The sequence below is a fragment of the Gigantopelta aegis genome, chromosome 9 (assembly GCF_016097555.1).
Source record: "Gigantopelta aegis isolate Gae_Host chromosome 9, Gae_host_genome, whole genome shotgun sequence".
Lineage (NCBI taxonomy): Eukaryota > Metazoa > Mollusca > Gastropoda > Neomphalida > Peltospiridae > Gigantopelta > Gigantopelta aegis.
Window position 1 is genome coordinate 66,771,125 of NC_054707.1, and position 118,839 is coordinate 66,889,963.

At 37.8% G+C, this 118,839-nt stretch overlaps 3 protein-coding genes across 4 annotated transcripts in view; 1 reads left to right on the forward strand and 2 right to left on the reverse strand.

Moving 5' to 3' along the window:
* Positions 1-13,946: 13,946 nt before the first annotated feature.
* On the reverse strand, positions 13,947-64,460 carry LOC121382015. The gene is made up of 5 exons (XM_041511480.1): positions 64,253-64,460; positions 32,119-32,189; positions 25,785-25,876; positions 24,536-24,700; positions 13,947-19,723 (listed from the first exon to the last, which is right to left on the reverse strand). Exons 1-5 carry the CDS (start codon positions 64,313-64,315, stop codon positions 19,635-19,637), a joined length of 480 nt encoding a protein of 159 aa, XP_041367414.1. The 5' UTR covers positions 64,316-64,460; the 3' UTR covers positions 13,947-19,634.
* Positions 64,461-78,867: 14,407 nt separating this feature from the next.
* LOC121381283 (F-box/LRR-repeat protein 4-like) lies at positions 78,868-102,349 on the reverse strand. Its single transcript, XM_041510530.1, has 15 exons — positions 102,102-102,349; positions 98,430-98,520; positions 97,397-97,526; positions 96,237-96,329; positions 93,525-93,738; positions 91,481-91,551; positions 90,925-90,994; positions 90,402-90,511; positions 89,515-89,624; positions 88,367-88,496; positions 87,261-87,353; positions 85,930-86,037; positions 85,641-85,727; positions 84,174-84,278; positions 78,868-83,701 (listed from the first exon to the last, which is right to left on the reverse strand). The coding sequence occupies exons 1-15, from the start codon at positions 102,336-102,338 to the stop codon at positions 83,572-83,574; spliced, it is 1,779 nt and encodes a 592-aa protein (XP_041366464.1). The 5' UTR covers positions 102,339-102,349; the 3' UTR covers positions 78,868-83,571.
* A 117-nt stretch (positions 102,350-102,466) lies between these two features.
* The window catches only part of LOC121381196 (peroxisomal bifunctional enzyme-like), a 22,750-nt gene continuing 6,377 nt past the window's right edge, over positions 102,467-118,839 (forward strand). The window contains exons 1-16 of one of the 2 annotated variants that reach the window (XM_041510387.1): positions 102,467-102,847; positions 103,804-103,943; positions 104,707-104,845; positions 105,886-106,042; positions 106,255-106,384; positions 106,738-106,787; positions 107,125-107,193; positions 107,501-107,647; positions 109,631-109,783; positions 110,305-110,448; positions 111,339-111,458; positions 111,974-112,126; positions 112,623-112,691; positions 114,312-114,414; positions 114,678-114,824; positions 118,382-118,506. In XM_041510387.1, the coding sequence (XP_041366321.1) occupies positions 102,777-102,847; positions 103,804-103,943; positions 104,707-104,845; positions 105,886-106,042; positions 106,255-106,384; positions 106,738-106,787; positions 107,125-107,193; positions 107,501-107,647; positions 109,631-109,783; positions 110,305-110,448; positions 111,339-111,458; positions 111,974-112,126; positions 112,623-112,691; positions 114,312-114,414; positions 114,678-114,824; positions 118,382-118,506 (1,917 nt within the window). In that variant the 5' untranslated portion in view covers positions 102,467-102,776. The remainder of the gene's footprint in view (positions 102,848-103,803; positions 103,944-104,706; positions 104,846-105,885; positions 106,043-106,254; positions 106,385-106,737; positions 106,788-107,124; positions 107,194-107,500; positions 107,648-109,630; positions 109,784-110,304; positions 110,449-111,338; positions 111,459-111,973; positions 112,127-112,622; positions 112,692-114,311; positions 114,415-114,677; positions 114,825-118,381; positions 118,507-118,839) is intronic. The other variant, XM_041510388.1, reaches the window with a different exon arrangement.

Here is a 118,839-nt window from a genome sequence, read left to right on the forward strand (position 1 = left end):
ACACCGGCTCCTGACGGGACCGTCCACGGTCCGTGTTTCCGATTGCAGCCAGTACATTGGATCGAAGTGCCTGTGCCAGGGTACTGACTGATTTTCCAGATGATGCGTCGGCACCTTCCGTTATAGAAGATCCGGACGCAGTGACCCACATGGCTGTGACTGATTGTCTCCCGTCTTCGATCTATCCTTCAACGGTGTGGCGCTGGATTTGGATGACGCTGTTTCCGGCGGGGCCAGATGTCTTCCTGGAACTTACAGATTGGCACGTCCTGTCAATGGCTCCAGTTCAGCGTACATGTACATGGCGACCATAACTCCTCATGTGCAGGATGCCAGAGGATATGCCTTGTTCCAGCCGTCGACTTTGATGTTGGTCTACCTTATATCTTCCGTGACGTCAATGTGCACTACGATTGCACACTATCGTCAACCGACTTGCCTGAAGCGATCCATTCTCGACTTTCAGCACAAGCCGGTAATCTTGGCAGACCTGTGGTCTACATATGTCTCTTTGCCGTGAAGGGGTTCGACGTTACAAGCGTTCCGGGTTGGTGACGAAGACAGTCTACTGGTCCGGTCACTTGTGTTGAGATCCCGTGCACCGATGTTCGAGGAAGGTTCAGCGACATTCGGCAGATCGTTCTCTATATCCGGTGGCGATGCAAGACAGTCGCTACTTCCGCTGGTTCCGGAAGTTATCCAGTTGCCATCGCGTGGTACAGGGATCATTGCGGCTTATCAACTCACTGATGTTCACTGTTGTTACCGCCAGAGTTCGTGACCGATGCTGTCTAGATGGTCTCTGCTGCTGTTTCGCACCGGGTGGTGTGACGACCGTGGATTTTAGCTGGTTGCTGTTTTGCGTTGCTTCACTTCCAGGTATATCGGGCATGTAGCGTAGCGAGTTGCTACGCTGTCTTGGCTCTTGCCTGTATCACGGGGTCGCTGTTTCCGATGTCTTGATTCCTGAATCACTCTATTACTGTTTCATGATGTATCATTGCAAGAGTAATTTTGACGTTGCCGCAACATTTGACGCTTAGAGGTCGCGGTATCCAGTTTGTTTCTGAATCCATGCATTCAGTATAATAACGCAGATTTGCTGATCCGGTTACCAGTCGCCTTGCAGTCCAGTCCCTGTTGGTGGCTGTGGTTTACAGATGAAGCCGATCTACACATCAACCTGTTGAAGATGTTGGCAGTTACGTCATCCTTCATTGGCGAGAGATGCCGTCAGGCGCCTCTCTCATAGTAGCCACAGACAGTACCACCGCAGTGGCTTATATCAACCATCGGGGCAGAACCCACTCCAGCAGTCTGCTGCAGTTGACTTATCGTCTCTACAGGCTGGTTGACGAGATTCCGTTGTAACTTCGGGCTCGCCATATTCCAGGGGTTTCCAATGTACTAGTCGACACACTGTCTCGGCCGTTGTCTCCACATCCGACGGAATGGATGCTCCATCCCGAAGCGTTTCGATGGATGTGCGACAGACTTTGCACATCAAACATCGATCCTTTCGCCACACGATTCAAGCATCAGCTGAGGGTTTACGTGTCTCCGGTGCCGGATCCCGAAGCTCTGGATCTCGACGCATTGGCCATAAGCTGGGAACAGATGGACGCATACGCTTTTCCTCCACCAATCCTCCTTCCAAGGGTGCTTCAGAGGTTTCAGCTGTACCATTGTCGCCTGTTACTCATTGCTCCGATGTGGCCATCCAGGATGTGGTATCCAGATCTAATACGTCTTGCCGATCCACATCCTTTATCGCTGCCAGACTGGGATCATCTGTTGCTGCATCCCACGTCAAGACTATACCATCCACATCCGCAGTTGTCCAACTGCACGCGTGGACTGTATCTCCAAGAGTTTGAGGAAGAAAGGTTTTTCTTCACAGTCTACGGCGGCCATTTTGAAAGCGCACAGATCATCTACTACTGCGGCTTACAACGTCAGATGGCTTTGTCTTCACCGATGGTGTGTCCGGCAAAAAACTCAACCCTCAGACGATTCAAATACCTCGTCTTGCTGATTTTTTGCTGTATCTGCGGACCACTTTACGATTGAAGGGGTCTACCATCGCTGGGTACGTTTCGGTCATCGCTACTGTTCGTGATGTCACTACTGGAACGAAGTTATCGGGTATTCCTGAGATCCATAAGATGATCAAAGGGTTTCGCCTTGAAGATCAAGTACACCGGTTTCGGCCACCAAGATGGGACCTGAATCTGGTGTTACGAGCGTTATCGACCGCACCTTATAAGCCGATCGAATCCTCTTCCCTGCAAGACTTGACGCGGAAGACGTGTTTTTACTCGGTTTTGCCACGGCTGCCCGTGTCTCAGAACTCCATGCTCTTGATGTAGACTTGGTACGTTTTTCACCGAGATCGGCGTGCAGTCAACTTGGGGTTACTCATGAACTTTGTTGCAAAGAATCAGTTACCAGACCAAGCGCCTCGTTCGTATGTTGTGCAGGCCCTCTCCTCTATCGTTGGTCCGGCGGACGTTGAGGACTTGGCGTTGTGCCCTGTCAGAGCCCTGCACCAGTACATCGAGAGGACCAGATCTTTTCGACAACATCGCAAAAGACTTTTCCTTTCCTGTAACCAGAGTCGGTTGAGGGATCTTACCAAGAACACGGTGGCCACCTGGATCCGGTCTTCTATCCTGACCGCCTATCAGAAGGAGGGTTTACCTGCTCCGTCTGCTTCTAATCCGCATGAACTCCGTGCCTTGGCTGCCACGATGTCCCTGCACTGCAACACACCCATTCAGCACATTATCACTGGTTGGTTCTGAGCTACGGACTCCATCTTCGCCAACTATTATCTGAGGGATGTCTCCACAGAAGACGTTGAGGGGTTCCATCATCTGGGTCCGGTTGTTGCTGCACAGACTCTGTTGAATACAAGCCGTCCTCGTCGCCGTTGATGTCTGTCTGATTCTGGGCTGCATACAGAGATGTCCATCGAATCGACAGATGAGGATTGCTTAGACTTTTGTTCTTTTGCACAGTTCACGTACTGGTGCCGGAACTTTTGTCTCGATAACCTTTACCCTGCACTGCATGTGGTTATTGGTTGTCGTTATTGGACTAACAGATCTTTGGTGTACTAGACAGAAAACACTCGGGGGTCTTGTTTTGTTCAATGTTCTGACGGATGCACCTCATTAGGTTGTCGCTTGTTATTGAAAAACTATAACACTTCAATACGTGAGGGTTACCTAACACCTGCATCCCTGGTGGCTACGTCTTCCCACCCTGTCAGAACCAGCATGAGATGTGGCTTCCGCCTCCTGGTCCATGTGTTCTAGGAGCCGTACCTGCCACTGCTGACGGATGCCACCATTCTGGTTGTTGTTACTAACATCACCTGCATTGGTCTGTGACGGGCATCCCTAGGATGAGGGCTTACCAAGGTTGGCCTTATTCTTCCACTAGTCAGCCTCTTTCGGTTGGGGAGTTTTCACAAGCATCTACGGATCTCGGCACCCACCACCATCTGTTGAATGCTGCACTTGTTTGAGGACAGGTAATGTCTATAGAAATGGAGAAAACTTGAGTGTTTTCTCTTTTATAGATACATTACCTGTCCTCAAGATTCATCCCGCCCGGGCCTCCCCGCTTCCTGTTCTCCGTGCGATGCGCTCAGGGGAAAAGAAGGAAGTTACAGTCATGTGACCGGAACTAGAGAGCAGTATGCAGTAGAAGAATTTAGGTCATCCCATTGGCTGTTGGGATGTTCGGACCAGACCACTTGCGTGGGGGGGAGGTGCACTTGTTTGAGGACAGGTAATGTATCTATAAAAGAGAAAACACTCAAGTTTTCTCCAAGCTGGTTAACACATAAATTTTTATGTTGTCTTTTATTCAACTGACTAAACTCAGTGCTACAATACACAACAAAACAGTATAGTTCGCTAGCCAGCTTTAGATTGTGTCTCATAGTCACTAATTACTCAAACTAAATACACTAGCACAAATATAATTAACCAGATTCTCTTAAAACCCTCGATTGTTGATTTATCCATCAAATTTTGACACTTTACTCTGGTCACACAAGTAAAGAAGCCGGAAACCTACTAGCTAGTACAACTATGTCTAGTTTACTTTATTGTTGGTTTGCAGATGAAAACTGTCATGAAAATGCTGATCTTTCTGCTTTGGTTTACCTTGGTGGGGAGGGGGGAGGGATTGGGGGCAATACCATTTATATTTACATGTTACACCATAACAGAATTCACACAAAATATATTGGCAGGGGTTCTCGGATCAAGCTGTTTTCCTCTCGTGCAACATTGCGTTTCCTCGCATTTTAATCGTCTCCATGACATACATGGAGAAAAAATGATTGGTATCCTTTACAGGAATAAAATTCTGGTTCCCTCTGTTCCTACAAATGCAGGTGCATTAGGCCTGACTTCATTATCATGGAAAGAAAGAAAGAAATGTTTTATTTAACGACGCACTCAACACATTTTATTTACGCTTATATGGCGTCAGACATATGGTTAAGGACCACATAGATTTTGAGAGGAAACCCGCTGTCGCCACTACATGGGCTACTCTTTCGGATTAGCAGCAAGGGATCTTTTATTTGCGCTTCCCACAGGCAGGAGCACAAACCATGGCCTTTGTTGAACCAGTTATGGATCACTGGTCGGTGCAAGTGGTTTACACCTACCCATTGAGCCTTGCGGAGCACTCACTCAGGGTTTGGAGTCAGTATCTGGATTAAAAATCCAATGCCTCGACTGGGATCCGAACCCAGTACCTACTAGCCTGTAGACCGATGGCCTAACCACGACGCCACCGAGGCCGGTCATCATCATGGGCGTCAATTCATGTCCACACCTTGCTAGGGTCAGCATGAAATCATAGTGCGATTGGAACGGCCAGCTCGGTCTCCGAACCTTAATCCAACTGTACAGGTAGTCATTTAGCATCACAGGTTTAGCCACATACCTTTTTGAGTTGCACTTTTGGAGGAATGAAATGATCTTCCTGAGATACACGTCCAGACACTGGTTAGAAGCATGAGACGACCATGCCAGTGTGTTATTGTGGCAAGAAATTCTCAAATGTCACGATATGGGGAGGGATATAGCCCAGTGGTAATGCGTTCGCTTGATGCGCAGTCGATCTAGGATAGATCCCCGTCTGTGGGTCAATTATTCTATTTCTTGTTCCAGGCAGTGCACCACGACTGCTATCATGTTTATAGGATGGTGCATATAAAAGATCCCTTGCTACTAATGAGAAAATGTAGCAGGTTTCTTCTCTAAGAATATATATCAAAATTACCAAATGTTTGGCATCCAATAGCCGATGATCATTAAATCAATATGCTCCAGTGGTGTCGTTAAACAATGCAAAACTTTAACATTCAAACACGATATTGACATCGTTGTGCATCGATTCCTCATCTGTACTGATCAATACGCATGATCGATGAAGATACAGTTTTCAGGTGGTACGCTGTTTCTATGCCTTATAACTCCTTTTCCAGATCACTACATGGACGGGTTCTTGCAATTTTCCATTCATTAAACATTTAACTGCTGCACATTAGTATTATTTGGCGATTAATGTCGAACACATTAACGCTAGACGATCTGGAAATTATGATCCGTAGAAAGCTAAATTCAACTATATAACTGTGGCGAACCTGTTATAATTTAAAGAGATCTTTTGTATACGCTTTTCCACCACAGACAGGAAAGCACATACCACGGCCTTTGACCAGGTGTGGTGCACTGGTTGCAACGAGAGAAGCCCCCCCCCCCCCCCCCCCCCCCCAATCAGGGGAATGGATCCACCGAGGTGGTTCGATTCTGCAACGCAAGCACCTCAAGCGAGCACTCAACCGACAAAATGTATTTTTGTGCAGTCATTTCTTTAGGATTGTATCCCTCACACGTTTTTAATCAATTTTAAAGAATGCACATATTTTGTCCTTTGGAAAATAATGAAAACAGAAAGTGCTATTATACATAGATTCGATGCAGTGCAGGAGCGGATCCAGGATTTTGTAAAAATGGGGGGAGGGGCTTGGGTCATAAAATTCAAAATGCTACCTGGAAAGATTTGAAATAAAGATGTTGAGAGACGCATTTTCAGAGCAATGTTCTTTTGTATACTATCGATGAATTTTTTTAATAAATCGTTAAAAACGGTTTGTGTGTGTGTGTGTGTATGATGAGACCCACGTGAATACCCTCGCCTTTGGATCCGTCAGTGATGTGTGTCCAAGACCAATTAGTGAGACAGAAAGCGGTGTCGTCGCGCTACATTCCTACGGAGCCGATAAAACTGATCCTTTGGGGGGGGGGGGGGGGGGGGGGGGGGGGGGGGAACTGATGCGAACCCAGCACCTACCAGTCCGATGACTTCACCACCATGTAATCAGCGAGACCCTTCTGATCGTAAATACCACTGTTCAGCCTTTGTAGTGTCTTGGTATGTGGCTCTCCTTGTGTGAAAAACGGTCAATTACTTTAACACCTCTCGCGTAATATTCTATTGAGGGTATCGTTAGGCAAACATTCCTTTCATTTCCTAATATACTCCTCCCAAAAAGAAACGCACAATGTTTATGTTAATATACATGATTTTGTTTTACACATAACGCAGGGCTCACCCTGTACATTTCCAAATTAGCCAATTGCTAATTTTTATACTAATTGAGTACAGCATTTACTTTTTGGCTAATGAAACATTCCTCAAGGTAGTACTAAACCAAATAACTTCCGGCTGAGTCAAAGTGCGAGGTGCACCGAACTTTTGATAGAGAAGTGAACACCACAAGTCCTGTGATTGGTTATAAATGTGAGTGTGTTGGTTGTAAAAAATAATAGTTTCATCTGGGTAAAAAAAAAAATGCAATTTTATTTCATCTAGTACCAATGTGTCAAGTAGCCTTGTGCTTGAAACATGTATGGGGTACCTGTAAAAAAAAGTACTCGAATTTTGTGCGAAACTAGGGTAGTCATAGACGCTACCCGTTATCTCAGAAACGAGCAGCTTGACCCCCATTTTTTTCTGATTCACTTTAAGTGTAAGGGGTGGTAGTATTTATATCCGTGGCGTTTATGTCGGTTGATACGTTGCAGGTAGGAGTTTTAGCCGTATATGTTACTATTGTCGTCTATGGGATTTGATTTGGTAGTATACACCCTCAAAGTAATCATAATTTAATAATTTTCAAGGAAATTATCTACATAGAAAATTGGCTAAACCAAAATGTGTTCCAGTGAGGGTCCCGATAACGATGTACAAATGATGAATATGTCATTTAGTGATCCAAGCATATTGCCTTTGTTACAGTCGACAAAACGAAGTTGGGCCTACCACGATGTAAACAGGTATTTGATTTTTTTTTCGGCTGTCTATCTGATTTCAGTTTGCATGCGTGCGTGCGTGCGTGCGTGCGTGCGCGTGTGTGTATGTGTTTGTGTGTGTGTAAAATAAGTTTATTAAAGTAGCCAAGATTTGAATTGAAATGCTGAAAAATGACATTTATTTAGGTATAGTCTAGATGTTTCAGGGTCCTACACGTGAAACATGAATATGAGTGGTATACAAATGCAGATACAAATTTGTTTTATTTATTAAATTTTCTCATTGTGGTTACTGTACTACGTCAAACATAGGCCACGACTGATGGAAGATGTCGATTGTACAGACGTTGTCGTGAACGTTATACTGCAACATACCTACGGGAAATGTAATGGTGGTGTGGATAGAAATCTGACACACTGGCTGGATCAATCTGATTCAAATCCAAAGAGATACCGAGATGAAATTCTGCAGCCACATGTTGCTCCCATTGTGCATGACGCTGACGTTATGTTCCAGCGCGACAGTGCAAAACCACATACAGCTAGACTCGTAACAGCATACCTACACAACAACAACATTCAGGCTCCGTCATGCCCCGCCAGATCCTCCGATCTGAACCCCATAGAACATGGGATGAGTTGGATAGATAACTGAGATGGCATTAACCACAGCCAGAGACTATTGCACAGCTGGCACTGACACTATAGACAGAGTGGGCCACCATTACACACGATGTAATTCGTAATCTTATTGCTTTCCTGGAAAGGAGAAGTCAGGCAGTTCTTGACTCCTATGGTGGGCAGGTCAGGTCAGGTCATAGGGTTTTACGTGCACATTCAGAACAAGCTGTTGTAGCGCACGCCTGTCGTGGGCACAAGAGCCGGCCTTGGCTCCTCTGTCCATGACAGGAAAGGTGGTGGGGGCGGGGGGGGGGGGGAGTGGAGGGACCGCCTGCACTGACAGGAGCAAGGGAGCACCAGCAGCCCGACCAAGTCGGTAGCAGGCGGGGATGGGGGGGGGGGGATGCTATGGAATTTTGAATGGAGCAATTAATATGCCGAAGAGAAAGGGTGCGCAGTTTAGATTGAGGAGATTTTGGCGCAATTTTGGACGGTCGGTGGGCAATCAAAATATTGACTGCACACAGTTATGACCTTGAACTTTAACTTTTGAACCGTTGCGTCACCTGCAGGTATTTGTGTCACGTGAACTTTCCGTTGATCCATTGAAGATATCTTTTCAATGTCAACAAAAATCTACTTTCTTTTCTTCTTTTTTTGAAGAGTATATAACAAACGGGCCACATGCAACATAGTTATAAACATTAGACTCGGTTAGTTGTTCAGTACTTGATAAAAGTAATAAAAGGTGGCATTTGGCCTGTATTTGTGCGAACTTCATGCTTTGGTAAATGCTGTAAAACCATTCGTGAGTTTTCTTGCACAACGAGAGCTGCCTTACAAAGACAATTTATGTTGATCTATATAGACCAGTGGACTGTTTGCCATCTAATCAATATAATATCACACGCTTTACTGCGTGTGTTAGGTTTCTGTCGACTTTCCATTTCTTGACATGTTTGGTTTAGGCTCAAGTAATCTATACGATATATTTGTAGATAAAGGCATCACGGCACAGTGTTTGTTAGTTCACGTGATTTCTACCCAGTAACCGATTATATGACTCATATTTGCGTAACCTGTGAGTTACCTAATCCCGACATGTACTTCGATTATCCAACACTGACATTCCAAATGTATTTTAAAATAATAATTGGCAATAAAGTTTGTTTTGTTTAATGACACTACTAGAGCACATTGATCTATTAATCATCGGCTATTGGACATATACATTTAGAGAGGAAACCTGCGGTCAGGTCAAGTCATAGGGTTTTACGTGCACATTCAGAACAAGCTGTTGTAGCGCTGGTGCAGGCCTCTGTCCTATCAGCTCCTCCGTCCAGGATAGGAAAAGGGTTGGGGTGGGTGGGAGAGGGGACCGACCGCGCTGGCAAGTACAAGGGAGTACCAGCAACCCGAACGGAATCGGTAGCGGGCGGAGGCAATTTTGGTGCTATTGAATTTGTAATATTCCGGATGATTAAGTCAAAAAGGAAAGTAGTACGCAATTTCATGAAGGAATTTTTGCGCATTTTTGAACGGTTCGTCGAAAAACTAAAAAGGAGCTACTTATTAATTTGAACTTAGTTTACTGAGAGTAGCTCGTATGGGAACCTAGCCCGTTGGTGGCCGTCGTTGTTGGCCTCACGTGGTTGCCCCCTAGCTTGTTTTAATTTCATATGAAGTGTCCAAAATTCAATGAAGAAATTATTTTGGCTATGCGATTTTTTTTTTGAAAAAATAAATAATATTTTTGTGGTTCTGAAGTTTTCAATTTTTAGATATAGAACGTAACGGTTCACCACCTAACCGTATTTAAAGTTGCGTAACCGACACGTGAACAGAATGACCGTTCGCGTGAACTATTGCGCCCTGCTTTCAGCTACATTTCGCCAGTGTTCATCAATAAGGAAGGAACTGTTTTAGTTAACGACGCACTCAACACATTTTATTTACGGTTATATAGCGTTGGTTATATGGTTAAGTACCACAGATATTGAGAGAGGAAACCCTCTGTCGCCACTTCATGGGCTACTCTTTTTGATTTCCAGCAAGGGATCTTTTATATGCACCATCCCACAGACAGGATAACACATACCACGGCCTTTGATATGCCAATCGCGGTGCACTGGCTGGAGCGAGAAATGTTCATTAATAAATGCCTACAGTGTACGCCAAAATGAGAAAATATAGGTCTAGCAAAGCCGAATAGACTTTGGGTTAGCAATGCTAAAAAATGCATATTGTACAGTTTTAAATGTCGACACTATCACTTTTTCTGGATAACAAAGGAACTAAGAACGCATTTAAAATAAAAATGTATTTTATTTTCACACCCAATTATCACAGCTGTATTTACAAAAACATGCAAGGTTAACCTCAGAACAAAACATGGTAGTATTAAATAAACAGCGTAAACATCTTACCCGCATTCGCAGCTGGATTGTGACATATTGGTAATCGAAGTTTATTATCGATTAGACGTAATTTCGAAATATAATTATATAATTACTGACCTATATAATGTTTACCTAGTTATTTCTGGTGCTTTGACGTCAGAAAAAAATAATCATCTAATCTGTGCTATATTGGACTTAGTTGATCACAATATTTGAATACGGGTATTAGTCAGCCACTAACTTAATTACGCTAAATTTCTTTGGATTACGTAAATGTCTTCCAAAGATGATTACATCAGGCGCGTGTGAAGTAAACTATGTATCTGTTCTAAATGTGTCGATTATGCCTGTCGACCAATCCTTACCGCCATGTAAAAGACGGAATAAATATTGTTTAAAACAAATTTCTAAGCTGGTTTGGGTGACGCTCAATCTAATTAAAATTAGCTCCACTATTGCATGTGGATCTAACAGCAGCCAGCTGTAGCTCATGTCCACCAATCAAAACTTTACTTGCAGAATCATGCCAGTGATTTAAAAATAATTTGAAAACATTCCGAATTATCCTGAGGGTATACGACATGGTTCGTGTGAATTACGAACGCCTTAAAACATGTTTTATTTTATAAAATAAATGATTTGTAATGTAAAACTGAAGACTGGTTTAGTTTAGTTTTTTTTTTTATAAATAAATAAATAATGTTTAATGTAAAATTGAAGATTGATAACCCATCCCGTACGTATTGGTATGGTTCGCTGTACTGCGGCCACTAAAATAGACTCACCCGATATTTTTAGAATTTGTATGCTCCCAAATAATGTTATAAAAGGCGAAGTGTGATTGGTCAATATTCAAATTATTATTTACAGACGAAATGTTACCTGGACATTGAAGACTACGCAGTGTTGTTAGCAATCTGATTAAAATTAGTTCTACTGGTCTAAATAAGGCATTCGTAATTCACATGAAACATATCGTATACCTTCAGAATAATTCGGAATATTTTCAAATTATTTTCAAATCACTGGCATGATTCTGCAAGTAAGGTTTTGATTGGTGGACATGAGCTACAACTGGCTGCTGTTAGATCCACATGTAATAGTGGAGCTAATTTTAATTAGATTGGGTGACGCTTCTCCGGAAAAATATATTTAATAAAAGACAATTCGCTTTAAAAAGGGAGTTTCGTTCTTAACTCCAATCCCATCCCCAGCCAGCACACACGCATGTACATTTTGGTACCTTGATTCCCCCTGGATCTGTCTCGTACAAAAATATTACTTTATAGATGGTACTGTATACCTTGGTGTTACATTATTAAAAAGCAAATATCCTGACACATTCAGAAATGATCACGAGATGGGTGTACGGGGTAAATGTGTTCTAACTTCCCGTAAAATAAATAAAAATTATTACACGAGCTTAAATGCCATACTGTTTTTATGAAACGGGTTTAATAATGCTTTTATTTCCAGAGTTACAGGGAGGGGAATAAGACGATTGCCAAACAAATTTCACAAATTCCGTGTGGCAAGTACGAGAGTTTAATAATTTATTTATTATTCACAAACTGTAATGTATAACCAACAATAAGCATGATCCAACTCATCACACAGTCGGTCTTAATTTCATCTTCGTACACAATCGATGTTAATCAGTAAGTTAATATCATTTTCAAAATTCGCAAGCTTGCAGTTTTTAAAAACAACTAGTGACATCAAAAGTTTGTATAATGTGACATAACGATAGCATCAAACAATACAATTTTTAGGTAATCGTTTACTGTAAACCATGGGGGTAATTTAAAAAAAAGAAAACCAAATTTCGTACAGTCACTCGCAAAACATAACAATTATGACAATTCGGAGTCCCTCGTCGTTACTCCCACCCCACCCTCTATCGTGTGACTATTCTGAAATGGCTCTAACTGGAGCTGCATCGATGTGATGCGTGTTGACAAAACTGACGGTACACACGACTAATATACGGAGGACGCGAACACAAAACGTATTTTATTTCCGGTGTACAGTGTGTTACATCACCATTATATACCTACAACAAAATAGTATTACACCAGGCCAAATACAATAATAGGTATGGACGGAATTCTTAATTTAATACCTAACTTCTTAACAAATTTATATAAAAATAACTAACATACATTTCTTGGTCAGAACTCTCTTGCGAAATCAAAGATTGTGTCCACGACAGGCGTGCATGACCAAGTATCTGATAGAAACATACTAAAAATGGATCCATAACCACAAAACTAACATAATAAAGACATTAAAATAATAATGTACGTCATATTGCTTATTTTCCTCTTTTTTAATGTTTTCTTTTGATTGTTTTACCCACAGGTGCTCGATTACAAGATGATAGAAATAAACTACTTTTTTTCAAATTCCGAAATTATCACTAAAACCAGTAAAAGTCACCAAGTAATAAAACTATTAGCGAACTAATGTATATTTGTCAATGTCATGGTATCGATCTCGGCGTGTAGTTATCGGTTAAAATAACTGTAAGTGGCGGCCAAATATAATGACTTTGAAAAATATTACCGAACTAATGTATATTTGTCAATGTCATGGTATCGATCTTGGCGTGTAGTTATCGGTTAAAATAACTGTAAGTGGCGGCCAAATATAATGACTTTGAAAAATAGTTCGATTATTTGGTGACTGTTACTTGTTTTATTGAATTTAAAAAGAAATACCCTCCAAAAACACCCAACACAAAACTTTTGTTGTTTAACTGGACCTAATCTATTGTGTATTATATGTCAAATTAGAAATCGATTGCGGGTATATTTGCTCTGATTTGCCTCTAAAAAAAAATGCCCTAAAAATAGAAGAGAAAACATATAATTATTTTCAATGATCTGTTAACAAGTCAGTAATTACTTATTCAACCAACCGATACTTTATTATTTTTAATTTCCGATAGATTTAGCAGATGACAAAAGGTTCACATTTATCTTGATTATGTATTGCTATTTATTTGTTAACAATAAAGCAAATGACACATAGAAAAAAAGTAAATGTTTTGTTATTTTCGAAACATTAATATTTTTCCCGATACTGAAGAAAATAAACTTTATTTGTAGAAAAATAATATTATGAAAGCCGGGGTTGAGTATAGAAACAGTTATTACACCGTGGATATACACAAAATAACAGTAAACCTATTTACAGTGTGTGTAATAATTTATAAGAAATAAAACAAATGAAAAAAAACAACAACAACAAAACAAACCAAAAAAAACAACAAAAAAACAAGAGACGATCACTTAAATGGTTCATTCTCTTTGTACGGTACTTTTATCTAAAGGTGTCTTCATGTTCATTGCATTTCAACTTATTTTCGTGTTTATATTCCATTAAGGTTCAAGCACGCTGTCCTGTGCACACACACACACACCTCAGCTATCTGGGCTGTCTGTCCAGGACAGTGGGTTAGTTGTTAGTGGTTAGTGAGAGAGAAGAGGGTGTAGATGTCTTACACCTACCCATTGAGTCGTTAAAACTCGCTCTGGGTGGAAGCCGGTACCGGGCTGCGAACCCTGTACCTACCAGCCTTATGTCCGATGGCTTAACCACGACACCACCGAGGCCGGTACCGGGCTGCGAACCCTGTACCTACCAGCCTTATGTCCGATGGCTTAACCACGACACTGCCAAGGCCGGTTTCTTCATTATAACATTCAAGCCTGTACATCCACTACGCTTTGTTGAATCTCAGTACTAACGTGCCTATATCTTATATCAGTTCAGGCACGCCGCCCTTGGCCCAACTTCTGGATATGCCAGTAACTGGGTCCAGGGCTTAAGGGCTTGAAGTGGGTTTAAAATATAAAATCACTGCGAACATTGGTCTGGTATAACATTTAGAGGCCAAAATGAAAGGCCCATTGCTCAGCGAAAAAGAATGAAGGTGATATGAGAAAATTTTGACTGGCTGCCAAGGTCAAGTGCGTCGAATAATTTATAAAAAAAAACCCCTAAACATAAAACTTTTGAACGCGACCCAAAATTAACCTGTAGAAACCGAAAAGTTATATGTCGTCCAAGCAGCATATATTCACTATTATAGCTTATCATATTATGTAGTGAACATTTAACTACACTGAAACTGCCTCAAGCGACCACCTCTCTCATGCAGCTACCACATAGATATACTCTTGAAAATCATCTAATATACTACAAACTGATGTGTTAATTCCAAGAATACACTTTTTAGGACAAATTGAGTTTTTAGTTTATCTTTTAACCAAAAACTAAAATTACAAAATTAGAATTAATTAGTTTTTTTATTAAACGAATCTTTGTTAAGAAAGCCTCATGCTACATTTGATTATGAGGCCTATAACAAAATTACTGCCAACAAATTTGTAAAAAAACCCCCAAAAAACAAAACAAATTGTTTTAAAATAAACAACAAATAAAAACACATACAACTTTATATACAATGTTGTTTGTTTCGATACGTCATTATTCAGCACTATTCACAAAGCACAGAGTTATGTTAGCACAAATACACTACAATAAAACATGTACAAACCATTATCTACTAATCCATTCTCAAATGACTGCTCAACACGGGCTTGACTATTCCTGTATTTAAAATAGCAGCTTAATCTTTGTGGAGCACAGAACAGAAAATAATGGCATTCACAGGTTAGGTCAAGAATATAATTTGCTATATTGCTACCAGGCTCGTAAGGACGTGGTCGGATTACTGTGCCTCCAGTTTAGGGACATAATGTACATTTGTGTCTTAGGCTTTTGTCCTTTTGCTTAAAAACAACTTTTAAACAGCCTCTCAAAATGTCAAACATTGCTGTTTTGTTATACATATTGTAGGACATTTGCGTTTCAGGCATTCAAATATAAAACTTTCGCGAGGGAACAACGTCAAGATTGCTTGGACATCCACACCAGGTATCCTTCCTACGGGCCTGGTTTCACATGGCAAACATCGGTATCTCGAAGTTAGAACGGATAAATCGACAATACTGGTTTGGGTTGGCATTATTACAACGTCAATGTGTTTATCAAGATATTACAGCAGTAGTACACACATGTATCACAGATAAAAATGGAAGACAATAGTCAGTCTCTAAACGTCTGTCTCTTAAAGTCTGTCATTTCACGCTTTCCTCAAAGGATGCACTATATAGGTTTTAAAATATACAGTAACTGGTGTTGGCCAGTTTACGCCAAATGCATATAATATCATAAGCAAAGCGACACGATAATTGTCGTTATGGAAACAAGAACACAACACATCGTACAGAACGGTCGTTGTTCCATTATTAATGATGTGTAACATACACTCGTATTCCGTTAACAACACACACAGTCTGTTATGACGTGTAACGTACGCTCGTATTACATTAACACACGCAGTATGTTATGATGTGTAACGTAAAATACACTCGTATTACATTAACAACACACGCAGTATATTATGATGTGTAACGTACACTCGTATTACATTAACACACACAGTATGTTATGATGTGTAACGTAAACCACACTCGTATTACATTAACAACACACGCAGTATGTTATGATGTGTAACGTACACTCGTATTACATTAACACACACAGTATGTTATGATGTGTAACGTAAACTACACTCGTATTACATTAACAACACACGCAGTATATTATGATGTGTAACGTACACTCGTATTACATTAACACACACAGTATGTTATGATGTGTAACATAAACTACACTCGTATTACATTAACAACACACGCAGTATATTATGATGTGTAACGTACACTCGTATTACATTAACACACACAGTATGTTATGATGTGTAACGTAAACCACACTCGTATTCCATTAACAACACACACAGTCTGTTCAGACGTGTAACGTAAACTACTCTCGCATTCCGTTAACACACACAGTCTGTTAAGATATGTAACGTACACTCGTATTCTGTTAACAACACACACAGTCTGTTAAGATGTGTAACGTACACTCGTATTACATTAACATTACACACAGTCTGTTAAGACGTGTAACGTACACCCGTATTCCGTTAACAACACACACAGTCTGTTAAGACGTGTAACGTACACTCGTATTACATTAACATTACACACAGTCTGTGTCGGGTGAGTGACAACCACTCTCTTGTACAAACTAGCTCCGACCAACCACGCACCGCGATTGGTTACGGTAGGCGCGCTTGAATTAATTTCCTCCACTGTTCCGTGTTCAAAGTTTGTCACAAAACTGATTAATTTGTGGCTTTATTTGCCACTTGTTTGTAGTCGGTGACTTTTGCCCGTGCCGCGATGCAAGGACTTGACTGTCAACTGCCACGACGAAGTTGGCCAACTCGACTGTTGCGTTATGAGTTCCCTCACTAATCGGTCGTGGAAGTCGTAAACGCCGTAACTAGAGATATAAGAGCGCTCAGTCTAGTAACTGGACAGTCGTAGAAGTCGTGACAGCAGAAAGGCTGGCCAACTTTGTCGTGGCGGTTGGTAGTCTGACCGTAGCATAACGATTTTAAGCTGCAATCTCGATAATTTTCTCTATTATTTCGCCATGTTAAATAGATCATCCACATTCATTTTCGTACCAGCGAGTGTCATTCTTCTATTTCCTTTGGCCTTATCGCCTAATCTAGGTTATGTAGAAATTTATTATCCATTTTAATATTCATAAGCGTTTTGTGTTACAATGTATTACAACACGTGGCGAAATACTTATTCGTTGTATGAAGTCAGCTGATGACAAAGCAGATTACTAAAACTATAATTGTGTTTGTATTTTGCAACAGTAAATCATGTTGATAATGGTGAGGCAAAATAATGAGTTTATTAAAACTGTAGTTGTGTTTGCATTTTGCAAAAGTAAATCACATGTTGTTAATGGTGAGGCGAGATTATGAGTTTATTAAAACTGCAGTTGTGTTTACATTTTTGACTATTAATATTAATACGGAAATCGAGATAGCAGCTTTAAGAGAACAGTAAGTCAACACACAAAACATTAATCTAATTACTCCGAATACAACATGAAGCTGTTCCAATTGTCGAGCTGGATAAGGGTACACAGGATATAGAAGCATCATCTGGATAGATAGATCGCAATACTGAAGTTTCTGAATCCACTACATTGTAACCATATCACTCGTTCCCGGGAAAGACCGACGCTTGCATAAACAAACTGAATAGTTAAAGGGTTGTCGGTTTTCTTTTCCCCTACATATCACAACATCTCTTTATTGTGCTATTTTATTTGTAGCATTTCATTTGTAATGAAAGTGCGTGAGTGAATAATAGTAATTATATTACAGGCGCGTGTGCAGAAGGGGGTGTCGACTCTTCCACCTGCTCCCAAGTAAACATTTTTTTTAACGTATTTTTCAGGGGAGCGTGACTTGACACACACACACACACCCCTCCCCCCCAAAACCCCCCAAAAAACTTCATTCGCCATAGTCAAGACCAACCCCCTGCATAATTCCCTGCATACGCGCCTGTTGTATTATTTTAAATACCACCAAACAACTCCACCCCCATCAAATCCTCCCCAGTCCCCACCTTAAAAAATCAAACCAAAAACGCAACACAACATTCAACGTTTCAATGATATTGTGTTACTTAACAGAATCAGTTTTACACTAAATAGGAATAACTTATAAAATATAAATTATTATATGACCATTTAATCAACAGTAGTAGGTTAATATCAGCTGCACTTTATAACTAGTCATTACTTGATGTTTTAATGGGTTTTCAAGACAATTATTACAATACTCTGTACACGCCGGTCGTTACGTCCATGTCTTTATAATGGTTACTAACAGTGTGGACATCACTTATTTATTTATTTATTTCCCGTTGTTATTACAAGCGGAAAATGGTGAAAAGTCAACTACTAAAACAGAGTGATTCGGCACGATTCGCGGCGTATGTATGGTTGATGACAAACATTAATGATAGTATTGTCTCGTTAAACTAAACCCACAGGGATTGCGGTCGTGGTTGTGCCCAGTGAGATTAAGTTCATGTTAGTAACTGTGATTTGCAATGTATATGTCTTTTATTAGCCCAAACAAACCTTCCTACTTACCCGCCCCCTGCCCCCCCCCCACCCCCCAAAAAAAAAAAACACAAAAAAACCAAAAACAATAAAAAGAGAATAGTTTGATATACACCATGGTCCCATAGAAGGATAAACAAAATGCGTGATTCATAGTAAAGCCAAAAAACGACAGTGACGTTAGGACAAAATAAGCTGTCCTGGTACGGGCTCCCATTATTGTAGGGGAGCAGGCTGGTTTTTGCCCAAATTATACGAAAATGCCCGAATCTGGATAAAAAAAATTGTTTTCATATCAGCATTACTACCAAACGGCTATATAATTATTATTTATAGGGTCTCAAACCAATCACTAGACATTTTGACATTAATTACATCTAATTGTGTGGGTAGAATGATGGAAATACATGGTAAAAAGACTTCAGGGGCCTAATTCACAAAGGTCTCTTAGTCTCTGCTAGACAACAAAGCATCCTCTTTGCAAGTCTTTTAGCATTGCACTGCGAGATCGCAAAGTTGTAAGAGTTTAATGAATTAGGTTAGCACATTTTGCTCGAATATCTCGATTGTTATTTGCTCCAGTACTTGCAATTGCCCCCACCCCCTGCCCACCTGTCTCGTAAGCTTATGCTGAAAACATTTCACCTTGTATTTCCATCATTCTCCTAACAATTTTAGTTGTTTTGTATATACAAATGCGCTGTGATTCCTTTAAAAACCCATAGAGCTGTTAGGTAGCCCATATGCCTATAATTCCACCCTGCTTCTTGCGCCTATAATCTGAAAACATGCGAACTACTACTGCCTATGGGAACCAGGACACAATGCTGTTAACATATGTAAAAAAAACCCTCCCAACAACAACAAAAACACAAAAAAAACCACACGTTAAAATAGTTTATGAGAGTTGTGATATGTAGGCCTACATGTGTATATGGCAAGAACCGATTACCGTTTAACTAACGATTAGTGTCCGTCTACAACACATGGTCTCTGCTTTACGCTTCTGGCAACAAAAAGCAAAGCCAACGATTTCCATAATCGGTAAAATGTTTCACATTGGTTTGTTCTTTGAAGCTCCAAAAGATCGTCTATTGATTCGTGGTCCATGTCGCGCACCAAGCACCTAAGTACACTGCATAGTTGTTAATATGTTTTTCCTTCAGACCGCCGGCAGTCGTGCGACCATTTACCTTGATTGCCGCTCAGAATAGGGCGGCGGGCTGGATAAGGCATCGATTGACAGCGTCGACGGAAATTGCGTTTCATCATGATTGTCTGAAAAGCAAAACATTTCTTTTATCACCATGGATACGTAATGAATGTTTTTATTTTATTTTGTTAAAGTAAAGTTAATAGTGAACATTAAATCAATACGAACATGAAATACCACACGGGTGACGCTAATGAAGTTCGTGTCTCGTACGTCCGTCAACCTCGTTAATACGAGATGGTATTAAAGGGACAGGCCCTAGAATCAGTCCATGAAAATTAATACTAAGTTTAGTTAATCTACAAACCTGCAACACATTTTAATAAAGTTACAACTGAGTGATTCATGAGTCTGTGACTTTGAAATGGTGAAATACCCTCTAAAAATAGCTAAAACTCGACTCCATAACTGCTACCTCTCAGACGCATTTTGCGATATTAAAAACACCAGAATGACCAAAAACACTTCAAATGTACGGAAATTGATAATCTAAACAACAAAATCTAAGTAAAATATGATTTCACTTATCAAAAACAGCTCTGATAGTAAAAAAAAAAAATGCCTTAGTGTCTAAAAACTAGGGTATGTCCCTTTAATAATTCGAGAATTTAGGAATACATATTCCAATATATGGCATGTGTGTGTGTGTGTGTATGTGTGTGTGTGTGTGTGTGTGTGTGTGTGTGTGTATGTGTGTGTGTGTGTGCTTGTGTGTGTGTGTGTGTGTATGTATGTGTGTGTGCTTGTGTGTGGATTTCGTTTAACTGTAATGTAACAGTCTTGGGACAGATTCCAGGTTAAACCCCTCATTTTTATTGTAGACCAAAAATACATTCACTAAAGATTTACTTTTATTTATTCACTGTGGATGATATTTTAATATCTTATCTTTTTTTTGACACAGAGAGAGAGAGAGAGAGAGAGAGAGAGAGAGAGAGAGAGAGAGAGAGAGAGAGAGAGAGAGAGAGAGAGAGAGAGAGAGAGAGAGAGAGAGAGAGAGAGAGAGAGAGAGAGAGAGAGAGAGAGAGAGAGAGAGAGAGACAGAGAGAGAGAGAGAGGTAGAGACAGACAGACAGAGAGGGAAGAGAGACTGAGAGACAGAGAGACAAAACAATAAAGACAGAGAGAGACAGAGAGAGACAGATAGAGATAAAGACAGAGGAAGGTAGATAAAGAGAGGGGCAGATAGAGACAGAAAGAGAGACAGAGGGAGACACAGAGAGAGAGAGAGACAGACATACAGACAGACATATACACACACAGATAGAGATGTGGGTGAAATAAAATAAAATAAAAATTGACTATAGACCTCGTAAGCATCATGCTATTAAACAAAACAAAGCTTAAGCTTCCTGTCACCCAAGAATCTGAACACTACGTAAAACAATATTTCAGCAAACCTCGCAGGTTAACCCGATTCTAGTCTAGGGCGAACATTTGAAATTGTATCCTCTGCCAGTCATAAATAATAAACGTAAAAGTGAACATCCTGTAATCTGCACTTATCGGTAGCATTTGCCATGTATAGGAAGATGATGCTGATTATATCGTGATGACAATGAACCACCACAAACACTACATAATAGATTTTGCAGCAAAATGCGATAAACTAGTTTTGAAATGTATCTGTTTAACTGAGTTATAACCTCCTTTAAGGCTGTATACCACAAACTCAAATCAAATTAATTCAAATCAAATCACATAAACGACAATAGTAACTTATATGTGGCTAACATTGCTACACGTAGCGTATCAGTCAACATATACACCATGGATATTAAACCCGCCATCTCTCACCCTTAAAGGGACAGATCCTAGTTTTTAAACACAAAGACATATTTTTCACCTAAACCCTAGTTTCAACCCACAAAAATGGACACTATGTTTGGTTAATTTACAAACCTGTAATACATTTGGATACAACAGATTGAAACAAAGAGTCTGTGACGTTGAAATACCTTTAAAAATAGACTAAAACACGACTCCATAACCGTTACTTCTTAAACGTACGTGCGTTTTTAAAAATATGAAAAATACATTTTGTGGTTTTATATGTGGCTTCGCTTGTACGGAAATGTATAATCTAAGCAATACAATGTAAGTAATGTTTGATTTCAGTAATCATAAACGGCTCTAAAAGTGAAAACATATGCCGTAGTGTTTAAAAACTAGGATCTGTCCCTTTAAAATACATTTTTAAAAACTGGGGGTTAAGCTGCTCATTTCAGATATAATGGGAAGCGTCTTTGACTAGCCTAGTTCCGCAACAAACAAAAAAATGTCATCCTATTTTACTAGCCAGATGAAAATAAAACAAAACAAAAAACATTTCACGATAACAAACACTGTCACCCTTAACACTAATAGCAGGGCTGGTAACGTTAACCGTGGAATGAAAAGTTGGGTGCACTTCGAATTTTGACCTGTTAAGATACTATTTGATGTACTGCTACTTTAAAGACACAGTCGCACGGCTGTTGGTGTATTAAGGACACATGGATTGCATGGCGTGCTTCTGATTTATTGCTACGTAGTCAAAATGCAGTTATATACTATTACCAAAACCATCAATATATATGTGAGTAGCAATGGTAACTGCAACAATCAGGCACGGCGGAAGCAAGTAGATATTGAGGTGTGTGGGGGGGGGGGGGGGGGGGCGCTGACTGAGATTGAATGCGCAAAACAAAGTTTCTAAAGGGTTCGGGGGTATGCTCCTCCGTAACATTTTTGAAAACTAGATATCCTGAAATGTAATTTCCTGCAATCTGCAAGTAAAATTTATCTCTTCCCTAAGTCACTTGCACCGACCAGTGATCCATAACTGGTTCAACAAAGGCCATGGTTTGTGCTATCCTGCCTGTGGGAAGCGCAAATAAAAGATCCCTTGCTGCTAATTGGAAGAGTAGCCCATGTAGTGGCGACAGCGGGTTTCCTCTCAAAATCTGTGTGGTCCTTAACCATATGTCTGACGCCATATAACCGTAAATAAAATGTGTTGAGTGCGTCGTTAAATAAAACACTTCTTTCTTTCTTTCTTCCCTAAGTTTTACTACAAATATTAATTTTGATTCAGAATTATTGGAGTGGCTAGAGCCCCCCTTCCTGCTCCGCTGTGCCTGGCACCAGCAATACGTCGATTGCTAGTTCAACTATGGATGCGTTGCTATCACAGTTGTTGTTGAATTGTCCATAGTTTCGGTAGAGTACACAGTGGACTATATTCTATGACTAGATCACTCAACAACGGCTAAACTGTCATTAAAGCTGCATGTTATGGACGAATACAATAAACCATATTAAATGTACATGTTAGTCACTAGTACAAAGGTTACAATAGAAAACCCGACATGCTATCCGAAATCGGCAAGCTCGTATTATAGTGGTGTCGGGGATACGAAAGTTTAGTGCCGTTGGTGAACTCGAACTTGACAACGCTGGAAAACTATCGGCCTTTTAGACACTGTACTGGAAGAGCGTTTGGTCGTCAAAGTAGACAGTGTCTGATAGTAAGTTCATTCTAGTCCTATCTTTTCATGTAAACACGATGCGGCTTGGAGGACATTTGAGCTAATCTATAATAACTAACTAAAAAAGTGTCAAATTTAATAATTCCTTGATGTCGGTAGGTAAATGAAGCGGCTTTCCATTTAAGACTGTCACAATCATCAATGTTCGGCATCCAATAGCCGATGATTCATTAACCAACGTGTTTTAGTGGTTATGTTAAACAATTTACAAGACTATTGTCATACTATTACAAGAGCACTACCACAACTGCAATACCATTACATTAGTATTTTAGGTTCTATAGCAATACTGTCACAGCAGTCATATTTACCGCAGGAGTCAACCTTACAAAATATCGATATCATATTCATAACAAGTGAGAAATAACAACTGTGTTGCTGACTTTTCGGGACAAATTAAATGTATTTATTTACGTATTTCGGGCAATATGTGTTTGGGTATTTTAATAGGTAAACAGCCGCTCGGCCGTGTCTTTATAATATATTACATATATTTATTTTTCTACAGGAACATGTTCTCTCCACAAGCAGCCGTAACATATACTTAGTGTAGGTCACTGAAGAACAGCGAAAAACCATTCTGGTACGCTCCTTTATTCTTTAGTTCTTTGACGTCAAGCATGAAATATTTAGCCAATTATCAATAATAGAAAACAAATCCGGTTTTTATTTTTATTAACAGCACCTGAACATCTTTTAAAGAGTCATTTTTCTATGTGCGCGGCGCAGTTATGGAACGCGGGAAACGAACGAATCAACAGAAGCTTTTTAAAATGAGTGGCGCAGTTTTTGGTAACCGGCCCACATCGCGTCAAAGACCACGTACATGTACACGAAAAGACGGCTCATATAGTTATTTCGACATTTAGTCAAGTAAGAAAGAAATAGAGGATACAGGGACCGTTTTCCGGTTGTTGTTTTTTTACATGGCGCAGGCGCGGTTAACAAGACTCGCACTATTCATATGAAAATATTGCGCTTCCCAGGTGTTAAAATTAACAGCCTGATGAAAGTGGGTTCATCTGATATATGACCAAACTGACGAGTACTGTAACGATATCAATTTTATTTTCAATTCTTTATTTACTTTAAGCCTTCATACTTGAATGTGACTTACTGGAGGACGCCTTTGCGAGAGTGTAATTGTCAATAACTTTGCACATAAACGCCCACTATCGATAAAGAGAAGATAAACCTGTGGCGTGTCAGGAGATCGCGTTCACCTATATTTTGACTGGTTTTCATCTTATTCCATTTTAACATAATATTAATTTAATTTGAGGTGCAAAAATCAGTCCAGTTAGCGAACGCTCTCACTACTGAACGCGCCTCAGGTGTAATACATACTGTTAGGCATTGTGTGCATTTCTGTCATATATCCCGATGGTACTGGCAGGTATACTGGTGGGGGGAGCTGGTTTGTTATCGTTGCTTCGTAAGATGGGGGCGGATAGCTGGCAATGTAGGAAGGAGGGGGTCTTGGCATAGAAACGATGTTTGGATTTCCAGCCCCTGAAAAAAAGTTATCTACGTTGTACAAAACCATAATTACATCGAACAATCATAAAAGAAAAAATATGTATGTAAAACTCGAGATGTAGATTTGTAAATAAAATGGTTACGTTCTGTTAACTCACCTACTGACTCGTTGGTTCATTCATTCATTCATTCTTTCTTTCTTTCATTTATTAATTAATGCATTCATCCATACATACATACATTCATCTATACATCAATTAATTCATAAATTATTAGATTTTTTAATGAAAATACATAGGATATTTCTTTTCGATTATAGATTGTGATTTAAAATGAGTTAAAGCCATGTTAAAAAAGAAAGAAAAATAGATGCCAAGAAACATACAAACAACAACACTAGAAAAATGTTTAGTGAATATTATGAATTTCTGTAAATATTTACATTTTCAACATTTCAGATATAAAAATGTATATAATGTATATTTATATTATTAATTCTCGAATGAACAAATCCTACCTATGAAATTAATGACGCGGTTTAGGTACTGACAAATCCTACCTATGAAATTAATGACGCGGTTTAGGTACTGACAAAAACCTGGCTATGAAATTAGTGACGCGATTTATTTACGTACAAAACCTGCCTATCGAATTAGTGATGCGGTTTTGGGTTGTGACAAAACCTACCTATGAAATTAGTGACGCGGTTTTTTGTTCTGACAAAACCTACCTATGAAATTAGTGACGCGTTTTTTGTTCTGACAAAACCTACCTATGAAATTAGTGACGCGTTTTTTTGTTCTGACAAAACCTACCTATAAAATTAGTGACACGGTTTTTGGTTCTGACAAAACCTACCTATGAAATTAGTGACGCGGTTTTTGGTTCTGACAAAACCTACCTATGAAATTAGTGATGCGGTTTTTTGTTCTGACAAAACCTACCTATGAAACTGGTGACGCTGTTTTTTGTTCTGACAAAACCTACCTATGAAATTAGTGACACGTTTTTTTTGTTCTGACAAAACCTACCTATGAAATTTGTGATGCGGTATAGGTACTACAAAAAAAACTACCTATGAAATTAGTGACACGGTTTAGGTAAAGACAAAACCTACCTATGAAATTAGTGACGCGGTTTTTTGTTCTGATCTTGAAGTAGAACATCAGCAGGATGGTTACCCCGACAACAAATAGAATCAAAACGAACCTGAAAGACAGAAAAAAGAAGTTACGACACTACTAGAGTACATTGACTTATGAATAATCGACTATTGGATCTCAAACATTTGGTGATTGTTTTTACACGTAGGCTTAGACGAAACCAGCTGCACCTTTCCATAAGCAGCAAGGGATCTTTTATATGCATTTTACCACAGACAGGACGGCATATACCACGGCCTTTGATATACCAATCGTATTACACTGGTTGGGACGGGGTATATGTCCATTGATAATAGGTCCACTGAGGTGATTTGATCTTACGACGCTAGCACCTCATGCAAGCCGTATACTGACTGAACTAGACCCCCTTTCCCCCCGCAACGTGAAAGACAAAACTGAAGTGAATTAGGACAAGTTCAGCTATGTTAGTTGGCAATTTGGCGTTATTACATATATGTGTTCATTATACGAACCTGTTTGATATGTAGTTGTGTTGAGAGAAGGGGTGCACCTATATTCAACATAAACATTTTGCATCTTGCAAACTTGTAGGAATTGTATCCGAGATTGAGGGAGGGGAGTGGTAAAACACAAGCTTGTTTGGGGACCTAAATAATTTAGGGAGTGCGACGGCACAAAATTTGGAGAACCAAATAGTAATGTTTTGTATGACAATTTTCAGCTGTATATATTTTTATGACAAACCGTAAAACGTATTGTCCTAAAGTGGATCCCAACCACCATAACCGTACGAGACAGGGGGTGGGGGAGGGGAAGGGAAACTACTCACTAGTGCACCAGCAAAACCCACCATAACCGTACGAGACAGGGGTGGGGGAGGGGAAGGGAAACTACTCACTAGTGCACCAGCAAAACCCACCATAACCGTACGAGACAGGGGTGGGGGAGGGGAAGGGAAACTACTCACTAGTGCACCAGCAAAACCCACCATAACCGTACGAGACAGGGGTGGGGGAGGGGAAGGGAAACTACTCACTAGTGCACCAGCAAAACCCACCATAACCGTACGAGACAGGGGTGGGGGAGGGGAAGGGAAACTACTCACTAGTGCACCAGCAAAACCCACCATAACCGTACGAGACAGGGGGTGGGGGAGGGGAAGGGAAACTACTCACTAGTGCACCAGCAAACCCACCATAACCGTACGAGACAGGGGGTGGGGGAGGGGAAGGGAAACTACTCACTAGTGCACCAGCAAAACCCACCATAACCGTACGAGACAGGGGGTGGGGGAGGGGAAGGGAAACTACTCACTAGTGCACCAGCAAAACCCACCATAACCGTACGAGACAGGGGTGGGGGAGGGGAAGGGAAACTACTCACTAGTGCACCAGCAAAACCCACCATAACCGTAAGAGACAGGGGGTGGGGGAGGGGAAGGGAAACCACTCACTAGTGCACCAGCAAAACCCACCATAACCGTACGAGACAGGGGTGGGGGAGGGGAAGGGAAACTACTCACTAGTGCACCAGCAAAACCCACCATAACCGTACGAGACAGGGGGTGGGTAAGGGGAAGGGAAACTACTCACTAGTGCACCAGCAAAACCACCATAACCGTACGAGACAGGGGGTGGGGGAGGGGAAGGGAAACTACTCACTAGTGCACCAGCAAAACCCACCATAACCGTACGAGACAGGGGGTGGGTAAGGGGAAGGGAAACTACTCACTAGTGCACCAGCAAAACCACCATAACCGTACGAGACAGGGGGTGGGGGAGGGGAAGGGAAACTACTCACTAGTGCACCAGCAAAACCCACCATAACCGTACGAGACAGGGGTGGGGGAGGGGAAGGGAAACTACTCACTAGTGCACCAGCAAAACCCACCATAACCGTAAGAGACAGGGGGTGGGGGAGGGGAAGGGAAACTACTCACTAGTGCACCAGCAAAACCCACCATAACCGTACGAGACAGGGGGTCGGTAAGGGGAAGGGAAACTACTCACTAGTGCACCAGCAAACCCACCATAACCGTACGAGACAGGGGGTGGGGGAGGGGAAGGGAAACTACTCACTAGTGCACCAGCAAAACCCACCATAACCGTAAGAGACAGGGGGTGGGGGAGGGGAAGGGAAACTACTCACTAGTGCACCAGCAAAACCTCAAATGATACATATATTCGGGCATTATGTGCCAGCCTGAGACCTTTTTACCATGTAGTGCTATCATTCTACCCTCAAACCTATTTGTAATCCATGTAAAAATGTGTAGTGATTCGTTTGCAACCCTATACAGCTGTTTTGTAGTAATGCTAATATGAATAAATGTTGTTATGTAGATTCGAGAATATTCGTTTAATTCGGACAAAAAACTGCTTGCTTCCTACAAAAATGGGAGCCCGTACGCCTATGCCATCCCCCTCCCCTCTGGCGTAGCTGGTGGGGGTGCATATTAGCCATGGCTCCCCATTCACGCTTTTTTCTCTACTATCTTTTATATTTGCGTCACCCCAATATTCGACTGACAGACCGTGTGGGTTGCTCACCCCCACCCCCAATGTGCGTGACCCCAGTATAAAATCCTGCCTATGCCAATGCCACGCCCTCCTCACCCACCAGCACCCCAGGCTCCTATTGGTCTCGTTTGACGTAAAGATTTGGGTTTGCTTTCTTGCAGGGAGTACCGACATTTATTACTATTGTTTTACCCAGTGGACATTGTTTTACACCAGTGGTAAAGCGCTCGCCTGATGCGCGGTCGGTCTAGGATCGGTCCCCGACAGTGGGCCCATTGGACTATTTCTCATTCCTGTCTCGGAATTAGTCACTGGCGATGTCAGAGGTTAAAATCCGGGATGGGCGTACCTCAACCGTAAGTGGATATGGACACGTTAATAGAGTTTCCAGTTCAGTCATTCCAGCCAGTGGCCGTGGTATGTACTATCCTGTCTGTGTGTAAAAGATACCTTGCAAATAATGGGACAATGTAGCGGGTTTCCTCTCTAAGACTATATAACAGAATTACCAAATGTTTGACATACAATAGCCGATGAATAGTTAATCAATGTGCTCTAGTGATGTCGTTAAACAAAACAAAACAAAACGTTCACTTGACACATAAAGAAATGATTGAATCTAGCCAGTTCGTGGGCGGGATTTAGCTTAATTGATTGAGTGCTTGTTTGAGGTGCTTGCGTCGCAGGATCGAACGACCTCGGTGGATCCATTCAATTGACTGGGTTTTTTTTCTCGTTTCAACCAGTGCAACACAACTGGTCAAAGGCCGTTGTGTGTGCTTTTCTGTCTGTGGGAAAGTGCATATAAAAGATCTCTTGTTGCATTAGGAAAAATGTAGCGGGTTTCCTCTGATGACTTCGTGTCAGAATTACCAAATGTGTGACATCAAATAGCCGATGATTAATGAATCAATGTGCTCTAGTGATGTCATTAAACAAAACAAAACTTTAAGTTTACATAAAAAGACGTGGCTTTGAGTCTAGCTAGTTCGTGGGCACTGAAGGAAAACCAATGAAGTATTCAACGCTTTGTTACCGTATCTAGGTAGTTATGTTGTTATGTGCATGTACTTCAACCTATCAAGTAGTGGTGTTAGATAGTTTACGGTGTAGGCAACATGCACCGATTGTCAGCAAAGACCTTCATAATCACGTTGTCACCGTATACGTGATCTATTCCACCCCTCCCCCATAGCTTGCAGCACGTGTTAGTAACCAGATAAACACATTTGACGTGTTATGTTTGTGAACAATACTAGAGTAACCATGCATGTAGCTACACGGCTATTTTGAAAGACGGCTTAAACTAGTTTATAATCAGTGTAAACAACAATCTGTTGTGTTATATCTGATTGCAATGATATCTTACTGTTTACCACGTACTGACACAGATCTGATATAAGCCAACGCCAATTAGTGTCCCGGTGACCTTTCATCAAGAAGCACAGTTATTTTTTTTTATGTATCCATGTTTAATTATACTGTTGTAATGTACCATATGCATTTATGTTATTTTTATATTGGCACGAATGTAAGGTACTGATATCTGGGCCCCCAACCCTGACACTACCATATCTGTTTCTGTGGTTATAACTATTATATATATTTTTTTTTTTAAAAAGAAGCAGTTATAATCAACGAGTCATCTCTTCCATAATGTGACAGATAAACTTGAGCAATTTGCCAAGTACATTGTATTTTTAAACGATAATCGTACCATGTGCCCCTGCGCGTGCCGTAACCTCACCGTGGTGCAGGGTGTAACATTCTCTTTGAGAATGGCCAATACAGCACAAAATTGAAATTTTGAGTAAAAGTCAGTATCTATCTGTGATATTTATATTTTTGCACAGTTCTTTACACTGTTTCTATTTAAATCTTGAATTTTTATATTGATGTTGATCATCACTTCATGTTTAGCATTTACCATAGTTTGACACCCAATAGCCGGTGTATTTTTCGTGCTGGGGTGTCGTTAAACATTCATTCATTCATTCGTATCATGTGTTATTAATGTAATGGGTAAATCCACCTCCACTAAGGAGATTCCACCCTCTGTATGACAGTCCAACGTTCTACTAACTGAGCTAACATGGAAATTCCCAGTAGTTATAGCCAGTAGGATCACATTATAGAAATGCGAACACAGACACGCGGTGATGTGGACATCCGGTTTTAGTACTTGAAATCATTTCTGGACGATTTATGTGTCATTACGTGTGGATATTTCAGCTTATTGCGACCATCTTAAATATGGAAAAAAATTGTAATACATTGTTGGGAAAACATAGTTTGTGAGCAGTGTATGAAAGACAACAGATTATTAATTAAAAAAAACCCCACCCGTTCGCGGTTCAGATATTGAAAAATGTTTAATTAAATTACAAATTATCAAATATATTTAGAGTTGTGGCCCCTTTCTTGCTGTGCCATTAATTTAAAGGGCCATTTTTAGATGATATAAACAATTCAAATCACAGGTGAACAGTATCCAACAAAATGCTCGTTATTCATATGTCATTAATATGTTGTATAAAAGTAGCAGTGGTTTTAAAACAAATTAGTCATGAGATGCAGGAAATAACTAGGGTGGTTTTTTTGTAAAATGTGATTACATAGGAAACATTTGGATTCATTTTATAAATATGTTATGCTTCTGTCGTGTCAAAGAAACATCAAACACCTTAAAAATTAACATTAATTTATTTGTTATTGTTTGCGCTCGCTTGATGCGCGGTCGGTCTAGGATTGACTTCTGTAGGAGGGCTCATTGAGCTATTTCTCGTTTCAGCCAGTGCACCACGACTTGCATATCAAAGGCCGTGATATGTGCTGTCCTGTCCGTGGGATGGTGTATATAAAAGACCCCTTGCTACTAATGGAAACATTATAGCAGGTTTTCTCTCATATGACTATATGTTGGAATTAAGAAATGTTTGACTTCCCATAGTCGATGATTAATAAATCAATATGCTCTAGTGGTGTCGTTAAAGAAAACTTTAACTTTTAACTTTACTACAGTCATGACTTTGATATGAGGCCTGTCCCACCAGAAGTGAAATAAAAAACGCAGTATCAGTTTTGTTCGAATTTTTACCATGTCACTAATGACTATTTTGTTTTAACAATGTGCTGCGTGACTTTATCTTCTATACTACAAAAATGCTTTGGCAAGCTTGCTATATAATACAGCACCAACTAACTAAACCTTTTTAACGACTAACTTATAGTTTCTTCTTTAGAATATCAGTGTCTTATATTCAATGTGTTTCTGATCGTTCTAAAGATAAATTGTGGTAGCCCAAGCAAGGGCGGATCCAGAAAATATTGTAGGGAAGGGGCCAAGGACAAAGGGACACATGGACCAACTCCCTGAAATGGGCACTTCAATAAAAAAAATGTAAACAAATGGTTCAAAATGGGTGCACTTTAATTTCATTGGGGGGGGGGGGGGGAGGTTTCCACGGTCCCCTCTTTTGGATAGGTCCTTGTTAAGACCCAGTTTGGGCAGTTACAAATTATACAACGTCCTAATGTTTGTAAATCATCGTACAATGTAGCTAAAATAACAGAAATAATAGTTTTTATTGACTACAGTATTAAAATAATAACTAGATAATGACGTAGGATATTGACTTTATCATGTTCAGGCCATTTCCCATTCTCACATGCACAGGATGACGCCAATAGCCTACGTCATTAACTAGGTATTCTCTATTTATCCCGCAAAAGGGTCAAAACAAAATGTGGTAGAATGTGTGATAGTTGTATTCGTTCCTTCGTCACTGACCGGTATTGTGGTACTCACCAGAAATACCATAGTGTGTACCAGCAGTCAGACACCGATTTAAAAGTGCTACTGCAAGAAGACGCCAGTACCTGAAAATATACATAATGATCATTTTATAGAACTGCAATCTCGTATCCCCGTCATGCAATATATTTAATATATTTGACTAATGTAAAATAAAAGCACAACAATAGCTTCAATAAACAATGTCCCGTGCAAGTTATGTTTGATTAAACCAGTCGTGGGTCTCATTGGTTTGGCAGTCCTACACGCAGTGCAAAAATATAACGTCCTGTAAAGGGTCTTAACAGGCAACGGCAGTCATATACGTGGCACATAGATATAACGTCTTGTAAAGGGTCTAACAGGTAGTGGCAGTCATATACGTGGCACATAGATATAACGTCCTGTAAAGGGTCTAACAGGTAGTGGCAGTCATATACGTGGCACATAGATATAACGTCTTGTAAAGAGTCTAACAGGTAGTGGCAGTCATATACGTGGCACATAGATATAACGTCTTGTAAAGGGTCTTAACAGGCAACGGCAGTCATATACGTGGCACATAGATATAACGTCTTGTAAAGGGTCTAACAGGCAACGGCAGTCATATACGTGGCACATAGATATAACGTCTTGTAAAGAGTCTAACAGGTAGTGGCAGTCATATACGTGGCACATAGATATAACGTCTTGTAAAGGGTCTAACAGGTAGTGGCAGTCATATACGTGGCACATAGATATAACGTCTTGTAAAGGGTCTTAACAGGCAACGGCAGTCATATACGTGGCACATAGATATAACGTCTTGTAAAGGGTCTAACAGGCAACGGCAGTCATATACGTGGCACATAGATATAACGTCTTGTAAAGAGTCTAACAGGCAGTGGCAGTCATATACGTGGCACATAGATATAACGTTATGTAAAGAGTCTAACAGGCAGTGGCAGTCATATACGTGGCACATAGGTATAACGTTCTGTAAAGAGTCTAACAGGTAGTGGCAGTCATATACGTGGCACATAGGTATAACGTTCTGTAAAGAGTCTAACAGGTAGTGGCAGTCATATACGTGGCACATAGATATAACGTTCTGTAAAGAGTCTAACAGGTAGTGGCAGTCATATACGTGGCACATAGATATAACGTCTTGTAAAGAGTCTAACAGGTAGTGGCAGTCATATACGTGGCACATAGATATAACGTCTTGTAAAGAGTCTAACAGGTAGTGGCAGTCATATACGTGGCACATAGATATAACGTCTTGTAAAGAGTCTAACAGGTAGTGGCAGTCATATACGTGGCACATAGATATAACGTCTTGTAAAGGGTCTAACAGGCAACGGCAGTCATATACGTGGCACATAGATATAACGTCTTGTAAAGAGTCTAACAGGTAGTGGCAGTCATATACGTGGCACATAGATATAACGTCTTGTAAAGAGTCTAACAGGTAGTGGCAGTCATATACGTGGCACATAGATATAACGTCCTGTAAAGGGTCTAACAGGTAGTGGCAGTCATATACGTGGCACATAGATATAACGTCTTGTAAAGGGTCTTAACAGGCAACGGCAGTCATATACGTGGCACATAGATATAACGTCTTGTAAAGGGTCTAACAGGCAACGGCAGTCATATACGTGGCACATAGATATAACGTCTTGTAAAGAGTCTAACAGGTAGTGGCAGTCATATACGTGGCACATAGATATAACGTTCTGTAAAGAGTCTAACAGGTAGTGGCAGTCATATACGTGGCACATAGATATAACGTCTTGTAAAGAGTCTAACAGGTAGTGGCAGTCATATACGTGGCACATAGATATAACGTCTTGTAAAGAGTCTAACAGGTAGTGGCAGTCATATACGTGGCACATAGATATAACGTCTTGTAAAGAGTCTAACAGGTAGTGGCAGTCATATACGTGGCACATAGATATAACGTCTTGTAAAGGGTCTAACAGGCAACGGCAGTCATATACGTGGCACATAGATATAACGTCTTGTAAAGAGTCTAACAGGTAGTGGCAGTCATATACGTGGCACATAGATATAACGTCTTGTAAAGAGTCTAACAGGTAGTGGCAGTCATATACGTGGCACATAGATATAACGTCTTGTAAAGGGTCTAACAGGCAACGGCAGTCATATACGTGGCACATAGATATAACGTTCTGTAAAGAGTCTAACAGGTAGTGGCAGTCATATACGTGGCACATAGATATAACGTCTTGTAAAGGGTCTAACAGGTAGTGGCAGTCATATACGTGGCACATAGATATAACGTTCTGTAAAGAGTCTAACAGGTAGTGGCAGTCATATACGTGGCACATAGATATAACGTCTTGTAAAGGGTCTAACAGGTAGTGGCAGTCATATACGTGGCACATAGATATAACGTCCTGTAAAGGGTCTAACAGGCAACGGCAGTCATATACGTGGCACATAGATATAACGTCTTGTAAAGAGTCTAACAGGTAGTGGCAGTCATATACGTGGCACATAGATATAACGTCTTGTAAAGGGTCTAACAGGTAGTGGCAGTCATATACGTGGCACATAGATATAACGTCCTGTAAAGAGTCTAACAGGTAGTGGCAGTCATATACGTGGCACATAGATATAACGTCCTGTAAAGGGTCTAACAGGTAGTGGCAGTCATATACGTGGCACATAGATATAACGTCCTGTAAAGGGTCTAACAGGTAGTGGCAGTCATATACGTGGCACATAGATATAACGTCTTGTAAAGAGTCTAACAGGTAGTGGCAGTCATATACGTGGCACATAGATATAACGTCCTGTAAAGGGTCTAACAGGTAGTGGCAGTCATATACGTGGCACATAGATATAACGTCTTGTAAAGAGTCTAACAGGTAGTGGCAGTCATATACGTGGCACATAGATATAACGTCCTGTAAAGAGTCTAACAGGCAGTGGCAGTCATATACGTGGCACATAGATATAACGTCTTGTAAAGGGTCTAACAGGCAACGGCAGTCATATACGTGGCACATAGATATAACGTCTTGTAAAGGGTCTAACAGGCAACGGCAGTCATATACGTGGCACATAGATATAACGTCTTGTAAAGGGTCTAACAGGCAACGGCAGTCATATACGTGGCACATAGATATAACGTCTTGTAAAGGGTCTAACAGGTAGTGGCAGTCATATACGTGGCACATAGATATAACGTCTTGTAAAGGGTCTAACAGGTAGTGGCAGTCATATACGTGGCACATAGATATAACGTCTTGTAAAGGGTCTAACAGGTAGTGGCAGTCATATACGTGGCACATAGATATAACGTCTTGTAAAGGGTCTAACAGGTAGTGGCAGTCATATACGTGGCACATAGATATAACGTCCTGTAAAGGGTCTAACAGGTAGTGGCAGTCATATACGTGGCACATAGATATAACGTCTTGTAAAGGGTCTAACAGGCAACGGCAGTCATATACGTGGCACATAGATATAACGTCTTGTAAAGGGTCTAACAGGTAGTGGCAGTCATATACGTGGCACATAGATATAACGTCTTGTAAAGGGTCTAACAGGCAACGGCAGTCATATACGTGGCACATAGATATAACGTCTTGTAAAGGGTCTAACAGGTAACGGCAGTCATATACGTGGCACATAGATATAACGTCTTGTAAAGGGTCTAACAGGCAACGGCAGTCATATACGTGGCACATAGATATAACGTCTTGTAAAGGGTCTAACAGGCAACGGCAGTCATATACGTGGCACATAGATATAACGTCTTGTAAAGGGTCTAACAGGCAACGGCAGTCATATACGTGGCACATAGATATAACGTCTTGTAAAGGGTCTAACAGGCAACGGCAGTCATATACGTGGCACATAGATATAACGTCTTGTAAAGGGTCTAACAGGCAACGGCAGTCATATACGTGGCACATAGATATAACGTCTTGTAAAGGGTCTAACAGGTAGTGGCAGTCATATACGTGGCACATAGATATAACGTCTTGTAAAGGGTCTAACAGGCAACGGCAGTCATATACGTGGCACATAGATATAACGTCTTGTAAAGGGTCTAACAGGCAACGGCAGTCATATACGTGGCACATAGATATAACGTCTTGTAAAGGGTCTAACAGGTAGTGGCAGTCATATACGTGGCACATAGATATAACGTCTTGTAAAGGGTCTAACAGGTAGTGGCAGTCATATACGTGGCACATAGATATAACGTCTTGTAAAGGGTCTAACAGGCAACGGCAGTCATATACGTGGCACATAGATATAACGTCTTGTAAAGGGTCTAACAGGCAACGGCAGTCATATACGTGGCACATAGATATAACGTCTTGTAAAGGGTCTAACAGGTAGTGGCAGTCATATACGTGGCACATAGATATAACGTCTTGTAAAGGGTCTAACAGGCAACGGCAGTCATATACGTGGCACATAGATATAACGTCTTGTAAAGGGTCTAACAGGCAACGGCAGTCATATACGTGGCACATAGATATAACGTTCTGTAAAGGGTCTAACAGGTAGTGGCAGTCATATACGTGGCACATAGATATAACGTCTTGTAAAGGGTCTAACAGGTAGTGGCAGTCATATACGTGGCACATAGATATAACGTCCTGTAAAGGTAGTACTATACCAAATAACTTCCGGCTGGGTCAAAGTTCGAGGTGCACCGAACTTTTGATAGAGAAGTGAACACCACAAGTCCTGTGATTGGTTATAAATGTGAGTGTGTTGGTTGTAAAAAATAATAGTTTCATCTGGGTAAAATAAATGTGCAATTTTATTTCATCTAGCACCAATGTGTCAAGTAGCCTTGTGCTTGAAACATGTATGGGGTACCTGTAAAAAAAAGTACTCAAATTTTGTGCGAAACTAGGGTAGTCATAGACGCTACCCGTTATCTCAGAAACGAGCAGCTTGACCCCCATTTTTTCTGATTCACTTTAAGTGTAAGGGGTGGTAGTATTTATATCCGTGGCGTTTATGTCGGTTGATACGTGTCCTGCAGGTAGGAGTTTTAGCACATAGATATAACGTCCTGTAAAGAGTCTCTATAGTGGCAGTCATATACGTGGCACATAGATATAACGTGATTTGGTAGTATACACCCTAAAGTGTCTAACAGGTAGTGGCAGTCATATGCGTGGCACATAGATATAACGTCCTGTAAAGAGTCTAACAGGTAGTGGCAGTCATATACGTGGCACATAGATATAACGTCCTGTAAAGAGTCTCATAAGTAGTGGCTCATACAGCAGTGGCAGTCATATACGTGGCACATAGATATAACGTCCTGTAAAGAGTCTAACAGGTAGTGGCAGTCATATACGTGGCACATAGATATAACGTCCTGTAAAGAGTCTAACAGGTAGTGGCAGTCATATACGTGGCACATAGATATAACGTCTTGTAAAGAGTCTCATAAGTAGTGGCAGTCATATACGTGGCACATAGATATAACGTTCTGTAAAGAGTCTAACAGTAGTGGCAGTCATATACGTGGCACATAGATATAACGTCCTGTAAAGAGTCTAACAGGCAGTGGCAGTCATATACGTACATAGTGTTCTGCAAGTGGCACATAGATATAACGTCTTGTAAAGAGTCTCATAAGTAGTGGCAGTCATATACGTGGCACATAGATATAACGTCCTGTAAAGAGTCTAACAGGTAGTGGCAGTCATATACGTGGCACATAGATATAACGTCTTGTAAAGAGTCTAACAGGTAGTGGCAGTCATATACGTGGCACATAGATATAACGTTCTGTAAAGAGTCTAACAGGCAGTGGCAGTCATATACGTGGCACATAGATATAACGTTCTGTAAAGAGTCTAACAGGCAGTGGCAGTCATATACGTGGCACATAGGTATAACGTTCTGTAAAGAGTCTAACAGGTAGTGGCAGTCATATACGTGGCACATAGGTATAACGTTCTGTAAAGAGTCTAACAGGTAGTGGCAGTCATATACGTGGCACATAGATATAACGTTCTGTAAAGAGTCTAACAGGCAATGGCAATCATATACGTGGCACATAGATATAACGTCCTGTAAAGAGTCTCATACGTAGTGGCAGTCATATACGTGGCACATAGATATAACGTCCTGTAAAGAGTCTAACAGGTAGTGGCAGTCATATACGTGGTACATAGATATAACGTTCTGTAAAGAGTCTAACAGGTAGTGGCAGTCATATACGTGGCACATAGATATAACGTTCTGTAAAGAGTCTAACAGGTAGTGGCAGTCATATACGTGGCACATAGATATAACGTCCTGTAAAGAGTCTAACAGGCAGTGGCAGTCATATACGTGGCACATAGATATAACGTTCTGTAAAGAGTCTAACAGGTAGTGGCAGTCATATACGTGGCACATAGATATAACGTTCTGTAAAGAGTCTAACAGGTAGTGGCAGTCATATACGTGGCACATAGGTATAACGTTCTGTAAAGAGTCTAACAGGCAATGGCAGTCATATACGTGGCACATAGATATAACGTTCTGTAAAGAGTCTAACAGGCAGTGGCAGTCATATACGTGGCACATAGATATAACGTTCTGTAAAGAGTCTAACAGGTAGTGGCAGTCATATACGTGGCACATAGATATAATGTCCTGTAAAGAGTATCATAAGTAGTGGCAGTCAATACGTGGCACATAGGTATAACGTTCTGTAAAGAGTCTCATAAGTAGTGGCAGTCATATACGTGGCACATAGATATGACGTTCTGTAAAGAGTCTCATAAGTAATGGCAGTCATATACGTGGCACATAGATATGACGTTCTGTAAAGAGTCTCATAAGTAGTGGCAGTCATATACGTGGCACATAGATATAACGTTCTGTAAAGAGTCTCATAAGTAGTGGCAGTCATATACGTGGCACATAGATAACGTTCTGTAAAGAGTCTCATAAGTAGTGGCAGTCCTCCTACACGCGACGAATAGATATAACGTCATACAAAGGATCTTATGGAAGTGGCAGGCCTACACACGATGCATAGATATAACGTCAGTTAAAGAGTTTAACGGGGAGTGGCAGTCCTATAGAGGTCGTAAGGATGTACACGGTATCTTTGGTAGTGGCAGTCCTCCTATGATAGACGAACCAGTAAGGCCCAAAACACAACAAAGCTGGGTCTGGGTGTGGCGAGTGTGGCAAAGTCATCATCATGTCTGGTGTATTTTGACATCTGGGTCTATAACTGTTACTATTTTTCAACATATGTATATTAACTGCGTGATACCTTTAGATATATTTTGTTCTATAAACAACAACAATACCTATAAGAATCTTACTTTGATTAATTTTTCCTGTTGTTTATTAAGACAATTTTTTAAAAATAAAATGCGGCTTACACAGACTGCAGCTGCCAGTCTGGCAGTGTGAAATAAAATATCGCATGTTCTATTTCGTGTGTTGCCATATCTGTAGTTCGCGCCAATACAGACGCAGAGTGTTTTGTCACATTCTATTCAGTGCATGGGGCGGGAATTAGCCCAGTGGTAAAGCGCTCGCTCGATGCGCGGTCGGTCTGGGATCGATCCCCGTCGGTTGACCCATTGGGCTATTTCTCGTTCCAGTCAGTGTGCCACGATTGGCATATCAAAGGCTGTGGTATGGGATGGGATGGGAACTCTATTTATGTACCCATATCCACAGAGGTTCAGGCACGCCCACCTCGGATTTAACCTCTGACTTCGCCAGTGACCAACTCCGGGGCAGGAGGGGGGGGGGGGGGGGGGGGGGGAGAAGGGAAGTTAAATATGTATGGGGAATAATTTAGAAGAGTGGTATGACCACTTAAAGCCAAAGCAAAATAAATTGGGGACTTAAACTTTTTAACTAGTTTTTAATTTAATATATTTTAAAAGCACCAATTCAATATTAGTTAATTCAGGTTATGGATTTACAGTTAGTATTTAGACGGTGCAGTTAATTTTTCAGTCGGGCTGGACTAAAAAATTATATATAACAGAGAACAATATTATATTTAAGACTATTTAAATAGTTAATTATATTCTTTAAGCCCTGGAGGAATAAGGATTCGCAAAGGGGGGAGCGTCGCGCCCAATCTGGTCAGCGCTCAAACAGGCGGGTAGCCCAGTTCGGCTGGTCCGGATTTCCATGGGGTGGAGGTTTCGGGGGAGGGAGGCCTCCTACCAGGCATTCTATCGGCCCAAACCGCCTACGCCCTAGGGCACCCAAACAGCACCCTACCACGGCGTCCCCCCCCCCCCCCATCCCGCCCAGCCCCAAGTTATCCATGTAGCACAGTAGGGCGATATTTAAGATGATGATGGTATAGGGATAGGAAGGGAGGGAATGATAGGATGGGAATGATGAATAGTAGTGAGAGCCCGCCAGGCGGTGAAACGTATAGCTGAGGAGATGGTGGCTAATCTGATGCTGAGCCGTCGAGAGGTGTCCTCGTAAAGTTCCTCAAGCATTCGTGAGCATTACATCCCAAGGGATGCGTCACCTATACGGATGACAAAGTCATTGCTATATAAGCCTAGGTTTCACCCAGGTAACCACTAATCGTTAAGTGGGTGCCTCTGAGTATCGGCCAGGTTTTCTTTTTTTAATATCTTGCTGTGGTATGTACTACCCTGTCTGTGGGAAGGTGCATATAAAAGATCCCTTCCTGCTAATCGAAAAGAGTAGCCCATGAAGTGGTGACAACGGGTTTCCTCTCTCAATATCTATGTGGTCCTTAACCATATGTCTGACGCCATATAACCGTAAATAAAATGTGTTGAGTGCGTCGTAAAATAAAACATTTCCTTCTTCTATTCAGTCCGTTTCATTTTCGACTAGTACCATACTCGCCAGATCCAGACAGCCCGAGATCCAGTGTGTTTTGGGCCTAAAGGATGCAATAACGGCTTTATGTCTTGTCTACTTTACATTGTGCAGACAAGGTTTTGATTAAAGTTTGTTTTGTTTAACGATACCACTAGAGCACATTGATTAATTAATCATCAGCTATTGGATGTCAAACATTTGGTAATTATGACTCGTAGTCATCTGAGAAAATCCGCTACATTTTTCCTAATGCAGCAAGAGATATTTTATCTGCACTTCCCCACAGACAGGAAAGCACATACCACGGCCTTTTTCCAGTTGTGGTGCACTGGTTGGAACGAGAAAAAGGTTTTGATTAAGGAAAACGGTTTTGTTGTTCTGCGAAAAAAAGACCCCAAAACAAGCCACCCACCTAAAGCCCTAACAAAATACCCGAAACAAACAAAATACGGACATTTTAACTGAACACCCCCACCCACCCTCGCACGCGCCCCTAGGAACCGGCCCAAGTGGTTTGGTAACAGAAAGCTTTCAAACTCATTCTCCAAAAAAAAAAGTGACTAATTTCCAAAATACACATATACAGAATTTGACATGTTTACACAATACTACATCACTCATACAGCATTTATCCTAGAGTTGACAATTGTTTAATGTTATATGCGTACGTGTGTAGTGTTTGGAATTCCATTGTGGAATATATAATTAAATATCGCATAATTCCCATATGTGACAAAGTTCATTGCAAAATCAGAGAGACTGTTGGAAATGTTCATGTAGAGCAATCATTGCACACAGTGTTTAAAAGGACATTCCTGAGTTTGCTGCATTGTAAGATGTTTCCGACTAATAAAATATTTCTACGATTAAACTTATATATTAAATACATTTTCTGGTTTAGAATATCAGTTGTCTGTAGATTCAATGTGTTTCTGATCGTCTTAATATTTGTAAGTAGCCCAAACTGGATTTTGTCTTCAAATAATTTCGTACGTACCGAAAAACAATATTTTAAGAAATAAAATAAAATTTAACCTAATACAAGTAGTAGAACGATCAGAAACACGTTTGATATACAACCACTAATATGCTATGCAGAAAAATATATTTGATATGCAATTACAATCGTTAAACAGTCACATTTTAAAAATTGCAGCAAACTTAGGACTGTGGTTATTTTAGACGACGTAAACAAAGACCGCAGAGTTAACCATTTAATAAATGCAGAATCACATTACAACATGCACGATCTATAATGACGACAGTGTACCTAAAAGCGAGTCTTCTTTCTAATAAATAACTGCAAAAAACAAGAGAAGCTAATAAATTACATTATTTCTTGGTGCATGTGTGTAAGTGTTATTATCATGCGAAGAAAGCGTAATTTGCTTTGGTCATGCACGTAAAGATCACCGCGTGCATTGTGTTAGTGGAATTTCTAAATCACACAGAGGGTTCAGGTTGCATTGTACTAAAGCAGACGGTTCCGTGTCAAAGTTCGAGGTCAAATATTTACGGAGTAAAAGCAGCTGCGGCTCTGATTGGTAGTAATATGTGACTTTGATTATTTGTGCAAATTATCCATTGCTAATAAATAAATGCACTTTTATTTAGTATACAGTTGTTATGTATTATACGCTGGAGGTTGAGCCCAGTATACAGTTGTTGTGTACTATACGCTGGAGGTTGAGCCCAGCATACAGTTGTTGTGTACTATACGCTGCAGGTTGAGCCCAGCATACAGTTGCTGTGCACTATACGCTGCAGGCTGAGCCCAGCATACAGTTGCTGTGCACTATACGCTGCAGGTTGAGCCCAGCATACAGTTGCTGTGCACTATACGCTGCAGGTTGAGCCCAGCATACAGTTGCTGTGCACTATACGCTGCAGGTTGAGCCCAGCATACAGTTGCTGTGCACTATACGCTGCAGGTTGAGCCCAGCATACAGTTGCTGTGCACTATACGCTGCAGGCTGAGCCCAGCATACAGTTGCTGTGCACTATACGCTGCAGGTTGAGCCCAGCATACAGTTGCTGTGCACTATACGCTGGAGGTTGAGCCCAGCATACAGTTGCTGTGCACTATACGCTGGAGGTTGAGCCCAGCATACAGTTGCTGTGTACTATACGCTGGAGGTTGAGCCCAGCATACAGTTGCTGTGTACTATACGCTGGAGGTTGAGCCCAGCATACAGTTGTTGTGTACTATACGCTGGAGGTTGAGCCCAGCATACAGTTGTTGTGTACTATACGCTGGAGGTTGAGCCCAGCATACAGTTGTTGTGTACTATACGCTGGAGGTTGAGCCCAGCATACAGTTGTTGTGTACAATACGCTGGAGGTTGAGCCCAGCATACAGTTGTTGTGTACTATACGCTGGAGGTTGAGCCCAGCATACAGTTGTTGTGTACTATACGCTGGAGGTTGAGCCCAACATACAGTTGTTATGTACTATACGCTAGAGGTTGAGCCCAGTACAGGGTAACTCCCAAGATGGAGCTGCGATTATCAGCATAAATAAGTGTTACTAATAAATAGTAATAATACAAAACATTCATCAAATCCCTTAAATGGTATTTGACCTCTTGAAGGTAGATTATATCGGGGTGTTACACTTGTTATTGACATACTGCCTGGGTGCGTTGATACACTTCTTAAATCAGTTATATTGATAAACTTCAACATTATCGGCAATATGAATTGATTTGGTTCGAAGGAACCTTCAAGCAGAATATATTTTTGGTGCTGTTCAAAGCAATTATTGTATAATCAACTTTGTTTAGTACTTAAAATACCAGTCATATGTGCGGCTGTATGTTTTTTTTCTTTCTGACGGGGATTGTGAGGGGAGGGTGTGTGTTAAAAAGGCACCTACAGTACTCCAGTGTAAACTAAGATATTGTAAAGGCAATTTCCCTTCAGAAATACACAGCCAAGCAACATATTACATCTTGCCAAGAACAATATAATAACAATACATGTGCCATATGAAGACAGAATAAATGTACGTCAATTAATGACTGCGGAATTATTTAGGCCTACTTCAACTTAGCCCCCTTCATTTTCATTTATTTACCATCGTTTCATTTTTAATCACGTAGTGTTATAACGTTATATCATGATACCATCGAAAACAATATAATTCCATACAATTATTATCAACGGTGCAGTAGGGTGTATACTACCAAATCAAATCCCATAGACGACAATAGTAACATATGTGGCTAAAACTCCTACCAGCAACGTATCAACCGACATAAACGCCACGGATATAAATACTACCACCCCTCACACTTAAAGTGAATCAGAAAAAAATGGGGGTCAAGCTGCTCGTTTCTGAGATAACGGGTAGCGTCTATGACTGCCCTAGTTCCGCACAAAATTCGAGTACTTTTTTTTACAGGTACCCCATACATATTTCAAGCACAAGGCTACTTGACACATTGGCACTAGATGAAATAAAATTGCATTTTTTTTTAACCCAGATAAAACTATTATTTTTTACAACCAACACACTCACATTTATAACCAATCACAGGACTTGTGGTGCTCACTTCTCTATCAAAAGTTCGGTGCACCTCGAACTTTGACCCAGCCGGAAGTTATTTGGTCTAGTACTACCAGTAAAATGCTATATTAGACATCATATTATTGAGCAATACTACTGACCCAGTTCTAAAGATCATTGACCATTACTGAGGGAAACACAGTTCATCGACTATTGAATATCAAAGTAAAAGTAAGTCAATGGACGATCCACATCAACATATAAAAAAGTCAATAGTTAAGACCAACACAGTTAGCACAGCCAAGAGGACAAAGTATTGAGGTCAGCTTTACACGAGAACTAAGAAAAACCGTTTAGAGTGCTGTCCATAGAAACGCTATGGACATCATTTATGGCCGTTTTAATTACGCGAAAGTATTCCCTAGATTATAATCAATACACTAACGATATTTGCCTCAAAACCGATAGAATCATCACATACATAATATACAATGTTGTTTGTTGATGACTCGCAGAAATGCGGTGCATATATTAATAATTGACGAGTTCAGTAATAACCGAGAATACACATATTTGAAAAGCTAAGTAATAGAACAGTATGAAGTGGTTCACAAATAGCACGGTTTATCGGGAGTCGAACGACAATGATGTATGTCAGTGGAATGCTTGATACCAGGTCAGACCCAGTCCAAAATAACCAGGGGACAGTGTAAAGAGAATAACGACACGTCGTATAAATGGCGTCTTCAGGGTGCCGAACGCTCGCGAACAATTTGATTGGTTCCATCGCCTTCTATTATATTATATTCATCTAACGCTAGATGAGAAGAAAAACTAGTCTAGCGCGTGACCGCGATCGCTCGCCATCATAAACATGCTACCTGACTGACTGCTGACTGACTGACTGACTGAACGAATGAATGAATGAATGTTCAACGACACACCTGCAAAAAAATATATTGGCTATTGGGTGTCAAACAAAAGTAAATATAACCCAGACAATACTTACACCTGTAAACTAAAAAAAACCCACTTCATAGTAATTTCGGGGCGAGAAGCTACCCTCCCTCTCTGAACCCTACCATACCGCTAGATATGGTCCTGGCTAAACGTGGCGGGTAGACTATGTTTACTGAGATCTGCATAACAACTCGCTCTCCATTAACTTTAAACAAGAGACGCGGGTTACCGGTATGAAATACTCATTGACGGCGGCTCCCTTGGGCTTGTATACAATAGACGGTTCATTCGGAATATTATTGAACGCAAACGTGCGGTTAAAAGGTAAAAAGCGTACGGTATTGAAATGTATTGTATTGTATCAATGACTTGTCCCTGTCGCCCTTCTACATTTAATGTGTTAGTCGTAAGTTCAATCAATTTAATTCTTTATTAACCACAATGCTTACAGCTCATCGATACAAAAAACATGTTTTACAATACCTGCACATTACATTGCACGGGGGATGATTAACATTTTAATAAACATGATACATTATAAATAATGTATATGTTGAACAAACTAATTAAAATAAGTATACATGTAGTAACTTGTAATGCATTAAATTCAGATATATCCATATATTTGTTAAGCTGATTTCATATTTGCATTTACCTTTGTTTACCACCGAATAGCCGATGTATTTTTTCGTGCTATGATGTCGTTAAACATTCAAACATTCATTTGTTTTTACTAAGCTGATTTATTTATTTGACATTCTTAACATTTAATAATAATATAACTGTAAATTGATGGTTGTTTCCAATGACAGGGAATATTATTGAATATTATTTTACTGACTATTTGTTACTGAACAAAATGTTCCCTGTCATTGGAAAGATTCAGATATCGCTATACAATTTTAACACATTAAACAGTAATTGCTAACTATTTTTCAACTGACTAGAAATATCGCTAACCCAGATTTTGAAAACAAAATGCTCCCTGAAAGAAAGGATTTAATGTATTTGAATCTTAGGGGCAATCGAACGAAATGTGGTATTCGTGCTGAACATTGTTTAATTACAGTAAATACAAATCCTTTCTGTTCTTTCCATATTTCTGTACCTTCTTGTTTCTTCAAGTGGGTGGTGGCAGATATTTTAAAGAAGATACTTTACTGAATACATTAGTAGGGAACATTCTACATCATGCTTGTATAAAACACGCGTAGGTGAATACACGGTGTTTAATAATATGGTATAAACTATTTTGACATTTAAATAAAATTACTTGTCTTCAATTCGTTGAAACGTAATAATTAATTTTTAAAATGGTCACCCAATTACAATTGACTGTACACTTGTATAATCTTTCGAAAGACTTAATAATACGTTATTGTTATGCTTCTTTGTCAATAACAGTTTTCGCTATGAGAAAGTTAAATCAATATTAGCTGCACCATGCAACACAATCGTATGTATATTTAATATGATTTTTTTTACCAACTGAAAATATATCATTATATCTGAGGTAGATTTCAACATAATAATGGCAATAAAGACTGTATTTCAACTGTTTAATTTGCAGTGTTTTGCAAATAAAAACAAAGCCATCAACCGCAATAATAACATCACTATCATCAACAACACTATTAAAATCAAGACAAACAAAGCATAAACAAAATAAATTAATGTATAATGGAATATTTAACGACAATGACAAATGTATTATGATATAAATACTTTTTAATAGCATATTTCTACGTAACGGATTTTACTAGCATAGCCGAATGTTTGACAGCACTCATTCTTAACTACGGCTAATTTGGGCTTCCATTTTTGTGAATGTCTCCGATGACTGCGCGGTTAAGGTTGCGACTGTTAACTGCCATGGGAATCGGCGCAGTAGGTTCGCATCCTGCCAATTGATACTTTATGTTTCTAAATATTATAATATTGTATGATCTAAAGTTTAATAATATGTTATGTCATGTCTTTCTGGCTTAATGGTCATCAAGTTTATGGCATATCAAAGTGTTCATATGTCCGTCTGTTCGTACGTCACGTGTTGCGACAGAGCAATTACTGTTTTTCTCTTATTGGCTGATAAAAATAAACATTACTATACCAAGTTCTTATTTAGAGATCAGAAAAACACAGTGATACTGTATTGTAATACACTTATTCCAAATCTATTTCTATTATTAAATATTCACATAAGGTCAATTTTACAAAGTGTTACACACGTGTAACAATATGCATGTACAATGCTTTAGGGTGTATACCACAAATTCAAATCACATATACGACAATAGTATAGCGTTAACGTTTCAATCAACATACTATACACCATATTACCACCCCTCACCCTTCAAATAAATCAGAACAAGAGACCTATCGGACTATAGAGCTCTGCTATTTATTTTAAAATTTTGTCATGTTACTTTTATTTTTATTTTTTATTTTTTTTTATTAAAAATCCAAAATATCTCTTTATTAGTTTGTGAAGACTGTCCCAGAGAATCATAGTGCCAAGTTTTAGAACTATGCCTTTAAAACTCTAGGAAAATATAGGCTTTCAAATTATTTTTTTTATAAAGTATCTCAAGAGGGTCATCGTACCCAGTTTCAGCACAATCTAATCAGAACTTTATAAACAGATAGACTTCAAAGCAAACGACGCTGGACAGACAACACACAAATCGGTATTAGAAAAGCTTCAATGACGAATTTCATAGCGGAGGTAAAATTCTATTTAAATCTTTTAAATTTAAAACTCTAGGAGAAAATGGACAGAATATTTTTAATGTTATTATTATTTTTTTAATTATTAAACATTGAAAAATATATCTCTATTAGTGTGTGAAGAGTTCCCCAGAAAATCACAGTACCAAGTTTCAGAACTATCCGATCAAAGCTACGTTTAACTGTTCAATGTTAAATTTCTATTTAAATTGTTTAAATTTAATTTAAAAAACATTAAAATTTAAAAATTTCCTAAATATCTCTCTACTAGTTTACGGAGACTGCCACAGAGAATTATACTACCTGATCAAAACTTTAGGAGAAGATAGGCATCCACATTTTAATTTTAATTTAAAAAAACATTTAATAAATATTTAAAACAAATTTGTTTTTCAAAATATATCTCTATTATGATCAACTATGATCAAAATTCTAGAAGAAAATAGACTTATTATTTTTAGGTTAAATGTCTATTTAAAATGTCTCAATTTAATAAATATTCATAATACAGAAAAGTATATATTATATTTGTCACAGTATAATGATCTATTGAGAATGTTTTCTAAATTTAGATGTTTGTCACATAAATTAAAAGTACAGAAAAGCAGATATAATCCAGTAATAGAAATAGATGAAACTATCTGTATGAAGTGTAATCTCATGAATACCATTTTCGTTTAGTATGTCCATATTATGGTTTAAGCAGGAAATATTTCATATCAGAATATTTTATAGTAAAACCCTTCAATAGACATATTTAAATTATTGATTTCCACCAAAAATATAAAGTGTATTAAAGAAATAGCCTAGTTTTTAAAAAAGAAATCTGCCAGTTTATGTACTGTATCTTGTACACAAGTAGCGCACGATTAATTTGTTTTAATGTTTGTAATGTTATATTCTATGTCATTCGTTGAAATTTATACAGTATGTAACATCATCTCGTGAAGAGGCATTTATATAGGCTTATTACCTATTTGTCGATCCACTTCATTTATTTGAATAAATATTGTTTAAAAATATATTTTAAAAGTAGTTGTCTTGGTCTTGTAGCCTCAATAACTGAATAAATATCTTGTCTTGTCTTGTCATAGTACCAAGTTTCAGAACTATCCGATCAAAATACTATACTCAAATTTTTAATATATATTTTTAAAACATTTAATAAAAATTCAAAAATTAAATTTTTTCAAAATCTCTCTCTATTAATTTATTGAGAATGCGCCAGAGGATCACTGAACCAAGTGTGAGAACAATTCAATCAGAACTGTAAGAGAAGATAGACTTCGAAGGAAACGTTGGCGGACGGACACCAGACAAATTGGCAGGAAAGCTCCGCCAAAGAACGTCATAGAGGAGCTAAAACGGGTGTTAAGCTGCTCGTTTCAGACATAACGGTAAAATACTTTGATTACCCGTAATGTTTTACACAAATAGCATATGCTATTACCTCTTTAGAAAACATTCTTATCGTATATACATTATGGGATTCAAGTTAGCGTAATTCTCCAAAAATAGAAATATATCGAATTAAGGCAGGCCATTAATTGTATAGTCCGTAGAGTAATTATATTGTCGATAATATGACGAATAAACAAACACCTTTTAAAAAGTTGATCTTACAGCACTCAAACAGATTTCATATCACACGACTCGAGGAATTCGTAGTATCAATCAGTTAACTTGAAAAAATCCAATGATAATTTACTAATATTAATAACAACATTTTAAAGGTCTTATACATCTCACTCATATATACTGGTGTTGTCTAACAAAGAATCCCTGAATATAATTATACTCTTTGAAGTCTTATAGGTAGTACTAAACCAAATAACTTCCGGCTGGGTCAAAGTGCGAGGTGCACCGATCTTTTGATAGAGAAGTGAACACCACAAGTCCTGTGATTGGTTATAAATGTGAGTGTGTTGGTTGTATAAAATAATAGTTTCATCTGGGTAAAACAAAATTGCAATTTTATTTCATCTAGTACCAATGTGTCAAGTAGCCTTGTGCTTGAAACATGTATGGGGTACCTGTAAAAAAACAGTACTCGAATTTTGTGCAAAACTAGGGTAGTCATAGACGCTACCCGTTATCTCAGAAACGAGCAGCTTGACCCCCATTTTTTTCTGATTCACTTTAAGTGTAAGGGGTGGTAGTATTTATATCCGTGGCGTTTATGTCGGTTGATACGTTGCAGGTAGGAGTTTTAGCCACATATGTTACTATTGTCGTCTATGGGATTTGATTTGGTAGTATACACCCTGTAGTATCTAACCCGACTTCAATGTCTGTGTATTTATGTATGTATATGGGCGTATGATTCTTACCAACTTGACGTATGCATGCATGTATGTATATGTATATATATATATATATATATATATATATATATATATATATATATATATATATATATATATATATACTCTGTCAAAAAAGAAACGCATAGGCGAAATATTCATGGAATTATCTCTTTAATACAAAGTGGCATAATTTCGTTATTTATGATCGTATCACAGACACATTTGACATGAGTATGTGACAATGTTCTTGCTATGGACTGACGGCAGTGGAAGCGTTTTCATCACCAAACAGCATCGCACGAGGGCGCTAAAATCAGTACCTTATGTGGCCACCAGCAGCAGCAATCACTGCGCGACATCTCCTTGGCATAGACTGAATGAGTCTCTGAATCCGGGCACGTGGAATCCTAACCCATCCTTCCTGCAGTGCATGTGACAGTTGCGGAAGCGTATGAGACTTCGGGTCACGCTGGCGTACACGTCTGTCCAGTCCGTCCCATAGATGTTCAATGGGATTCAGATCTGGCGATCTTGATGACCATGACAGCACCTTAATGTTCTCATTCTGTAGGAAATCCATTGTTACACTGCCGTATGCGGCCTGGCATTGACCTGCTGAAAGAGTTCTCTCTGTCGATCCATGTGACGGCGAAGAATTTCATCCCGGTAGCGTACAGCTGTCAGGTTGCCTTGAACGAACACAAGTTCACTTCTGCCGGTGTATGAGCTGCAGTTGTTATGCGAGGTCTTCCACTTCTGGGCCGGTCTTCAGCTGATTGAAACTGCTGGTACCTGTCCCAGAGACGTGAACTGGTGCTCTGATGGACGTCCATGTGGCGCGCGACTGCTGACTGCAATTCACCTAACTGGAGGGGGCCTATTCCATTGTTTCGATTCGGCAGGTTTAGTCTTGGCATCTTGTAACTCGTCTACGTCGAAATGGAAATGAGGCATCATTGCGAGCATTGCAACTTTAAATACCCATCACTACCCCAACCTTTTCCCCGAGTTTCACGTGCATTCGCCCAAATCTGACCATTTCACGCTGATTTCCTGTAATTGTCGCACAACGTGCGTTAAATTTGTTTTAGGATGCATTTGGACATGCTGTCCCATTCCAGGAACATTAACAAACATGGTCATTCAGCAACATTGTACAAAAAAACTATATTTTGTAAAATCAAACATTTTTCTTCTTTCCCTATCACCTATGCGTTTCTTTTTTGACAGAGTATATATATATCATCTGTTCTACTGGTTGGTAACCTCAAGTGTTATCGAGGTCGGTGTAGTGGTCAAACTATCTGACTTACGGCTGCGGCTGGTGGGTAGTGTGTTCCTGTCCCAGCAGAGCAAAGGGGGAATTTTCTTTTCCAAACTATATATATATATAATATATATATATATATATATATATATATATATATATATATATATATATATATATATATATGTGTGTGTGTGTGTGTGTGTGTGTGTGTATATATGAATGTATGAATGTATGTATGTATGTATGAATGTATGAATGTATGTATCTTCTGTGTTGGTGTGTGTGTGTGTGTGTGTGTGCGTGCGCGCGCGCGTGTTGGTGTTTGTGATGTTTTAACAAAAGATCTCTATGTCTATATGTTACATGCTTGTGGCTTCTTTAAAAATACATCATTTCGTAAGAACACAACTAATGATTAAATTATAATTAATTAAGAAAGTAATAAGAAATACCAATTGTGGCACATAAATAATTCTCACATCAGCTGCAGCATAGAAATTCAGAGCATTCAATTTCCTACCGCAAATTACGAGCGCTTCCAATATCAACAGGACCGTTTCCGCGGGTTAATCATAAAACGATCGTAAATGGCTATGACTGATGGAATCGATCGTTTGTCCGACATTACCTAATTAATGAATATATATTATGTTATCAGCAGAGATATTTGCAAATGACAGCAGAATAGCAAATGTAATCTGGGTTTTTTTGGGGGTAAATAGAAACTACAGAAAAATAACGTCCATTAAAAATTGGTTAATAAAAAGTGTTAATGGACTGGGAGGTACCAAAGTACAGTGGAGTCTGCACAAACAGACAACGTGACTGAAGTTCTGGCGCGTATTTAGCAGTTACATTACGTCACTGACACTTTCAGACAATGAAGATGGTACTAGGTTTTCATAATTAAATAACAGGGATCAGAAAGTATAAGTATAAACTATCTGTATGTATGTATGTATGTATGTATGTATGTATCTCTCTCTCTCTCTCTCTCTCTCTCTCTCTCTCTCTCTCTCTCTCTCTCTCTCTCTCTCTCTCTCTCTCTCTCAAAACTCTCAACTCTCTCTTAATGCTATCTAGATGTAACAACGGGAAATATGCTTCTCCGGTGTCCGAAAAGATAAATTGGTTGTCACTATTTTTAAAAACAGTTGGTTCCAACCAACAATCCTTTTGGATGATCAAATGGATATAGTGCCAGATGACCGTCCACAACCAGAGAGATCTCATAAGCCGAAGATAATTCCCGTACTTCCCCCTAATGGCTAATTTAGTAATACAATGGAACTGCCGTGGGCATAGGCCCAATTTTGATGAATTAAGTTTTTTAATTCAAAAACATAATCCTCTTGCAGTGTGTCTTCAATAAACCTTCTTGAAGGACACTGATCATATTACCATGAGAGGATTTAACCTCTATCATAAATTTCAAGAAACTAAAAATAGAGCAGCTGGGGGTGTTTCCATTCTTGCTAATGAAAACATCCCTCAGAGTATTGTCACATTAAATACTCCGTTACAAGCCATGACTGTAAAAGTTACAGCTCATAAAACTATTACTCTGTGTTCAGTTTACTTGCTATCTCGTAATCATTTTAATTTTAAACCAATGGACCTTCAAGATCTTATTGATCATCTCCCTATTCCCTTTATTATTATGGGGGATTTTAATGGTCACCACAGTTTGTGGGGATGCGAGGATGTTAATATTAGAGGAAAACAATTAGACTTAATTCTAAAAAAATTACTTACTTTTATTTAATGATAAAAGTCGTACATATTTTCATTCTGCAAGTGGTTCTTTCACTTCCATAGATTTAACCCTATTCTAGGCTATGTAGGTTATGTAGTCCATCACTTTTTATTGATTTCTCCTGGAAAGTTGGCCCAGACCCTTGTGGTAATAACCACTTTCCCATTATTTTGGAGAATGATGGACCTCCATCACTTGAACGGGTTCAAAGGTGGAAGTTGGCAAAGGAAAACTGGGGTCCGTTCAGCACTCGTCTTCCATCTTGAAGGACATTGCAGATGAAACTATTCCTAAGACTTCTGCAGTGCCAAATCGTTTCAATAAACCGTGGTTTAATGATACGTGCAAGGATGCATTCAAAGAGCGAAACAGGACCCTTGAGAGGTTAAAACATGAACCTACTGGGGATAATCTGGATGCATTTCGTATTGTTAGGGCTAAGGCTCGCAGAAAGATCAGACAGATTCATTCATTCATTCCGTACATTGACTCGAAATATGGTTTGCTGACGCTGTGAATATCATCGATAAATCGATTGCGTAACAGTCACGTATGATACCGTGAACATTGGAAATGCTGACGGCGAATTATCGTACCCACAGATATAGGTGACGCCGTGGGCAATAACCTCCACGTAAGCCTGTACTGAGACTGCAGGATGCCTAGTATTAATTAATTTACGACTAAGATAGAATTTCCAATATAATACATGATGCAAATGTCATCTTCTGTCCATCCCGTCACGCTAAATGGTGAAACTGTAATTTCTGAATTAGATATCTGTTACTACAACAATCATTGCGTATCTTGTGCATTCATCACTGTTTGAAGGTTTGAAAAGTGAACTCTTTTGTCCAATCTGTCTGTCATATTGGAATTCGCCACAAACAGTGACGATATGACGGATCACATTTGACAAGGAAACTAATGTATAAGACACCCAGCACCTTGTTTATTGAGTTTCCGTCACATTGGCTGTTATATCCGAGTAGCAGCCACAGAGAGGTGGGTGGGGGTGGGGGTGGGGTGTGACCACGTTGTCTATGAGTCATGTTACGGGACGACAGGATGATCTCTCTCTCTCTCTCTCTCTCTCTCTCTCTCTCTCTCTCTCTCTCTCTCTCTCTCTCTCTCTCTCTCTCTATATATATATATATATATATATATAGATATATATATATATAGATATATACATGTATACCACGTTTTCTCACCACGACAGGATGATATATATATATATATGTATGTATGTATGTATGTATGTATGTATGTATGTATATATATATATATATATATATATATATATATATCATCCTGCCGTGGTGAGAAAAACAAGGTGTGAATGGGGAAGGGGGCACTGATCCCCTGACCCCCCTGGCTACACCAGTGGTTTCCACTGATGTGTATCGATCCGTTAGGCCATGACATCTGCACTATTAGACCACAACAGGAAGCTACAGGTATCGGTGGTGTAGCAGTTCAGCCACTGGCTGGAAGTGGTTGGCTGGAAGTGGTTGGATGGAATGGAAGTGGTTGGCTGGAAGTGGTTGGCTGGAAGTGGTTGGATGGAATGGAAGTGGTTGGCTGGAAGTGGTTGGATGGAATGGAAGTGGTTGGCTGGAAGTGGTTGGCTGGAAGTGGTTGGATGGAATGGAAGTGGTTGGCTGGAAGTGGTTGGATGGAATGGAAGTGGTTGGCTGGAAGTGGTTGGATGGAAGTGGTTGGATGGAATGGAAGTGGTTGGCTGGAAGTGGTTGGATGGAATGGAAGTGGTTGGATGGAAGTGGTTGGATGGAAGTGGTTGGATGGAAGGTTCTAAATGAGATTCTACAGATCAATGGGGAGGAAGGAAGAAAGGGGGAAAAAAGGTTTTATTTCATCACAAACTCGATTCATTTTATTTAAAGCTGTATAGCGTCGGTCATACGATTAAGGACCACACAGATAAAAGTTGAAAGTTTGTTTTGTTCAACAAGACCACTAGAGCATATTTATATATTTATTTTTGCATTGGCTATTAGATATCAAATATTTTGGTAATTTTAACGTACGTTCTTAGAGGAAACCCGTTACATTTGTTTTTTCATTAGCAGTAAGGGATCTTTTATATGCGATTTCACACAGACAGGATTGCACATACCACGGCTTTTTATATGCCAGTTGTATATTGTTTGGGACAGGTAAAAACACAATCAGAGAATGGGTCCACTGAGGTGATTAAGGCCCACACAGACAATGAGAGAGGAACGTCGCTGCTGCCATTCGATTGGCTACCCTTTTCGATTAGCAGCAAGAGATCTTTCATATACACTATCCCATTAACATAAGAGGACAAACCACAGTCTTTGTTTCACCAGTTATAGAGCATTGGCTGAAACAGGAAATAACTCTATGGGCCTACCGACGGGGGTCGATCCCAATCTAATTAAAATTAGCTCCACTGGTTAATTACTATTACATGTGGATCTAACAGCACCCCGTTGGAGCTCATGTCCTGTTGACCTTTCATTCGACCAATCAAAACCTTACTTGCAAAATTATACCAGTGATTGGAGTCGATCCTAGACCGACCGCGCATCAGGAGAGCGCTTTTCCACTGAACTACGTTCCGCCCCATCGGGGGGGGGGGGGGGGGGGGGGGGGGGGTGTAAGACCACTACACCGACTTTTCACTTAGTAACCACTAACAACTATCCATTAATCAGTTGGACCAATTCCAATCAAAGAATGAGTCAGAAAATTGGCAGAATAAGTAATTTGGTTTTAAAAATAATAAATTAAGTTGATAGCATGCTGGAAATGTAAATGGCGCGGCGCAGACATGTAACAGTAGAAGATAATAAAGTAGAAGAGTTTCTCTTTGAATACGATATTGCGTGTCAGTACACTTAGGTGCTGGCTTACTAAGAGCTCGGGCAGGTGTTTTTATTTATATACAAATATCTTATCGATTCTCTCGAATAAGGCTGGATTATTTAGTTGAGATTGAAGGAATACGTGTACGACAGAACATGATCTGTCAAAGTAGTTCTTGGGGCGGCACTTCTCCTAAAAGCATAAGCGTACGTGACGGGGATCGGGAGGGGGGGGGGGGTCAACCGCGCACCCACACCCCCACACCTCTCCAAGTGCATTCGGGTAATAGATTCGGGGAAAATGAGCTGGACAAAAACTTTTCACCATGTATTTCCATCATTCTATTATATTAGTTCTAATCCATGTAAAAATGCGTAGTTGTTTGGTAGTAATACAAATATGAATAAACGTTGTTATCCAGATTCAGGCATTTTCATTTAATTCTGGCAAAAATCAATGCCTATGCCTAAATACAAAGAAACAAAGAAAGACACACACACGTACACACACATACACACACACACACGCACGCACGCACACACACAGACACACACACACACGCACACAGACACACAAACACACACACAAAGACACACATATGTATGGTCACATACACGCGCGCGCGCACACACATATATGTATGTTCACACACACGCGCACACACATATATGTATGTTCACACACACACACACACACACATACCTACCCACTCACACGCACGCACACACACACATACCTACCCACTCACACACACACACACACACACACGCACATACCTACCCACACACACACGCACACACACATATGTATGTTCACACACACACACATACCTACCCCCCCACACACACACATACACACCTACCCACTCACACACACACACACACACATACCTACCCACTCACACACATACCTACCCACTCACACACACACACACACACCTACCCACTCACACTCACACTCACACACACACACCTACCCACGCACACACACACACACACACACATATATACCTACCCACTCACACACATACCTACCCACTCACACACATACACACACACATACCTACCCACTCACACACATACCTACCCACTCTCACACACACACACACACACACACACACAATATACCTACCCACTCACACACACATACACACACACACCTACCCACTCACACACACACACACACACACACATACACACCTACCCACTCACACACACACACATACACACACACACACACCTACCCACTCACACACACACACACACACACACACACACACACACACATACCTACCCATTCACACACATACCTACCCACTCACACACCTACCCACTCACACACACACACAGACACACACATACCTACCCACTCACACACACACACATACCTACCCACTCACACACACACCTACCCACTCACACACACACACACACATACCTACCCACTCACACTCTCTCACACACACACACACATACACACACAGACACACACACACACACATACACACACAGACACACACACACACAGACACACACACACACACAGACACACACACACACGCACGCACGCACGCACGCACGCACGCACACACACACAAAGACACACACACACAGACACACACACAGACACACACGCACGCACGCACGCACGGACAGACGCACGCACGCACACACACACACAGACGCACGCACGCACAGACAGACGCACGCACACACACGCACACACACACACAGAGACACACACACACACGCACGCACGCACACATACACAGACACACACACACACACACACACACACATGCGCGCGCACACACTTTCTTGTTACTTGTTACGGATTGTTATAATGGTGTCGATTACGAATCAACGTCTATCGGTAAGGAAACATTAAGCTATAGATCAAGTTTATTGCAAACCTATTTAATCTTATTACAGTAATAAATAACTTTCTGATCCGTTGAATAACCACCACTACCAACAGCAAGGGGAAAAAACCCTACTTAAATTAAAGGGACAATCCCGAGTTCACAGCATTAATTGTAAGATGTTATTGATTTAATAAAATTTAGTAACGACTAGTATTACATATTAAATATATTATCGTGTTTAGAATATCAGTGTGTGCATATTCAAGGTGTTTCTGGTCGTCCTAATATTTGTAAGCAGAAAATGGATTTTGCATCCCAATAATGTATATATTAATAAATAAATTGAACTTGGACCAGGTGCAAACATCAGGACGATTAGATACATGTTTAATATATAACCATTAATATTTTATTTAGAAACATGTATTTAATATGTAATTACAGACATTAAAAAAATATTGTATAGTCCCTTTAAAGGAATTTTGTTTTCATGAGGGAGGGGGTTGGTCTCTCTATTAATACTCCTTGAACAGCTTGAGGTGTTTGTTTCGTTTTACTAATTAGCGACCCGCTAGGTTTTGGTACTTACTTAGTAGCCGACACGCATTGAATTTGATTATTAAAATAAAATTAAAATGAAGACAAGAAAGTTATGCAAAATAAATACAGACCATCATATATATACACATTTTTTAAGGCCTTCGTCTTCATTACACTTGTTTATTGTGCACAGCGACATGCTACTCTATCGCTACTCTGTATCGTGGTATACTGTATTGCGCGCCAATGTTTGGTGTGTGTTTGTGTGTGTGCGTGTGTGTGTGTGTGTGCGTTTGCGTGCATGTGCGTGCGAGTATATATCTAATCCATCCATCAATCCATTCATCGTGTCCTGCCCTGTCCTTTTCTATCTGTCTGTATGTCCGTCCTGTCTCTCTGTCTATCTAAAATGGTTTCAAAAGTTCCAAATGTGTTTTTATAGTTTTTAGAAACTCGTACCCAACAGGTAACAGCTTTATCTTAGGCACACAGGTAGATCAAAGGGTACACTAACTGTATTTGAACACTGGCCACGGGTCATTAGTTGTATTCTACTGGTTGTAAATGTAATTTAATCAAGTATAAAATGAGACTATTACTGTACTAATACGCCGGTCCCACTTGATCAACAGTGACTAAAACATGGCTTGCTTTGTTATACCTATATTAACAAAACTCAGGCGAGCGTGTGGCGAAATGTGCAAGATGTGTGTATGTGTGTTTGCATTTGTGTGTGTGTGTGTGTGTGTTTGCGTGTGTGTGTTTGCGTGTGTGTGTTTGCATTTGTGTGTGTGTGTTTGTGTTTGCGTGTGTGTGTATGTGTGTGTGTGTTTGCATTTGTGTGTGTGTGTGTGTGTGTTTGCGTGTGTGTGTATGTGTGTGTGTTTGGTCTAGACTGTGTCGCGCGAAGGTTTATGAAGAGGGGGAGGGTTCTACTTCTTCGAAAAATGCATTGAGAAAAAGATAATTCGCTGGGAGAAGGGGGTTCAACCCCCAACCCGCCCCCTGTATACGTGTCTGCAACTTCGTGTTGACAGACACCGCTCCACTGGTGCTGGTGCTTGTAGTATAAATAAACAGCAACCTGCATTTCGGTCGTCAAAGAATAGTCGTCTGTAAGTAAATAAACGGCAGAAATTCTACATTGTTACCAAGTAATAACAAAGAACTGGTTTCCTGTCATTTCAAGAAACTACACGAATACCTAGCCAGTCGTGTGAGACGCTAACATTAAAACTTTAAATCTCTATGGTTCGACTTCCGGCCACATGGGACATCTTCCTGTGTTGTCGTGTCTGTTTGTTTATGTTAAGAAATCGTCTTGCACCACTTACCAAATGGACTGGACGAGCCATTAGTGTATAGAATGCAAAACAATGGTTGCACACATCAATGATAAACAAGTTTATCTTTAACAGGTTGTTGCCTTGAGCAGTGATGGGACCTAATTGTCTTGAATCAATGTCTGAAGGTTTCAGTTTGGTTCAGAACAGAACAGGACAGTGTATTCCCTCCGGCCGTTCACCAACGGCATACGAGGATATGGCGTGCATTGTAAGCAAGTTCTATAATGCACGACTTTGGAATTAACTCGCCAAAACACTTTGGAAATAAATACAAAAACACAAATACTGTCTTTTATTCGTTGTGTAGTTCATAAATAAATTATCGTCCATTATGTAGATGAAAAGTACGAACAACAAAAACAACAAACAAAAAACATCAACTTAATTGTCTCAGGTTGGATGGGTTGTAGGATCCATCACCTTCCGAAGACACATTGTTTTCCCCTTTCATGACAGGTATGTCAACGGCAATATATAACAGGGGAGGATCCAGGAAATAGTTTGTGGGTGGAGGACTAACGGACAAAGAGCATCCCAATGGGGGAAAAATTACCAAAGAAAAATAAAGGCACTTAAATATGTTGAGGGTGAATTAGCCTCTGCAACTGGCGGCAGCCCGCTTTTCTATTTTACCATCTAAACCTAGTGTCGTAATAACCACAGCCGTAGACTATAATGCCTTGACGTGTTGTTATACAAATAATGTCTTCATTTCCTTTTCTATTTTGCCATCTAAACCTAGTGTCGTAATAACCACAGCCGTAGACTATAACGCCTTCAAGTGTTGTTATACAAATAATGTCTTCATTTCCTTTTCTAGTTTACCATCTAAACCTAGTGTCGTAATAACCACAGCCGTAGACTATAACACCATGACGTCTTGTTATACAAATAATGTCTTCATTTCCTATTCTATTTTACCATCTAACCCTAGTGTCGTAATAACCACAGCCGTAGACTATAACGCCTTGACGTGTTGTTATACAAATAATGTCTTCATTTCCTTTTCTATTTTACCATCTAAACCTAGTGTCGTAATAACCACAGCCGTAGACTATAACGCCTTCAAATGTTGTTATACAAATAATGTCTTCATTTCCTTTTCTATTTTACCATCTAAACCTAGTGTCGTAATAACCACAACCGTAGACTATAACGCCTTCAAGTGTTGTTATACAAATAATGTCTTCATTTCCTTTTCTATTTTACCATCTAACCCTAGTGTCGTAACAACCACAGCCGTAGACTATAACGCCTTGACATGTTGTTATACAAATGATGTCTTCATTTCCTTTTCTATTTTACCATCTAAACCTAGTGTCGTAATAATCACAGCCGTAGACCATAACGCCTTCAAGTGTTGTTATACAAATAATGTCTTCATTTCCTTTATCGTTTGGGAAATCCAACAAAAAGCCAATATTATATTACAAATACATGTACAAGGTGGGTGTTTTTTTGTGGTTATTATTTTTGTGTGTGTGTTTTGTATTTTGTTTTAATGAGAATGGAATCATTTGCACGAAGACGTTTCCTATTGTAAGCACGACGCTCACGTATCAGCTATGGAATATAATCGCAAATTGCAACACTCACGAACACGTGTACATACAATGACAGTAAAATTATCAACATAATTATTTTAATCAACGGATTTGGTGTATGATTCTTAATGACAAACCGGGTTGTTTTTGTCTTGAAATTACAACCTTAGGTCCTCGGTTGCATGACTAGATACAAGACATCGTGCTGGAACCGTATGTGGTTGATCATGTGCATATTACTGACATTTATAAACAGTTTGTGTTAAGTCTCTAAAGGTTAGAACATAATCTGTGAAATGTTGCCAGTAAATAAAACTTGTTAATCAGTGCATCTTTTGATCAGAACATAAATCTGTTACAATCGTCATGTGTACTCAATAAAGAAATTGCTAAGTGAAGCGCTAAGCTTTCGTAGAAATATACAGTTAGTATATGACTATCAATAAATATGTTTGAACCATACACTGGTACTACTGTTATTTCGTAGGGATTTTTGTGCTTTCTTGAGGCGGGGGAGGGGTGTTTGTTATTATCTGTTTTATGTTATTATTGTTTTTGTTGTTTTTTGTTGTTTTTGTTGTTTTTTTGTTGTTTTTTTGTTGTTTTTACGGGAATGTATTTTTGTTATTTTGGTGTGGTAAATTATTATTTTCCCTCAAAACTCAATAAAGTATTATTTGTTATTTTATTATCCTTTTATTATTTGTTCGAGTACTTAATATTGTTCATAGACATATTCAGTGTAATTTTTAATTCCTGTAGCACACATCGTTCTTTTATTTACTTTTTTTTGTGAAGCATATATTATAATATATCATTATATTTACCTTGCTCTAATGTTAACCATTAAAAGCCCTACAGTAACGACTGTTATTCTAAAATGCATTCACGTGTTTTAAGTACTCCTTTCTACCAGTCATTTGAAAGCTCTTGTACGTACAAGACTCCAGTATTCACTTTGCCTGAATGTACTTGTTTGATATATATGTCGGGCAGCATAATTAATTTACAAAACATATCACCACAATGGCGGTGGCATTATATATCACTGGCAGTGCACAAGAATAGATTACTTTGTGACGGCCTACCACACTAGTAAAACATTATGTGGCAGCTGTTGTTGTTTTATCATGTTACACTAAAGATCGTAGCTAATGGAATAATAAACAACGACAGAAGAGCGAAGTATCTTAGGTTATTCTATGTTACACAGGTAGCTTACCTATATTGACACAATAGAAGAGAGAAGTACCTTGTTCCATAACACAGGTAGCCTACCTACATTGACCAGGTTACACTAAACAACTAAACATGGAGTCCGTGTCATATACCTGTACGTCAGAAACTTAACTTATATTACCCGACATATTAGTTATGTTGCAACGCAAAAACAAAGGATAAAAATGAAAACAATAAAAAGGAAAGAAGAAGACAGACACACACAGAGAGAGAGAGAGAGAGAGAGAGAGAGAGAGAGAGAGAGAGAGAGAGAGAGAGAGAGAGAGAGAGAGAGAGAGACTGAAGACAGAGAACCCTGCTGAGATTTCTATTCGAGTAATACAAATATGAAACACACAAACGCGTGTATATATCTTATCTAAAACAAGAGTAAATTAAAGAAGCTTGCTTAGTTTTAGAACTTAACTTGACAAGACAGTAACATTGCGTACACAGTGATATCTGCTATCTGCACCAGAACAGGAAGAGAAATTGTGTTTTAACATCACTTTTATTTTAATAGGTTATTAATTACACTATTAATTACACATTGTTAATTTACAATTTACATTTTACATTTTACGTAATATAAAGTGGCTAACCCAAGTTATTACTCAGTACAAATATGTATCTCTGTTGAGCTTTTTTTTTTCTTCTATTTTTTTTTTCTGTTGGGGTTTTTTGTTATTTTTTTGTTTTGTTTCGTTTTTGTTTCGCTTGGTGTTTTGTTTTTTTGTTTGTTTCTTTACCTTTAACATTTTTGCTTTTAAATATTAATTTTATGCGGGAAAAAAAGAGTACACGTATCCGGGAAACTTAGATTAACGACTTTAATCATCAAAGTCTGAGTGTCTACTGAGAACAGAGTTACTATGGGATTATTTCAAGGGAATTTCAACTACCTTTTCATTTACTTAATATATATATATGTTTTATTTTACAAAGGTTTTACTTTTGTGACAGTATTATACTAATCATATATATATATATATATATAATAAATATATAATGTTATAAAACATTTATTAATATACTATGCTGAACACGATGATCAAAATGAGAAGACTCATTCATTCATTCATTCAGTCATTCATTAGTTATTCTAAAGCGAAGATCAAGCAATAAAGTGATGGAATTATTACAGTTACCCAAGTAATAATACTGAAAACAGGACTTTTTGATGTTCATGTTACAGTATTATGAACATTAAACATTAATGCATTTTTTCAAAAGTAAATCAACTCACAGTCAAATGTATGTACACACGCACATATATTTAAACACACACGCGCGCGCACATACACCAAAATTGTTAACTGTAATATAGTATTTTACAAACTGGCGGTGCCTCGGCTTATGCCAACTAGATCAATACGGATCAGATACTAGATAGTAAAAAAACATGTCTATGAAATATGACAAACTCACCTGGCTAATACTGACAATTACTACAAACAGACTTTGCAGAAAACATTTCGGCCTCGAGGCCATAATCCCATTTTGAATCACCGGATCTATCTGTGGCTGCTTGAGCCAAAAGGGAGTTTCGCTTCGTACAGCAGCACAGTGTGTTGGAACATTGCCGTTCTATCTGTCCCTCTCTCGATCACTGGCTGCTTGTGTGCGCACTGTCATGGGTGGGACACACACGTACTACCAATCAGCTATAGATTGTCAATACTGGTACCGAGAGTCGTGGCCCCGTTTCAGACTCTACCAACCGAGCAATGGTCTTTAGCTTCTTTAAACCAACCTCGAGGCGTGTTCAGGCACGCACATCGATCTTTATCGTGGGACACTCGACATTTCCACGTCTAAAAGAAGCTTACTGGAGATTTTCTCTCTCACTGCGATAAACACTACAACAAAGTAATTGTTGTTATTAGCCAAGAACTTTAGCGATTTTATCCAGGCACATCGGTTTTGTTACTGTATGGGGGGTTTTCTTGACTGATTCCCGTTTACCCGTCAGTCGCAAGGGGGTACGTGCCCCCCACTTTTCAGATATTTTGCTTTATATTTGCTTTATAATAGTGTAAAAGTGTGTAAATATAAACGTGTGCCACCCCCACCCCCCCCCCCCCCCCCACCCCACACGTTTTGGCACCTTCCTACGCCACTGTAAACCTAGTAGCCGACTCGTTGTTAAAACGGGTCTCTTATGGACATACAATTTTAGAAAGTAAGAATATACTAACAGTAAAATTGTTATAAATATTTATAAAAATAGGCATAATCCTGCTAAGTCATCATTGGAACGCGAATACTTAAGTAGCTTCTACGGGAGTGGCAGTCCTCCCAAGGACGAGCACCCGATAGTGCAGTCTAATTAAAATTAGCTCCACTATTACATGTGGATCTAACAGCAGCCCGTTGGAGCTCATGTCCAGTTGACCTTTCATTCGACCAATCAAAACCTTACTAGCAAAATCATGCCAGTGATTTGAGTGCGAGTGCGAATAATTTTTACATGCTCTCTGGATAGCCAGGGGCTTGTCCCGGGACAGAAAAAAATTAAGCGGACAATTTTGAAATTTACATCCAAAAATTAAAATGATTTGAAAAGAATTTGAAAACATTCGGGATTATGCCGAGATGATTCGGGTGAATTACGAAGTATGCCGGAAAATAATTGCAATATAAAATTTTATATAAAATTAGTTTCAAGACGGAAAAAACCCCGTGATGGTATAGCCATAAAATCTGTTTATATTAGTATACAATCCAGAATTTATTACTGCACTTTTCCCCCTGTTTTTTTCGATGTTGAAATAGACCAACAAGTTCGCCTATTGCATAAATAGTTTCGCCCGATATTTTTAGAATTTGTATGCTCCCGAATAACGCTATAAAAGGCGAAGTGTAATTGGTCGATATTTAAATTGTTATTTATAGATGAAATGTCACCTGGACATGGGAGTCCACGCAATGCTGTTAGATCTACTGGTAGACCCAATAGAGCTAATTTTAATCAGTGGACCGTGGAAGCAAACACGACTCTGCCTTGTGCAGACATACGATTTTGATCAGGGAATACGGTTTTGTCGTTCAGATTGTAAAATACCCAAATTGGTCGCGCCCCACCTAGTCACAAGTGAAACTTGGTGCATGAACACAAAGCTTCATTACAGCCAAACAGTTTGCACTCCTGGTGAAAAACCAAATGTAATTTAATATATATATATATACTAGTATATATATATATATATATATATATATATATATATATATATATATATATATATATATATATATATATATATATATATATATATATATATCAGAGATGGGGTAATCGCAATCAGTAATGGTAATCGATTACATGTTTTCATGTAATCGCAATCGTAATCGATTACGTTGTTTGAGAATGTCATGTAATCGTAATCGTAATCGATTACATTGCTAATGTAATCGTAATCAGCGATTACTTTCATGATTACTCATAATTATTTACTAAACTTAGACGTGTTTAGCATCAACTCCAGTAACAGTGCCTATAGTTAGAAGCAGTACTGGTCAGTCAGTAGAACTGATCTCCCATTGTCTACTACTCTCATAGTAGAACTATTATTTGCCTTGAGAAACAGGGGATCATAACGTCTGGATTGTCAAATGAATGTTACCCAGGGGATGAAGACACACATTCACATAATGGTATCTATCGTGTTTACGTTTACTATAAAACCACTTGAATAAAAGAAAGAAATCTTTTATTTAATGACGCACTCAACACATTTTATTTACGGTTATATGGCGTCAGACATATGGTAAAGGACCACACAGATTTTGAGAGGAAACCTGCTATCGTTACTACATGGACTACTCTTTCCGATTAGCAGCAAGAGATCTTTTATTTGCGCTTCCCACAGGCAGGATAGCACAAACCATGGCCTTTTGTTGAACCAGTTATGGATCACTGGTCGGTGCAAGTGGTTTACATCTACACATTGAGCCTTGCGGAGCACTCACTCAGGGTTTGGAGTCGGTATCTGGATTAAAAATCCCATGCCTCACCGATACAATTGGATCCTTATAACATGGCACAAAGCAAGCATGACTGCAAATCGATTTATTAATAATAGTAATTTTTAGAATGTCAACAATTAAATGCAATGAGCAACTTGTGCACATGTATATGTATGCAGATATAAATTTAATTATTTATTTACTTGTTTGTTCTTTTCTTTCGTTCTTTATTTCTTCATTTATAGATTTAAAAAAAAAAAAATTAATACCATCGTATTTAACGGTAATAGTGATCAGACAGTTTGCAATTACTAATTATTGCTTATTTCAATAATATAACAAAATATATATGTTATGCATTGATACAGTAATAATACCTATGGTTATGGGTACCTTTTCGTCAATAATCCAAATTTAAGAATAATAAATCTGGTTTTGGAAACTGATTCCCTCCCTGCAGTATACATACGTTTATAAATGTTTGAAATAATTTAATAAATAATCCAAAATTATCCATGATGTATTTCAATGAATGAAATCGGTATGGTTGTAAAATAAAGTGCATAACTTCATGGTGGTAACATCATTTCATTATTTGTGTAGATTTGTGGAAATGTAATCATGATTGTAATCATGATTACTAGACAATGTATTCGCAATCGTAATCGATTACTTTCAATTATCTTGTAATCGTAATCGTAATCGTAATCGTGACATTCTAAAGTAATCGTAATCGTAATCGATTACTTTTGTCAAGTAATCGCCCCATCTCTGATATATACTCTTCAAAAAAAGAAACGCAAAAGGGTACAAATGGGTTATAACTCCGATTTTATGTTTCCTACCGGTTCATGCTTTGTGAATATAAGGTCATTGCATGTCCCAAACACATTCCCACGGTTACATTCGATAAAACGCAGCTACTGTACAATAAAGTTCCAAAATGTGAATATTCGCAAAAACGCAGCCACGTGCAAACCATGTCACCACTGCACGTGCGTTGTCTGCACGTGCAACATGAACACCGACAGTATAAAAGAGCAGGGTGTTCGCTTGCCTGGCCTCTGTATCTGGCCGACAATTGACAATCCAGGACATGCCACGTCTCAGTGAACCGCAGAGAAACAATGCCATCGGCCGACTAGACGCAGGCGAATCCAGAATGGCCGTTGCCAGGACATTCCATGTGTCCCCAAGCACCATCTCCAGACTGTGGGACCGTTACCAGCAACATGGATCAAAACGTGACCTCCCTAGATCCGGTCGACCACGGGTCACTACCTCCGGGCAGGACCGCTACATCCGGGTACGCCACCTTCGGGAACGATTGACTACTGCCACCTCCACAGCCGCAGCAATACCAGGTTTGCGCAGGATATCCGACCAGACCGTACGGAACCGCCTACGTGAAGTAGGAATTCGTGCCAGACGTCCAGTTCGAGGTGTCATTTTAACACCACAACACCATCGACTCCGACTGCAGTGGTGCCAGATTCATCGACAATGGCCTCAACTGCGATGGAGACAGGTGTGGTTCAGTGACGAGTCCCGATTTCTGCTCCGACACAGCACGTCTCACAACGGCTTTCCTACAGAACAACAACATTAATGTCCTTTTTGGCCATCGATATCACCGGATTTGAACCCAATTGAGCATCTATGGGACGAGTTGGACCGACGCCTCCGACAGCGACAACCACAGCCCCAGACCCTGCCCGAGCTGGCAGCAGCCTTGCAGGCCGAGTGGGCCACCATCCCCCGGGACGTCATCCGTACTCTGGTTGCTTCAATGGGCAGGCGGTGCCAGGCAGTTGTCAACACACGCGGAGGCCACACCCGGTATTGACTCCAGATGACCTTGACCTTGGTGGTGTGTCCATCACTTACTCACAATGGACTAGAGTGAATTGTGAACAATCCTGCAACATTTGGTAATTATCGGACTCACCATTCAATAATTAAATCAATTCTCCAAATGTTACGACAATGTGGTTTTGCGTTTCTTCTTTTGAAGAGTATATATATATATATATATATATATATATATATATATATATATATATATATATATATATATATATATATTATATATAATATATTTGGCTAACAGCTTACACTGAGCTTTAAAATGTATTATAATAATTTGGCGTAGTCTTCAAGGAGGGATCTATGCGAAAACAACAGGCGAACCTTTAATGATATATGTTCACATCTAATGGACGTGCATTACTGGCATTTTACTAATAACACTCTCATTAGATCATATTATTTAGTCCCTATATATTTACCAAGACAGATTATAGTGTGCATTAACAGTAGGCTAATCATGCTGTCGCCAACTTAAATTAGAAAGAGTAAATTTTCCCACGTAAAGATTTAACGCGTAGATATTATGGCGTATATTAATAGCATGACCGACGGATGTTAGGTTTAAAAGTACGTGTATATTTCAAAGCTAAATAACATAAAACACTCCAGAATTTGTTTTAATATAAAAACAAGACTGTTTCTAAATGCAGTCTTTAATAAGACTGTTTCTAAATGCAGTCGTAAATTCCCCTCCACCCAGTGTGTGCATCCTATAGATTTTGTTCGGTTCTAACCAACCAGTGCACCACAACTGATATATGAAACGTCGTGATATGTTCTGACGTTTTCAGAAAATTGCGTATAAAACACCTCTTGCTGCTAAATTAATAGTAGTGGCGAATGACGGCGGGTTTATTTTTCTCAGACCAAGTGTCGCATGCTCGCCCTCTTCGGATGCCTGGGTCGTTTGATCGAACCTTCTTGGTGGACACATTTGGTTTAACCCGTGCCAACTAGTGCCCCACTAATTTTATATCAAATGCCATGATCCTGTCTGTGGGTCAGTGATTTTAAAATATCGCTTGTTGCTAATGGAAATATGTACTATGTTTCCTCCGAAGACTAGGTGTTAGACTTTACAAAACATGTAATATCCAATAGAATTAACTTTAACCATGTGTCTCGCGTGTCGCTTCCCTATGTGTGCTTTTGCTCATCGATTTGTAGGGATGGCCACACCAGACCATACTGTTTCACGCGAACCATCGTTCTGTTCGCATATCCGTTATACAACTTTTAAAGTCACGCGATTCACCATTGAGTTACGTGGTGAATAAACATAAAAAATTAACAGTTGCAAACTTCTGATCGCTGGAATGTTGTTCATGTATTCCAAAAATTCAAATGTCAGAATCATATCAGAACCGTAGTACAAGTCTGTTAGAATTAGGCAACTCGCCGGATACGCAAATATAATATTCACGCACAGTAACCGAACAGTCGGGGACGGGACGTAGCCAAGTGGTAAAGCGCTCGCTCGATGCGCGGTCGGTGTGGGATCGATCCCCGTCAATGGGCCCATTGGGCTATTTCTCGTTCCAGCCAGTGCATCAAGACTGGTATGTATTACCCTGTCTGTGGGATGGTGCATATAAAAAATCCCTTGCTGCTAATCTAAAAAGAGTAGCCCATGAAGTGGCGACAGCGGATTTCCTATCTCAGTATCTGTATGGCCCTTAACCATATGTCCGACGCCATATAACCGTAAATAAAATGTGTTGAGTGCGTCGTTAAATAAATTATTTCTTTCTTTCTTTCCGAACAGTCGGTTATCTAGGTAAAATAACGTGAACTCACTTCTCGGTACCTAGAAATTTTAAATATTTGCTCTGCCATACCCTTGTAGGTTGGTTGTTGGTTGTTTGTTTTGTTTGTTTGTTTTTGTTTGTTTGTTTGTTTTTTGTGTTTTTTTCAAGAATGGCAAATACAACACACATTCTGTATCTCGTAAACATTTTAAAATTAGTTCTGTAAGGATCAGTGATAATGGTTTGTTTTGATAGTTGGGTGCAATATTAGTTTATTCTACCAAAGCTCAATACACGGTTTGGTAGTATTAACGTTACTTTTTGTCTTTTTGAAGACTTTTATTTTTGGTGTGTTATGTGATTGATATGCTTGGATGTTGTATCTTCATGACTTTTACCCAGTCGTTTACACATTGATAATAACGTTTGTATTGCTGTTGATCGTCTGTTTGACAACCAGTAGCCGATGTGGGTTTTTTTTTGTGCTGGGGTTAGTGATCTTCCAATGATTGATTATACTTGAAAATGAATCGGTTTGTCTCTACCGATGGGATGTTTAATTATGAAATGTTAACTGTTATTGTTCATCCAGTTTAGACGGAACTATGCTTGGGTTTCAGTTTGTTGTCATGTGTACATAAGGAAACAAAGATACTAAACAGTTATTAAAAGTAAATTAGGCACCGGCCTCTGCGGACTCGTGGTTAGGCCATCGAACATAACTGGTAGGTACAGAGTTCGCAGCCCGGTACCGGCTCACACGCATAGCGTGTTTTAATGACTCAATGGGTAGGTGTAAGACCACTACACCCTCTTCTTTCTCACTAACCACTAACAACTAACCCACTGTCTTTGACAGACAACCCAGATAGCTGAGGTGTGTGCCCAGGACAGTGTGCTTGAACCTTGATAGATATTTGCACGAAAATAATTTAAGAAAGAAAGAAAATTAGCCATCTGTAGGGTGAACACGACAATAGGTCCTTATAATTCAAATCCTTCATATAGTCATAACATTCCAACCGATTGATCGGTAGGTGCCAACCGATTATAACCGATAATCGATGATGGAATTACAACCGATTCCCAACACTATCTGGGGTGTTGTTGAATACAGTCATTTAATTTTGCTTCCATATGACACGCGTTTGAACGTTAAAGTTTGTTTTGTTTAACGACACTACTAGAGCACATTAATTAATTAATAATCGGCTAATAATCGGATGTTAAACATTTGGTAATTCTGACACGTAGTCTTCAGAGGAAACCCGCTACATTTTTCTATTTTTAGCAAGGGATCTTTTATATGCACTTTCCAACAAACAGAATAGCACATACCACGGTCTTTGACCAATTGTGGTGCATTGGTTAGAACGAGAAAAAAAAACCCCAATCAATTGAATGGATCCATCGAGATGGTTCGATCCTGCAACGCAAGCACCTCAAGCAAGCACTCAACCGACTGAACTAAATCCCGCCACGCCACGCGTTTGAAACCTACTAGCTAATTAAACCGTTTACTGGGGAGACGTTTAACAAACTATTTTATTGGGCCATAAAAATACCAAGAGACACAATCTTTGAATAATATTGTAATAACACCGATTACAATAGATATAACCAGTTATTTAATATGCAATCAGAAATGACTTTTTTTTTTTTACATATTGCAATCTGTAAACAGCCACAAATATACTGTAAACTCTTTTGTTAAACGGTCTGTTGCACAATATTTCAAATCTAATAGTAAATTTAGTCTTGCCACTTCGTTCTGCAACATCGTTTCCCGATGCATAATACAAACAGCATTAGGGTGTTAATAAATTAGATATATTTATCAACGAATACAATCATTTGAGCGATAATGGCGAACTAATGCATTTTACGTAAGCTAGATTAGATGTAAAAGCTGGCGTGTAACGGGAAAATAATGTAAATTATCTAGTTTATGGGATTATTGTATTCTGGTACAAAAAGAAAGACAAAAAAAAACCCCAACAACACACATAACATACAATAAATAAATAAATGTAAAACATATATAAATAAAAAATAAAACAGTGTTGACTATGTTGCAGCATTTATCTCAACTTGATTTTTGTGTTTACATCATGTTTAAGGTTCAAGCACACTGACATGAAGGTTTCTACAACTACGTGTCTCTTACTAGTTACCAACTATTAGCCCAAGTCCTTAACACACTGTAGAAACTACGTCTCTCTTACTAGTTACCAACTATTAGCCCAAATCCCGAACACAAGGTAGAAACTACGTCTCTCTTACTAGTTACCAACTATTAGCCCAAATCCCGAACACACGGTAGAAACTACGTCTCTCTTACTAGTTACCAACTATTAGCCCAAGTCCCGAACACACGGTAGAAACTACGTCTCTCTTACTAGTTACCAACTATTAGCCCAAATCCTTAACACTCAGTTCAAGAGTTGGGCTAATAGTTGGTAACTAGTAAGATAGACGTAGTTGTGTGTGTGTGTGTGTGTGTGTATATATATAACCCTTACACATCGCCAATGAACCATTAAAACTCGCTCTGGCATGGGGGCCGGTACCGAGATGCGAACACAATACCAACCAGCCTTAAGTCCTATGGCTTAATTATTATACATATGTCACCGACGCCGACTATGAGACAACCTATATATGAGATTCTTTATTCGCAAATACAGCCAATAAAATGTATCAGAAAAAAGAGAAAATCATTACTTTCCCTGCTAATCCCCGAATTTGTCCTGAGCCTGTGTGTACGAGCAATCAGCGACAGGAAACAATATCTCGTGTCTGAGTCGATCACCAGCGACCGCTGCATGTTCGTCGTTCTTATCCAAATCCCCAATACGTGAGATCGATAAATGACAAAGAGATCGATATTGTGTCCTCGAACAAAAGAATCTTTCAAGGGTGAAAACAAATCCAGCCACGAATATGTCCTCAAATAAGGGCGGCGCTGAAAGATACTGAAATATATACTGTTAGCTTTGTCCCAGCTGTACAAAGAAAACTATGGGTGTTATTCTGTAATATGCAAAAATCGCATGTTTCTATTTGAAGAGTTCAGGCGCAAAACGCGATATTATTATTATTTATTATTTGTTTTAATTTAAAGCCATTATTGTATATCAGTAAGGGCTAATCGTAGGCCCGCTGATTTGCCGCAAAACGCGATTGATCCTTATGAAATTGTATTGGGTAAATCCCTTCTTTTTTTCTTCTTTTTTATCAAAACGCGATATACGCCAATTAAAAAAATCACTTTTACTGAAAATGATAAAATGGATATATTCCGTTTTGCGCCTAAACTCTTCATTTGCATGTCGATATGTTTAGCACTTCAGTACTTCTCTTTACCCCTTTATTCCATGTCCTTTCTTTCTCCCCCAAGATTATACAGTGCAGGGGACAATATTTCAAAAGCTTAGGTAACCGGAAGTTCGTTCGCGTGCGTTTTACTTAGGTAACCGATTTTTCGGTTGCGTGAATATAGTCCTCGTATAGGCCTAATTAATCCTAAAACATTTGAACTACGGTTCTGTGCTACATTGATCATGATGGTTCAAATGTATTTAAAAACAAACTGATTTTCACTTTCATTACTGATCTATGGTACTTTTAATGTTAGAATGTAATTGTTCACCACATAACCGATGGGCGGTTCTCTTGATTTTAAAGTTGCGTAACCGATACGCGAACAGAACAACGGTTCTCGTGAAATATTGTGCCATGCAGTGGTAACAAAAAGAAGCAAAGAGCACCAGACAAAATGTAACATGCACATAAAAAAATTTAGTGAAATTGTTTTTCAGGAGAGTTCCAGAAAATGATATCCATGTTCTGCAGATTTTTGGACATAGCATTTTCAATATTCAAGGTGGTCGCCATCATAAAATATGACAAATATAAAAGCAATTCCTTAACCTCGCGCCTTAGAGAATTACTTTGGTTTGTACATCCACTTTGGACTAAGCTGAGACATTTGAATTTCCATTTCAGTTGAGCACAAACTAAATACACAGTGACGACCACTGCAGTCAATAAGCATCAAGTAGAAAGCAATTATGTGGTTGTCAACAACAGCGTTCCCATATGCGCGGCGAGGTTTCTGGAAAACACGCCCGCGCCCGCGCCATGTCAAAAACCGGGAACATGGGACAACTGCATTTATCACTAACTACAAAACGGCTACCAGCTGTATTCTTTGTAACTGACAAGTAGTTTGGCGACTTGACGTAGGAGGCATGTTCAGAAATACTAGTATCCTTTTAAATCTCTTGCACCTCAAACGGCCCCGGTGTTGAAGTGGTTAAGCCATCTAAATTAAGAATGCTACCGAGTTCAACTGGCACCAGTTCACACCAAGAATGAGTTTTAATGGCTCAGTAAACAGACCACTACACCGATTTACCTCTTAACAACTAAACACTAACCCGCTGTCCTAAATATTCAGCCAAGATAGCTGAGGTTTTTGCCCAGAACAGCATGCTCGAACCTTACTTGTATATAATCAAGAAAATCAAGTTATTGACGATTATACTACATACTGCTAAAGGAAATCGAATAGAATAACAGCTGAGGACTTACTCTTATATCGGGAGGTAGGAAATGCTTTATATAACGCGTGGGACTGGGATCGGGGTGGAGAATGGTGTGTGTGTGTGAGTGTGTGTGTGTGTGTGTGATTATTCCCACATATCTGCATGTACTGAAACTGATGTCATAAAATGACCTGCTTGTGAAACTAGTCAAATAACTAGTCAAATAAAATACACTAAGATAGGTGATATTTTATTGAATAAGAAGACGATAAGAAGACAAAATGACAGTCCTGTGATTGCCGTCCATTTTAGGACTAACATGGAAATACATCACAGTATCCTTAAATCATACAATTTTCTATAGATTTTGTTTTTAATTCCACAGAACATCATCAGTTTTTGCCAAAACTCTTTTCTTTTTTTCATTACGTTGACACAAACAAAAATTATATATGAGAAAACGTGTTTTGGAAACTAAAAGCAGACTATGGCTATTAGCCTATATAGACGGACGTTATTTTGTTACGTCATTGTGTACGTTTCAGCGCTAAACCTATTCTTAGTTACTATCGTTCTGCTAGTTAACGAGTCTACCGCTGACAAATATAGTGGCGCAGCGTGCGATAGTGTCATTTCCCCTTAACCATATGTCTGACGCAATATAACCGTAAATAAAATATGTTGAGTGCGTCGTTAAATAAAACATTTCCTTCCTTCCTTCCTTCCATATGTTCATTTCAATGCATGTTTAAAACAAATAAAGTATAACAAAATTAATACATTGAATTATTGAATTATTATTTCCTTCTTTTTTTTTACGTGCATTGTAATGGACATTTATGGAAAGAACTCTAAATAAAATTTCATTGATGTAGTTTGTGAGAACCGGAGGTAAACCCAAAACTTTAAAGTTAGTCTAAACGCAAAAGTTGACATCGTTGCAGATGTCGCCAGAAAGATAATAATACCTTTATGTCGCCTTTTTCACGTTCAGGCCTACACACAAATATTAAAGTTATGACATAAGCGTACGAGACGGGGGCGGGAGGGGGTGCTGGAGCAAAACCTCAGATTCGGGCAAAAATTATATATTCGGGCAAAATGTGCTAACCTGAGACCTTTTTACCATGTATTTCCTCCATCATTCTACCCTCAAAATTAGTTGTAAACCGTGTAAAAATGCGTAGTGATTCGTTTGCAACCCTCTATAGCTGTTTGGTAGTAATGCTAATTTGAATAAATGCTGTTATCCAGATTCGGGCATTTTCGTTTAATTAGGGCAAAAGCCAGCCTGCCTCCCCCTCCCCCTTCCTACAAAAATGGGAGCCCATACATGTCTGGTTGAATTGTCATTAATAGTTTCTTGGGCCAATTTGTTGGTGATTTACCCAGAATACACACCGAAAAGTCTGCAGGGTTACAAAAGCACTTGTCCACTCGCCAAAAGCAAGTAAAAATTCTGACAGATAAGTTAAAAACACCGCCGCCAGGACTGTCCTCTACAGATGTCACATCCATCTCTGCTATTAGTCCTTTCTTCTCAAGACTTGCAAGGTTTTGGAAAGGTTTGTGTTGTTTAACCATCGGCTATTTGATGTATATATTTGACATGTAGTATTAGAGAAAACCCGAGACATTTTTCCCATAAGTAGCAATGGATATTTTATATGTACCATCCCACAGACATGATAGCATATACTACGGCTAGACGAGAAATAACCCAATGGGCCCACCGACAGGGATCGATCCTAGACCGACCTGGTTATGGAAAAGGAAATGTTTTATTTAACGACGCACCTAACACATTTTATTTGACGGTTACATGGCGTAAAGACATATGGTTAAGGACCACACTGTTTCTGGAAAAGAGACACAGACAGACAGAGAGAGAGAGAGAGAGAGAGAGAGAGAGAGAGAGAGAGAGAGAGAGAGAGAGAGAGAGAGAGAGAGAGAGAGAGAGAGAGAGAGAGAGAGAGAGAGAGAGAGAGAGAGAGAGAGAGAGAGAGAGAGAGAGAGAGAGAGAGAGAGAGAGAGGGGGGGGGGGGGGAGCAGACACACAGACAGATAAGGGGAGGGTAGATGGGGCAGGGACCGGGAGCGGGTCCAAATTTATTAATACATTTTCAAAATTATCAGGACCAGTTTTATAAAACGTAATCGGGAAATGTTAGTACATATTATAAAGGCACGTGAAAAATGTATATTCAGTATATTCAAGATGACAGTCTACATCGGAGTACATGGCCATCTGGAATATTAAAAAACAAATCACAGGGTCGATTGTGCATGAGTACATGGATACGATTTTCTCAAGCCCTCCTGAGCTCTAATAAATGTGTTTTAAGGGTTTTTTTTCTTCTAAAATGCTCGTATGCTATTAACTATACATTGTAAGAAAATGTTTTCCTTTGAACCCGCTGATGTACTGGACATGCAACAAACATAAAAACAGAATGCTTTTCAAAAGACTGTGCTGAGAGCTTTTCTGTGGATACTTGAGATTAGTGGGTTTAATTCTGTCATTAGTACAGGACAGAGTGGAATATAATCTTGACAACACTAAAGCATATTCAGTGTCGGCTTTTAGCCATCATATTCGGTTTTGTCATTAACGAGAACACGAGCATATAATAGATTTGATCAGATTCGGCGATTCATCACACCGTAACGCGGCGTCCGAATAATATGTGCTATCCAGTTTATGAAAGTCTCCAATATAATTATATCCCCGAAAGGACGTCCGTGACCTTGTGTTGCAAATCAATCAACTGAAGGCTGAATGCCGGTATAAATTGAGTTATATCTTAATTACCCATATAGCGGAACTGCAAATTAACGTACACACAACACATCACACACATCCTTAAATGCAATGATTTATTACCAATTGTAAAGAAAACTGTTAATAACAATTTCTGGAAGACCCGACAATGGTTTGGTTTGGTTTAATCTAATCGATTGTATCAAACTGGGAAAGAAAACACACGAAGGTTCAGGTGAGCTTGAGATCACACGTCATAGTCGAGTATAAAAATATCAACCATTAGACAGCCAACACAAAGACATGTCTACCGGCCTCAGTGGCGTCGTGGTTAAGCCATAGGACTACAGGCTAGTAGGTATAGGGTTCGCTGCCCGGTACCGGCTCCAACCCAGAGAGAGTTCTTAAGGGCTCAGTGGGTAGGTGTAAGGCCACTACATCCTCTTCTTTCTCACTAACCACTAACCAACTAGCCGAGGTGTGCCCAGGACAGCGTGCTTAAACCTTAATTGGATATAAGCACGAAAGTAAAATGAAATGAAATGAAATGTCATGTCTGGCAAGAAATCTTTAAAAACTAACAAACAACCAGGACAGTCATGCTAGAACACATGTATCTGAACTTGCCTTATGTGGAAGCACGCCCAGATAACAACCACAGATACCCCAAAACAGAAACCCGTAATATAAATACTATAGTTACATATAACATTACTATAACATATCTGACGTTATTGTTTAGGGGTACCTGTGCTAACAACGAGGTAAACAAACAGATGTATTTATGTCGTAAACTGTATAAAGTTCACCGCCACGGTTCCCGCGAGATTCCAGTTTTCCATTGAAAAGTACAGAAGCCAGGTATAGCTAAATGGTTAGAAGGAAGAATCCTCTGACGTGCAAGGAACTGACTCTCTTCAGTGGACCCAGTGGGTTATTACACAAAACATAATCCACAATGAACAACAAACGACATCTCACTGATCATCAGGAATATTAGCAGCATACGTGAGGATAATGCTTTTTTGTGTTTCATCTCATAAGGATATATCCTACAATTATTTGTTAGACAATAATGTCCAATAGGGCAGGGTCGTCAGAAAACAATAGGTTGGTGAAAACAACAACAACAACAACAACAACTTTGTATCTTGAATATCATATATTAATATCACAGATCTTATTTTGCTTTTTTGTTTTACATCTAAAAATATGAAATTATCTGACACAACATGAAACAAAATTGCATTGCCGACATCTGCATGGAAACAACAATCAAGTCAGATCATTAAATTAACACAACTGCAAAATATAATACTAGTATTATACTTGTTTTAAAATTGCAGTTTCGTTTTAAATAAATGCATGTTTTATCACTGTCCGCCTTAGTACAGATATACTACATATGCACACAAAACAAAACAATAGAAAACCACATATTCCAAGTGGTAAAATGCAGAATAAAACATTTTTATACAACCTGAATTAGCGACTAGCAACCAAACAATTGCGAAGATTGGTTAGATAATTAACGTGGAAGGTCTGTTCCAAATAGAAGGGGAAAAAAAACTAATTCTCAAGATAGCAGGTTAAAAATCCACCACACTAAATATAGATGTCAGTCGACTAGTAGTAGTAGTACAATATTAATGCCTTTCAAGTCTTAAGTTTTCATTCTTAACTTCTTATAAAATAATTTGCAGTATTTTCACATACGTTTCAAAGCTGAATATTTTTTAAGGCAGTAAACCAGTTGGCATACGATTGTAATAAACTATATTCTAGCCTGTCAACAAGACACATCGTTAGTCAAACCCATGTGCAAGCATTTTAGGTGTGTGTGTGTGTGTGTGTGTGTGTGTGTGTGTGTGTGTGTGTGTGTGTGTGCATGTGTGTCTAAACTACGATGAGCTAAGTTAATTAGGAGGGTCGAGTCATGCTACTCCATAAAATATGTTGGAAAGAAAATCTGCTTCCAGGGGAGGGCCATCATGGCTAAGCCATCAATCTTAAAGCTGGTAGACATTGGACTTGCATCCCGCAACCGACTCCCACTCAAAGTGAGTTTTTACTATGCAGAGTTCATTAAGCTCTATCGAGGACACTACAAATACTAGTAGATATGATATAAGCCAAGAACAGCATGACATAATCATGGAAATCAAGTTAAAGTGATCTTTTATAACTGGTAGTCCGAGAATAGACATTGAAAATACTGAAGGTTTATGTAAACTATAGGAGTTCGTTGTTTCAAAATAACTGTCTAAACTGTTCATACCAGACGCTTAATCAGGATATCAGGCGCCTGGAAGCAAAACATAATTTGTGCCCACTCTCTCAAAAACCAGTAAGCCTACCAAGATGGTAGTATCTCACCATGATAGCATACTTTGCTGTGCTCTGATGAAATAAACAAAGTAGTTACCAATACTCGCAAACTACAGGTAAATGCTCTCTCTTTTAGATATTACAATGCCACAGATTGTTAACCCCTCAACACCACCACAAAATTATTATACATGCCATAGCAAATGATTAATTATGCTCTAGTGGTGTCATTCAACAAAACCTTCATGGTCACCAGTACAAGTTCATCAAAATAGAATCAATTTAGCACAAACTGAGTTAATTTAACACATGATTCAAGTTTGATTGTTTCATATTTCTCTGTTACTATATGAACACAACATGGGGTTTAATTCCCCGAGATAATCCATGCAAAATAGGCTACAAATTCAATTGCTGCAGCTACCCACAGTTTCAGTTTTCTACACACCTAATTGCACTGCTTAAATAATAAAGGTGTCTGCTTTTGCCATCAACATATATGGTTAATTGCCTTGATTAGACATAATAATGTCTCGTAATACCTTGTCCTGCAAATTGAGTTCATGACGAGCTACATCCTAAGTAGTGTAATTTCCCCACCAAGTCATTTGGTTGTTAAAACAGCATCTGAAAACTATTTTTGTATTTTACTATTTTCTACAAATCATCCACATAATTTACTTCCCATGACATACTGTTGTTTGATATCCTTCAGAATAGATCATCATTTCTTCTTTGATATCCTTCAGAACAGATAATTATTTCTTCTTTAATATCCTTCAGAATAGATCATCATTTCTTCTTTGATATCCTTCAGAATAGATCATCATTCCTTCTTTGATATCCTCCAGAACAGATCATCATTCCTTCTTTGATATCCTCCAGAACAGATCATCATTTCTTCTTTGATATTCTTCTGCAGGGCTCACACTGAAACAACTTTATTTTTGAGATGTCGAGTATTTTCACAGAAAATTATTAAAAATAGTTAGTTTTAAGAATTTTGTTTCAGCCAAAGACTACATATTGTATCCACTTTGTATAAAATATCAGCAATCAACTAATTCGGCAATGGACAGGGTAAGCCCTGATTCAAAATAGATCATCACAATTCTTTCTGTGCACACCATTCTTTGATATCTTTCAGAATAGATCATCATTTTTCTTCCTGTGCACACCATTCTTTGATATCCTTCCTTTAGATGCAGTCATTAATGTAGGATACCTATCATGCATTATTTTGTGGTACCAATTACTCCAGTGGTATTGCACAACTATACAACATATATATCTAATAAGGAATGCTTAATAATGCCCCAGCACATTCTGTAATAAGCAGCATGTCTGACATACAACAATTGTGACACACGTTAAAGGGACCACTCTGAGTTTGTAGACACTGAAGCATTTGCTTTTGGCAAATACTGGTACACCTGTTTATAACAATTAAAACTGAGCAGTACTTGCATTTCCTTGGTTATACTATAAATGTCTGTGTATTCAGTGCATTGTTGTTCATCCTAATCTTTCTAATAGCTAAATATTGATTTTTGTCTACAACAATTTTGTCCATATCAGTTTATTTCTTCTTCCAACAGTGAAACAAAATGAGAACTAATTAAGTCACCGTAAATCCATAATATAGTCATTAATATATGATTTTATTACGTAACGTTCGATAGGTTTCATTACCCAGTTGTATTATATCAGAATAAATTATTTGATTAATTACAAACTCAAGATAGTTCCTTTAAAGATTGTAATGAAAATTAAATTAAAAATAATAAATTAATTTTATTAATAATATATTAAAATCTATAAAACCTAATACTACACAGTAAAACATAAACAACAACTGTTCTTCAAATTCGATGCAATTATGACAGGTTTTTTCAACAAAACAAAAATAGTTGAGGAATTGTCAAATAAGGAAAGGTTTGAGAAGTCATTTTTGTTGATGAAAACACCAGGACATATACTTGTATTTTGTTTTACTTCATTAAAAATGTCTGAACACAACTGAATGACTGGCAGTTCATTCATACAATAATGTCCACTGTTTACATAGCACATGTATCAAAAACAGATAATTATTTACAGTGAAATCTTCAATAATCCAGACTCCCATAGTATTTATACAATAATGCCCATGGTTTACATAGCACATATATCAAAAACAAATAATTATTTACAGTGAAATCTTCAATAATCCGGACTCCCATAGTCCGAAAACTCTACCTTATTTATGAGCAGCCAAAATACCAAACTAATTCTTCACTGTAAACGTGTTCACTAAACAGAATATTCAGATTCTGGAACTGGATGACCATTAAACAAAACAAAGTGTAAACAAAATAAAGACAATTTGCTTCACTTGACTGAATGTCATTTCTTCCAACAGATTGTTTGATCAGAAACAAAAGTAACATATTTACTCAGTTTGTTTAACCATGGTGAGCAAACACAAGAAGACAAAACAACACACGCTAAAATGATGGCAAAAGATCTGAGTATGCTTCATAGGGTTTTTTTTCTGTGTGGGAGTAACAAGGCTTACTGATATAGGTTACTGTTTTGTTAGCATTATCATTGCCTTTTCAAAATGTAATGCATAAAATTAAGATCAACAGTCAGTGGTAAAATGTAAGTGTATGTTATTCTTGCACAAATCCCAAGAAAGCAAAATGTTACAAAATTACATCTTTTGATTCAATTTAAAATTTAAAATGATGGGAAAATATCAGCACAAATAAATTAAAAAATTAAAAAGCCAATTTAAGAAATGGTTACTTAACAATTGATGACATACTGAAAAAACCTTTCTTAAAATATACATGTAAAATTATTTTTTCTCAATTTGTTCAATATTTTGTAATTTTCAAGAATATAAATATATATTTTATTTCATAAATCTGAATTTATTGTTTACTCTTTTTTTTATTTGTTTGTCATTCAAGGGAAATAACTCGAGATATGATTTAGTACTAAGGAAATTCCGTAATTCAGATAATTTTAAGACAACCTTTACTTTCCAGTTTAACAAAGTTCCACTGTATCTCCCTTTTTTTCTGTAACCACAAATTGTTCTGCATTTAAATGTGAAGAAATAAAATTTGATAAATGGATTTAATTAAAAGTATGAATTAATGTCTAATCCAATATAACTAGTAGCATACATTCATCATTATCCATACAAAAAAATAGACTGAATACAGTTATATATTTTATTATCATGAAATATAAAAATGTTGCATGGTTTTGATGAATTCACTAACACTTTATGCTCATCAATATTTCATGATTCATAATACCCAGGAAATGAAGATAATATATCCAGAATACCATTTGCTCTCTTCTAAGTGATCATCTGGTAAATGCAAGTACCACAAGACCTAGCATGTTCTGCAAAAATGTGTACTCATATTTATGACAAGCTGTTTAATAAAAAATAAATGTAGCATTACATTAAAATATTAAGATGAAAATTATGGAATAACCCCTTGTTCAGTTTATATAATAAATACATCAAGACTGAAAGCTCTTCTTTAGGTCAACATTTGGAAACATGTGGTGCCAGTTTTCAACTGTGGCTTCATCGATATCTGCACAGAATGATATGTCAAACATTTTCAAATTCTTGCATGATTCAAGAATTCTGGAAAAAAAGAAGAAGAAGAAGATTTATGAGAATAATATTATTATAATAGAAAAAACAAACTTTGTTTTGTTTAACAACACCACAAGAGCACAGTGATTTATTAACCATTGGCTAGTGGATTTCAAATGTTTGGAAATTTTGATTTACAGTCTAGGAGAGGAAACATTTTTCTATCAATAGCAAAGAATCTTTTATATGCACCATCACAAAGACAGGATAGCACATACCACAGTCTTTAATATACCAGTCATGGTGCACTGGCTGGAGAGAGAAATAGCCCAATGGGCCCAATGACAGAGATCTAAGGTGAGCTAAGTGATTGAAACTATGTACATATATTGTTTCTGTGACATTCATGTTATTCTGTGCTCAACATCCCCCCACAACCCATCAGTGTGAAGTACAATGCCAAAATATCTATGACATGAGGTCTGACAGTATAAAAAAAGAAAGTGTAATACGTTGTTACCTGAAAGTTCCAATGACGGACACTTCTCGGGTTCCCAATATATCAAGTTGTTCTAAAAGATGACAGTGGTTGGCAATTGATATCAGGTCAGTATCACAGACAGTTCTGTTAGAGAAAAACAACACTTTGTTACAGACAGAGAATATTATAATAAACATAGAGGCGTTTTCCCTAGCTTGTTTTAGCATGGTGCGAAACCATGCCTCAATAATATAATACCATCTTCCCTTAATCGGCACGATGCTGCCCTGAGATTAAACCAGTCTTTTAAAATAATTAATTCTAAAATTGCCTTTATAAAAAAACCCTCAAAAAATGTATTATTAATATTAAAATATGCCTGTTATATATTTTGCCATTCATTTATTAAAGCAAGCACATTAATTACATTTATTTTTATTTCAATTATTTTTTGTCTTTAATGAGAAGAAAAAGTGCCCTGAAAATGGTAAAAATGCCTCAAAGTGTTTAGTCTACCATGCCTTGCCAAATGTGTATGGAAAACTTTTCCGAAAAGTTTCCAAAATAAAACCATGTCAAATGAAATATATTTCCCAATGTAAAATGTCAATCTACAGTTAAATTAGTATAGTGATTGACGCAAGATTTGAAATTTCTAAATTTAGCCATTTTTTCAAATATATTTAAAATTTAATTTCTAATATCACTCCTGGTATTCTTAAGAGAGCTTGATCTCAAATACAAATTATTCATATAATGTCCTTAGTCGCAAGTATCAACTCATTGATTTACTATTTCAAATTAATTCTTGTATTGAGCGAAACATGCAGTCAGTGCAGGATATAAACATTCTTAACTCGAAAAATCAGAAAAAAGGAAAGTGAGGATGAAAGTCACCCAAATTGTATTATAGGTCGCGGCTTTGTAAGAATGATCAGACACTTTGATTGTTTTTCTCAGTTCATGAAGGAAGGTCTCCCGATTTTACCAAAACAATCACTTCCGGCACTGTGTCAATAGTGTAAAAGCAAAAAGCAAGGAACCTATTATCATGAAACATAATCTATCACTACCATGATTACCAAAACCCCCCAGTTCCTGGTGGGTTCCGATGAACACAGGGCATGAAACTGAAAAAGTGTTTCCCATAAAACTGAAAATCTTGTGGCCTGTAAAGACTAACTTGACCTATAGCCTTAGTGCAATCCCAATAGCCAATCAAATGGTGAATTCTTCTACAATCCTCAAGAGAGCTGGAACCCGTGGAAGTATGAACAAAGTATGTCTGGATACAGAACCATCAAGTACTATCTGACCGTGGACATAATGTACAATTTCAGTCATTTCACCAGCTGTTGGGATTAACATGAGGAAGGGAGTTTGAAAAGAAACTGGGTTTTAATTAAAATATTCCCAAATTATTTTACTTGTGATGGGTGATGGGTGTTAAAACAAATGCTTCCCATCCCCACAGGTGAAAGGTTTTTAAAACAACTTCGGAAATACCTGTTTGCAGTTAAAAACAGCTTCTTTAATTTGCAACACTTTTGTGACAAAAGAACAAAACATCCTGAACTGGACTGAAGTGATGAACTGGAAACAAATAAAAAAAGAAAACAATAAAAATGCTCAAAAACAGCTCTATATCCAATTTCATATTCAAAGATATTACAATTATTTTTAGAGATAGATTCACAAAAAATATCTCTGTCTGTCTGTCTGTGTATGTGTGTGTGTGTGTTTGTGTCTGTGTGTCTCTCTCTCTCTCTTTAAAACTACTAATAGTAATACTAACCACCATCCCATGTCAATTTCCTCAAGGTCTGGACAGTTGTTGGCAATAGCCCTCAGTCCAATGTCACTGAATGTTCGAGCTCTCCATAGATCTAATGATTTTAGTTTCCTGTAACAAAACGTATCACTTACTTTTAAAGCAAATATGGTTAAATTCTACTATATAATATATAAATTATATTAATTCCCCATCCCCCAAATAATACTCTACAATTAACTGTTTGGGTTGTTAGTATTTTTGGTCAATATTTCTACACATCAGCATTGTCATTGGAACCATGTTTTTGTAAATATATATAAATATATTTTAACACAATACTTTTTTATATTAATTACCGGTATGTAACTATTATTACCACAAAACAGTATGTAGTATGACTTAAAATTCCAATACTTATTAAATTGTGACCTGGAAATATGTTATCAAAATAATTAGCATTAGTTTGGACTGACTAAAGTAAAATATAAATCCACGTGTCAGCAAACTTGAATGGAATGTCAACAATCCAGGGATAAAACACATGCAAGTCTCCGTCTTCACCCTCATATCCAACACACACAGCCAACCAACTATCTTACAATTTTCACAGACAGTTGAATCCTGTTGACTCGAACCCAGTTGGTGTTCGAGAAAGTGTCCGACCCATCCGGTAGTTGGACCCAACCATTCGGTCAACATTGTGTAACTGTCACTTGGGACTTTTGTTTTTGGTTCCATTGTTGCTGTGTATTTGACCCTTCTGAGTTTGACACAAAGAGATTCTAATGTATATCTAAATATGAATGTGGTTTTACTTACAACATTGCTCTTTATGTATAAACTATAATAGTATTAATACAGAACTGTCATGTGATATAACTGGGTGAGAAATGCTTAGTACAGCGAGACACCTCTAAATCAGACATTCAGTAAACCAGAATTCTCTCCTTAGCTGGACATTTTTCACAGTTCATCTTTAAATATCAGTACAGAAGAGAACCTCTATGAACTGAATACCTCTTAAAAATGTAACATTTTACTTGGACCTGTGGGTATCTGGTTTCCAGGTGTATCACTGTATATTACAGGGATGTAGAGGGACTGGAACATAAAAGCTTACTGCGGCTGGGGTCCAGGGTCCCTGGAACTGCTAAAATTGCATTCAATGCTAACAAACCTAAACTGGTTATAACTTATAATATAAGGCACACATCATAAACTTGAAACTGTGAAAACATGCAAATGAACCTTGTGTGGTCAGTAGTATTGAACATCATGTTTTTGGTTTTTTTAGACAAATTGAAAAGCACATTTACGCGTATCTCTCATATCCCTGATATTATTATACTAACCTGCAGTTTGATGCTAAGGCAAGTGCTACATCATCAAAATTTGATATTCTTGAGCAAGCTCCGAGATTCAGGTGCTCTAAATCTGGACATGTACTAAAGAAAAAAAAAATGTAGGATAAATAAGCAAAACAAGAAATACATATATATAATGGCTTACTATTAATAGCAATAAAATTTTATTTGCCGTAAGTATGACAAAAAGTTAATTCTATTATAAATCAAACAAAATGTATATATCTGATGGACAAAATATACTGATAATAATACATTTAACTGATTTTGTATAACTGGATGTATTGGTCAATGCGTGTTTTATATCCTCACACAGGCAACAGCAAAAACAGCACTGAAAACCGAGTGCAACCCCTGCAATTAAGAAAACGTCCATGGAAAAACAAAGTGGAATTTATTTTTAATGAATAAAGAAAGAAAGAAATGTTTTATTTAACGACGCACTCAACATATTTCATTTACGGTTATATGGCGTCAAACATATGGTTAAGGACCACACAGATTTTGAGAGGAAACCCGCTGTCACCACTACATGGGCTACTCTTTCCAATTAGCAGCAAGGGATCTTTTATTTGTGCTTCCCACAGGCAGGATAGCACAAACCATGGCCTTTGTTGAACCAGTTATGGATCACTGGTCAGTGCAAGTGGTTTACACCTACCCATTGAGCCTTGCGGAGCACTCACTCAGGGTTTGGAGTCGGTATCTGGATTAAAACTCCCATGCCTTGACTGGGATCCGAACCCAGTACCTACCAGCCTGTAGACCGATGGCCTAACCACGATGCCACCAAGGCCGGTCTTTTTTATTGAATAAAACAACAAAAAAGTGCCCTGGAGAATTAAAAACTTGTGAGTGATGAGTCTTCATTGGAGTTCAGTATATCTACACTTTTCTTTTAACTGTTTGTTAATCTTTACTCTTCGTTGTTATTTCAATGGCAATAATAAATTAACCTAGTTAATATTGTTCATGATGTTTTAAACAAAACAGTGCTGGATTTTTTATTAATTAATATTTATTTGAGAACTACTCTGATATAGGGTGTTGTTCCTGCTGCTAACACTTTATATTGGAGTATTCCAGTGACTCACAAGATAAGGCCGAGGACGGAAGGTATGTCTGCCTGAGTGCGATACAAATTAACTTTCTTTAACATTTTCATCTTGCTGAGGTACGAGAGACCGCAAGTATCAATATTTCGACAACTGCTGAGATCTAACTCTGAAACGAAACACAAAACATTTTCTTTAATATGTTCTGAAGTTTTGTAAAACAGTGTATACAGATCCATGAAAGTTGTGAATGAATGAATGAATGAATGAATGAATGAATGTCACCTGAGCACGCAATCATATTGGTTACTGGGTGTCAAAAAAAAGGATAACAGGATGAAAAATCTATGATCTACATTGGCAGAAGAATTCTGTTATTATTAATAAAACAGTGTGCACAGTTTTGAAGGATCACCTCCATGAAATACCTAATGATGTATGATTAATTCATATGCGTTGGTTAATCTTGTGGAAAATCACTGGCTTTACCTGAAGGGGGCCATCCCCCGCCAATCACACCTCTTTCCGCCCATCACCGTTTTATAGTTTTCTGTCAACCCATAATACCACTCCCAGACAATGTGATTAACACCTTCACCCAATGTGAGTCGTCCCCCATTATAAAATCTGGCTACACCAATGTGGAAAATGAAAAAAAAAAAAATCACTATTCTGGCTATACTAGTACAGATAATGTTCCATCACTCTCATACAGTTATCTGCCCTCAATGTTTTAATAAGAGTCATCTCCCCTCTTTTGTGAATAGTTCTCATTCTGTACTGGGGGCGGGAGTTAGCTCAGTAGGTTGAGTGCTTGCTTGAGGTGCTTGCATCGCAGGATCGAACCATACTGATGGATCCATTCAGCTAATTGGGTTTTTTCTCGTTCCATCCAGTGCACCACAACTGGACAAAGGCTGTGGTATATGTTTTCCTGTCTGTGGGAAAGTGCATATAAAAGATCCCTTGCAGCATTAGAAAAAATGCAGTGGGCTTCCGCTGATGACTATGAGTGAAAATTACCAAATGTTTGACATTCAATAGCCGATGATTAATTAATCAATGTGCTCCAGTGGTGTTTTTAAACAAAACAAACATTCTGTACTGTAAACTCTCTACTTGTGTTTGTGAGCATCAGACAACACAAACTGCCTATAAGCCTACTTTACACATGATCTATAAGGTACCTGTGAGAACAGGACAGTGTTTGTACAAAATCTCCATTGTCTTCTCGTTCACAAACTGACAACAGGAGAGGCCCAGGCACGAAAGACATCTCCCACAGGCTTTGAAAAAACTGCAACATCAAAGATAAATAATATTATTAATAAATAAAATGAAAGCTACAACTTCAGTAGTAGTTTATCTGTGAAATTAGTATGACTACATGAATTTTAAATTATTTACCACTTATAAATTATTGTGCAAGGCAGTTGACAGTCAGCTACAAGACAAAATGTAGTCACTTAACCAATGCAAACATGAAAAATCTGCCCACATGACAAACTTTGGATCTAACATTAAGACAGTTCCTATAATATTTTCATTTCATATTAAGCACACTGTCCTGGGCATACCTCAGCTATCTGGGATGTCTGTCCAGGACAGTGAGTTAGTTGTTAGTGCTTAGTGAGAGAGAAGAGGGTGTAGTGGCCTTACAGCTATCCACTGAGTCGTTAAAGCTCGCTCTGGGTGGGAGCTGACACTGGGCTGCAAACCCTGTACCTACCAGTCTTAAGTCTGATGGCTTAACCACAGCGCCACAAATGCCTATAATCTTAATATCTACAAGTTTTTGAGTTATACATCACCATGGAAATTATACAATCCGTTCAAGGTTGTTCTGGTGTTTCTAATTTAACGACTCAATGGGTAAGTGTATAGCCACTACACCCTCTTCTCTCTCACTAACCACTAACTCACTGTCTTGGACAGAGCCCAGGATGACATGCTTGAACCTTAATTGGATATAAGCATGAAAATAAGTTGAAAATAAGACAAAAAGTTAGATAAGTGTTATTCTTTGAGTAATAACAAGCAGTAAACCGTGACAAATACCACTTATCTGACTTACCTTTCTAGCGCTGAATGTGACAGAGGTCCGTTTTTTCCTGCCCAAGAGAGATTTAGTCGTTGTACCATCTGACATCTTGTGTGTAGACTTTGCAGAACATGATCACTGATCTGAGAAGTTTAATAAAAACAGAGTTCAGTGCACACCCTGTCCATTGCCAAATTAGATAACTGCTAATCTTTATTCAAAGTGGCTACGACATTTAGTCTTTGGCTAATATAAATTTCTTTAAATTAAACAAATTCAAATAATTTTGAAGAAAATATTCAACATATCCAACAATTGGCTCAAACAAAAAACATTTCCATGGTTAGCCCTGAGTGTTTACCCACTGCAGGATATCTTTTCTGTGGACATTAAAAATCAACAGAGATCTTTGTCTATTCATGCTAAAAAGTAAAATCATAACTGTATATCTATATATGAAAATAACAAAGCAAAACGTTTAAAACAGTGATGAGAATAGAACAATATTATCTTGGCTTGTAACATCTGCGCTAAAAGATTTTTTAACATGTTTCACCTGTGTCCAATGAGGTTGAAGGTTAAGTTCAGTAAACAGGAGGGAATCATAACAGTGTTTGTGGAAAAGTCTGGAAAATAAGAACACATTTTTAACCCTTTCGGTCAGAATTTATTTCTGATATTTATGACATAAAAGGTATCTTATATTTTATTTTTTTACCAGTCTGTTGAAGATTGCACTAAGCCATACATTTTGGAAACCCAATATTAAAGCTATGTGAGATTGAAATGATAACATTATCTATTGGCTATTGCAGTTAGTTTTTAAATCATTGCTATCATGTTTTCCTTGAGTAGAGATGGCAAAGCAGAAGTCAAGTGATAGTTGGTAAGCAGTTGAAAGATCAAACCTTAATGATTCCACAAAGCATATTTGCACAGAAAAACATTTGAATCATAAAATTAAATTCAGAATTACAAAAATAAAATAAGTAACACATTACTTAAAGAATGATATAATACATTTACTTAGAATACTGGGAGGTTTCTCTTGGTTAGAACATGAACAAATCACATCACACAAACTAAAGAATAACAGAAGGAGATAAACTCACTTGCAGGTACGAGCTGCATTTCCTAAAGAAGGTGTGTCCAAGTAACTTAATATAATTTGTATAACTTCATCCTACAAAACATAAATAGAATTAAAAAGACATCTTTTTAATATCACACCAACATCTGTTTTAAAACAAAGAAGAAAAAAAGGAGAAAAAGAAGGAACATCTATTTAAAATAACTTCAGTGCATTTTAAACTGTGATTATTTAGTGTCTAACAAATGATTATTTGCCATTAAACTTTAGTCTAGATAATAAGAAAAAAAACCCCACTACTGTCACAAAGGTCACTAAAAAAAAAAAAAAAACAGAAGGAAAAAACAAAAGGATCTTGTATATGCACTTTCCCACTGACAATGGTACTAGTTAGGACAGGAACACCCACAAATCCATTGATGAAAAGAAATAAATGATCACACTAACTCTCACAGCAAAAAATAACTGCAATAAAACCCTCATCAGGAAGTCAATTGTGTTATTGGCATTCAATCCCACATTACTGACATTCAGGCCCACATTACTGATGTTCAATCCCACATTATTGACATTCAGCCCCACCACACAGCTCTGTATTTTATACTAACATTATGTTGCTAATAATGAATTAAATTTGGTCCATAATGCCAAGTCTTCCCTTATTTATTTTTCTCAGTATAAAAGATAAAAACCATCACAACTCAGGTGAGTGATCTACCATCAAACAATATCCCACCCCATTTAATAAACTGATATCAGGTGTGTACTGTGTAATAAGTGTCACTAATAAACTGATATCAGGTGTGTACTGTGTAATAAGTGTCACTAATAAACTGATATCAGGTGTGTACTGTGTAATAAGTGTCACTAATAAACTGATATCAGGTGTGTACTGTGTAATAAGTGTCACTAATAAACTGATATCAGGTGTGTACTGTGTAATAAGTGTCACTAATAAACTGACATCAGGTGTGTACTGTGTAATAAGTGTCACTAATAAACTGACATCAGGTGTGTACTGTGTAATAAGTGTCACTAATAAACTGACATCAGGTGTGTACTGTGTAATAAGTGTCACTAATAAACTGACATCAGGTGTGTACTGTGTAATAAGTGTCACTAATAAACTGATATCAAGTGTGTACTGTGTAATAAGTGTCACTAATAAACTGATATCAGGTGTGTACCATGTAATCATTGTCACAAACAGAGCAGTGCTTCTCTAGCAATGTACTGTGATGTCAGTGTTCTACAATTCGGGAAGTTAGTAATTTATATATATCTTTTGGGCCCGTGCTTATAAAACTTTTAGTTCAGACTCAATCTCTAATGATATCACATGCATACAATTTGCATGGCGTTGTCATGACATTATTGTCTCAGACTGTATTAGAGTCTCAAGTCTAGACTCTAAAAGTATTGTAAGCACCAGGCTGGTGTGCTCTAGTTTTTGAGAAACATTGAGAAAACATGTCACCACACTAGTTCCTTTATTTTAATGAATGAAAACTATACAATTTGTATTTAACTTCTAATAAAAACATGCATGTGTGTTTGCCTACAATATTTAATGAGCAATAATGCATAAATAATTCAATAATTATTTATTTAAAACCTCTACAGTAATATGTTTAGGAAGGCTTTGAAATTGACTGCATACATGTATATGTGATTGCTTCCAATATTCTAAAGAGCAACAATGCAAAAATAGTCAATAGTTTTGCATTTAAAATCTCTAACCAGACCTCAATGGTGTCATGGTTAAGCGAAAGCTGGTAGATACTGGGTTCACAGCCTGATACCAGCTCCCACCCAGAGTGAGTTTTAACGACTCAATGGGTAGGTGTAAGACCACTAATCCCTCTTCTCTCTCACTAACCAATGAACAAATCGCCATGTAAGTCAATCTTAATCTGCAACAATACATGATAATGCTAATGATTAACCCACTGTCCCAGACAGACAGCCCAGATAGCTGAGGTGTGTGCCCAGAACAGTGTGCTTAAACCTTAATTGGATATAAGCACAAAGATAAGCTGAAATGAAATAAAATCTCTAATACGTACTGGAAGGTTTTCAAATTGACCATATGAACATATACTTGATGGAGAATCATCCTGAACCGTGATGTGGATTTGCTGCAGGTTTCTAATATTTGCCTCCAGTAGGTCTGCTGAATGTTTGTGTGTTGGTGGGATTTCCTCACAGCCGTGTAGGACTATGGCATCGAGTTCGGTGTAGTATCCCAGCAGATCATGAAACAGCTCCATGCGGATGAGACTGGAAACAACATAGGCTGATTAAAAATATTTATTCCGCCAGCAGGCACTCATAACTGGGGGAATAAAAATGATAATTTTGCAGTGATAAGTAAAAATTATTTCACACGTTACATAAAGTTTGATAATAACTGATAACCTGTTTATTACCCTATATTTTTCTGAGTATGGCAGGCTAATATTCAACACAATATATACATATTGTTTTAGAAATGAAGAGGATGACATTATGTCACAACTGCATGGTGGAGTGGTAGCCTAGCAATGGAGTTAGAGAACACTGATGCATGTACATTGAATTTATTTTAACATGTAGATAAAAGCAGAAAGGTGCATTTATTTAACCTGTAACACAAGCTTGAATGATATGAAAGTTTTTTTCCTATAATTGGCAGTACCACAAAGCATCAAAACAAATATCGTCAAATAATATTTTATATTTTAAAATTTTCAACAATTGTAAAAGAATTCTTTGTCTTATTTGGAACAAACTGCAGCTATGTGTTTTAGTATTACACTGATCTATCAGTTTATTTATAAACCTGTATGAATGATTAACCAAAGTTCAAATATTTAATTGTTTTTTAAAGTAAGGGGATGTAACTCTTATTAGTGGACAACTCAGATTGTGATTGATGGACTATTAGCCTGAGACTAAATATCCATGTAGATACATTAAAATAGTAGTTTTTAAACACAGTAAAATGCAAGGCGTGCAGGCCTCTCCAGCTGGAAAAAGCAGCAATTGGATAATTTAGATGGCTTTGAGTTTTCGCTTCCCTGATAATAATTCCAGTTAAATTTAAAGTTTGTTTTGTTTAACAACACTATTAGAGCACACTGATTAATTAATTGGATGTCAAACATTTGGTAATTCTGACATGTAGTCATCAGAGAAAACCCACTACATTTTTCTTAATACAGCAAGGGATCTTTTAATAGACTTTTATATGCACTTTTCAACAGACAGGAAAACACATAACATGGCCTTTGTCCAGTTGTGGTGCACTGGTTGGAACGAAAAAAAACCCAATAAGTTCAATGGATCCAAAGAGGTGGTTCAATCCTGTGACACAAGCACCGTAAGCACGCACTCAACTGACCAAGCTAAATCCCGCCCCTAAGATGGCTTTGAGAGTCATCGCTCTCCTGATAATAATTCTAGATGACATATTTGAAGGAGAACAGTTTCACACATTCATTGCCTACTCTTTTTTGATTAGCAGCAAGGGATCTTTTATATGCACCTTCCACAGACAGGATAGTACATACCACGGCCTTTGTTACACCAGTTGTGGAGCACTGGTTGAAACGAAAAATAGTCCAATGGGCCCACCGACAGGGATCGATCACAAACCGACCACACATTAAGCGAGCGCTTTGCCAAAATCACCATGAAAGACAAACCTGATCTGTAACAGTATATGATAGAGCAATACTCAAAATGTCAACTCAATAGCCTGAGGTTTTGCAAAAAATAAAGTCTTTAAAACAGTTTTTTGTATCTCCTACGTTCAAGGGCAATAACTGTCAAACTTGATCTGTAACAGTACATGATAAAGCTTAATACAAAATTTCATCTCAACATCTTGAGGCATTGTGAAAAAAACAGTCTGGAAAACTGTACATGGGACAGACAGACAGAAGGACGGAGACAAAACCTATAGTCCCCTCTAGTTGGATGGGTAGGGGACTAAAATGAAGCATTGTAACAACACACACTAAAGCAAAGGTCAATGCAGAAATATTCACCACTTTTTATTTGTGGGTAAGTAATAGGCGAGTTTGAGAAACTGCTCACCTCTGATGGAAAGGCCTGAAATGAAAGTTCATTCAGTAGGCTTTGACAATTTATGACAATATTTAATGTTTATATTAATCCTTTATTATTAAATCTTCTCTGAGTAATACATTTAAATCATTCAACTGATCAGGTTTGATACAATTTATTACCAAAAATTAATTTGTATTGGATTGGGCCAAAGCAAAATTATACAAAATAACTGACTCTTTTTAAATACTATTTACAGCCAATGATCCAAATCTCTGAAATTATCTTAAAGGGACATACCCTAGTTTTTAAACACTAAGGCATATTTTTCACCTAGACTCTAGTTTCAACCCTTAAAAATGGACACTAAGTTTGGTTAATTTACAAACCTGTAACAAATTTGGATACAACAGAGTGAAACAAGAGTCTGTGATGTTGAAATACCTTAAAATGAACTAAAACGCGATATCCTGAAACACCAGGATAACCAGAAACACTTGTTGTATGGAAATGGATAATCTAAACAATAAAATATAAGTAATGTTTGATTTCAGTGATAATAAATGGCTCCAATAGTGAAACATGTGCCTTAGTGTTTACAAACTAGGGCATTTCCCTTTAAGCAATATTTCCAATGTAAATCCCATTGGTTACTTATATCTGTCCTGTAACAAAGAGTGCCACATCACATATACAGTAATCTAGAATGAGAAAACTCTCTGGCTTACTCTGTTGGAAAGTCGGTGGGCGTTAGTGGAGGGGAGAACACTCTCGCTTCCAGTTTGGTTTGTACAGGGGCGTGTGCCCACAGTGTTTTCCACCTGTAAATAAAACACATTCTGCTTTGAAAGGCTGGATATGTTCATTGCTCTATAGTTCAATACTGACCAATTATTCTAACAACTCGTATCATTGTTGATAAAAAAAAATAATAGATAAATCTTTTAAAACAAAGGTAGCACCAATAAATGATCAATAATATTATGAAGAAGTAATATATGCATTACTTTATGAAAGACAAAAAAGGGTAAATTCACTTCTCATCAGCTCGTAAGCAAGCAGAATAAAAACTTAAAGTTTGTTTTGTTTAATGACACCACTAAAACACATTGATTTATTTACTATCAGCTATTGGATGTCAAACATTTGGTAATTCTGACATATATGTATAGCCTTAAGAGAGAAAACCCACCACATTTTCCCATTAGTTGTAAAGGATCTTTTACATGCACCATCCCGTAGACAGGACAGCACATACCACAGATGTGGAGCACTAGCTGGGATGAGAAATAGCTCAATGGGCTCACCGACAGTGCATCAGGCAAGCACTTTACTACTGGGTGATTTCATAATAACAGGGCCTTACCTAGCCCATAACTAAGGGGCGGTGGTTGTTACAAAAGAATGAGAGCACATTAATCTGGCATGAATTTTCTCCAGCTAGATTAAAAAATAAGGAACTTCATAAACTAAAAATGGCACCTTTTAATTTTATAGACGAGTGGGGTTGGGGGGTTACCATCCACTCAATAGCTAAGGCAGGGCACAATATTTCAAGAAAACTGTCACTCTGTTTACATGTCATGCTGGTTATACAACTTTAATTTCAAATGAATTGCCATTGTGCATTCTAAAATTAAAAGTTACAAACTTCAGAATTTTGTTCAGCCTGCAAATACATGTACCCTTAACTTAACCTAGATGAAAATCATGAGAACCGAGTTCCGGTTACTAAGATTTTGAAGTATCATCCCCAGTATGAGTTGATACTTTCAATACTGCCTGAAGCCTTTCTATTTGAACAAACGAAAAAATCACTCATATAAAACATATGACTTCTAGTTTTACAACAGAAAATATTACAAGTAATTATCTGAATCATAGTTACATTACTTTGCCGGTGTCTACGTCTGTGCCTGCTGCTGTATCACAAGCTAGTATTTTAACCACGGCTCCTGGGTTGTATGTCTCATACAAGTCAATTTTCAAAGGGTACACCTTCTTCTGAAATGAAATTTCTGAGGCAAAGAAAAATAAATAAAAGTTTTAAAAATTGACCACCGCACCTGGGTAAACTACATTACTGACAATTTTCAGATTTTCATGTATGAAGCCCCAAGTACCATTTAATAATGTGACAGTCACACATTTCATTTTGTATTGAAAATCTCCTTTTACTTATAATACAAATGATGCCTGTGCCTTGATGCCTGTGCCTTGTTAATCATCGGCTATTGGATCTCAAACATTTGGTAATTTCGACATATAGTCTTAGAGAGGAAACCTGCTACATTTTTCCATTAGTAGCAAGGGATTTTTTATATGCACCATCCCACAAAGAGGATAGCACATATGACGGCCTGTAATATACCAGTGTGGTGCACTGGATAGAATGAGAAATAGCCCAAATGTGCCCACTGACAGGGATCAATCCCAGAATGACATCTCATCAAGCGAGCGATTTACCACTGGGCTACGTCCTGCCCTGCCTGAATTAAATCCAGTGGCTGATTTTATTTTGTAAGTCACAAGTTTTCTTTTATTTAAGCATATTTACCAAATGGCTAAATGTTTTTGGCTAAGTATGTTTGCAAAGTATTAACAACTGCCATGTAACTTGAGATCATTAATGTTTGGGGAAGAACTTTTGGAAACCAAATACTTTTTAGGGCATGTTGGTCCTCTGATCTACTAATTATCTAAAACCTCTTAATAGTCCTATACTACAAACCGTATCAACACAAAATTCATACTTTACCCTTTTCATTAATAAAATCAAAATTTAGGTGATTTATTGATATGTATAAGCAGTTGAAACAGATCAGACCTTAGGGTGCAAATATTAGATATTGTTTACAGTGTAACTTTCCATATATATCTGTAAAAGCTCTTTCTAGAACTTTCTAATATACCAAGTTTACCAATAAAATCTTGACTATAGTAGTCATTTGGTGTTCTTCTGAACCTCTTAATGGCTGATGGAGCCATATTCCACCATGGGCCATATTTTCTCTGAAATTGAAATAAAAATTAAAAGGGTCTTTAATAAAATTGTCTGTTAAACATATATATATTACCATACATGTTGATGCAAATTTGTATTTTGCTATTTTACATTTAGTTGAGATACATTTGTAAATACATGATGCAACTACTAAATGAATTTATCCTACACACAGGCCAACTATTTGCATAGCTAGCTCCAGAATATCTAATTTGTAATGTGCTGTCATTAGGTGTAAACAACAGCATCCTAAAAACATCTGGGTAAAAATTAATAGGAAGCAGAAAATTTATGTCACATATATCAGGCCTTCGGATCATTTCCAGTACCGTGTCAGTAAAATCATGGAACTGAAAAAAAAGTTCCCATGATTATTAATATTATATCGAGTACGACTATTCAACAAAATTAATATAATTATATATAATTGTTTTTAAAAACTTATGTTTCTGATATCACACTACTAAAGAGTGTGTTTGACACAATCACATGACCCGATTCGGATTGTTGTGTTATCCGCACATTCTCAGTGTTCTGGTTCAGGTAAACCCAAATCAGAGTTCCAACACACGCTCAAATCAAACGGATAACACATTTGAACAAAAATCACTGGCACTAATTATTTGTAGTGTATCTCTTAAATATAGGGGTTCAGAATTAGTATTTAAATTCAGGGCTAGCTCTGGGTGAGCAAAAAAATTCGCCAAATTATCTTTTAAAAAATGCAAAACCCAGTTATTATCCAACAAAACTTCAATTATTACTTGAATTTTTTTTACCAAATTAAAATAAAATTTGCCAATTATTCCCAAAATTTGCAATTGGTGACTGGCAGAGCTAGCCCTAAAATTCAAATATAATTTTGTAGTAAATATTTAATCTCCTGACTTGTTAAAGTCAACGTCACACCATGTGCTCAAGTACTAAAGGTGGCAATCGAATAGGCCCCACTATTTGGGTTATAGCAAAAACGGAACCGTGCCAAAATGGCCCCAGGCGAAAACGAACCAAATTGGACAAAACGGAACCTGTGTTGGCTAAAAAGGCACCAAAATATGTGGACAAAATGGAACCTGCGTTGGCTAAAACGGCACCAAAATCGATGGCTAAAACGGCACCGAAATCAAAACCAAAATTAAGGCATATAAGGCATACACTTTTTAATGAACTTTGTTAGTTGCCTTTGATGACAACTTTATATAACTTGATAAGAAGTCCAAGCCTCCAAACCATTGTATTTTGAGTTTAATTGTAGGCTATTATATAAGGGAAAAAAGATCTATGACAACTGGATCCCCTTACTTGTTTACTTAATGCACAGCCTCCCAATGTGGAGAGCTGCTATCCATTGAGAACTAATTAGCATAGCAACTTTGTTTCACTAATGACAATGACAATGACAAAGAGATTTACGTGCACATTCAGAGAAAGCTGTTGTAGCACACGCCTATCCTGGTCACAGGGACCGGCCTTGGCCGGTTCCCTCTGTCCAGGACAGGAAAGAGTTGGGGGAGGGTAGTAGAGAGGGAACGCCTGCACTGGCAAGTGCAAGAGAGCACCAGCAGTCCAATGTTGGTGACAGGCGGGGGGGGGGGGGGGGGGGGGGGGGGGGGGGTATTTGGTGCTATGGAATTTTGAAAGTCCCGTAGGATTATGTCAAAGAGGAAGAGGTGCGCGTTTACATGAAGGAAATTTGGCGCAATTTTGATGGTCGTTCTAATTGAAATAGTGAAGAGAGCCAATAGGTTTTGCTTTTAGTATTCCGAAAGTGGCTCTTTATTATGACCATCTTGGTGCTGTAGGGTGTCTCCCTAGGTTGCCCACAGGGCCCTTTGTTTCACTACAGAGATGACCTATTTATGAAGCTGACACAGTACTAGACTGGCTTCGGTCAAATTGGTGTGTAAAGTGCTTTTTTTTTTTTTTTTAAACGTGCACAAATATCTCCATTATAGATGTAAATATTTTGTATAAATAAATAAATAGGCAAACAAAATAAATAAAAGTAACAACTATTCAGCTTGTTGGGTTGAAGTCATCCACTTTCAATATTTTCGCTAGTTCTTTTGCCGTTTCAGTTAAAATTGGCCCAGATAACGGCATATCTTTCAGTCGGGCATTCGCAAACCACTCAGAAAGGGCCCCCTCAACATTTGCTACTTTTCCTGTTCTCTGCTGTTTCTATTTGGATTAGCACTGCTGTGATACTGGTTACGAATTTCCTCTCTTTTGGTGGATACTTGAGAAACTTGTGATTGGGAGCATTTGATTATCAAAACATCTATTGACTGTTATTCCAAGTAGGGCCTAGATTAGCACATGCTCAAGCTAAAAATAACAGTTGTACTGAAGGCACTAATTTACTCTATTACCTTTTTAAACACAGCAACAACTAACAGATCTCATGAAGGAAGTCAGATGTAATAAAGTAAAATGATGTTTATTTATTTACAAAACAAGCAATCGATTGTTGTGTACTTAACCAAGCAAGCTGTGCAGTGAACACTGTGAGCTTTGATGTTTTGTCTGCGACACTCTGGCTAGACGGAATCGGTGATGGGGATTAACAATTAGTTTCACATGTTGAATAATACGATTTTGACCGGCTTTATTCGGCAACAAATCTAAATCATGATACCCCCCCCCCCCCTCTCTATTATGTGTGGTTCTGTTTTAGCCAATACAGATAGGTGCCGTTATAGCCACAATCGGTTCCGTTTTCGCCAACGAAAATGGTTCCGTTTTCACCAACAAAAATGGTTCCGTTTTGGTAGTGGTTCCGTTTTAGCCTGATCCCCACTATTTCCTGTGGTTTCCTTATGGGAGGAAATGATGTACGACTAAACTATTATTTTTATTTAGTTGTCAAAATCACAACAGCATGCGTATAATGGAGAAGGCATGTTGGTCGGTTATCATGATCACAAGGCACGGAACCGAAAAAATGTTTCCCATGAAATTTGAAATCCTATGGCCTGATATATAATCTAGCAAAACAGTAGTCAGTCCTTTGTTATAAAAGCTCTGTATGTTCAAACAAATAAATATGTACACAACACCTTTGATGTCACATACTTAACCTACTGGTCAAGTTCTAGTTTTGATAGTTTACAGCGAATATTTTGTTTTCAAATAATTGTTGATTAGCAATATTTCTAGTCAATTGAAAATTGATTAGCAACTACTTTTTAATTATTTAAAATTTTGTTGCAGTATCTGAAACTTGGGTAGCAAACCACAACACTATACTAAACAAAACATTTCCTGGTTTATTAATATAAACATCTGGCATAAGTCCGATGTTTATTTTAATGAACTATATTTTTGTCTGCAATATATCAAATTAGAAAGTTGTGTGATAAAGTTAATCTGATATATCTGCTGTCAAACTGAATGCCAAATCATCACGAATATCATTATTAGACTGCCACTATCATCATAATCATGTGACCGTTAGCTGTCAAAGTTTGAGGAACACAAATATTTATGTAAAAGCAACTGCATGTCTATGTGACATTGATTATATTTGTGTAGTTATTGTTTTGGGGTATCTATCAGACAGAATAAATATTTATCAGACAAAACTTACAAAGACACAAGCTTGGGTGTAATCACCGTAACTGGGATAAATATTGATGCCTCCTGCTAGATTACACGTTGTGTATGATATGCTTGTTTCACTTCCATACTGCGAACTAAAATCAACAATTGCATATGCATACTGTTCAATTATTTCAATATTAGGCTCTAAGACTTTTGATTTCCGAGTATCTTCGTCGATTTTAGACAGTGAATTCGATTCTTTTGGTGAATTATCTGTTGCCATCGTACACCGTTATTTGGAGTGTCATACGCGTAAAAGCATACACAAATAAACATACGACGAATAAATAGTCTATGAGTTGGTTAGTAAATGCGTTTCCCTCACTAGGAATGTGCGCACCCATAAACAGGACTCTTGGCCTAACACGACCTGGATTCGAAAGGCAAAATGAAGTTATTTAAAGCTATTCATAATAGCCCAATTCCAGTCAATTAGTTAACACTAACTTTAAATAGAAGCAGCAAATTTGGAGAAAATATCATTCGATTTAAATTTAAACCAAACTTGTGTTCGAAACCAACTAACCTAGCTCCGTTAAGTGCATCTATGAGTATGATATCAAAATCAAAGTTCAGTTCGTGGGTTTCTTATCTTTGACATTTGAAAAAGATCCAGACCTGTAATAGCCTACACACCCAATGAATAGCTAATGAAAAGACAATGACTCTGTACCGACTGCTGGGTCCTGTCGCCTTAATTGAAATAAATAATCCGCCTGTAAACGCACTCAGGTAAGGTTACTCATGTAACTGCTATTTTATTAATTTAATATTGTACACCGGTACTTATTATTATGTAGGCTATGGACTATGGTATGATGTCTAATATTAGTGTGTGTTGTATATTTAAAGAGTTCCAGATTCAAACACTAACCCTAACCCTAATTCATAAAAATAAACTTTGATACATGGTATTGAGGTTTATTTTAATTAACAAATCCTAACCATAACCCTAAGTATGACCATAACCCTAATTTAGTTCAGTGAACTAACCATAAATCCTGAATCTAATTCTAATCCTAAACTTAACCCTAACCCTAATCCTGATATGTATTGTATAGAACTGGGCAAAAATTTCACAAACTTATATTAAATTGCCTTGTATATTTGTGGATTCAATAGAAATAAAAAATTCTCACAAGGTTTGCAAGATTTCAAGCTGTCAAAATAAGCAGAAAGTCATTTCAGTTCAATTTTAAGAAACAAAACATTTAAATTAAACATTGACGTTTTAATCTAATGTTTTACAGGACAGCATGCTTAAACCTTAGTTGGAGCTAGATAGCACTAAAATAAAAGTTTTATTTTATAAAACAATAATTAAAAACAAATGATATATATAAAAAGAAACTATGCTATTTAAGAGGTACCAGTAGTTGAATTAAAAATGTTGAAAACTACTTGTTGAGTGGTTGAGGGTAAGGTCTGTGTCAGGTTTTTTCTTCAGAATATTGAAAATAAAAACATTTGATCCCATTGTGATTACCGGTAGTGTATCTCACAATAAAACAGAATCCAAGAAATATTTCTACTTAGCCATTGCTGTTTATACTCATGCTGCACTGTCAAAACTGTTGATGTCTCAATGTATTCATATACAAATTATTATTACTGTCATTCAATGTGATTTAAAATGTTGATAATTGTTAAAATTGAATTTTTTAAATTTTTATTTTGATTTTTTTAAGTTCATCTGTACGACAGGGATTGGAAAATGGCATCAAGAAGTCTGCTAGAGATGCGAGGGTCAAGGCCATTGTTATTTCTGGAAAGGACCAGACTTTCATTGCTGGTGCTGATATCAAAGAATTTGGAAAATTCAGGCAAAGTATGCAAATTGATAGATAATCAGGAATATATTTCTGTCCTTTGGTGTGGTAGTAGGCCTACATTCTGTTATGATATCCCATATCACATCCCATAAATGGGCCACTGTGCAAAATGAAACAAACCACTGTGGTCCTTAATTTATCAGATTTTATAATGTTTTTCTAAAAATTATTTTCTGTTTAAAGGTGCTGACCTTTGTTATTAGATAGTGTGAGATAAAAATAATGTCTGCTATTACAGTTTTTTTACTGTTAAATTCAGTCTATTCATTGAAAATGCACCACTCAGTTATCAGTTACTGATATCGTATATGTGAGGTTACTATAAAAGTTAAAACACACAATAACTGTAAACCCATGTATACAATTTATTGCCTACCAGAATACATCCAGTTACACAAAATCAGTATATTTTCTACTGTCCTGATGTTGTTAGTAGCTGCATATATACATCTACGGTATTTTTTGAGAAAAAGAAAAGGTTTATACTGCAGTAACTAGGGCCTGTGAATTTAGTGCTTCATTGTAATGCTGTTAAACAAATATATTAAAATGTTTACATTAAGATTATTATTATTCTAATTTCTTTTTTACCCTTATAATAGCTATTTTTAAAAAAACACCTGTTTTTCGACAGCTGTCCAGAACCAATAAAACTGTGTTGTTAGAAATGGGTACCAATGCTTAATGAGGTCAGGAAAGGGAAAGGTTTATTAATGAGGCTAGGTATGTATGTTTATTACAGCATTAGTTATAATTTAGGTCCATCTCTCACTGAGGTTGGTCGAGTTATTGAAGCGAGTCAGAAACCCGTAGTAGCTGCTATAGCTGGCGTAGCACTCGGAGGTGGACTGGAGATAGCGTTATTCTGTCACTACAGGCTAGCAGTGAAGTCTGCCAAGTAAGATGTACCACAGTGCTAGTAATTTAATACACGTATCAGGCTTTCTGCCAGAAAATAATTTGAAGGTACCTAATAAAAACAAAACAGATCATAAGTGCCCCTATTAAGTGGTTATGGGTTTAAAATCTTTTGAATTTGGTCACTGCATTTCATGTACTTTGACAAATTTAAACAGCAGTTCTCTTACTGTAATTCATCTAAAAAGGATTGTAGGGGATGTAATTGTACCCATCATACACTGGCAGAAACCCTACAAATCCGATAGTATAAAAGATATCTTGTTGCTTTTCCATAGAAGTAGCTCATTTGGTGACAATGGAAATCCTTTTCTCATAGTTTAAACTGCATCAAGGTGGCATTAAATAAATGCCCCTTTCCTTTCACACTGCTGTCTCTTAATTATATAATAAAAATTAAAACGGGAGTATTCTAGTTTGGTGAATATTCCTAATCCTTTACCTTTTGTATCTAACTCAACTGCTGTGTTATAGTTTGTTACACATGTACCGTAGGTTATCCAGTATTCACAATTGGTCTAATGGTCTATGGACACATGATGTTCTGATCTAAACAAATATTTAAAAAATATATATAAATTATGTTTACGGTATCTTTAAAATGATCAAGTGTGCTATAGGCCAGTTGGTTTTAAATTTGTGCTGAAAGTTAATACGTTTTTTTGTGTGAGAGTGTGTGCATTAGGGGTTAGCTGAGAATTTTTGATGAAATTCAGTCTTAAGTAGAAATTTTATATGACAATGGCAAGTTTTCCCTCTGATTTTGTGGATTATATGTTAGACACCTGATAGCTATAGTTTATAATTTTAAATATGAAAATCTTGTCAATATTTCCATATTTCCATAATTCCCTATTTCATCATTACCTGAAAATTGTTTCTGTTTGATGGAAACCCGACAGTAACCCTACTTTTCAAGATTTTGCAAAGATTTCCCACCCTTTTGACCATTATCAGTTTTATCCCTAAAATATGCTTGGATGTTGTTAATCAAACATTTGCATCTGTTGTGTTTTTAAGAGTTGGATTTCCTGAAGTTCAGCTTGGTATTCTACCTGGAGGGGAGGGAACCCAGAGACTGCCTCGACTTACTGGGCTGCCTGTTGCTATGGAGATGATCATGACCGGTCGCCATGTCCCTGCAACTGAGGCATTCAGATATGGAATACTTGATAAGGTAAAAGAATTGATCTTTTCACAAGTATGCCAGAATATATCTATGTGTATAAAAGAGATAGTCCCGAGTTTGCTGTCATTGTTAAAATGTTTCTGACTAGCAGAGCCTTTTTAATGAGTTTAAAATTACATATTAATTATATTTTCTTGTTTAGAGCATCAGTGTTTTATATTAATATGTTTTTCAGTGGTAACTCCATATTGATTTTACAGCTTATTGATAAAAATATTGTTGAAGAATCTATGAAGTTTGCCCTGTCTGTTATCAACTCTCCACATGAAACAAGAAGACTTAGAAATATGCCAGTGAAGGGCATAGAAAATGTACCTGCCATTGTTAATGGTACTGTTAACTTTTCAGTTTGTCTAATTCTATCAACAGTGAATCACATTTTATTTTCTAAACTTTCACATTTATAAGTACATGTACCGGATATGTAAAAATTAAGGTAAAAATTAAAAGTAAAATTCCCGTTTTTCATTCAGTAAATATTTTGGGAAAGAATATCAGTTCTAAATTAAATATTTTAAATTGTTCATTAAAATATAATGAATTTGCCATGACACTAAAAAGCACAATTTTCAGTATTTGTAATTTCTGTGTTTATATAAGCATTGATATAAAATACCTAATGTATATATTACCTATCCAAAGTTAATTAAACATGTTTGTCGGACATTGTTTCTTTTCATCAGATGCTCTTGCCTTGGCTAGAAGAAGATATAAGGGTTTTATAGCTCCAGTTGTGAGTAGCTCCATCCATCCATCCTTCCTCACTTCATCCATCCTTCATTATTACATTCATTCCTTCTCCATCCATCCGTCCGTCTGTCCGTCCGTCCGTCCATCCATCCATCCATCCGACACCATATAACTGTAAATAAAATGTGTTGAGTGTGTCGTTAAATAAAACATTTCCTGCCATCCATCCATCCATCCATCCATCCATCCATCCATCCATCCATCCATCCATCTACCCACCCATTCATCCATTCTATCATACAATTAAAGCATTAGTGGTGCTTAACTTGTTAAATGCAGAATAGCATTACAATTTATTTTTGTGATACATGCAATTACAGTTCAAGCATGCTGTCCTGGGCACATACCTCAAAACTATCTTAGCTGTCTCTACAGGACAGGGGTCAAAGGTTAGTTATTAATGGTTAGTAAGAGAGAAGTCAATGCATTCTTCTGTCTGTCTGTCATTCTGTTCCGTATATAGATTTAGCTGAAATTTTGTGTTTTGCCTAATCAAGTTTTAACTTTCAAAATAATTTATTCAAGGGCAATAACTGTCAAAATATGGAATTTATCCATGTTTGACAGAGTTATGGCCCTTGAGGTTGGGAGATTTGTGGGGCATGATAGTGAACGTGTATTCCTTGGCAGAATGCTTCTTGTGTTTTGTACGGCTACATATATTCACATGTTTTAGACTGTTTTCTTTACATTTAGACATGCATCAAAGCAGTTCGGGCATCAGTGGAGCTTCCCTTTGAGAAAGGTTGTGAGCGGGAGAAAGAGTTGTTTCAAGAACTGATCACTTCAGGTCAGGCCAAAGCTATGATGTACGCCTTCTTTGCAGAACGGGCAGCTTCCAAGGTAGTTCCCCTTTGTGCTGTAGAACTGTAATAAAAAGCTGAAACTTGTATTTTCATGAATTATATGTAATACGGAAAAATATGGTTGGGTTTTGTTTGAATTAAAAAAGTAAAGTTTGTTTTATTTAACGACGCCGCTAGAGCACATTGATTTTTTATCTTATCATCGGCTATTGGACGTCAAACATATGGTCATTCTGACACTGTTTTTAGAGGAAACCCGCTGTCGCCACATAGGCTACTCTTTTTTACGACAGGCAGCAAGGGATCTTTTATTTGCGCTTCCCACAGGCAGGATAGCACAAACCATGGCCTTTGTTGAACCAGTTATGGATCACTGGTCGGTGCAAGTGGTTTACACCTACCCATTGAGCCTTGCGGAGCACTCACTCAGGGTTTGGAGTCGGTATCTCGATTAAAAATCCCATGCCTCGACTGAGATCCGAACCCAGTACCTACCAGCCTGTAGACCGATGGCCTGCCACGACGCCACCGAGGCCGGTTGTTTGAATTAGGACTTTAGTAATCAACATGAGATAAACCAGAATGGTTATTTAGAAATGCAAGAAAAAATATCTTAACTTAACATCTAGAAAATCAGCGATAAGTAATTACATAATCTGGCAAATAGTTTACTGACCTGCTGGTTACTTGGTGAGAAAAAGAACAAGAAAATATGCAATCATAGTTTGCTTTGTTTGTACAAAGTTTTATAATATTTTCCAGTACAAAGTCCATTCAGCCTGGTTTTTCAAACAGATTGTACATATAAATGACAGGAAATATTACTGTATTCTGATGGTGCAGATTATTACCTGACTACTTATACTGGGTTAAATCAATCTCTTATGGACATACATGGTCATGGTCATAAGATTTAATGTACACATTGAGAACAAGCTGTAGTAGCGCACGCCTGTCATGGGTGCAGGTGTTGGCTCTCACCAGCTCCTTCGTCCAGGACATGAAAGGGAAGAGGGGAGGAGGGATTGCTGGCAAGTGCAAGTGAGGACAGGCTGCCCGACCAGGGTTGGAAGTGGGTGAGGGTGATTTTTGGTGATATTGAATTTGCAAATATCCTGTGGGATTATAGTCAAATAGAAACTATTGCCTAATTTATTGGAGATAATTTGGATGTCTAATTTGGAGTGGTTCTCCAAAAAAGAAATGAGAGCTTGTTTTTGTTTTCATTTAGTTGGTTGAATGCTAGCTTATTGCTGGGAATTTGCCTTTATGAAGGCTGTGGTAGTTTGATTCCTATAGGTATCCCCTTTTAGTCCTTTGGAGGACTTGGCCATTGAGGGACCGTGTGGACATCCATTTTGTTAATAGTTTGAGTGTGCCCATGTAGCGAGTTTGTTAATTGTTATGAGTGAGGTAGGGTTTTACATGCACATTCAGAACAAGCTGTTGTAGCGCATGATAGGAAAGGTGGGGGGAGGGGAGAGGAGGGACCGCCTGCACTGGCAGGTGCAAGGGAGCACCAGCAGCCCGATCAAATCGGTAGCAGGCGGGTGGGGGTGGTGGTGGTGCTATGGAATTTGAATGGAGCAGTTAAATGCCAAAGAGAAAAGGGTGCGCAATTTTGATTGAGGGAATTTGGCGCAATTTTGAACGGTCGGTCGAAAGGTAAATGGCCGAGCTAATATAGGTTTTGATATTAGTGAATCGTGAGTAGCTCGTTAATTTTAGACCTTTACGATGCTGTGGTGTCTCCCTAGGTTGCCCATAGGGCCCTTATAAAGGGCCTGACCGCTTCTGGTCGAGGCATCACCAAGTACCAAGTTATTACCAGCAGCAAGTATTGGGGGTTTGGGTGGGGAAGGCCGATATTCTTTTGTTCAGCTTCCCCCGGGTGCATTGCAATTGTGTACTCGGAACGGTATTCTTTTGTCCGGTTCGTTATTAGAGTACATGCTGGGCCATTAAATGGGGGCGGGTGCATTGTTATCAGTTAATGGTTATTTTTTAATTCCTTTTACAGTGGCAGTTACCATCTGGTGAGAATTCAACCAATACCAATCCACTTCCTGTGAAAACAACAGCTGTGATTGGTGCAGGGACTATGGGAAGTGGGATTGCTGTGTCACTTCTGACTTCTGGTTTTCCTGTCATTTTGTTAGAGCAAAATAAGCAGGTATTTAATTGATTTCAAAAATCACCCAAAATCAAAGATGTGATTTTATTTATTTAACTTGGTTACTGTCAAACTGCAGGGTAACTGTTCATTGTAAGATGTACACAGAATGTAAACAGCTCTGAAAATATCAGTCCATGTTATTTTTGTTTATTCTAATGTTTTTTTTTTAAAGTAGTTATAAGTCTAAAAACTATTGATTCACCATTACCTGTGTTTTAATGGAATTACATGAATGGAGGAAATTAGTATTTTAAGGCCTTAATATTAGTGCTTTAACTTTTTGTACTGAGTTCATTTTATTTTGCTTTTGTAATCTTTAGCATAGTTTTCTTGATGTTTATTGCTGTCTGATGTGATATTTGAATACTAATAAGTGTTTGCTTTTCATTTAGCATAAACCATGAGATCAACTTTAGAATATATGTTTCAGTGCAATTCTGTTAACTAGCCTTGCATTAGCATGACAGGGGTTTCATTAACTCTCTGAGACTTAAGTGTACCTGCTATTTCTCTCACAGCAACTTGACAAAGGTGTGCAGACGATCCATGCCATACTTGAGAGGAGCATGAGATCCAAGAGGCTGACACCTGATGGAATGAAGAAGTGTTTGTCTCTTCTTACTCCTGCTGATGACATCGACTGTCTCAAACACGTAGATCTGGTGAGTTGCAATATTAATTCACCACCTTCATGTTCTATTTCATGCTGGGGTGTTGTTTAACATTCATTCATTCATTCATTCATTCATTCATTCATTCATTCATTCATTCATTCATTCATTCATTCATTCATTCATTCATTCATACATTCATTCATTCATTCATCCATTCATTCATCCATTCATCCATGCATTCATCCACCCATTCATTCATTCATCCATTCATTCATTCATTCATTCATTCATTCATTCATTCATTCATTCATTCATTCATTGTTTTATTTCATAGATATAAATTTCTTGTTTGAAATGTAGATTTGGTCAGTTGGAAAAATCAATCTTTGTGTTCTGTTTCCTACAAGTAAATTTGGTGAGTTGCAATTTTAATTTACCATCTAATGTTGAGTTTTAGTCTTCTGTTTTCTAGATTTTTATTAATTTCATTTCAACTTATTTTTGTGCTTATATACAAATAAGGTTCAAGCATGCTGTCCAGGACAGTGAGTTAGATGTTAGTGGTTAGTGAGAGAAAAGAGGGTGTAATGGTCTTACATCTACCCACTGAGTTGTTAAAACTTGCTCTTGGTGGGAGCTGGTACCAGGCTGTGAACCCAGTACCTACCAGCCTTATGTCTGATGGCTTACCCACGACACCACCGAGGTTGTTTTTTCTAGATGTAAATTTCCAATTTTTAGACATGTAGATCTGGTAAATTGCAATATCAATTTCACATCTGATGTTCGATTTTAGTGCTCTATTTCCCAGATGTAAATCAACAATTTAATATGTAGACAAAGTGAGTTGCAATATTATTTCATCACTACTTTTGTTTTGTATTTATATTAATTAAATGCGAGTATTTCAGGGTTAATAAAACCATTGTATGTTTCAGGTCATTGAAGCAGTATTTGAAAACCTGGATTTGAAGAAGGAAATCTTTGCCAAACTGGACACAATTTGCAAGAAGGATGCTGTTTTGTGCACCAACACATCCACTCTTGACATAGACAAGGTGATGTGGTTTGTTTCAGCAGCTTCCTCTCATACAAGTGATATACTGAAAGGCAGTCTCACACAGCAGTTGACGTACTAAAGACAGAATGCTATGGATTGCATGATTTCAAATATACGATTTGTGTATTCTCTAATGCTTGCTGCCATTAACTGTTTAACATTAGCTAATAATGAATGAAGTTATGTTTTCTGATTTATGACTATGTAGTTAAAATTCAGTTATATATTGTAATATCAATAACAATAAATTATAACGACTATGTGAAGGACATTTGTTCAGGGTCACGATTCGCTATGCAAGTTTGAGAGATCACTGCACAATTTAAAATGTTGAATAGTGGTTGTTAATCAATTAAAAAAAAATTGATAGTAGTTGCTAATCAATTTTTAATCAGATACCCTTTAAAACCAGACATTTTACTTGGTATTATGGGGGTCCAGTTTAGAAGGGTTTCACTGTATAGTTTCAGGCAAATAAACATTTTGTTGGGTCATTCCTGTTTTCGTTCTTAGATTGCTTCTGCTACCACCAGACCTGACAAAGTTGTTGGAAGTCATTTTTTCGCACCAGCGTTCATTATGCGTCTTCTGGAGAATGTTTATGGATCAAAGACATCAGGAACTACTGTTTCCACAGTGATGCAGTTGGGGAAGAAAATGGGAAAAGTAATACTAATAATTTATTTTACCAGGTTCTTACCTAGAATGTAGTTGTTGAAAACCTCATGAACGTCAAATCCCTAAAAAAAACACCTCCTATGATTAGCAGATGGACAGAATGAATTTATGTTTTTTTGATTGGCTTGGTATTTCTGAGGAAGAAACCCAGATAAATACTGTATTTCAGGCTGCAAATTTAGCACGATAGCAAGCTTCAGCGAATCCTACATTAAATCATGTTTATGATTCTGGCGGAATCCTAAAACAAAATTAATCAAATTCAATGCCTGCATTTGAGTCTGATCAGTAATTAATGTGTTTGGTTTCTTACAATTTCTTTACGAAATCAGTAATTCAGTGTGTTAGTTACATGTCATATCTTTATTGAAGAGATTAGTCATTCTGTATGTATAGAGTTATGTGTCAGTGGTTTCTTGGGGAGGCCAGTAAATGAATGTGTATAAGGTTATATATCACTGATTTGTGTCACTGACTTTTATAGGTACCGGTGTTGGTGGGAACCTGTCATGGTTTTGTAGCAAACAGAACATTAATGAAGTACTCTGCAGAGGTAATCATTATTGTAAATCAAGACCAGGCTTTTTTTAATTCTGGTTTCTTGTTTCTTTGTTTTTTTGTTTTGTTTTTTTTGGTTTGGATGAGGGGTGGGCATTCGTTTCGTTCTTTTTTTTTCTCTGTCTTGACTCGACAAAGTGAAAATGTGAAATACTGGTATTGCTTTTCTGACGGCAGTCTTTACATTTATCTCTATTCAGGGCCGGGACGTAGCCCAGTGGTAAAGCACTTGCTTGTTGTCTGATCGGTCTGAGATCGATCCCCATCGGTGAGCCAATTGGGCTATTTCATGTTCGAGCCAGTGCACCACTACTGGTATATTAAAGGCTGTGGTATGTGTTATCCTGTCTTTGGGATGGTGCATATAAAAGATCCCTTGCTACTAATGGGAAAATGTAGCGGCCTTCCTCTCTGAGATATTAGCACCATTCATCAAAGTCCATTGAAAGTTAATTTATTGTTGCAATTATGAAAGTTCATATCAGTAATGTTTTTATTTTTTTTATTTTAAATGTAAATTTTGTTTTTAAAGAATTGCATTAATAATAAATTTTACATAAATTATAATTGCATTTGACACAACTATGAGTAACGCCAAAAGGTAGGTGACAAATTGAATTGTTCAGCATTTTTGTTTCTTCAGTTTTCAGTTCAACAGCAGGGCTAGCTCTGGCACTCTCCAGATTCGCTAATTGTGAATTTCAAAACCAATTGGCAAAGTTTATTTTGATTTGGCGAAATAATTTTATGAAATAATTGATATTTTGTTCTGCAATTTTGAAGTTTAATAGATAATTTAGCGAAATTGTCTGCTGACCCAGAGCTAGCCGTGATTATAGGATATTGCAACTGTACAAATGTCTGATGCCGTCATATTGTTACCATACAGTCATCTCTTGTAATGTTACCATATTGTTACCGTACAGTCATCTCTTGTAATGTTACCATATTGTTACCATACAGTCATCTCTTGTAATGTTACCATATTGTTACCATACAGCCATCTCTTGTAATGTTACCATATTGTTACCGTACAGCCATCTCTTGTAATGTTACCATATTGTTACCGTACAGTCATCTCTTGTAATGTTACCATATTGTTACCGTACAGTCATCTCTTGTAATGTTACCATATTGTTACCGTACAGTCATCTCTTGTAATGTTACCATATTGTTACCGTACAGTCATCTCTTGTAATGTTACCATATTGTTACCGTACAGTCATCTCTTGTAATGTTACCATATTGTTACCATACAGCCATCTCTTGTAATGTTACCATATTGTTACCATACAGTCATCTCTTGTAATGTTACCATATTGTTACCATACAGCCATCTCTTGTAATGTTAAAGAACATTGTAAGACTTTGTACTTCTTTAACTTTCCGTTTTATCTGGAGTTATTTTGTAACAATATTGTTTAATTTGATATCAAGGACCAGTCAAATGGAAGCCATTTGTAGTAGAACTGGTGGAGTTGGGGGTGGGGGTGTGTGCTATGTAATCAAAGTGGCTTGTCATTTTGAAGCTGATTTACATTTGAAATGGGTGGTATTCATTTTCTGTTTCTTTTTAAGACTGTATTGTCATGTTTAAATTTGTGTTCACTTTAAGACCAGGTTCTTGCTGGAAGAAGGTGCTCTCCCACATGAGGTGGACCAAGCAATGGAAGATTTTGGGATGGCCATGGGACGTTTCAGAACGAGTGACCTTTCAGGTCTGTACATGTAATAACTACTAGTCACATGCCTTGATGATTGAATATAAAGACAAACAAAACCAATCAACTGGATAACAATATGTTATTACTACTGTGTGCTAAACACTGAAACAAACAAACTGAACACATATTGAGAACATGAAATTGATTTGACATTTTATTGTTAATCGGTGGTATTTCATCATTCCAAAACTAATACATTTTGTGAGACGAATCATAGTAGTAATCTGTCTTATGTGTTTTACTCTTTTCTACTGCAGGAATAGATGTTGGTTACAGAATTTTCCACGAGCAAGCAAAAGCAGAGGGTTACACTGTAACCATGGAAACTCGGCATGTTGGTGGAGAACGATACTGTTCATTGCCACATAAGTTGTATAACCTACAGAGACTGGGTCAGAAAACAGGTATGTTACCAAATACCTAAAAAGACTGAGTTAAAAAAAAACAGCAAGTCTGGTTTGATACTATTTACCTACAAAGACTGGGTCAGATTATTAGCTAATCTTAGAAGACCGAGGAACAATTTTTTTTCCAACAGCACTGGCCTCAGTGGTGCAGTAGTTAAGCCATCGGACTACAGGCTGGTAGGTACAGGGTTCACAGACCGGTACCGACTCCAACCCAGAGTCAGTTCTTAAGGGCTCAATGGGTAGGTGTAAGGCCACTACACCCTCTTCTCTCTCACTAACCATTAACTAACTAACAACTAACCCACTGTCCTGGACAAACCACCCACATAGCTGAGGTGTTTGCCCAGGACAGAGAGAGACAGAGACAGACAGATAGATAGAAAAAGGGAGAGAGATTTTGTATACACATCTCCCATTGACATGAGAGCACATAAGATTTCCTTTGATATACCAGTAGTGGGATAATGGTTGGAATGGGAAAATACCTGAACCCATCAAGGACAATTTATCCTGTGACCCATTGCACTAAGTGCTTGCACTCTACCACTGAGCGAGATCCAGCCACTAAAGGAAGTTGAGGAACCTGCATTTGATTTAAGGTAGGAGAATGTCCCTCAGTATACAAGGACGGGATGTAGCCCAGTGGTAAATTGCAATTTACCACTATTTCTCGTTCCAGCCAGTGCACCACAACTGGTATACCAAAGACTGTGGTATGTTCTATTCTGTCTGTGCATAAAAAAGATCCCTCACTACTAATGGAAAAATGTAGCGGGTTTCCTCTCTAAGACTATGTCAAAATTGATATCCAATAGCCAATAATGAATAAATAAATGTGCCCTAGTGGTGTTATCACACAAAACAAACATTTTTGGGAGTATACAAACTCTAGTTTCAGCTCCTTATTAGGTAGTGGAAGGCCACTACCAATTTCTGTCTCGCCAGCCATTAGCCTCTATGCTAAACAGTCAAGATAGATGAATTATGTGAGACCCCTGATCAGCTTAATTGAATTTAAGCATGAAAACAGATAAACATGCTGTTATCTTGTAATATTATGTGACTGATATTGAGGTAAAGTTATTATTTTACTGATATTGTATGTGTTTGTTGTGTTTTCATTTTACTGATATTGTAGATAAAGTTTGTGTTAATATTTTACTGATATTGTAGATAAAGTTTGTGTTAATATTTTACTGATATTGTAGGTGTTGATTGTGTTATTATTTTACTGATATTGTAGATAAAGTTTGTGTTAATATTTTACTGATATTGTAGGTGATGGTTGTGTTATTATTTTACTGATATTGTAGGTGATGGTTGTGTTATTACATTACTGATATTGTAGGTGAAGGTTGTGTTATTACATTACTGATATTGTAGGTGTTGGTTGTGTTATTATTTTACTGATATTGTAGGTGTTGGTTGTGTTATTATTTTACTGATATTGTAGGTGTTGGTTGTGTTATTATTTTACTGATGTTGTAGGTAAAGTTTGTGTTATTATTTTACTGATATTGTAGGTAAAGTTTGTGTTAATATTTTACTGATATTGTAGATAAAGTTTGTGTTAATATTTTACTGATATTGTAGATAAAGTTTGTGTTATTATTTTACTGATATTGTAGGTGTTGGTTGTGTTATTATTTTACTGATATTGTAGGTGTTGGTTGTGTTATTATTTTACTGATATTGTAGATAAAGTTTGTGTTATTATTTTACTGATATTGTAGGTGATGGTTGTGTTATTATTTTACTGATATTGTAGGTAAAGGTTGTGTTTTCATTTTACTGATATTGTAGGTGATGGTTGTGTTATTATTTTACTGATATTGTAGGTGATGGTTGTGTTATTATTTTACTGATATTGTAGGTGATGGTTGTGTTATTATTTTACTGATATTGTAGGTAAAGGTTGTGGTTTCATTTTACTGATATTGTAGGTGATGGTTGTGTTTTCATTTTACTGATATTGTAGGTAAAGGTTGTGTTATTACATTACTGATATTGTAGGTAATGGTTGTGTTTTCATTTTACTGATATTGTAGGTAAAGGTTGTGTTATTACATTACTGATATTGTAGGTAACGGTTGTGTTATTATTTTACTGATATTGTAGGTGATGGTTGTTATTATTTTACTGATATTGTAGGTGATGGTTGTGTTATTACTTTACTGATGTTGTAGGTAACGGTTGTGTTATTATTTTACTGATATTGTAGGTGATGGTTGTGTTATTATTTTACTGATATTGTAGGTGATGGTTGTGTTATTACTTTACTGATGTTGTAGGTAACGGTTGTGTTATTATTTTACTGATATTGTAGGTAACGGTTGTGTTATTATTTTACTGATGTTGTAAGTAACGATTGTGTTATTATTTTACTGATATTGTAGGTGATGGTTGTGTTATTATTTTACTGATGTTGTAGGTAACGGTTGTGTTATTATTTTACTGATATTGTAGGTAAAGGTTGTGTTATTATTTTACTGATATTGTAGGTAACGGTTGTGTTATTATTTTACTGATATTGTAGGTGATGGTTGTGTTATTATTTTACTGATGTTGTAGGTAACGGTTGTGTTATTATTTTACTGATATTGTAGATAAAGGTTGTGTTATTATTTTACTGATATTGTAGGTGATGGTTGTGTTATTATTTTACTGATGTTGTAGGTAACGGTTGTGTTATTATTTTACTGATATTGTAGGTAAAGGTTGTGTTATTATTTTACTGATATTGTAGGTAACGGTTGTGTTATTATTTTACTGATATTGTAGGTGATGGTTGTGTTATTATTTTACTGATGTTGTAGGTAACGGTTGTGTTATTATTTTACTGATATTGTAGATAAAGGTTGTGTTATTATTTTACTGATATTGTAGGTAACGGTTGTGTTATTATTTTACTGATATTGTAGGTAACGGTTGTGTTATTATTTTACTGATATTGTAGGTAAAGGTTGTGTTATTACTTTACTGATGTTGTAGGTAACGGTTGTGTTATTATTTTACTGATAGTGTAGGTGATGGTTGTGTTATTATTTTACTGATATTGCAGGTAACGGTTGTGTTATTATTTTACTGATATTGTAGGTAAAGGTTGTGTTATTATTTTACTGATATTGTAGGTGATGGTTGTGTTATTATTTTACTGATATTGTAGGTAAAGTTTGTGTTATTATTTTACTGATATTGTAGGTGATGGTTGTGTTATTATTTTACTGATATTGTAGATAAAGATTGTGTTATTATTTTACTGATGTTGCAGATAAAGATTGTGTTATTATTTTACTGATATTGTAGGTAATGGTTGTGTTAATATTTTACTGATATTGTAGATAAAGATTGTGTTATTATTTTACTGATGTTGCAGATAAAGATTGTGTTATTATTTTACTGATATTGTAGGTAATGGTTGTGTTAATATTTTACTGATATTGTAGATAAAGATTGTGTTATTATTTTACTGATGTTGCAGATAAAGATTGTGTTATTATTTTACTGATATTGTAGGTAACGGTTGTGTTATTATTTTACTGATGTTGCAGGTAAAGGTTGGTACCGATATGACAAGCCAGGAGGTAAGCAGGCAATGGTTGATGAGGAAGTAACACAGCTCATTCTAGACCATTCCACAAAACTCGGCATTGTCCGTAGAAAGATATCCGCACAGGTCAGCATATTCTGTTTCAGTCTGCAGGTTTAAATTATGTTGCTTTGCTCACATGCAATGGGTAATGCAAGTCTGTAGAATGGTGATTTCCATGTAACTGTCAATATTTGGTTCTACTTTGACCCCTGTGTTTACAGACATCATTCTTGTATATGTTAGGAATATTTTGTGATACAATTGCAGAATATTTTGTATAGATTAAGCATTGTTAAACAAAGTAAAAGTGTGGTTAAATTTTGGTTACGGTTTCTGTAATTACCTTCAAGACTTGACTTTTTTAATGGATGACTTTCATATTTGGTATGGCTGTTCACCAAGTGATAATATTTTAAC

Excerpts from the sequence above, each read along its gene's own strand:
- LOC121381283 (XM_041510530.1), bottom strand. The coding sequence starts at position 102,338 with ATGGCAACAGATAATTCACCAAAAGAATCGAATTCACTGTCTAAAATC. Across the intron at positions 96,330-97,396 it reads GTAGACACCGGCAAAGTAAT|GTGGAAAACACTGTGGGCAC; the intron begins GTAACTATGATT and ends TTTTATTTACAG. Across the intron at positions 91,552-93,524 it reads GTCAATTTGAAAACCTTCCA|GATGAAGTTATACAAATTAT; the intron begins GTACGTATTAGA and ends TATGTTTTGTAG.
- LOC121382015 (XM_041511480.1), bottom strand. The coding sequence starts at position 64,315 with ATGGCCTCGAGGCCGAAATGTTTTCTGCAAAGTCTGTTTGTAGTAATT. Across the intron at positions 32,190-64,252 it reads TAATTGTCAGTATTAGCCAG|GTACTGGCGTCTTCTTGCAG; the intron begins GTGAGTTTGTCA and ends GTATATTTTCAG. Across the intron at positions 19,724-24,535 it reads AATGCACACAATGCCTAACA|ACAATCATGATGAAACGCAA; the intron begins GTATGTATTACA and ends TTTGCTTTTCAG.